The following is a 134,981-nucleotide window of genomic DNA, read 5'->3' as shown; positions in this document are numbered from 1 at the left end:
CAAGCACGACTAACCTAATAACCTCATGTTGTGCTATAAATTTCTACCTTTAGTATTTACACGAATCATAGGCGCCGATTACATGGTGTAAGATGTGGCGGAAAAACTTACAGGTAGAACCATTTTGATGCGAAAACTCGTCCACTACTGCGCACGAAGTCATTTGGATTGCATTCTCATCCATGACGCGAGGAGATCCCGCGACGACCAAGATGATTCCAAATATTTATCATATCGTAGCTCCTATGATAGCCAATCAATCGCACTATATTTTTGGGATTGATAGATTGATAGATCAATGTTTAAGGAAATCATAAAAAAAATCGAAATCAAAATTGTTTATGAAAAGTGAGGTTAAAAATGTATAGGTCTCGCAAGTACGGGTTACCGACGGAAGGAATGCGAATCAAACACTGCGATAAGGAAGACCGGGCGAGAGGAAAGGTCACGAGATAACTTGAATGATATTCAAGAGTACAGGAGTCATTCCACGTCAAATCGCACAGCAATAAAACACGACCTTCTCGGAAATGGTCGAATTTTTTTTCATGAATTCCAGACATCAAATAAGGAGACCCGTATTTTTTTATTTTCACAATTATTAATTATTTGTGTAGTTATCAATATTTGAAGTTAAGCAAATTATGCGCGCACTGTTACATAAACTCGCTTGGAACTTTGTGTCTACATATAATTGAGATTTGCGGTTTGGCGCATTTGAAAGACGAAATACAACACTTTTTATTACTTTAGGCCTATCACAAATAAATTAAAAATTTGGCCTATTTTTTTAATCATTTCTTTTTCAAAGCAAATTTACTATATTAAATGGCCAAGTTAAAAATCTGAAAAAAATATAGACTACTGCATTTATGAATATGGGATCGGCACCCATACATTTGTAACGATTTATTTTCTGGAGGCATGCACGCGCTCGCGATGCCCAGCTAATGAACTGCTTGCAGCCATAGGCTAGAAGGCTGCCCGTAGAAATTTCCCGTTGCATCTGATGTCACCATACTAATCATCAAATGATTAATACCTTAAGGAATAGTAAATATCTTATCTAAAATTATTTTATTATTGTCAGCTCAGGGGGAAGCCCGTCACAGTTTATACTGTAATATAGCCAAGTGTTTGATGATAGCAAGACTGGGTAAGGCAGTAAACTTTATGGCAGTAAACAGATGGCATGAGAGAAAAATAATCAGTTGGGTTTGAATTTCGCGCAGTGACGTGACTTCTATACAACATGAGCGATGGTAAAGATCGCGTAATATATAACAAGTGTTTAAATCCATTTACCTTCCTAATCACGCTTTTAAAAAGAAAAGTACACTAAGACGCGTAAGTCGCGACTTATTGATAAAGCTCAATTTAAAGGAGTCTTTGAGTGTGCAAATGTGTGATTTGTTCCGTAAAAATCAATCAATTTCCGCATAGGTCAGGTGAAATTATATGTGAAGCCGGTAGTTCTTGTGATATTAATAAACATGAATCAAATGAAAGTGCGGACAGAGAAAGTGATTATCCCAGTATTTCTTCTAGCAGTTCTATGGATACAGTGCTAGAAATCAGTAATATTGAGGAATTAAACAAGAGTTTGATGTCAATAGAATCCCCTATCAAGAAAAGAAAGATACAACAAAACGATACCCCCGTGAAAAGTTTCAAAAGTAAAAGGCTCCCTAGCATGTTAAGTTTTTCATGTAGAAGATGCATCATCATCATCATCCATTCAAAAGTCAGCCATATTTTATTTTTGACGGAATGCAAAGAAAGTACAACCTGAAAATTACATAGTTATTGCAGACTTTTCTGAAAATTATTCATTTGTAATACAAGATTCAACACAACAAGCAATATGCCAAGCCACAATACAGTACAATTTTAATTTTACTTCCTACTTTATTTTATTTTATATTCTCTTATAGGCCTATTAATATTATATCTGAACTGTGACCGAACACGAGCGCTGCTCATTCGGTCTCAAATTTTGTTAATACTACTGCATCTCCTTTTTTTATATTGATTGTATTATTTTATTTCTATTTCTCTTATTTGTAATTATATTCTTTATTCTGTATATTTAGATAAATAAATAAATAAATAAATCCTTTCGTAGTATATTTCAAAGGAGATACAGAAATTCGTTACAAAAGTAATGTCATCTCAGAAACCATGAAACATGACACCGATCCCTTTCACTTTTTTCAATCCGAAGCAATCAGTTTCTTAAAGCAAGAATTCAACGATATGAAAAAATCATTTACTTTTCCAATGGATCAAGTTCACAATACAAAAAAAAGTATTTTAAAAATAATTGCTTACATGAAGACGATTATGGAATTAGTGCTGAATGACACTTTTTTGCAATGTCGCATGGTAAAGGTCCATGTGTTGGCATTGGAGATACTGTTAAAAGACTTGCCACGAGAGTTAGCCTATACAAGATCCTATAACAACACAAAAAAAAAAACTGTTTGATTAGTCACAAAAAACATTTCTAACGTGTCATTTATATTTTGTCCATTCAATAAGCACAAAAACCACACTGAAAATTTGCAGGCCAGATACCATAATCTAAAACCAATGACTGGTACATTAAAATTATATTCTTTCATTCCGTTGTCAAAAACTGAAGATTTAGTAAAACAATTTTCTTTCAAGAAAGAAGGTAGGCGAATGAAAATTTAAAATGTGAATGAAAAGAAACATTTGAAAAGCATAATGTACAATTATTTGAAGATACCATAATAAGTAAATTAGCAGTGTTTCCTCGAGTAACTTGATCCGTACTGGGTGTAATGTTGCAACGTTCAGTCAATTATCCAGCGCCGATAAACCTCTTAAGGTTGACGCTCACTGGCACGAACCGACCGGAACGGAACGAACCGGAAATATTCTGCGAGAGACGTATGCATGTATTTTAAACGGTAAACGCTCACTTGTCCGAACGGAAGCAACCGGCTGCCGGTCCTGACGGACAGGGTTCTCGCGACACGACCCTAGCGGAATTTCCGATGACGATCGGCTGCATTCGTATGTCTTCGCTGGTCTTCGGAGAAAAGTGTGTTGGCTGTTCTCAGTACTTTCCCACTCAACATGTGCTGGTGCGTTGTCCAGACAGATTATTCTTAAAATGGGTGATGAAAAGTTAATTTTAACAGTGCTAATCGCGCTTCTGTGCTGATTGGCCTTCGAAATGTGATGTTTCCCTTCATTATTTGAGATGCTAATAACAGATGAAATTTTAAACATTTTTCTTCGCTCATACGAAAGCACTAAAAAAACCATTACTCGATCTTTACACAAATGTGGGCAAAGATGGTTAAATTAATCAAAACACTTTTTTATATTGTTATGACTAGAGCCCGGATAGTATGTAATTACATATTCCGTTCCTACATATGTAGCTATAAGGAAAGCTAAAAGTCCGCGAATCGTATTAAATTTAAATTTAAATTTAAATATACAGAATAAAGAATATAATTACAAACAAACAAGACAAATAGAAATAAAATAATACCATCAATATAAAAAGGAGATGCAGTAGTATTAACAAAATTTGAGACCGAATGAGCAGCGCTCGTGTTCGATCGCAGTTAAGATATAATATTAATAGGCCTGTAAGAGAATATAAAATAAAATAGGAAATAAAAATTAAAATTACAGTTACAGAAATTATATAATACAATATTAATATAAGAGAAATACAGAAAAAATAATAAAAATAAATAAGTAAAATAAAATAGGAACTAAAATTTAATTATAGCGGCAATGGAATTATATAATATAATATTAACACTAGAGAAGAATAATATCGCACGTGAAAAGTAGGACAATATGTATGTATATATATATATATATATATATATATATATATATATATATATATATATATATTTCAAAATTATAGAATACAAATATAATATAGGTTGATTAATTCATACACATAGGCTATAAATTTATTTAATCAAATTGAAGATATTAACACGTTTCTAATTTTCTTGTTATATGTTAGTGGGTTACATGTTAGAAGTTCTGGGTGTAATTTAGTTAAAGCATTGTACAACCGAGGGCCAAAATTAATGCTATGCTTTAGACCAGCAGATGTGAGACATTTAGGTTCTATTAATGTTGAATTAATATTTCGTCTTGTGTCATAATTATGTGTCTGTAATACAAACTTATTACGATTTTTATGATAAAATTTTAACAGCGTATGCTTATAAATTTGTTCAATATTAAATACATTAAATTCAGAATAAATTAATTTATTTGGATAATCGAAACGTTTCTTCAAACAAATTTTAATTATTCGTTTTTGTAGTAAATTTAACGAACTAAGATTAATGTTTGTACTTCCACCCCAAACAATTATACCATATTGAATGGTAGACTGAATAATGGCCAAATAAACATTTCGTAGAACTCTAATGGGTAAGTAGCATCGAAGATTAACGAAAGGGATCATTATTTCGAAGTTTTAAATGTTTTTACATATTTTGGTGCATAATAAATATTTTGGCATATATTATATATTTTAAAATATTTTGAAGGATATTGCATATTTTGAAAGAATATATACATTTTTTCACTAATTTTCTCTCTACGTAATGATTAAGTTATTTTTAAAATTGTTTATAAAGCTTATCCCTTCGTCTCTAGTGCATAAATATAATTTGATAATTGAAAATAATAACGTATTCTGTCAAAAAATGGACATCTCTTTGCAATGCTAATAGTTTGTATCCCTTGAGAAGTAACGGTAAAGTAGGTACAAATACCAATGCGAATGGTAGTAGTGAAGGAAAGAATGAATCAGTTGCTCTAAAAGAAAACAATAGTTTTTTCTGTTTTTTTTTTAAAGAAACTTATTTTGACATCAGGTAATATAATAGCAAGCCTACTGCCATTCGCATCCAAGTTAAAAGACTGGATTTCAATTGAAGATTCCTTTACTAAAATGGTAAAATCATGCAGTCCAAAGTGTGTGACAAACGCATTGGGTGCTCCATGAAGTCACAATTAGAATAGCATTTAAAAATTGGACTTCATGTGAGAAATAAAAAACGTGCTCCGTCGAAAAGAAAAAGTTCTTCTTACACAAGTGGTGCTGAAACATTCGTCTTCTACAAGTGAATTTAATAAAAATTTGTGCATGGCGATGGTTGCTGCAAACATATACAGTGGCATAAACTTGGAGTTCCAAAGTTCCAAGCATTCCTACGCAAATACTGCAACTTCAATATTTCGCATGAATCAACACTCCGGAAAAAATATTTGAACTCCTGCTACACTGACACAATGGAAACGATTAGAGATGGACTTGATGATTCCTACGTATGGGTTGCCGTTGACGAGACGATCAATAACCGTAGAAAATATGTAAAAATATTCAATTATTAATTGCGCCTCCAAACAATGAGGTTCAATCACATGTGCATCTGTAATTTTTTATTAGTGTGCACAAATACATCTAATAAAGCTTAGATTTTAAATTACCAACTTTTTTTTATTTATTACATATTTATCTACATACTTTTTTAGCTTCATATTTATGTAGTATACATAGTTCTCATTTTCACATTACATAAAATCCGGGCTCTAGTTATGGACCCATATTTTCTTTTTTCTTTTCTTTTTTCCTTCCTCATCAGCTAAAGACTCAGTAAAATAAAATAATCTTCGGAACTACTATCCCACTCCATGTTTAAAACAGACTACCTGTCGACTGTACCGGAATATTCCGAGCAGTGAGCGTCAGAGCTTCCGCGGAAGACGGACTGCTGTAGATTTCCGTTCCGGTCGGTTCGTGCCAGTGAGCGTCAACCTTTAGCGCGCTTTAACGCTTCCCGTCCACTGCTGCTGCGCCGACCGCTACACATTCTGTCTTAAGTAATTAAATTTCCATTAAACTATTGGACATCCCATTCTGATTTTTTCTGGAATTATTAAGAATACTTCAGTGCACCTAGTAGGCATTTTTTTAGATTTTTAATAGGGCTATTTCACAATGATGTATATGTTTTAAAAATTGAATTATAAAAAAAATATTTGAAATAATTATATTAAAATTAGTTAGTAAATATTTAATAAAATACAGTACTTTAAGCTTTTAAATGCATTTTTCAAAAAATTTTAACATCAATATCGTCAGAATTATGACGCTTTAAATGTTGCATTGTGCGACATTTTAAACTAATTTTAACATGTAATATTTTAAAAACATATGGACTTAGGAGGAAATAAAAATACACTTGTTGGTTTATGAGACCCATAGAGTTGGTAAAAAAATATAAACGCAATCAGAAATATGAAGGTCAAAATTTGTATAATTTTGTGCGATTTGACGTAGAATGACTCACAGTCGGAAGAGAAAATGACATCGATAGAATCAATCTTGCGTTGCGTTACATTACGACTTTAGTTTGTTCCATCGCATATGAATAGCCTACGTGTCTTGTATCGCACGGTATTATTATTTCATTCGTAAACATATGTTGCGCGTTTAATTAGCTTCGAATTTTTCTCTTGCTACGTTCTATGTCCTCATTTGTTCATCTTCTTGGAAGAGACAGTACTTCCATCAGCTCGCACCTCTCCCCCTTCGGCGTGCCTACATACATACGTCAAAACAGACAGCAACGCCACCATTGGTTTTCGGTAATCGTTTCTTGCGCGAGCTATAACCAAATACTAATACCGGAAAGCTGGCTCTCATATGTGCGACATCGACTAACAGCGCTCCAAGCGGAAGGGTTTGAATAAGTTGACGAGAGGATCGGCCGTGCGGGAGGAGATCGAAACATTTCTTGTGTTTCCTGCAGCGGGCTAGAAGTAAGAATAGTTGCCTGTCTAAGAAGCTGTTATGGAGTGTAAAGCAGGCGTTGTTTGTGCAGTGTTTCATTGTAAGAATTATACTTGGCAACGAGGAGCGGTGTCTTTTTTCAGATTCCCTCGCGACAGAAATATGTAAGTTTAATCCTTTTGTATACGTACTGTACAGTATTTAATGTTTGGTAGTCTTTCTTGTATTCTCTAATATTTAATTTAAATTACAGAAGGCAGGCAGTAGCCATACAAAAAAGCTGTGAAAAACAGAATTGATGTTATTTCTAACTTGTGATTGTTGTAAGTTAGGCTCTACATGTTTCTACCAGGGTTGTTAACTTCATAAATTTGTCACCAAGTTACTGGTAATACAGTTAATACAAAGCTCATAATTATGTCACAAATTAATTATAGTGTATATTCCCTCACAGTTGTGCTCAGTGGGTTCAAAAATGCAGTAGGTCAGATCTAGATGAGGTGTTTAAGAAAGGAGGATCTGAACGCTTATACAAGTCTCATCGTATCTGCGCCAAACACTTTCAGCAGTCAGACTTCCGAAACTCGAATCTACATAGTCAAGGGTAAGCGGTCTGTTGTAAAAATAAAAACAAAATAAAAATCATTATAAACTCTTACTATACATAGGCCTATATATAATATAATTCTTTTAGGTTGAAGAAAAATGCTGTTCCTTCCCTTTGTCTATCTGCGCCAGGAGAAATAGACAAAACAAAGAGGCGCAGTCCGAAGAAACGGTTCACAGAAAGTGTATCGTTACCAGAGGATACACCGCTTTGTCTGGAACTACCTGAAATAGATTCTAACAAAAGTAAGATATAGTAGTACCTGTTCTAATATAACCTATGCATTCTACAAAGTCACAAACATTTAAGTAAGCCCTGATTGTTGTATTTTTATTTTCCTGGCCCTAATATCGTAATTGTTATTTGCTAGCAAATATGATTACAATATAAAATGTTTCGAAATATAATATTGTAAGCCTTATAAAGCACAAAATTTATCTTGTTACAGATAACTTGGAGAATGCTAGAACTCCTAAAAGAGAAAAAATTTCGTCTGAGAAAAAAATACAATTTCTTACTAACAAACTAAGGAATGCACAGAATATTATGTCAAAACAAAGGAAACTCATTCAAACCCTAAGAGCTGACGTACAAAAATTGAAAAAATCTCATTCATCTTTAGGATGTGTTCAATCGCTGGTAGAAGATTCATTTCTTAAATCTCAGTTGAAGCTAAGAAAAAGAAAACCTATGGGAAGGCGATATACAGAGTACGACAAAAATTTCGCACTGGCATTGCATTATGCTTCACCGTATGCATATCGATACTTGAGGACTTTCTGTCTGCCAACTATTCGCTCCTTACGTAATTGGCTGCAACAATTGGGTGTTGGTCCAGGTTTCAATGAGACAATAATGCAACTTCTTAAGATAAAATCGAGAAGTCTGACACCAGCTCAGAAAGTTGTTTCCATTGTACTTGACGAGATATCTTTGAAACAAAGTTTCTCGTATGATGCAAAATCCGATTTATTCGATGGCTTTGTAGAATTTGGACCGTACGAGAGTCAAAATCAAACAAAAAGTGAAGAATTGAAACCCGCAAATCAGGCTTTAGTATTTGTGATTAGGCGCTTGCAAACCAACTACAAGCAGATAATAGGATATTTCCTATCTAATAATTCCACGTCCGGTGATGTTCTAAAGGATCTTCTTTCCGAAGCCATCCGCGAGGTTAGGAAATGTGGCTATTTTCCTAAAGTAGTCGTTAGTGACCAGGCAGCCAGTAATATTAGAATGAGGAATTTATTGGGATGCGAGGTTGATAAACCATTTATTGAAATAGATGGAGAAATTGTGTACTTCTTCCATCTCCTAAAGTCAGTACGAAACAACTTTAAGCGGCACGACCTTTCGTACAAAGATGAGGTATACAAGTGGCAACATGTTGTTGAACTGTATAATAAGGATAAAGATATGAATCCTCGATTATGCCCAAAATTGAGACAAAAACATACAGAACTTCCACCTTTCTCGCCCATGAGTGTTTGTCTGGCTGCACAGGTCCTAAGTCATTCAGTCAGCAAGGCCATAAAAACTCATGTGTCGTTTCAGTCACTACCTGAAGCTCTTCAAACAGCTGAGTTTATAGAGCTAGTGGATCGTGGATTTGACTGTTTTAATTCATCGACCATGAACGACGCTAAATCCTCACGCAGGGCTTTACAAACTACTTCTTGTCATTGGACGACTCTACAAGAACTGGAAAGTCTGTTTTCAAAACTGAAAATTCTGAGCGAAAAAAAAGACAAACCCTCCTTGCTTAAAGGGTTGGATACAAAATATAATAGCGCTACGTCACTCGTGGAAAGATCTGGAACAAAATTTTAACTTTCGGTTCCTGCTTACAAGACGTATAACACAAGACTGTATTGAAAATATTTTCTCTGTCGTGCGTTCTAAGAGTGGTAGTAACATTACCCCTGACAGCTGTAAATTCAAGTCCGCCGTCAGAGGAATTATGAGCTGCCAGCTCTTAACACCTTCAGAGAAAGACAACTGTGAAATTGAAGTTAGTGATTTTTTAGTTACGACGAAGGAGATTGAAGAAAGTTCATTTAGAATCTGCAGTGATTATCCAGCAACAGAAAACAGTTTTGTAGAAACCGCTGAGCTTGAAGAGGACAATCTTGATCAGTGTATGATTCCAGATAATGCACTAACATAATATGTGACAGGGTGGGCTTGTAGCTGAATACCACATGAGACATGCAAACTGGAACTAGCTAGTTTCAAATCTGAAAACTTGACAGACATTTATCAGCATATTGCAAATAAAAAGTATGACAGTGCTAATTTTCTAATTCCCACAAGTTATTCAGTTTCTTTATCTAAAATTATTCGATGAACATTTCACACGCACTTCAGAAAAATTCTTTTATCACGCAGACAAGGTGTAAAAACCAAGTTAATGGCCCTTATTTTTTAACAAATAGATCAAACTAATTCAGTATGTAAAGATTGTAAACATATTTTCGTTAATAAGTTCCTTAACGTCATGATCAATTGTTTTGTAAAAAATGAATGTGACAGAAAAAGTTGTACAACAGTGACTGGAAAAAAGAAGAGAAAGGCTAAAAAAGTAATGCATCAGTAACCTGGAGAATAGAGAGCTAATGGGACAATTAAGCAATATGTACTGTAGCTTTAATGTTGTTTTTCACCAATGTGATATCTCTTTTAAAACATCTTATACTATTATTATTAGTATCATAATGTTCGTTCAATAGTTATGACAATTAAATTAACGAGAATTTAAATCTGACCGTTCTGTAATGATTTCTTTAGCTCTCATGTAATACTATATAGGCCTACCACAATTCCTCCCAACCCCTCCTAGATATATACGCAATCAAATACTGTAGAGAGCTTCGTACGGTGTTTGAAGCAATACATATTGGAAGCATTGTTCAAACCAAGCCGCTAGACAGCGCTAGTGTTCTCGTGTCGCCTCCCGACACCATGTTAATCGCGTTGCTTTCCGGTATTTGCTATAACTTCGAAGTGATATGTTCAAAATAAACATTTACGCATTCAAAAGTGGCAAACTTTTTTTTGTTTTTAACGTTATATAGGGGAGCAAAGGGAGAGAAATGTTGAGAGAGAATGGAAATTACTTTAAAAAGTCGCCGCTAGTCAAAATTTTTACTGGTACCCGAATTACGGCGAGTTAAACAGAACATTTTCGCTTGGCTTGCGGTTGCAAACGTTGTCGAGGAACAGATAGCTCAGGATGAGAAAACACATAGAAAAATAAGTGTCATTGAGAAAGTAAAGTCTGTGAAAAAAAAAAAAAAAGTAATTGCATCGGAAACATTATTCAGAGAGATGGTATTGGAAAATTCTCGGTCATTTAACAGTTCTTTACGAATTGATTAGAATATGTTCAGCGAACTCCTAAACACGATATAAAACCATATTGGTGCCGTAACACTAATAAAACCATAATTGCAAACAATTATTTTACTTTAATTGACAGCATGTGTATTAGGCCTATAATTCAATGCCATATAACGCATATAATCTCCCCTCAATGACATATTTTTCATGTGGTTAATTTTAATCAATTTTTCTGTATTGGGTCTAAGCTACAAAAACAAAATAATACCAACTTTTACTAATCTTTTCGGCAAACTAATACTCCTTTGAATGTTAATAGCTACACTAACAAAAATGCGTTTTCAATGCAAAAATTATCGTATAAGTTATATAATATTTGCAGTTATATACAGTACATATGATCGTGCAAACATGGCACAAAATAAAGAAAATATGTGTTAAGTTCCAGACATTTAAATGTCTGTTTATCATACAATTTATTAATTTTTAAGTGTTTAAAACATTCTAAACACCATATATAATACTTTAATAAAATGATAGAAAGGAACATGTTCTATAATAACAATATTTGTAAATAATACAAGGCACGACAGTCTATGAAGGACCATGACTAACCAGCCGGCTGCTGGTCTCTCGTCTACATGCCGAAACAGAAGTGGACTATCATCCAACCTGAATGGAGGTATTGTTTCATTAGCAAAGTGATCCCTCCAGCCGTTATAGCTGGTTTTTCGTAAACGAATTTCGCTACCTATCGTAGCTCCTCAAGTGCATCACGATGCTGGTTGGGCACCGGTCCCGTACACTAGCCGAAATTTCATGAGAAAATTTCTTCTCCCATGAGGACTCGAGCCAGAGCGCATTCCGTAATTCGAGAACTAGGCAGAATGTCTTAATATTTGTAAAGCAAAACAAAACTAATCAAGTTACCAAAATCAAAAGAAGTTTGTAATTGCAATGAATATTGTAAGTAGTAAAGTGAATACAATTATTACAATAATATTAGCTTGTATAAAACGATTTTGAATAACATAACTTAATAAGAAAGACGGAGGAACAATAACCACTTTAAATATTATGCAAATATGTACTTTATCATTGATATTAATTATATATTATAATCATCTGAATTATCTAATCTCAAACTAATAAATCATATGAAATTACATAAATATGTACTCAACCATTAATAAAATCAAAATATTTTCAAAAGCATAAATACGTAACAAAAATATTATATTTTGTAGACAATGCATAAGTTCTCACATTACCTGGGTCAAAACAAACTTTATTAGAAATTTGAATTTCGTCAAACGACAAGCCAGTGACGCGTTCAAATATTGTTAGTTTTTTTTTTTTGTCTTTTCTTTCATTAAAAGTAGAGCACCTCTTTGTGCTCCCGGAAGACAATTTAATTTTGAAGCCCACTTTCGCAAATTACTTACAACGGTTAGATGGTATTGTCATTTATTTATTAAAATACAGTTGTACGCTTTAGGACAAACACTTTCCAGAAATATAGCAACTGATAATCTTTTGGCGACCATTCAATCTCTTTATTTCCTGAAAGAACTACACTAACTTATCCAGGAGTGAAATATTTGAACAAGATTTGTGTCACTTTCGTATTCATCTCTTCCTTATTTATAATTTTAATTGACTTTAATTCATTATGTACCGGTAACAATTGTTTCTCGTCTTCTAATTCCCTATTGCTTGTCAATAGTTATTCTATTTGAAGTTTCAGTATTTCGTTTTCCTCCTCTAAGTTTTTAATTCTTCCATTAAGAATATTTAATGTACCTGCTAAAATTAACATTTTTTTTTCTTGCGGAGTAGATAGGGATGATTTATCTGAACTGTCAGAAGTGCTTCTTTCAGAATTTGAAGACTGAGCCAATATTTCTCGTACTAGATTCTTATTCGCTCATTTTTTCGATCGCTCGGATCGTGAGAAGCTAGATTTATTACTTGGAGACAAATCATCATCAAATATATGTATTTTTTGTAGGGATTGCATCAAATTTTAACTTCTACATTTTTGTGGTGAATATTTTAAAATAGTTTGCTGCATGCTCTTGTCATAAGCTTCGGCATTGAAATGTTCCGAACATAACTTATTCTTGCTGAAAATGAAGATCCTAAAATTGGTACACATATGCAAAGAGAGTAAAAATGTTCTAAAAATTTACTATATAATGTCATGTTACATCTAATTAATTAATTTAATCCAACTTTACCGTAAGAAACCATATGTTATTAGAATTTCAAGTAATATTTCTGAATCTCTGGGGGGAGCCTAAATGCAGCTAACTGGACGTTAAATAGCTTGCAGTAGAGATGTTACTATTCAAATATTGCTTTTACAGAATATAATATTTATTATTTAATAATAAAGTATACAATGCTAATAAAGTTTATTCACTGGAAACAAACTCACTTCATCTTACTGTAGTTGTGTTGATTGTGTCGCTTCTTTCGCATGCACATACCGATTTAGAGCAGAAAACTCTTATTTTTTTTTCGAGAACCTGATATATTTTATATCAGTTCCTTTCGTTTTTCTATAGTGATTTTGTAAACGGCATAATGTGACATATTGACATACTGTGTATCCAACTGATTTGAATCCAATGCAAGGTTACAGTCTCACTTAATAATAAATCAGTTGATAAGATTGTACAGAAATGCAAAACAAACGCCCGCCGCTCAACTTGCAATCCAGTCGACGTAATAGCTAGTAGAAAGAGATGGAGAAACATGCTCATGTTTCCGCCTGTAAGTCTTCCCGCCACGGGGTAAGAGGATGCGTGCCCACAAGGAAGTCATCGCTAGGAGTCATTGCCGCCAACGGATTTGCACCATGAATTATAAAATTGTTAAAAATAAATATATAAAGCTACTGTATGTGATAAGAAACGCGGGTTAATGACCATTTCATTGTCTCGGTTACAAGCATTCTGCCTCTGTTTTGCACTTTCGCATCTGCCATATACCGAGCTTGGTGAATAGCATTAACAGCAATGTAGTTGCTTAGAGACTGTGTACCAGTGAAATATGCGTGTTGAATGTTGTTAACTGCCTTACTGCTGATAGAGGTAGGTAGTTTCAATGACGTGGTAATTTTTTTCCAAGAATTTAAGGTTGAATATGTTTGCTCCAATGTGCACAAATTCTTCACAATTTTATCATTACAACACATTTAACTTCTTATTGCTCCGTATATTATGTGATATTCACTATATTAATGCATTGATTATTGCACAAAACGCACTTCAGGAGTAAAATGTAAAAATATGGACAGTGCTTCGAGAGAGTCTCCATGTTGTCCTCTTCTTGGCATGCTTCCTGCTTCATTTTCTAGGTGAATCAAGTCGAGATGAACAAAACTAACTGTACCTCTGGCTCGCTGCGTTCGTTTCACTTGTCTTTCGAGTCTTGTCTCGTAACTCTCATGCGCTTCGAGTCTTGCTCATCATTTCCGAAATAGCTTTTGGTCGGCTGGAAATATTTCGTAACTTTGAATAACATACATCATTGAAATAAATAAAAATAGACATGTTTGAGACAAAAAGATAAAACGAAACAGTATCTTAGTTATCGAAATGTTCTGGTTCTACTATCAGATATTACCTATTATATACATAGAAAAAAAAATCTCAAATAAATTTGCATTTCTAAGAAACATAAAACATAACGTCAAAGAAAGCGTTAATACATTATTATTTTTTTTATTTTTAGAGACTGTACACTAGATCTCAAACATACGAAAGAAAAAATTGCTAACCTTTTAATAAGGACATAGTAATTAAATAAAGACTAGGGAACAGATTATTATGCACTGAAAGATAGAGCTGTATCAAATACGCTACTTGATCGTTTATACATATCGTCGCTTAAGAAACAATACCGCGTAACTGACATTTTTGGTCAAAACTGTTTTTTTGCACAGATGGTACCTCCACTGTCATCTGCATGCATTGACAAGCGCGGGAATTTGATTGCATGAATGGCCTGCGTGCGAAGGAGGGGGGTACAATACCGGGTATCTGAAGTCACGAGAAGTCTGTAGGAAATACCGCGTATCTGACAACAGATAGGCTGTTATGTCTACTCCCTGCGCGCCGTCAGTACGGAAGCTGGTTCTCGTTACTGTCTTGTAAAATTGTATCAACAGTGTGTGATATTCTGAGATGATTAAAAAAGTGTTCAGTTTCAATTATTTAAAAGGTGAATATAATATAATTATTTCACTAATGTCAATTGAATGTTAGTTGAGCTGAATTCCCGCAGAATCTTACTGCAAGTTCATTCACTGAAATATAGTACACTTAATATTTTATTACTATATAGGCCTACAGATACAAGAAAAAAAAAATGGACAATGAATCGGACGACGTCAGTTTAGCGAGAACGAAATCCTATCTGTCCTATGTTCTGCATTCAAGACGGGGGAAACTTCTGTGAACATTAACGAAGGTATGGCATAAGAAGTATCACAGTTATTAAACGTCTATTTTTCTTAAGTTACGGAATCATAACAGCAAACTTAAGTACTTAATATAAATAATCATGAATGGGCCGCTAAAATAATTTGCGCTACATTCAGTGGTTCTGAGCTTGGTTCCTTCCATTTCCTCCGGTAGGAGGAAGATCTAAATTGATAATAATATTGACTACACATGTTTTTAATTCATTTATATCACATTTATAAACACTAGTAATCTCATCTTCTTCGTAGGTGTACTGCCTGATAATTCAAGTGCAAAAGAAAACCGTCCGTCTGAAAATGGGCTGCTGCAGTTCAGGGATTATCCGTCCAGTGTTACCGGTAAGGTTATGATCGTATTATGCAGTCTGGTATGATTTAAAGCAACACTATTAAAATAACACAGCTAGAAATAGGATAGGACAGAAACTGAAGACAATACCCTGTCAATGATGGATCTACACCAAATTTCGAATGCGTCTTCAGATATAGACGACCCCGAAGAATTCGTGAGTGCTACTTATTCTACATCTTTACATTTGTCAGAAAAAAGGTAACGAGAAGAATCTACAAGCGTTTCGTGGAAATTTGACAGAAAAGAAAAATAAGTTCAAAGCCACAAAAGGGTAAGTGGAAGAAAATGAAAAATAGAAAACTTAGAGGAAGCTTATCTTAGCTACAAGAGATCGAAAGATGGCGAAGTGACGGAAAGAGATGCAAGGAATTTGGGGCCAGAGTGTAGTTATAAAAATATGTGCCAAAATTCGAAAGTAAGGGGGTGTAATTTAATTTCTAATGAGAGAAGACACATCTTTCAGGCATTCTGGAACAGAGGACCGTTTACATATCAAATCTTGTGGATTTCACTCCTACGAAAAGACCCGGCAGCACAAATTCTGAATCGAGAAGAAAGAGAACATTTGTCTACAACCTAAAAGTTGATGAGAAAAAAATTTAGGTTTACAAAAAGATGTTTCTGTGTACATTGGGAATTAAAGAATGAACTGTGCGATATTGGTTAGCTAATAGTACTGTTGGCGTCCCTTCAGTAAAAAAAAAAGTCATGTTCTCGTGCAAAAGCACAGAAAAAAAAAGCATTAATAGCTTGCCTAAATTACCGTCACATTATTGTATATAGAACCGATTGTGCCATAGTTTTTATGATAGTATTCCACACTAGAGTTACTGAAGGATTACTTTTTGTGATTTCAGCATAGGCCTATAATTATTTCTTTATTGTGTTTAACGAATATTGTGCCTGAAAAATTATCATCATTATTATATTTTATATGATTTTCTTTTCATTATTCGGAAGTCAGTCAAGTCCATTGTCAATAATAATAATAATAATAATAATAATAATAATAATAATATTATTATTATTATTATTCATTATTTATTATAAAATTATATTTGTCAGCAACGTTTTAGTAACAATCAGAGTGTCATTATTATTATTATTATTATTATTATTATTATTATTATTATTATTATTATTATTAAAATAACAATAAACATTGAACTGTGTCTTCTTTTTCCTTTCCCATAGTTTCAGCATTTGACTGACTTAGAATGCAGCAATCATTGTCTGGAACGTAATCTAGTGCTGATTCAAGCTATAGCCTACCGACCTTGACCTCAAGTCAGATGGTAGGACAACAATTCAGATAACACATTGACATATACAAGAGCACGAATAATATTTCGAGAAGGCAGTTTTCATGCAAAGAAAACGCTTGTCAGCATGTGTCCTGAAGCTGCTAAAGTTGTCTCACAATACCGCGTAACTAACAAAATGTAGTCAGCGGCAGCGTTCCAATACCGCGTAAGTGACATGGCCAAATGTCTACGGCCATGATCATCCATTTTCACTTAGTTACATATTAGTTATGCTATTTCATAGCCATACACCACTTTTCAAGACTATTGCGTTATATTTATGGTTTTTATTCGGTTTTTTCCTTCTCCTGTAAAATTTACATTTTGTCAGTTACGCGATATTGGTTCTTAAGCGACGATATACTGTAACAGTTACCAAACAGATAAAAGTTCAGTCTGGTTTGTGAGTATAAACAACTGTGACGATTCAAGACTGCATGATGATTGAGAGTTGATCACTCCCGATGTCTTGAAACACTCACCAGCAGTTATTAGATCAACGACGCGACCTAGACAACATAGTCGTGAGGGATTTTTGCTTTGCGGGTGCTATTAGTCTTGCTTTCTCGATCGTTGTTCAACTCTAGAATCCGGACTCGGCGGACGGCAATATTGCAAACAAATATATGGTGTTATGTGAGAGGACAGGCTATGTTACATTAGGGCAGGCTTTGCCAACCGGCCCGATATGAGTCTTGAGACTCCTCACCTGTACTCTCGGAGTTCAGAGCCAGTTGGAATCCGTCAGTTACCTGAACACGGTGTTGGATAGCGGAATGTCCGACTCTACCAATTTCAGACCGTCTGCAAAACAGTCGAAAATATATAAACGTTACTTCCAATATCAATGGGAGGAAAAGTGTTCGTTTATAGAGGAGAATGGTAATCCATTGTATCTTCTATACCTGAAATCCTTTTCAGGTATCAGGATTAGTAATATTAGTCAACATTATGAAAGATATCATGAACCCGGAATATGGGCATGGTTTTGAAAACGAAAGACGTGATTTTCTTCATAGATTAAAAACAGGAAGGCAAACAGCGATAATTTTGTTGTAGTGCAATGTATTATTATTATTATTATTATTATTATTATTATTATTATTATTATTATTATTATTATTATTTGCTGTTGTGTTATGACGTCCTGGCATCACATGTCGTTATTTTCAGTTTCTCATAAGACAATCCAAAATGGCAAGCTGCTTAGTACTAAGGATTGCAAAGGCAAGTAACCATTAAGGAAGGTGTATTTTTTCAAAGAACTATTGACTGCAGTATGAAGCATTCTGTGTTAAAAGGATTACCTTCGTTTGAGTCAATACGTTTATCCAACCTTACTATATCCAGTAGTGTTGAAGATTGTATGGTCCAAGATTTCAAACATCAACTACAAGGAAAAGCTTATGAGTTCATAATATGTTATTCGATCAGCCTTGTTAAAAGCGCCGATATCGGTGTTATTGCCCAATTAGCCATCTTTATTCGGGGCGTTAACCGAAACCTTGAAGTCACAGAAGAAATTCTGTTATAGTCTATATTTGAGAGTTTATACTACTGTAATTAGCATGCATATTGATTAAACATTAAATTAATATGATGAGTGTTTCAATGAATATTTGAGGGGAAAGAAAGGTAAGCGAGAGTTACGAGTACAGGAAAAATATGAGTAATAGGCCACTTCTAACTTCACTAGTCTTGTTTTCTGTATTCTCCCTCCCAGCGCGTCAAAACAGGACTCACGTACACGAAGACTGACATCGTAGCTTAACTCAGTTGGCAATCTCTGCATTAGGTGTAATATTATCTGAGAGGTTAGGTTAAATTAGGTTAGGTTAGGTTAGGTTAGGTGTGTTGTGACACATCCCGCGCACGCCATTCTTTACAGTAGTGACAATGAAAACCCATAATTCCCTTCCCCATATGACGCTCACATTAAGGAAATATGACAGTTTTCTTCATTTACACACGACGAATTTCGTACATATGTAAGATTATTATTTTGGGCGGGCTAGGTGGACATACAGCTCTCCTAGTTATCACAGCCAGTGCTGTCATAATTATGACGAAAAAAATTCCGCAAAATGGGAATTTCAGATACCTGGCAAGTATTGCAAGTTTCTTTATCTTTATTGCAGTTTTCAAAACTATCAGTATACACGTAGAATAAATTTATCTTCTCTATAGTGATTTCTTTAAATTATGCCTGTAATTTTATTTGTTTTCTTTATTTAATTATTATCCGCTTAACAACGATAAATAAATTGTGCATTACTACATCTGCAGATAAAGGACGGTTCTACATTCTGTGAGGCGCGCGTCCAACAATGAGTACATATCATGTTTACGGTCAAGAACATCTTATTCATGTCTACTACTTGGTTTTCGTATCAAAAAAACTTAAGCAGTTGTCTTTCATTCCGTTTTTGCTGTTATTTATACTCGCTTTAATATCTCTGGTCATATCGCGAGTTAATCTTTTGAGTGAAATCCGAAGGCCTATGTACTATTCCTGAGACTGGTTCTATTATTGTGAACTAGATGGTGCCTAGATGTATTACTGATTTGTTATGAATATGATTTTGGTGATGAATGACGCCGGTGGTATTCAGGGATGGTCTGAACCGAACTTTCTGGCATTTACCTTACGGTTGAGGGAGAGCCCTGAAAAACTCACTCAGGAAATTCAATCCGACCAGGAATCGAACCCGGGCTTTCTGCGTAAGAGATCAGTATGCTGATCCCTACACCACAGAGATGGTCAATTCCATTACAAAATCGAAAACTTTCAGCTTTTTAAGAAACTATTTGAAAGAAATATTTCAAATGGTATGCGGTAGCATTATCCAGGGCAAGGAATTTGGAGTACTATAAAGTAATGGTGCAATATTGTATATACAGCCAAAGTTGTTGTGAACTTGAATCGAGCTACTGCACCGATCAAGCAGGAGTACAGTTCAGAAAATGAAAATTACACGCAACCTGTTGCAAAATTGTTTCACAACCGCCACAGTACTTCCTTCGTCAGAGTATAAACTAGCAAAGAGTGTTCAAGTGTGTCGATCAGCAGTTCGTGCACATTTCTTGCAGATATATGCCGAAAAATAGAACAAGTACAGTGTATACAAAATTATGAGCACGTATTTCAGAATTTGATCATTTAAAACAATAAAATATTCTGCAAATTATGTAAACGTTATGTAACAATTCTAAGAATTTAACGTAAAGCGCCATGTAAGTACTATTAAACACAAACGTGCTTATAATGACAAATTGAATTGTGAGACTCGAGTTACACACTGCCTTGGCTGCTGTGCGACCTGCCAATTCGTACCTTAAATACCCCCTCTCCACGTATCGCTAGATGACGTCACCCGCTTCAAGTCAAAGTTACTGTGTACACATTGATCTTTCGTCTACCAATCCCTATACTTCATTTGAACTTGTCGTGTAGTAAAGAAATAAAATTATAGGCGCAACAAAACTCGTCTGAAAATGTGTCGATCGACGTTGTGGGATCGTATCCTAGTACTGGACCGACCTTATAGACATAATCTCGTCAAAACAGTGGATATAGCACACCTAGTGAAATTTCAAAAGTGTTCTCGAACACATATTCTAATGACGTCATTGAAGATGTACATTTAAATGACGTGTCTAATTTCAAGTAGGCCTATGCTGCTACTATGTCAGCCAACGTTAATTCCAGTTTTTTCCGTGTGTAAGCCCAAGGTTTTTCTTCCATGTAACACTGTGTCGTTCTCAACGAAAAATTTGAAAATGATATTCACTGTGTACTAGTATAAAAATCACACAATGATTTCAAGGTTTATTTTTGTTAATATTTAATATATAATATTGTAACAATTGCATTTGTCAAATGATGTAAATAATGGGGGGAAAAAAAAACTTTATTAAGAGGTTTAGAAAAGTAATTGGATTTATTTATGATTGTTAATAATGTACAGTTGTGAAAAAAAAAAGTGGCCGCACTCATGAACAGCGAATATTTTTAAAGTCCACTTCGGGTCGCGGCGATGTTACACGATGCATGTGCTTGTACAAGCAGTTCCGGAACTATGAAAGTGTTCCATATCTGCGCCTCGTAGACCAGCGGTAGAGTGCTTGTTTAATGATTGAAAGGTTGTGGATTCGGACCTTCTTCAAGTTTTCATTTTATTTTTTAATCATTCTTTAGCGATGTAAATGATATTCTAATTATCATTTATATTCAGTTATCGTTCTTTATGGATGTCACGTTATTTATATTTTGTTATCGTTCTCTAGAGATATGAATAAAATTCAAGTCATCATTTGTATTCTGTTATCGTTTTATAACGATATGAATAATAATAATAATAATAATAATAATAATAATAATAATAATTATTATTATTATTATTATTATTATTATTGTATCCCCAATGGGGGTTAGCCCTATTTTACATATACACAAAAAAGATAAGCATAAAGATAAATGGAAAAGAAAATTAAATTAGCTTACGCGATGTAAACAAAACATAAAAAATCCATAAATTAGGCATTGCGATTGCAAAACAAATATCAGGTATCAATTTGAAACATACAGAAACATTAACAACACACATACGTAACACTTCTATAACACAAATATGCGGCTTTCCGTGCCATACATCATAAATTAATACACAATAGTCACACAAACACAATCAAACTATAATTACGACATTGCGAAGACATCAAGCATCCCATAACTGACTCACATATATAACAAATCAAGCATCCGTTACAACACATACACTTCAACATAGTAACCACACTTTTAAAAGTTACAAATTTGGCTCCAAGAAGAATAAATAGGACACTGTTACTAATTACTATTCTTCTACAATTTCTTAAATACATCTATACTAATAATAAATCTGTAGCCGAAATTTTTCTGGTAATTTTCGATTTTCCAAAAATAATTGGTCCTAACATATATAATTAACCACCCTGAAATCGAAAATCGCATTTTTGAAATTTTTGTTTGTATGTCTGTCTGTCTGTATGTTTGTTACCTTTTCACGCGATAATGGCTGAATCGATTTATATGAAAATTGGAATACAAATTAAGTTCGTTATAGCTTAGATTTTAGGCCATATGGCATTCAAAATACTTAATTTAAAAGGGGGGTTATAAGGGGGCCAGAATTAAATAAATATAAATATCTCGCTTATTATTGATTTTTGTGAAAAATATTACATAACAAACGTTTCTTTAAAAATGATTTCTGATAAGTTTTATTCTTTACAAAATTTTGATAGGACTGATATTTTATGAGATAAATGAGCTTTAAAATTAAAATAACGCCATCTAAGACGGTGCAATGACATAACAAATGACTTCGTCTATAAGGGGCCTTGGACAACAACAATCGAAAAAGGGGCCTTGGGCAGCAACAATCGAAAGCTATTAAACTTAGCCTACAGACAATGTTTCTGTGTTTGTATGAAGTAAGCTAAATTAACCGATTTGTATAATTAATTATTATTTCACCATTGGAAAGTGTAGTTTCTCTAGATGGACATACTGCTATAATATTATTACAGTAACTTCTTAGTAAATCGAAGACAGGTAAGATTAATATAGCTTCCTATGCATAGAAAATTTGATAGGCTTTTTTGTACATTCGTTTTCTGTATTTCTTAAAATAATGTTTATGTACACACTCATTTTAATCTCAGAGAATTAACGAACAACGAGAGTGTATTGATTTAGTATGCAGTAATAGTACTGTGACAGCTGCAACGGGGTTTGAACACGCGTCCGACAGGGCGCGCGGCAGACGAAACGCTGGTACGGGGAGCATCTGCATGCTGAAGGGCAGAGATGGTGTATTACGTCAACGCGACGAGGGGCGGTGTGCGCGCGCAACTGCTCGTGCGGAGTGAAGGGGGGACGGACCCTCCCGACTCTTCCAGAAGTAGTCGACCTGGTTGGCGAGTTGGTATAGCGCTGGCCTTCTATGCCCAAGGTTGCGAGTTCGATCCCGGGCTAGGTCGATGGCATTTAAGTGTGCTTAAATGCGACAGGCTCATGTCAGTAGATTTACTGGCATGTAAAAGAACTCCTGAGGGACAAAATTCCGGCACATCCGGCGACGCTGATATAACCTCTGCAGTTGCGAGCGTCGTTAAATAAAACATAACAACAAATCTTCCAGAAGTCCGTCGAAGTGGAGATATCCAGATAATTCGAGAGGACACCCGTAGAAATTTCTCGTAACTATGATTTTGCTATAAAAGAAGAAACGCGAGCGAACTTGAGCTGTTTTTCAGTTTATTCAGTCAGTGAGTAAGCAAGAGCAAGCAAGCCAGTCTTGTGTACCGGAGTTCGACTCGAGTGTGCGTCCGCAACTGTGTCAGCATCCGAAGGCCTGAGTTCGAGTGCAGTGGACCGCAGTTGGAGGGACCTGAGTTCGAGTGCAGTGGACCGCAGTTGGAGGGACCTGAGTTCGAGTACAGTGAACTGTCTCTGAAGGTCTGTGGTTCGAGATACTGTGAACTCGAGTGACTGAGCTAGAAGAACTGTGAACTGAGAACTGATAGTTCTGATTTGTAAATAGTGCTGTGTAAATATTAATTAAGATTAACAGTTCATTGTTGTTCGTAATCGTCCAAGTAAATTGTCATTGTCGTTTGTGGAGTGCAATAACGAACGCTGGGAAGCCAGTGAACAGAGCAAATCCCATTGTTGACGAGAGAGTTTAAGGTGAATTGTAGAAAGGACATAATAAAGTTACATTGTTGTTTAGTTTAAAAAGTTACACTAGCTTAGCAATCCATTATCTTATAATTCAGGTTTTAACTATGCTCAATCGAATCGTGTTAAAATATATAAAATAGACTATATATGCAATAAATGCAATGCAAAAAAATTGGGTAATGAGCCAAGCAGATTATGTTGCGTTGTTGTAAAAGTTTTTGCTTCTGAGATTCAAGAGGCCCCACAACAAATTAAAAACTTTCTTATCGGAGTACATCCATTATCAACGCATTTTTTATATACTGTAATATAATATAATATAATATAATATAATATAATATAATATAATATAATATATACTAATAATAAATATGTAGCCGAAAATTTTCTGCTAATTTTCGCTTTTCCAAAAATAATGGTGTTAACATGTATAATTATTCATCCTGAGACCGAAAATCGCTTTTTTGACATTTTTGTTTGTATGTCTGTCTGTCTGTCTGGATGTTTGTTACCTTTTCACGCGATAATGGCTGAACGGATTTCGATGAAAATTGAAATACGTTGTAATTTAGATTTTAGGCTATATGGCATTCAAAATACTTCATTTAACGGGGCCTGAATTAAATCGAAATATCTCGCTTATTATTGCTTTTTTGTGAAAAATGTTACATAACAAAAGTTTCTTTAAAAATGATTTCCGATAAGTTTCATTCTATGCAAATTTTGGTAGGTCTGATAGGCTTCTAAAATAACAATACAGTACGTTTTCACCGCCGCCTCAGATTGTAGCATTGTTGTTCCTGCAGTAATTCCCATGTGCAAAATATAAAATTTTTGAGTAGGAAGAAAAAACACATTTATTCATTCCATGGTAAAGGTACATAGGAGATCGTGAATTCTTATATTTTCGAAAGAAAGAAATATAATTACATATCACTGTTTATGCTGTATCACTATTTAAGTTATTTGAAGGTTTCAGAACCATAGTGGGCCAAGCGCCATTTACTGAAGACGTAGAAAACAAGGCTTAAAATTAAGTTATTACCATAATTCAATGGAACCATATAGCAAGTAATATAAAGTTTACACATTAAAACTAAATGATATGTCAATCTTCATTAAACTGTAGTTGCGTGTAATCCAGGGAAAGGGATTTGGAGTATTATAAAGAATGGTGAAACGTAGTATAGATATTCGCAGCTCAGTGACTGTCAAGCGAGCTGCGTCACGGAGCATGGAAGTGTACAGTCCACTTCATACAAACTTACACGCAACGTCTGTAAATATATTTCAGAATAAACAAATGGAATAGTTTAATGACGTGACCTACATACATAATCTGCATTTCTTTTTGAACTACATGTGCTTTTCTTCGCAACGCACAAGACACTAATAAACAACATTACAAATATACATAATTAAATATGAACCTCTGTATCTTCGCGTGTCAGTGGACATATTGATGTTGATAGACAGTTGTCTTCTTTATGGAACTCGCCTCTGAATATGTAGATTGAAACGAAATGGCATTTTCAATTAATGCTATGCCTTGTTATGCCTTGTTATAATAAATTGTAAATATTATTTTCAAATTTTCAAAATACAACTTTGCTCTGTTGCAAGGAAGGAAATTTTGTAACATGGAAAAACTCCGCTCTCCATCTGCAGAGACAATTAGAGAGTACTTGAAACAAGATACGTCAATTAAATTCACATGTTGATTGACGTCATTGGGACACGTCTTTGTTAGTACATCTGAAATCCGACTAAGAATATCGTATCCATAATTTTTAATCAAACCCTGTTCATTTTTTCACCAACACGTTTTCCTATTTCACCTTCTACTGCACTCAGTTTATTTACAATAGTCCTCATAATATTTATTTGCTCAACTAGTTCTACTCCTGACTTTCCTTATTGAATAATGGGATCCGGTAAATATCCAAAATTTGACTTAATATCCGTGACTTCTTTCTCGATTGTTTCATCATTTAGCAGTTCCTGGCGTATTTGAATCGCAGCCGCGTCATCGGTATCGAAAGACTGGACCACTTTCTTCACAGATTGGAGGTGACGTGCGTAATAATTGCAAGCTTCTAACCATGACCCCCATCTCGTAGGAACTGGACATGGGGGAAGCGACAATTTAGGGAATTGTTTCCTGAATTTTGATACTTGATCTGGAGGTTTTACAAATATAGTCTTTCAATACTGTATTGTTAGTTGGTTTCACTTTGTACCTGCACTTCACTCCTCTGAACCGCAAACCTGCACGTTGAAGTTCTTATGCGACAACTGTCCCGTTCACCTGTTGTTGACGTGTAGAGACCTGCGAGTATGTCATGGAGGGGAGGACTTGGTATAAAGGGTTGTAAACAAATGACTGTGTAGATGCCAATACTAGCTTTTACTACTCCAAATTCCGTTCCTAGTAATAACAAATAAGAAACATGTTAAAGGAATTGTCATTGCACCAAATGAGTGCTCTCTGGACCAAAATGATCGCAATTTAATTATTTAAATACAATTTCAATTAAGTAACATATTAAACGATTTATCCTTCTAACAAACACGAATGATCCCTGGATCAAACGTCCTATTTTAATTATGTAATTACTTTATATTTATTTCTAGCAGGTGCAGCGGAGCGCACGGGTACGGCTAGTCTGTAATAAATCTGTGAAATTCCGATATGAATAATATTCACGTTTTTTATATTCTGTTATCGTTCTTTAGCGATATAAATAATATTCAAGTTATCATTTATATTCTGTTTTCCTTCATTAGCATTATAAAATAATATTCAAGTTATTTATATTGTTATTGTTCTTTCGCAATATAAATAATTTGTATTTTATGTAAGTAATTATTATAACACAAATAAACATTTTTCTTTGTAAAATAGGTTATTTTATTTATATAATTAAATACGTATTATATAATATCTTATATTAATTAAACAAACCGATATTTATCATTTATATTCTGTTATCTTTCTTTAGTGATACTGTATAAATAACATTCAAGTTATTTATATTGCAATCGTTCTTTAGCGATAGAAATAACATAAATTTAATATTAGGTTTGGAAAAATCCAGTTGCATAATACTGGTATTACTTTTTCTTTTTGTATTATTAAATTATACTATCATGAACCACAATAAAATGAAAAGGAGTAACGAGGAATTGAACCTGAGACGTTGACATTTAAATTCCGACGTTCGTCAGCTGAGCTACGAGGGCAAAAGTGTGGAAACATTTTCGGAAAAATTGGCCCAATCACGCTCTAAGATTTTCTGATGATTTCGCAGAAGCTAGTCCAGGATGCGTGGGGCAAAGGCTAATTGGGATTTCCCGATCTCTGATCGGGTCACACATCCTGATAGAACTAATATTTAACCCTTGCCGTGTCTTTGGGTAAAGACCGGAGGGCCCAATTAGTCAAATCCACTCTCCTCATCTCCACGCTTCGGCCCCCTGGAATCTAATAAGATGCGAAAGAGATAGTGGTATGTGGAAAGCAACGGGATGTTACCGCATTTAGGCCTATCCTTCCCAAGAAAAACTGCAAACGTGAACAAAGGAAGCTTTTAATAGAAGAAGAAGGATCTTCTGGGGACCTCTGGAAAAAGAACTAAGGAAGAGACTAGTGAAGTGCTTTGTGTGGAGTGTGGCATTGTATGGGGAAGGAACATGGACATTACGACGAAATGAAGAGAAACGAATTGAAGCATTTGAAAAGTGGATATGGAGAAGAACGGTGCGTGTGAAGTGGACAGATAGAATAAGAAATAAAATTGTCTTTGAAAAAGTGAATGAAGAAACAATGATGCTGAAACTGATTAGAAAGAGAAAAAGGAATTGGTTGGGTCTCTGGTTGAAAAGAACAATAGACGACATTAGGATATGTGGATCATATGCGGAGACTAAGAGGAAGGCAGAAAATAGGAAAGATTGGAGATTGCTGGGTTTGCAATGAAAGACCTGCCCATGGACAGAACACTTATGTATGTATGTTCAGAATGCCTGGAATATCGTGTCTAAGAACAGTCGCTATTTGCAAAGACTAGTCAATTCCATGCCCACTCGACTGCAAGATGATCGAGATAAGAGGAAGATAGACTAAATATTGAATTGTGCCTTTTTGTTTTGTTTTTTGAACGCTTAATTGTTTGAATGTTTTAAGGCCGACGGCAGTAAATTTGTTTTGTTTATGCCACGAAAGATATTTTTATTGAGAATAAAATCTTTTTTCTTTCCATTTGCAGCCACAATATCTTAGTGATAAAGTCATGGCATAATATATTAATGAACCTGATGTTAATTACTAAAATAATCGTAAAAGAGAAAGGAGCCATTATGAATAGTTTGTCTCTCTCAAAAACAGAACAAAGAAGAACATAAAAAGCACGAGATTATAGTCGAACGCAGGACCTCACGAATAAGAGGCTGGAACGCTACCATTACGCTATCGAATAACACATAGGATACTTCAATTATAACTATAGATATCAGGCAACGTGGTCCAACAACATGTAACATCGCCTGTCTCCGAATTGTAGCTAAGATACCCGAAGGGAACTTTGTTTCAGGAGAGCGGCCACTTTTTCTTTTGACAACTGTACATTATGTACTCAAATAAAATAAATTGTATGCATAAAATAATAAATCCGTCATTAACTGTACTGTCTAGACTCTAGAGTTCCTTTATAATGAGAGTTGAGACGTTGACCCCAACAACAGTTAAAATATGTAATGACTAATGATTTGATAGCACTGAAAATGGAAAAACAAAACTCTTATGAGAAGTAAAACCATATATCTATATTATATTATATACAAATATTAAACGAATTTGATACATAATTTTATAATGTATTATATTATTTTATGATATATTTCATTATATCTGAAATATAAAAAATTATTATTACAACTAGTTCATCACTGAGAAATAAGGAAAAGCTGGTAACTTGAATTTATTTGAAGCAAAGCGTTACTGGATTATGCAATAAGGTAGGTGATGTTTGGATCCTGTGTCTCAACTCTATTCTCAATTATTATCTTAGCGTATGATCGATTACACTAACCTCTAGCGCTTGTAAGTAGAACTAAACGCTGGCGCACAGAGAAACAAAACACAGGAAAATTCGCTCAGTGTCCATTCTTTATAATCCCTATTCGCTTGTCTGGCTGTGAAACGAGCAGGCCCTGGGACAAATTACCTATTTGGTGTTTTTCTGAGGTTTTCCCTCAACCAATTGAGGCAGAATTGCTGGGTAATTTTTAACCTTGGATCTCGGACTCATTTCGCCATCATTAATTCACATATCACAATCATCATCATCATCATCATCATCATCATCCATGCAATAGCTCGGGTTAAGTACACGTTGCGGCCTGCTGTACTTGTATAAGAGCGAGGCCGTTCGACTACCCAATCATTGACAAGAATAGGAAAGGTATAAGTCTCAGACTGCAGTGTAAGCCTTAGGGTCCCTCCTCCGTACAAAAAAAAGTATGTATTCTATATCTACGTTTCATAGGTTTTCATACGACAAAAATATATCAGAGCCGCAAGTAAACTTATTAAAGATGAGCAAGAAACATAGAATGATGGTGTAAATTATAAGTAAATTTATTAAAAAAAATTGTTTTTTCTTGTTTTTCCTGGGGGTTCTCTGACCCAATGAATGCATAGGACGCTCCGCCACTGCTATCCTATGAAGTTCAGCACCGGGTATTTCCCGAGTTAAAAGGAGTCGTAGTGTGTATTGATCTCATAGCTTCTTTCTAGTGCCCAATTGAAAAACGCAGATTGTCTCTATCTCTTTGCCTCCCATGTGCCTTAATGGCTTTCATAAAGGCATCCATTATTTACATGTTAACTAAATTTATACTATTTTATTGTATAGTCCTATATTCAATGTTTTTATTGAAACGCTGCTTCAAATTTGGAGCAACCAATGTGATTTGTGATAAAAAAATAACAGCTTTATGGTGAACTGGAAAAAAGTTCTGGGGAGAAGAAGATATCTGATGATAGACGACTTTATTATATGCGGAGACTAAAAGAAAGACAGAAAATAAGGAAGATTGGAGAATGCTGGGTTTTGCAGTGAAAGACCTGCCCTTCGGCAGAAAACTAGGAATTAATTAATGAAGAATTAATAATTTTGTTATTGCTGGAATTACAACAGTACGAGCACAGACGAGAATGGCATGAATACCTAAGAATGAACCAACACCGTATACCAAGAGGAATGTATAATTATCAACCACGAGGAAAAAAGCATTGGACGACCAATGAAGAGATGGCGTGATCAGCCGTAAAATGTTTGATCTCGGAACAGGCAAATTGCCTAAACTGTGTACGCACTTGATAATGATGATTATTCGTAGAAGCATGCGAAACACAAAATACAGCTTAGCTGTTTGTTTGTCATGAATAATTCTGAATGTTATAATAAGTGCTGAAGAATTTGGATGAAGCTCATATTAAAATCTCGCTAATAAATTATGAGTATTTTGTTACTCGTATACAAATTCGAGTTTTATTAAACATGGTTCTTTTGAAATGAAAATTCGAATTTCACATCCATGAAAGTTATTGTTGAAAGTCACATATCTTTACGCTTCAGGACAAGAAAGCAAAGCTTAAACGCAGAGTTGTTTGTACAACATTTACCATCATCGCCAACATCATCATAATCATCATCATAATTATCATCATCATCATCATAAAATTTATCATTAATTTTATTACCGATTGTGCTCTTTCATCAACACATAAAAGAAATATCTTAGTCCTTATCATTTTACTACCTATAATCAAACGCGGAATCGTTGAATTAAAGTTGCGTATAGCCACGGTCGACACTAGTAGAAGGTCGGAAGGAGGAAACTTGACAACATGTGCATCAGGCATCAGTCTTCTTACGAGCGCGTGGTGTATACGATTTAAGCCTTGCTTTCACGTATTGAAGAGTACCTATTTACAATTTATGCTGAGTTTTTCTTTTTAAGTTCTGGCATGAAATCAGCGAAGTATGGATTTCTAAAATGGTCCTTAGAAACATTTGAAACAGCAGACGATATAGAATCAGAAAGAAATGAAATGGTCGATGTATCGGTAGCTCCATTTTTTAGAGTTATCCAAGACCCTGATACTTTTAGCTTTGAAGTTGACACGTCCTGCCTTCTGAACATATCAGCTTATGCCTCTTTTAAGGTATCCTCATATTCTAGTTATCTTGAGTATCCTCAAAGTTACATTGCTCACTTTGTATTGATTACTTGGTAGAGAAAGAAACCAACGATTAAGATACCGGTATTTATTTTGACAGTTCGACTCGAGGAAGACTTTACTCTTCCTTCAGATTTTGTACTTTACATTGCAAGAATTGCTTAACGCATTGTAAATAGGCCTACACTGATTTCAAACAGTGTTAATGAAGAAAATTATGTAAAATGTGGAAACCAAAAGAAGTTGTTGAAGATACTCTCAAAAACAGTGTTCTGTAGTGATGTTGGCTTTGTAAACTATGTATGCCCACGTGCAATGGAATAAGTTAAACTTGCTGATAAAATACTTCCAGGCATTATGAACATAGTTAAATAATAATATTCAAAGGCAAGGAATTATATCATAGTTGCCAGTAAACCAGTGTATGGTAAGAGAAAATTGCAGACATTATTAGAAAATGATGTCAAAAATGTAGGCCTAAATGAGATAAAACGTATTTAATATAGTGTATGGCCTAGGTTTAGACATTTAGGCCTAGGATTTGTACATTATGTGTTGAGTATTGCATGTAATGTAATGGTATAATGTTTTGATGAACAATATTACAGAATTGCCGTAGGCTATAGATGTTGAAAATAAAATAAAAATATCGAGTAATAAAGACACGATTCCTTTTAATGCATCTACAGTGTCTTTTTGTAAATGAATATAACTGAAGTTTGAAAAAAAATGGCCTAGGCTAACTGGATACATACATTAATTCTGGCTCAAAACGAACTTAGGCCTATGACCTAAATAAATTACAATGTAACAAAATGTGTTTAATATTCACGCCTATGAATTGTACATGTCTGAGGTTTGCACATAATGTATGGAATATTTTTATAAATAATATAAGACTTTAGCATGTGGGAAATAAGAAGAAAAGTTAATGAAGACACGACATGCCCCTTACGAACCCTAATATTAAATTATATCAATTTGTTAAGAGATGATATTATTCAAGATTTTAAAAATATGTAAGAGGATTAAGCCTACTTTATTTTGTTGGAAGTGTAGCTTGTATCTATCTATAATCCATAATGTATTATACTGGTTCCTTGTACGATGTATGAGTAACTTTTTAACGGCTTTCTTCTGATATTAACATTAAAACACTTCGGTTCTGTTAGTGAAGTATGACAGCAATATGACTGACTACAACAGACGACACAGTGTTGCCAAGTTGAGCCATCCTACCTTCGTGGTATAGCCTATCTCAGTGTCCATCACAATAATTATTTCAAACATGTATAATTCGAATATTATCCTGATTTGGCATTGTAAATAATCATATTTACACTCATAGTTGTCTTCTATATAGGTACGACATCGCAGACTCTATTCCTGTTCTCTCTGCTGTAGAAGCGAGAATGCACTTTGACATTACACGTGTGTTTAAACATTGTTTAATACTGTTAAAACAGCACAAATCCTCGCATAACTGAGCTTCACCTCAGACAAGTAAGACGGCTCGTAGGTTTGGAGCGTGAAGTGTGCAGCGTTCGTTTACGGCTGTCAGGTAATGCTAATAATTTATCACAAAATAATGTTCTCGTTTGATTAGTTATAAGTAGGGCTAGGAATTTTAGCCCTTTCTTTCCTTTCTTTCCAATTATAAAATTTTAACGTACTTCTGCGTTTTATACCCGTTGGACCCAAATTGTGAATCCTATTAAAGCTAAGAAGGAATGAATTTAGCTTAAATCCTAAAAAGGGCTAAATGGGCTCGTAGCAAAGCGATTACGCAAATTGTTTTTTTTTTCCCTCAAATTTGTAACACTGAATCTTGTACATTGTTGCGTCAAACTTTAACTAAATTTGCAAGTGATAGACAAGTACAAAATGAACGAAATTTTTAAGTGTCACTGACATGGCCATTATACGCCTAAATGTAGCATAATTATTAAAGTGGCAACCATAGAAATCCAAGAAATGCTTATAGTCTGAAATACAGCATATTTTTTTTATAACTCTCTTGTCAGAATGTAGAGGTTTTTTTTTTTCAATTGAATGTTTATTTATAATATATTATACGAAAAAAAAGCTTATATGAATCAATTTAATGGAAAAAGTTATTTAAAAAAATTAACTAATATCGTCTTCTTCTTTGTTTTTGCACATAGCTCGGTTGTTCGTTTGCTACACAATCACAGATCATACCTCTATAGTCGCAACAATCGTTCGCTCTCTTCTTCTCTTTTTTTGTTTGCTCTGCCTCTCTCTCGCTGCTCACTTGGCATTTTTGGCCTTGTCTTATATAACACAAACTCAACAATGTATTCTTCCAGGAACGTTTGAAAACTGGATTTTATTACCTCTTGATCCTACTAGCAAGTGCGACATAACGCATAAATAAAATGTAAATGTGTACGTAAAAAAATTATTTTTGAAACTTCATTTATTGGATCCTATATTGCTCTGTGACATATTAGGGTTATTATAATCCTACAATATAACGGAATGATTACATTAAAAACTTTACACTTCATACACATTAATAATTACAATAACTACAAATTATGTTACAATTCAGCGGCAGAAATTACAGTAAACCAGCAGCTATTGACAGTTTAATTTTGTTTAATTCTCTCGAACAGCATTCCTTCTGGAACACAAAGAAAGAAGATATATATATATATATATATATATATATATATATATATATATATATATATAAGTTTATATATATATATACCATATCGTCAGTTTACAAGCAAAACACATTAACTAAACAATAATACTTCTGAGGAAATGGCCTATATAATGCACATAATATATGCGTATAGACTTAGAATTCGAAATTAAAATACATTTAAACAGATACAACTTACTAAAATTAATATTTTGAGGATTCAGTTTTTTTTAGAAGAAAAACGCCCTTTTCTCAGAAATAATAATATTCACTTCATTCGTTTTGCTTGTAAGCCGACAATAATAAGAATAGGCCTATTAGGTTGTCACTCAAAATTAAAATTTTGAGAAGTCAATTCTCACCACTGAATTTTGTTCACTCTATTAATTGAATATTAAATAGGAAATTTGAATATAATTTGTCATTATTTAGGGGTCGCTCAATACACGTGAACATATATATATATATACATCAACATTCCAGATTTTATGAAAAGTCATTTGTATTGCATTTCCTGTACAATTGTCAGATTATTTGGATTTGGGTATCGCTAGTGGTGGTTTTATATTACCTTCAGAAGATACTGCTCTGTTCTTCTTGATTAGTTACCACAGGGTTGAAAGATTGTATCAGCGAAATACTACGTTCTCCTGAATTGTCAGCTGCTTGGAGATTGCTGACCCTCTGTTTGGCTAGAATGAAGTCTTAATTTTTCTCCCAGGTCCTAGGACCTGTTTTACGAAATTCGTCAGAAACATTCAAAACCACACACAAATCCTTGTTATTCTTTGAAACAATGTCTGGCAGTTTCTTTACTGCAACGTTTTGTTCACTAATTTTAATTCATTGTGGAATGGGTTCCTCTCCTGGTTGATCTGATGATGGCTACTTTTATCTCTAAAATCATCGAAAAATGCAATACCAATTATAATTTCGCTTAAATTCCACGAATACTCTGAGAAACTTTGCAGCATATTAATTTGTTTTCACACTTTATACAATTCTCCAGCAATACAAGCGTCCTTGGAGCAAACGCAACATATGGTGCTGTAAAGAATTATTTTACATAATTTCATTGTACAGATTGAACTCACGAAGGCAAGATAGTGCTCGGCCTGTTATGTGAAACTGTAATCGAAAAAAGTACAGGGACATCATTTTATTTTTACTAACATTTTTAATATTAACCTAACTATACCGTTGGATCAACGCCGTTTGTTACCCCATTCCACGATTGGAGTCGATGATACTGGCGTAATATACAAACAAATCACTTTACTAGGTATAGGAGGGAAGAAAAGTAGTTCATCCATTTACGTAAACTAGGAAACATCCCGCTTTTGAGTTTGATCATTTTCATTAGGTTTTTGTTTAATCAAAATACAGTACAGTATTAACAATTAGTGTTTTTACTCACGAACTGAGCTGTCCATGTGGACATATTCATTATGCAGTGTACATTATACTGTCTACAGTACATCAGTGTACAATATAGAGAATGAAGTTAAATTGAAAAATAATCATAATATGGATATTTAAACACATTTTTGAAATTGGTGGCCGTTCATTTCGATACAGATTTCAGTTCTAATGTGCATATTAACGCACTATAGACTACTGTACCTAATCCCAATTACCAGTTTCGTCCTTCGTACTAGTAACTCATGTTGAAATAATTCTGCACCTACTCTATAAAAGAATACCTTACGTACTGTAAATTCAATCTTCACTTCTGTCCGATCCCAAAAGATAAAACTACTCAGACATACTATCTACTGTCCGTCCAAGTGGTTATTTTATTTTTTTATTTTATTGGGTTATTTTACGACGCTGTAACAACATCTAGGTTATTTAGCGTCTGAATGAGATGAAGGTGATAATGCCGGTGAAATGAGTCCGGGGTCCAGCACCGAAAGTTACCCAGCATTTGCTCGTATTGGGTTGAGGGAAAACCCCGGAAAAAACCTCAACCAGGTAACTTGCCCCGACCGGGATTCAAACCCGGGCCACCTGGTTTCGCAGCCAGACGCGCTGACCGTTACTCCACAGGTGTGGACTCCAAGTGGTTATGTCGCAGGGTCGTAGAAAGGGAGGAAATCACGTGGCAGTTAATTACTTAACGAGGCCCTTTCATTTAAGTTATTTTAAACAGTTGTATAATATTACTCAGACGTCAAATTCCTAACAGAAATTAATGTTCTCAGAAAAGAGCTAAGACAGGCCAGCCACTAGTTGGCGAATAAAAGCTGGTGGGGGAAACCGGGATACGACGTAGGCAAATGGACGACAGTACCTGTGCGAAAATGATGCAATATTGAAAGCTCTTTCGTCACTGGAAAACGCGAACATATTTTTGGAACGTACTGTTTCCTATGACCGTAAGGCTACTATGACTGTATATGCGCTCTTGGATCTGTGTGGAGGACGATTGAACTTCATTAGTAGAAGGGGTGGGAGTGAAGTACATTAAAAAACTCAGGTACAATAAAAATTGAAGTAAAAATAAAATGATGTCCCTGTATATCACCAAATAGTGTAACAGTTTTACCTTCCACCTTACTTACAAATAGCTTTCAAAGAAACCGGACATTCATTGTTGCCATCACATAAACCCTCCATCGGTCCCTATCCTGAACAAGATTAATCTAGCTCCTATCATAACATCTCACCTCCCTCAAATCCATTTATTCTCTTATCTTCGACTCGGCCCTCCCAAATCTTTTCCCCTCAGTTCTTCCAAATAACACTATATGCATTTCTGGATTCACTCATACGTAATCCACGTCCGTCTCAAACGCCTGGATTTAATGTTGCTAATTATGTTAGGTGAAGAAAATCTTACAATGCCTGCAGTTCTGAGTTGTTTAACTTTCTCCGTTCTTCTATAACTTATCCTCTTAGACACAAATATTTTCCTAAGCACCTTATTCTCGAACACCATTCTCAAAGAGAGAGACCAAGTTTCAGAACCATACAGAACACCCGGTAATGTAACTGTTTTATAAATTTTAACTTTCATTTTTTTAAAGCAGACTGCATGAGAAAAGCTTCTCAACCGAATAGAAAATAGCAGCATTTGCCACATTTATTCTGCGTTCATTTTCTTCTCTGGTTTCAATTTTGTTATTGTCGCTCCAAGATATTTGAATTTTTGCGCCTTTTGAAAGGATAAATTTTCAATTTTTATGTATCCATTTCATACTATATTTATATACTTTGTTTTTTTTTTTCGGAATTTACTTTCAAACCTATCATATTAATTCAAGTAAAATTCCCTCGTTTTCCATAATAGTTTATGGATTTTCTCCTAATATAATCATGTCATCCGCATAAGCAAGTAGCTGATGTTATCTGTTAAATTTCAAACCTTCTCTGTTTTCCTGGACTTTTCTAATGGCATAATCTAGTGAAGAGTTAAAAACGAATAGTGGTAGTTCATCGCCTTGCTTTAGCCCTCAGTGAATTGGAAAAGCGTCTCTGTTGTACGTTTCACTCAGATACATTTCAATTAATCGAACTAGTTTTTTGGGGACACCAAATTTAATGAGAATATTATGCAAAACTTCTCTCTTAACTCAGTCTTATGTCTTTTTTCACTATCCACCTAGCTCTATGTAAATCATCTGGACAAGTAAGACGTCTCTGGAAAAGGTTTTTCTCCAAGAAAACTGTAAGAGTTGTAACAATTCTTTGCAACCAATTCTAAAATTATATTTAACAAGCTGACCCTGAATGAAACAAATCAAGTATTTTAATTGGATCTAATCGACTAGAAATGGCTTAATCTTAAATACCTGAATCGTATACATTTGTATCAAGCTTCTTCTAAGAACCAGAAAATCTCTGAATGAGCTGGATATTTGGCAACTTGTAGCTCCCATTAATATTATTGTATCTAAAATACGTGCAACAGTACGTTCAAATGATGTCGATAAGCCCAACTCCCAAGGTTTATTTTTAGTTTCTGCTCCAGCAAAATACAGGCTCCACATTTCAAACTTGTATTGCTTGCTTTGGGGTTAGATGACATGAACTGAAATCTTTCAGCCAAATTCCAAATAGGTGTTAGTTAAAATACAATACTTTCTTGTGATATGGCAGTCCAATTTCGGAGCTTCGGAATACCAAGAAATTACATAACCCTCTCCCCTAAAGGTATTATTTAAATTAGGTGTCCATTGAGAATGCAAGTCTTTAATTTTATTTATCACATGATACTCTTTCTGATTGTGATTAGTGTTATCTCCAGGAAATTTTGAAGTTCTCCTGCTGTCTTCTTAACACTATCTTGAATAAGTTACTTTTCGTGAAGGTTTAAGTACAAAAGAAGCTTGAAACTTAACAGTTTGTAGGTAACTTGCTTCCTGTCATGAATTCACTTCCCACAACTACCAACCAAATGCCAGAATGTTTTTCAAACTGCCCTTACTTGCTGGAGATGTCGTTTTTATTGAAAAAAAAAAAGAAGCAGCCATAATGTAGGAAAATACAAAGGCTTTCAGCTATCAGTAAGTTTTGAGAAATGGCAAGGAAACTTAAGGATAATTAATTTTCCACAAGAATGAACAAAATAACGTGGTGAGACCAATATAAACAAAACATTAATTTTTCACCATATATTTGAGTGGCACCCTAATACATTATATAATATGTATTATACACATTACTTGACTCATCACATAAATTGAAAGAAACATCGAATTACAATAACAGCATTTTTAACGTTCATTAGATTCTCTCTTCTCTTTAAAAATAATGAATTGGTTGAAGGTAGCAACTAAGTAAACTCAAGTATTTATATAGATTCATTTTGGTTACTTTTAGATTTTTGTGTTTACATGTGTGTCGGTACTTTTTAGATCAATGATAAGTACAGGAACGCTATTTCATAGCGCTTCATAAAATCACTTGAATAATATAGATCTACAAAAAAACGAAAGGGAACAGGTCCAATGTACCCCAAGGTAAAATAATAATTTTTACTTCATTTATATTTAATTTTTGATCTCGGGAAAATAAGACACCAATGGTTTAACAATTGATATGTTACGTGGACAAAATTTGTGGTAAAGTATATTAAGTAGGCCTACACATTACTGTGACCCACTGTGGCTGTTACCTTTTACTTTCTATGTTATTATAGTGATTTACAAAGTTCTTCAAATTGCGTTCCTATGCTTATCATTTACAATTTTTTACTAAAAACATATAAATGGCTGAAACAATAATTATTGACAACTCTAAGAAGACTTTATACAAACATAAAAATCCGGGTCCCGGTTGCAATAATTTGAAACAGTAGTCTTACAATGTGCTGGTCATATGAAAAGGGAGTCCTGCTAATGTGAGAGATAAGGCGCCTAGTTCTACCGACCACAGTCCAATCATTGACATTACTGTGGCTCATTACTATGTTATCTTAGTGATTTACAAAGTCCTTGAAATTGCGTTCCTATGGCTTTTCATTTACCATTTTTTAATAAAAAGATATAAAAGCTGAAACAATTATTGACAATTCTAAGAAAGCTTTATACAAAAATAAAAATCCGGGTCCTGGTTGCAAGTAATTTGAAACAGTAGTCATACAATGTGCTGGTCATATGAAAAGGGAGTCCTGCTAATGTGAGAGATAAGGCGCCAAGTTCCATTGACCAAACAGTCCAATCATTGAGATGAGGTGATAACATAATTATTATCGTAGGTTTAATAAAATATATATGCAGACTCTGAAAAATAATAATATAAGGAACGGTAAAATCTTCCGAGAAATTAAATGAAATAGGCCATCACAATTAAAATATTACGATTATGATGAGTTAAATAAAATATGTTCCTCGGTACATAACCATCTTTGGAAGAATAGCGGTATGTATTCTTCTCGGTGAATTCCTGATCAGTAGGTGCAAGTCCTGTCAAGAATCATGACCTTTAAGGACAAAAAAATCTTTAGTAACACAAGTAAACAAGTCTGTTTCCACTGCTCGAAATATATATTTATAACTCCAGTATATTCTTAAAAGCAACGTTAAGTTGCATGACCGAAAAATAGAATTATGAAAAAAAAAAACACAGACACGTACGTAATAAGATAATACGTTATCTACCAGACGTTTCAGACAGTTAAGACCAGTGACTAAAGCATGTTTTTTTTTTTTTAACGAGTTCAAGGTTCCACAGTGTATTACTCTTCCTGTTGTTGTATGTTTCAATCTTGAGCAGTTCCTAAGCGTCACTCGCAGACACTAATTCTATCCGACATGGTTTTAGGATTAGATCTAGGTATAGCCCGTAAAATCTCTTAAGCGCATGGGTCACTTACCTAAGCAAGGACTGCACTTCAACTCAGTCCCATTTCCGGTGACACCGATAACATCGTATATGAAATCAAACTGACCAAGAAAACAGATGGGAATTAAAGGTTACATCACAATATTTTCTTATGGTGCATACATCCGTCGCTCAATTCAACACCTCTCTGCCATACTATGTAGTCTACCTATAAACCCGTCGCCTCTAACACCATTTCACAAACTTCTATAGTCAATCAGCCTGTGCTTTGTGGTAACTTTGATTTTGATGCAATGAATCCTTGCGTTGTTGATCAAAGTTTCATCAGTCAACAAGGCGAGTGTTTGATTGTGATTGATTAATAATTATAAATAGGCTAGAACTTTGCAGTAAATTGAAGAGAAAAGCAATTAAATAAAGTTGTGACAGATCCAGCAAAACTTTTTTGGTTGGTTACTTAACGACGTTGTATCAACTGCTAGGTTATTTAGCGTCGATGGGAATAGTGATAGCGAGAATATATTTGGCGAGATGAGGCCTAGGATTCGCCATACGTTACCTGACATTCGCCCCCAGCAAAATTATTCACAAGGAATGCAAGCAGGTAATATAACAACTTGGACTTTCCATACTTATGCTTATTCGAAATACTATTTACCGGGCTAGAAGAGTGGAATTTTCTAAAATGCCATCATCATCATCATCATCATCATCATCATCATTATCAGAACTACTTTAAGTGCTTAGAACAGTGAATGTAAAAACAAACAGAGAAGAAGAGTAGACTGCCTCCGTGATCTGTTGGTCAGCATGCTGGGTTCCAGGGCTTCCAGATCTGGAGGTCCCGGGCTCGGCTCTCAGTGAATTTTTCTTGAAGAAGAAACATTTCCTGTGTGTCTAGAGTCTGGAAATTTGTACGAATGTGAGCGTGCCGGATTAATATTAATTAGCCTACCTTCAAAAATATAAAATACAATATATCAGGACTGTCGCTGGGCAGTAACCTGATCACAACTTTCAGCGTCACTTGTTGACAAGCCACTCTATCAGTTAGCACTAATAGATGCTAAAGTTTTAACAACAACGAAAAAAAAAAAAAAAAAGAGTTTTTAGGCCTACTTGTGAACGACAGTATTAACAACATTATTACGTTTCTGACACAAACTAATTTGAATATTCTTTGCTGAATCGGAACTCTCTACGTGGACGGAACATCTAGAACAGCGTGGTCAGCACATCACCCTGGGGCCAGCGTCACTTACCCGCGGAGAACACACTGCACCATGGTGCACTCGTAGCTGCTAGCGGGGTATGATCTCTACCTCTTCCTGCTGCACGATGGGGCACACGGGACGGCTCCGCTTACACTTTGCACATTTCAGCGAGTATTGACGACCACTGACCTACAACTTCACCAAAATTGTTTCATCAGTTTTTCATCATTCGACTTAATCATGGTGTTTACGTACCTCTGGTTTTCTTTTTACTTCCCAATAAAGCCAGAGAGACATACATCATTGCATTAGAGTATTTGGTTTCTGAATGTCGCAAATTAAATTAAAAAATAGCAGCTACAAAAGCCTTCTCGCGCAAAATTGGTGGAGAAAAATCCAAGAGATCCATTTAGCAACAGAATATCCTATCGTAATAAAGATTCCGAACTAGGACTATTTCTTAAGTTATTTTTTGGCCTTACATTTTTATCATCAGAAGATGTGAACAAATGTTTTACTGATGATTTAACAGTATTACAAATAAATGACGCAAGGATTCAACAGTTGTGCTTATCTGCTACAGATACACATAACATTAAATTCTGAATTTCCACCAAATATATGAACTGAGAAATCGCCCGCCAGCAGGAACTACAAATTGTTAGGAGTCATTTCACTGGAAGTGAACATGTTTTATTCTTATAAGCGAATAACGTTCCTAGGAGAAATCAAATATTAGTAAAAGAGAGTTTCATCGGAGCTAAAACAGACAAAATAATATAATAATGCGGTACTCTCTCGCCTAGACTTGTGACATCAGCTTCTTTTAAATACCTCCCTACCACTACTTAATTGTAATATGTTGTTTAGCCAACTGTCCGAAGACAAGTTTCAACCTCATAAGTGACATCAATAAAACATAACTCATGAGGTAACTAAGCCAGGAGATAAAGGGGTATGGTGGCCAGTTCCTTTCCCCTTCCATTGCATCGCATCGCTGACTAGTAACATATTATATTAATCAGACTTTCAGATGCATACAAACAATATTGTTCTTCTCTGACACATATCAAGTCAGATGTACTGCAATTATAATAGATGTGAATGGGTGAGAATTAAAAGGCACTAAGTGATATTTTTCGATAAAGTGAGTTATACATTGCTTCTTATATTTTAAAGACAGCCTTATCGATTGCTAATGAAAGGAACTATCCACAACAACTGTGTAGGGGACCAGATTACAACATATTCTTTAGAGTTGGTGAAGAAAGGAATTAACTGTTGCACTTAGTTCCGTTCAATTCCAAAAGTTGACTTCACAATGGTTGCATTTATGTGAAAAATAAATGAATATGTATTTGCATGGAGAAAATCTTTGTACTCTTTTAAAGTTTAATTTGTTAGCTTTTCATAGTGGACGAAATAGTCAGTGAACGAAAACATAATGGAATTATTTAGGAAAACAGTAGTTTGGAACGGATTCTGAAGGAGGACAAGATCAGTTAAGATTTTCTTGGTAAAGGTAAGACTCAAACCGTTTAGAAATGTATAGAAAAACTTTCATAAGCCTTCACTTTATACCACAGAAAAGGGTTTTTACGTTTGGTCTCAGGCTGTTTTCCTGGTAGAGGACATTCGTTTTGTGATTGAGATAAGACATTTGACCTTGCATAACTAATAATAAAGTAATCTGATGTGCTAATTTATTGCCTGATACTTAAGTAGAATTGAAAGGAACTAAGTGCAATACATTAATTTATATCTCTGATAACTGTAATATTGTAATGATGTCTTATGTTTTTAGCTATATGTCCACTAATTATTTCAGAGGTTGCAATTTAATTTTATGTTTGCAAAAATTACAATAAACTAATCTGAAATGCTAATTTATTGTGTGACACTTCCATGTAGAATTGAAATAAACTAATTAAAATGAATTAATGTTTTTCTCTAACTACAGTAAAATAGAAAATTAATATTTACATTCAATTTTTGACATCAGTGACCCATTTTATACTTCTCTGAAAAATATAATAACGTAAACATTAAAAATCTAACTTTCCGACACTTTTCTCAATTTACCGAAAACCACACAAACTGTAATTCGTTCCTTTCACGAATTACCAATTGATGTACATATTAGCTAGGGCCTCAATCAGAGGTAAATTATAATTTATATAGCTAATATAAATTTATACGACAAATCCGATACGCCAAACAGAATTTTTAACCATACCTGCAGATACTTTACAGATAGTTCTAAGTCTATGAAAATAGGGAGAAAAATTTTGTTTAGCACATTTCATGTTTGACCCGTGTCTCAATTGAGTTCATGTTTGATCCTGTGCTCAGTTGATGTGTATTTCGTTATAGGGCCTTTGGTCCACTATCTTTCGTCCGCTTTTTTTGTCCACTGACACATTTGTCTATTTCATGATTCGTCCCTTAAGTTTTGTCCACTGACCATTTAGTCCATTTTCATGCTTCGTCCATTATGTTTTCGTTCACTGACTATTTCGTCCACTATGGCAAAAATATATGAAATGAAACATATTTTATTTGGTGAAAATGTAATTAAATGTGTTGTTGAATGTACATACTGTTTGTATTATAAGCATGATTAGTCATCATTTTCTTCTTCCTGAAGAACTTCAGCAGAATTAATTTTTAATCTATATGAAATTTCTCTCAGATATGTTTACAGCCGGCCGTCGATCTTGTTGCCTTCAAACTATTTCCCTGATGCATTCATGATTATTGACATATGTCTCACTTAATGGTGCACGGCCTCTCGTGTGTCCTCCCAACAATATGAAATAATCACCTGCCCATTTAATTTCTGTTCATCCAGAAAGACTTCCAAAAACGTTCAAATGCTGAAACGATGAACAACCATGAGTTTTTTAAATTTACTATGCCAACCATCGACAGCATTGTTAGTCCTCTGTTCCCCACTCAAGACTGCTTCGTACACATTCCATATTTCCGGTGGAAATCTTTCATTGCGCCCCCTTGTCCTTCCTCTTCTGGAAAGATCCTCATGCATGTCTCAGTGCTTCTTTTAGTTGACTTCTCCAGTTCTCTTGATACTTTGCCCAGCATGATGACCTATTGCTAGCAAAGTGGGCTTTCAGTCGTCTGTTCACCATCCTTTCTGTCGTTCAACTCTACTGGTGCCGATTCTTGAGTCGCAAGCTGTTGTTTTGTATGCATCTGTTGTAGTTTATTCTAATGGCATGACTTACCATCTTTAAATTAATGTACACTCATGGAAAAAAAAACTGGCAACCTGAGAACTATCTTCATAGCGGCCATGCAGTACAGCTGTTCAGAAATTTTACATCATATTATCTTTATGATTTCACTCACTGTTATCCTTCTACACCTTTACAACGACTCTAACCCTGTTCTGCCGTTATCTGTCTCTAATTTAGATACTGATGTAAATCACGAAACTTACAAATATAGCTACGAATTTAACAACAAACAAGTTTTCAGGTTCCCGTGATTTTCACCGCACATAAATGTAGAAAGGACATTCGCAAAGACTTATTGCTGAAGTGTGCAGTAGCTTATTGCCAAAATGCTTAAATATGAAACAAAAGCCACTGTGTTCAGTCCCCGCTAATTATTTGATTTTTTCTTAATTTGTATTTTCACGTGATATTACTTATATTCCACTATCGCTCTTTTTTGCCCTTATTGTGTCTTATTAGTATGGCAATTTTCTAACCAATCCAAAACAGTGACCCATTTTCTTTTATGGTGCACATTTGCTGCTGTTAGCATTCCGCAATTGATATTATTGTGTTTGCGCCCGACGAGAGTTTAACTTTGATAAAAGACCTTGTGCTATTAAAGTATATCGATATAGAACAATAATACACTTAAAAGAAAATACAATCAAATTATGATGATAAATTACTTCGAAGTGAAAATGTCAAATAGCTTTGACAGGTTTTCCTTAAGTAATGTTTCTATCTGCAACTCATGTTGTATTGGCTATGGTACATGTTTTCGTTGTTAAAACCCCATGAGGATCAAAAATGTTAATGAGATATATTTTGTCTTTCGTTCATAAAACTAAAAAGTTAATTCAAAAACTCAGCAATTAAATTCACGTAACCCTTTCATACATAAGTCATTCTTATTTCCTTTAGTTAATATTTAATTATTAACGTTATGCAGTAATTCCAGTTAGGCTATAAAAAGACTACAAGTTTCATTTAAAGAAACACATTAACTACACTCTGTAAATTGTTTTTGAATTTGTTGTTGTTTAGTCAACTATCCGAAGACAGGTCTGAACCTCACAAGTGATACCAAAAGGCACCAATTATGAGGCAACTAGGCCAGGAGATAGGGTAGGGTGGTCAGTTCCTTTCCCCCTCCATTGCATACACCACCGATTAGCTACATGTTACACTAATAAGACTTCAGATGCATACAATCAAGTGTTCTTCCTCGACAGATATCGTCATTTTGAATTTATGATGATTTTATTTAAATGGAACGCTATACATTTTTTTTCACATATTCTAGAGATGGGAACGATATATCGGTTTTTACGAAATACCGATATTTTCGTTTTGATATATCGATATATCGATATCGAAATTTTGATTCAATTTATCGTATAATATATTGGTTTTCTCATAAATTTATCGGTTTTTTTATATTTGTTTTTGTTTTTGTGGAATTATTATGAGCAACAAAATCCACACTAGTTAACTCCGATAATTCCCTGAGAGATGACATTAATGAAAGTGAGTAGTTACATAATTGTGCAATCTTGAAATATCCAATCCAATCAATACCTTTCTCTGATTGGCTGGTCTAGAATTCGAATTAAAACTATTTAATATGCAGTACCAAATTCAAAATCCAACGTGTGCGAACGTGAGACTGAGACGGGAGCTTTATCTACTACTGTTTTAGTATTAATTTCTCCAAGGCAGGAGCAACTGCCACTCTGAAAAGGAAGAGTTTGACTTCAAAACTTTTATTTCTGTGTTTTTAAATGGAAAGAGAAACAAGGATGTAACACTGATTTGAGATTTGTTTACAGCTAGGATTTCTATGCACAACCTAGTACTGACATTGTTTTATTATTATAGCCTATATTTTAGTACATAAAAATTTTATCCCCATAATCACCATCATCATTATCATCATCATCACCACCATTGAGATTTTGAATGTTGGAGTGTAACAATAACTTGCAATGGGAACTTACTATAGAAGGTTTGTATCAAATCGCAATTATTGTGAAGTTTGTCAAAACTTGTAACATTCTAAGTACTATTTACTTACATTTAAAAATGCATACAAGTACTGTTTACTTAGATTTAAAAATGATTACGTTGTTATCTAGAAAAGAGTATTATATTTGTATCCTCGATTGAATCCTATATAAAATTAGAATAATTGAATCGTGGATTGGAAAAAACTGATGGGGATCCTAACGAAAATTGGAGTGGATTGGAAACAGAGAAGGTTTTTCAGTAACCTACAAATGAAAAGAGTCAAAGGAGAAGAAATGTCAGAAGCAAGTAAAATAGGGAGAAGAGTACGACAAGGATGCCCTTTATCACGTACATTGTTCAACATCTACTTGGAGGATGTAGTGAAGAACTGTTTTCAGAACATGGGAGGAGTGATAGTAGGAGGAAGAAGAATAATGTGTTTAAGATTTGCTGATATGGCATTGTTAGATAATACTAAAAGATAAGCTACTGGAGCTAAATGACAGCTGTGAGCAATATGGAATGAAGATAATTGCCAACAAGACGCAAACCATGGTCATAGGAAGAAACGTAAAGAAGGTGGACTTGTGAATTCTAAATGAGGCAGTAGAGCAAGTGAACAGCTTCAAATACTTGTGGTGTACTATAAGCAGTAACATGAACTACTGCCAAGAAGTCAAAAGGAGAATAGCAATGGCAAAGGAAGCTTTTAATAGAAAAATGAGCATCTTCTGCGGACCTATGGAGAAAGAACTAAGGAAGAGACTAGTGAAGTGCTTTGTGTGGAGTGTAGAATTGTATGGGGGCAGAAACATGGAGCAAATAGAAGCATTTGGAATGTGGATATGGAGAAGGCTGGAGCGTGTGAAATGGACAGACAGTGTAAGAAACGAAGCTGTGTTGGAAAGAGTGGATGAAGAAAAAATGATGCTGAAACTGATCAGGAGGAGGAAAAGGAATTGGCTGAGAAGAAACTACCTACTGAAGGATGTACTAGAAGGAATGGTGAACGGGAGAAAAGTTCGGGGCAGAAGAAGATATCAGACGATAAACGACATTAAGATAGATGGATCATATGAGGAGACAAAGAGAAAGGCAGAAAATAGGAAAGAGTGGAGAGTGCTCTGTTTGCAGTGAAAGACCTGCCTTTGGGCAGAACACTGTGAATGAATGAGTGTTTCATTGTCAAATTCTGACCCATATAGAGTTCACTTAACACTTTCCCATTGTATCATTTAAGCTCATCTTACCGCCACCATAATTTTGATTTAGGTTAGGAACTACATAATAATAAAATTATGATATCGAAAATGTATTGTTTATCGTTGCAATTTTATATTTAATCTCTTGATTGTTATGATGTTAATTTCAATTCTAATAAGGAGTAGGCTATTAAAATTTAAGCTTATTGTAATAAATGTACGCCCACAAATGTAATTGCATTAGTAGACCTATCTATTAATTTGCTTACGAGATAGCGATATATCGAATCGTTTCGATATATTTTCTGCAATATATATCGTTTATCGAAATTAGGTTTGCAATATATTGCAATATCAATATATCGGTATTTAAATTATTTCCCCCATCTCTAATATTCCAGTACTTCATTAATTATACAGTAGAGTGAAATACACAGTGATTTGATAACACTAGTCATATATAAATTATAAATTATTCTCCTGGTCTACGTATGTTTCAATATTACAATATGCTTCTGCGAGTATTAACAATATTAGTGTTATATCTTCCCACTTGATTACAAAAAGTTGGTGACAAGAGAGGTTATTAGCGTGTATATTAAATAGACGCTCAAAAACAGCCCTCTTCTGGGCTACATAATTTCCCCAAAATATATTAAAAACATGTAATAATTCTGAATAACATGTTCTAATTGCAGAGATGTAATACAGTTAGACCCTAATAATAAACAGTCACACCCTGGGACCGAACAATGATTTTTTTCTTTAGCAGGCTGACACGTTTGTTATCCATTCAGCTAGGAATGAGATGCGGGATGTATGCGTATAACATTGAAGTAATCCGTGTCGCTACAGCCTATGAAGGGCCCAGATCCACAAGCCTGCTGCTGGCCTCACGTTCATATGCCGAAGCAGAGGTGGACGATCATCTAACTAGAATGGAGGTATCGTGTAGTTAGCACGATGATCCAGCCTTTATAATTGGCTTTCGCAACCGGATTTCGCTACTTATTGTAGCTCCCAAAGTGCATCACGATGCTGAGTGGGCAACGATCCCATACACTGGCCGAAATTTCATGAGAAAATTTCTTTCACCATGTGGACTCGAACTAGAGCGCATTCCCTAATGCGAGTCCTAGACAGGATGCCTTAGACAACGATGCCACGGTGCGGGACTATAACACTGATAGTGATTGGCATAATATATTAATATTATCTCTAATATCTATTTTTCGATCAACACGCATTTACACATATAAATTCTAACTCTTGATTACTATGCATATTCTCGTGTACCACAATATTTGAATTAATTTTAATTGTCTTAATGTAATTTATATTCAGGTTAAATTTATACCGTTAACTGTACCGTTTGGCGGTCAATTGAAAAAAAAAAAACACGGCCGGTCATGTTTGTTTCTGTGAGTGTACATACTTAGCTGTCGTTGCGGAATCTTTCACTCTGTTATCTTTCTAACCTCTTCGGCCCCAATTCTGTCTTTCAAACTGGCTCTTAGTATCTGTCTGTATTGTAACGAAATATTAAACTTCATTATTTATAAGGTTTATTGAATTCTTTCTATCGCGTTTTACATTTTCATTATACCTACTAAATGAAACACAAAGTACCATACTACTCAAAAATATTTAAATATCCTCAGTCAAAAAACACATTTTCTGGTTTCCTGAAACCCAGAAAGTAGTTCTGAGCGTGCCGTCTTTTCTCGGTGCATGCAGCAAAGTGTAGGCTATTATGTTGAACTCGATTAATGTATTGCAATCAGTTTCTTCAATATTGAGCAATTTATTTATCGACGTACATTATTTACTGAAGTTTGTTTGTAGTTCCTGAGTTTCAACGTAATAAATATCAAGATATATAATGTAAGTCATGGTTAATTTTCCTGTGCTTATGTATAGGTTATTTGAATAGGTACCTATAAAACAATATTTATAAGAGTTGGATTAAAATGATTTCGACACACGAGAGGAATAAATTGGGGCAAATATTACTTAGCATGAGATCAATTTGTTGGGGCCGATAAGATCAAGTTTTCATTTCAAGCAGGCATATTTAAGCGGTTCACAATCGCTGAATTTATCTGAATTTCTTCTGTATTTTTTACAACAAGCTAAGGAAAATGCTGTGACGGTTTTAGTTTTATACACGCATTTCGTTCTGAAGGATATTCATTTTTACATTAGTTGCTAATCTACAAATTGTTTCATATTATTTGACTTGTTATACTGCTGTCTTTAGTTTTTCTATAGTCACACCGAACAACCAAGATGCGAGTTCAACCACAATCACTAGATCAAGAAAACTTGGGCCGCTCAGGGATTGAAGCCAATGCTTTTGGGATAAATTCTGGAATACCCGAACGCAAAGCCAAATTTGTCTTCACAATGAAATTTAGCTGTCTTGGTAACTCAATTGGTAGAGCGCTGGCTTACGTCGATCGTGGACCCAAATTCAAACTTCTGAGATGGCGGAGTTGTACATCTATTGGACAAAGTCAAAATTGTGGAAGATTATCTGGATTCTCCCATTTCTCCCTCGTCATTCAACCATTATTATCCACATCCCCTTTCGGTATCACCTCCGCCTGGAAAAGTAGGGCACCATTTATGTTTACATGGCATCGAATCGATCGTCCGCCATGGTAGGTCTTCCTCGCGGATTTTCCAAAGATTGGTAGATGGCAATGGTTGTGGATTCTAGACAAATCATATATCTGCATAGGAAGCACCGAAACTACTCCACTCAAAGTTCTTGCTTGCCTGACAGGGATATGACGACTCCTGTGCATCTATGAGGTACCTACGGCAGATAATCACCAGAATTACGGCATGAAGATTTGATGACTGGAGAGGAATGTGTAAGTGAGTGTGAACAGTTGTGTTACCAGCTTAGCCGAGCAGCTGAAACAGCACGTAACTTATTCGATCACAGGTGCATTAAAATATCTACTTAGGTTGGGATAGACCTACCTAAGGAATCTCACTCGATAAGCATCTATACCTCTTACATTTCGAAGTAACAAAGCCAAGATTATTGCTTATTTTACAGAATTTGAATCACAACTCACGAGTGTTTATGTCATTAATCTGTTTCCTTCGCTCCTCCCAAGATTTCTTAATATCCCTAAATTCGATAAATACACTAACAGGAGAGGTTGTCACATCGATGTCATAGTTTTTCATAAAAAGACCAGTGTCACAGCGTTCTCTCTCATAGGCCTTAATTCTCCTGAAAATAAAACATATATAGGCTTACTCGTATAGATTTTTTATGGACTTGGAAGAAAAGAAGAGACTAAAGAAGTGCTTTGTGTGGAGTGTAGCATTATATGGGACAGAAACATGGAAATTACGACGAAGTGAAGAGAAGCAAATATAAGAATTTGAACTGTGGATATGAATAAAGATGGAGCGTGTGAAATGGACAGAGTAAGAAACGAAGCTCTGTTGGATAGAGTGGATGAAGAAAGAATGATGCTGAAACTGAGTAGAAACAGGAAAAGGAATTGGCTGGGTTACTGTTTGAGAAGAAACTGCCTACTGAAGAATGCACTGGAAGCAATGATGAACGGGAGAAGACTTCGTGGCAGAAAAGATATCAGATGATAGAGACGACACTAAGATAAAAAGATCATACGAGGAGACAAAGACGAAGGTAGAAAATAGGAAAGACTGGAGAATCCTGGGTTTGCAGTGAACGACCTGCCCTTGGGCAGAACATTATGAATGAATATATAGGCTATATACTGTAATTATATATATTGGAGCAAATTGTGTAATATTCGTATTTATTGAAAATGCTATTTAACATCAGTCAGAAACTTGGATTTTGTTTAGTTGATAGAGAATAAAAAACCGAGACATACCTGTCTCGGCATTTTCTACAATATGATCCAGATAAGCTGAAAATAAATTTTAGAAACTCCTTAAGAGGCCCTACGTAGTCCTTTCCTGCGCGCATAGACTCTCATTGTCCCTCGTTACTACTGTCACACTGAGTGAAGGTCATTCCGTATCTGTTCATAGGCATAGCTGCCACAGTACCATGATGAGTCAGAAGTAGTGGCGGCTCGTGAACTTGTGAATTGGGAGAGCTGCAGTAGATTTTGGTACATACAAATTTCACTTCTTGATATCATTACCAATAAGTATAGGACACAATTAAATGCACTACATATAGAAAAACCAAAACTCCCTGACTTAGTTGGGAGATATCTGTGGCATCATTTGCTTTAAAAAAAAAACTGATACCATCGATTTCAGTCTGAATTTCAGATCGGCAGACACTCAACTTGCAATCTACCAGTTCATTCTGAATTGTCTTAGAATTACCTTTAAACAGTGACATGTTCCAAATGATTTTTGAGAGGCTCGTTTAGATTACTCACGAACTTAGCAACCCACGAAACACACCAGGGTTCTTCGAATCGTTTTTTCATCATGTCCCCTAAGGGGAAGTTCATATTGGCCACAAAATTTGATACAATTAATGTATTTTTAATTAATTTCACGATTTTTTCTCACTTCTTGATTATGTTTGAGAATGTTTGTTCTGTTTGTTTCACTTAATTGCACAGCAGTATGAGTTTTGCCTAACATTGCCAATGAAACAACATTTTTCAGGTGAGACTGCGAAGATTCGTGCATTTTGCTTTTTAGGGGCAAATTCCTAAATGTGTCACACCACTCCTAATCCATGCAGCATCACCATCGAAGAGGAGGCAAGGAAACCAAACTACAGATTTTTTTTTTTTTTTTGTTCACATCCACGTAACCACAAATGCTTAGCGTAAATTTCATTGTTATACTTCCTTACATATATATCGTATGCACTATTTTGGCTAGATGAAGCCTGATTAAGATTAAGTCGGGTATCGTACGACCCTTTAATTTCACTTCATTACATCAATCTTCTCCGCAAAGGAAAGATGAGAAAAATAAAATTAATATTCTGTAATTCACACACAATCATGCTTGCAAATTTGCACTGGTTAAGTTACGGTACTAAGACGTCACACCAAAGCAACATTCAGATATACTGATGGTCAACAATTTTCTAAAACTGGAAAAGAAGTCTCTTTCGTATTTAACATGCTATATCAAAAGGATTCTACTCGTGTAATCATTTTGAGTTAGGACAAATATAAGGTTTTGCTGGAGGCTGGATATATACGTAATAATAAGGCAAAAGAGAATATTAATTTCGTTATATTAACTCAATAAGATTCTACAAAAATAAGTATGTGAAAAGAAAAGAAAATTTTGTCATTAATTTTCAAGGGAGTAGAGAATCCATTGACGTAGCATTACAATAGTGGTGTGGAGGGGAGGAAAGATCTTCCCTTGTAGCCTGGCTCTGCAAGCCACGCACTGCAGCGAAATATGGGTTTTAAACAGCGACAGTTTCCCTCTGCTTCCCTTCACCTCTCTACCCCCTGACTAACAAGACACACTCTCTTACGAGCTCTCCCACCCTGCAGATCGCAGGACGACTTTGAATGCAGTGTCAGTTCCAATACAGTCGAAGAGCAAAAAGATTATGCATAAGATAATAGTACATATTCCCGACCAGATGAAATATGAAGCAATTTACCAATAAAAGCTGTAACAATTCTTCTACAAATTAAAATAAATATTATTTTTATTTTCCTGTCAAAGTAGGGAGTGCTGCAGCTCCGCAGCTCTTATGGGCGAGCCGCCCCTGGTCAGAAGTAGACCTATGGTCTGCCCAAAACTACTTCCGACCTGAGAAATGGCGCCTTTAGCATGTTACCATGGCAACCATTCAAATCAACCAATTAAGAGAGACGCGTAACCATGGTAATGGGACGGTGTTGCCGTGTCTATGTTTACAAGCTGCACTTGAATACCACGGCCTAGTGATGAATACAGTGCCCGGAATGACTGAGTTGGGTGGTTACCGTTTGCTTTGTGTGAATTAAAAAAATTATTTAGTTGTATTATTGTTTTAGTGTATAGATAATTATTGTGTTTAAATTATATTACAAGTATTATCTTCGTTGTTATTGGTGGAGTGTGTGACTAGTGTGCGTTTTCTAGTATCTGCCAGATTTTCTAAACATGTGACTTGTGCAATGACGGAAGGAAGTAAAGGCAGGTGGAGAACAAAGAATATTGTACAAGGTGCTGCGTTAAAGAGTCAAGCGTGTGAGATGGTGTGTTATGTGAGAGAGTATTTTGAGAGAGGAAAAAATAATGGCGGACCTCTTTTACCTTTGGCGCAAGTCGTATTGAGAACTGCTGCTTGTGTTAAAATTAATAAGGGCACAATTATCGGTATTGGAAAAGAAAAAGGCTGTGTAGATTTTTAATCATAAATATTTTTACATTTTTTCATCGCCTTTGTAATAATATTACATTGAAGAATACCGACACTCATAAACGTAAAGGCTTCGTATTAAATTTAAACATGTTTTTACACTTTACAGTCCTTTCGACGCTTTTATAATGGTATTACATTGAAGAATACCGGTACTACTACTAATACTACTACTACTGCTATTACTACTAATTATAATAATAGACTAATAAAAATAGTAATGTACACAAATTTTAATGCCTAGTGTTCAACAAATTGGTTAGAAATGTATGTGTTCATGTCAGCCGTTCATTGCTCCAATCTGTCGGCAGCGCGCTCGCTTACACGAAAGATGGGCAACATGACAACACTGCTCCCCCTTCTCTGTTAGCTGTCAAGTTGGAAGTAATTTTGATCAAGATATAATGCTTTACATTGCCCTTTTCAGGATTCTAATCAAAGTATTTTAAGAAACATTTTATGTAACAGAGAAGCATGCTACTATATTAGTTAATAAAAGGACTCACCTTTGTAATGGTGCACTCACTACAGAACTGTGGATGTTAACTGTCGGAAAAGCAAGGAAAACTTCCTGCACCTCATGAATCTCATCATTCCACATTCATACTTTCTTCTCTTAACGTCATTCGGGAAGCACAGGTCTTTGACGTTCATGAAAACATTTCTTTCGACTACTAACTTACTTGTGTACCATGCATATAGCAGCATGTCTTTAAAAACTGGAGCCGACAGCCGAGTATATGTACAAGAGAATGAATTTTTATTTCATCCTCCCTGGAAGAGATATTTCCAGTCCTTTCTAATAGATATGTGCATGTTTGGTGACGTGATATAAATTGTTCAATCTTCCTGTAAAAATACACGTCACACATCTGGCATAATGGTGTACATTTTGGAGGGATAATTTTTTGGAGTACATGTTGGCAAGTTGTCTTCATTAACAAACTTTTCATAGTATATAGCACTGTTTGTTTGCCCACCCCATGAATTTAACATAAGAAAGAACTGTTTTTGTTTCACATATAATATCTAAAAATAAAAAAAAGCGCAAGATCAGTTTTCCTGAAATTGAACATGTAAGAACCACACTTTAGTTCATCCTGTAATTCATTAACCCTTACATTTACTCTAGGCCCAAATTTATCATCAAGTTCCTGCATACACAAAAGCACTTTCGGTAAAAATTTTTCCGAAAACGTTATGGAGTATTGCGCAGTGTACGAATGTGTGACTTTGTTCAGGTCCCCAACAGTAACTACAACTTGTTTTTCTCCTTTGGTAATGTTCTTTTAACGTTGACCTCATACATGCTTCCAGTCTGGTGGTATTAATGACGTAATCAGGATCGAATTGTGAAATGAGGATGGATGCCTGCTTTTGGAAACTATCTGCTGACTGCAGTATTTCCTCTGCCGATAAAGTTTCTCGAGTAGAGACCAGATTCGTTACTTTTCTCTGCCCTATTTTATGTGCTTCTTAAAAGTAACGACCTAGCTGTAACTTGCTGTGAAGTCGAAAGAAGAACTCCGTATTGAAAGGCCGCCTCTGAATCCCACACCTGCAGTCTCTTAAGGGTTGTCACTTGTTCATTCCTTCCTCTGGTCTCCACAAATCTGTCATACACCCACTTATCTATCATCATCATTTTATCGTACACTATACCTCCCGTTTCAGTGTCTCTCCGCCACAATGCAAGAAACCCCTTGTTTTAACAGACGGGAACCCTGATGCTGCAAAGTATGCAAATTCCAGTTCTGATACTCGTGAGCCAAATTTACCACTTTTATTTTTGTGTCCAGTGGTATCCGCTCGTATCTCTGGAGTTTTTTCTGGGCTTGGTTGATAGTCCGAGATATCACTCTCTTCTATTGAGGTAGCACTAGGTGTTTCTGCATCCTTTTCAAGAACAGGTTCATCGAAGATTAATTCTTCTGTATCTTCGAACTTGAAACTCTCTAGAGCTTCCATGAATAAATAAATTTACAGCTTTCCCACCTATCTCTCGAGACTGTAAATTTACTCTACAAACTATCTGATAGTTAAAATAAATGACATAAAAAATTATGTGCATCTAACAAATTAGTAAACTTTCAAATTATGTTTCTTGTAGTAGTTTATTTTGTTATAATTTTAATGACTGTATTTCTACTAGGAAAAAACAGATATCAAATTTTCATGCAGCGAAAAACCATTATCATGATCATGGTAATTTTAAAAAGTAGTAATACATAACGTCTTTACCTTGAAATATCGCACCGCTTCCGCGAGAATAGCTTTATTGACAGTTTCCGCATTTTATCGGAACGTCGGGCGATGTGCTTGTGTCCTTGTCACTCGACATTATTGAACGAGTAGAATAAAATCAACAAACTATAAACATAAGTAAAAAATAACAGGCATAATAACAAAAACAAAAAATAATATAACGTATTGTAAACACAGAGATCGAAGACATCAGTCTGCTACTCGTGAGCGGTGATGAATTTGCATGAAACAGCGACACAAGAACACTTGATAGTGTTTCATATTTTACCTTTTTACTGGTAAACTAGAGCCTATGGGAGAGAAAGCTGAGGCACGGATCGTTTTATTGATGGTGTATTTTCACCAAACAAATCCCCATACAAAACTGTGACATCGATCTGACAACCTCTCCTTGTAAGTGGAAAGTAATTATCTGAGGACAATATCCTTTTTCATTCAAATTATTTTTCTGAACTGCTTAGGATCTGCGTTCTCTTAAGTTTCCGAGTAATGGTTACAAGCTTACAAGAAGACTAAGAGAAGATCGTACATTTCACCTATCTTAAATGGAATATGAAATAGGTAAAGAATTTCTAACGGTTGGAGACAATGTAGCATGAACTTCCTTACAAAAATGCAAGCCTACCACATAAAGGATTTCAAGGCCCTTGTGTGCAAAGGAAGCAAGAACCCCTTTTTCAATAATGTCGGCATTAGGAGGGCACTGTCTTTTATTCTGTACCGGTTTTCAGTTGATAGAAGGCTCTATGTGGGTCCAATACAATTATTATGTGTGTGTGTGTGTGTGTGTGTGTGTGTGTGTGTGTGTGTGTGTGTGTGTGTGTGTGTGTGTGTGTGTGTGTGTGTGTGTGTGTGTGTGTGTGTGTGTGTGTGTGAGAGAGAGAGAGAGAGTTCTGTGACTATCTAGAGCCGTATTCATAGACATTCTTAGCGCGGGTTTCCGGTGGATGACCAGCGAACTAAACGTTTTTCGTATTCATAAACCTGTGTTAAATATGATATGGTATGAATCCTGTACAAGTAACTAGTCGATAGCCGGGGCTAGTTTAGCACGCTCGTAGCGCGGGCTAGTGAAATGTCTATGAATAGCACGGCTAAAGTCTAGACTTAACTGAAATTCACATCTGCCGTCTTGTATGCCGTGACCTTGTTATAGTTTAACTTAATGTGGTTATGAGTTCTTCCTATCTGTTTAGATAGAGCGCTGTCTGTGTAATCAGAATTCACTGCCATGCACGTGAAATTAAAGATGATTGTATTACATTGTATATTCAACATTTTGATCATTTATGTAACCGTTATGTTGTATAACATCAAATAAAGATTATCACTTCAATTAGCCTACATATAAACGAGACTAACGATACAGAAGTCAAGTAGGCCTACAAGGAGACTTGGAACATATGTACATACAACTTAATTTATGATAATGAAGTGATTATAATTTCTAAAATTGAATAGAATTCAAAAAGACTTCTCTTCATCTGTAACAATACATAATGCAAGGCCAGTCTGGCTGCTTATTTGATTCCTGTATGTGGACGAAAATAGTCTAAATTAATACGCCTAAGAGTTTCCAGACCACTATAAGTCGTTCTGAGATAGGTTTATGAGAAAAGTAATAGGAAACTAGTCATTGCATTTCAAGACAAAAACGGGATACTATCTGAAACATCACTACAAGTGCATCACACAATAAACACTTATTATGTAGTCTACGTAGCAATACATAGGCTTATTTATATTAGATTGAATTTGACAATACGGTAAGTTCAATAACTCTCCTCATGCACAGCGCTCTTCCCAATTACAGCAGGCCTACTGTGTTTCCCCCTATCTTAATTCCTGAACAGCCTACCATCTTTAGCAAGATTACTCTGTCTTTCATTTTAACTTCGGAAATCGGAAGGGTAATTTACTTTCAAGAAATGGCTCTTGAAAATACGAGTATGATCTTCAAGCTATACTCATGCTTCACATTCACATTACACTAGACCAATGGTTCTCTACTGTCCCGAGAGATTAGTTTGGTGTGCCGCGAAACTTCTGAGTCTTTATTGTTAGTAAAAGTATTTAAAATAATTTCATTCAATATTTATTTTTGCTTCATACACAAAAGTTCAATTCGTGATGGAATTAAAGACAAACGCATATGCATTTCTTGTTCAACTGAGTAAAGTCTCCAGCGCTTCTTGTTGTTTTTTGGGCCGTATTCGTAGACATTCTTAGCGCGGGTTTCCGGTGGATGATCAGCGAACTAACGTTTTTCGTATTCATAAACCAGTGTTAGCGATATGATATGAAGAGTTCGCAGGAAAAACGATGAATGTCACATTTCTGTTAAGGATTAGATAATGATCTATTTGAGTCTATAACTGCAAGATGTAGTGCTGTTTCTATAGAAAATAAAGGAAAGGGTTACTGTATTCGTGGTGATAACTCTCCTTTTTACCATTTTTCATAAGAACAATATTAAATTTCGTAGTGATCCATTGAATTAAGTAATGACATCAACCTTAACAAAACTGTGATATTCATCGTTTTTCCCGCGAACTCTTCATATGATATGAATCCCGTACAAGTAACCAGTCGATAGCCGGGGCTAGTTTAGCACGCTCGTAGCGCGGGCTAGCGAAATGTATACGAATAGCACCCTTTGTGTCTGTTAGTGTCTTAAGCCCAGTCCATTTTGTTCCAAAATGCTGGATATCGAATTATATATATCTGCTCCGGATTACGTTGAGGGTAATACAGTACATAAAAGGAATTGTTCCATATTCGAATCTTTATGAACAAATCTGATGGAAGTCAGTAATTGACATTTCATACTTATATCAGTAGTTGATTCATTGACCTTGTATTGCAAATACTCGACCGTCGCTTTGCTTTTCACGTACATTGTACTGGATATCTGAAGACATGTTATTAATCCACTAGGAAATAGTATCGTTTGGCAATGGAACCAAAGATATTTTCTCGGCGCCGTCACCTAAATCAATTTCACTATTTCCTTGCAGGCAGGTAAAATTAGTGTAGGGCTGCATTTTTTCGCTACTATTTCGACAACTCTGCCCACTTACGCTTTTTCAGAAATATTTTCTTTTGCCTGCTTTTCTTCCGATGAAAACAACCGGCTAAAATAGTTCTTACCTTTCTCGGATATGTTACTATGTTTGGTATTCAAAAGACTTTTCAATTTACTGGGAGCTGTGGATTCGTTGCTTAGTTTTTCTCCACGCAAGACACATTGCAGTGCAGGACGGTTTCAGGTCCACTGAATGTAAATCCAAAGTTTAAACACCGGTACTATCTTGGTAGTTACGGACTGTTCCAATAGATTCTACGTGCCGCTGTGCTGCTTTCACTACAATTACACTTCAAATTGATTCGATCTCACTTTTGTTACTGTTAAATTATTTTCACTGACTCATCTTAAACTTTTCTCCTTTTAATAAAAATATATCCATACTGAAGTTAGATTAACACAATAATGTAAATAACACGCGTGAAACTAAAAATCAACCTCAAAATATGCCAGAATATGTACAAATTGGCTTTACGACTGAAAGTCTACAAACAACTGACTGGTAAATAGTTGTCACCCCTAATTCGTCAAAGAAGGTCTCAAATGTCGCTAAAAGTCGCTAAATTCAATTTTTAAAGTAAAGAAAATCGTATCTAAAGAAATTGATAAGATTAACAATAACAAAAATGTATCATAACTTTTGGAGATATAAATCATCCATACTGTTATAGGTATGCTTACCATATTATTCTGTAGATGACGACATGGAAGACAAGGATTCATATAGATCGGATGTGGAACGTAAACACGCATCAGTATGTCCAGTCTTCCACAGGATACTTCCACGAAATCTAGATGCTCTGATATGAATTCTGTTGCGTAGTTTTGGTTAAACGGGCTGAATATTCGTTCTACCTCAGCATTCGGATAGGTTAGATGAAATACGGCTATTGGAAACATAGAAAACTGTTAGCCCAGGCAAAATCTTTGTACAGGTACACCTCCGCTCAAAAATTTGTTAATGATGAAATACTACACCATTTAAGAACACGATAATTTCGCCAGGGGTTTCCCCAAGATGTTGTCATGATACGTCGTGTAGGGATGTTCTTATAACGTTTTGAAATTGTACCAAGGAAAATATTTTCTCTATAATAATATTAAAGATGTCAAAATACAAAATTAATGTTTCCAAATACATCTTATTGAAAACAGTTAAAATGGCTAAACTTATAAATCGCTAACTTTATCGCCAAATTATTAGAAAAAACTCCAGAAAAGTCGTTGGTCGCTATTCCCTAATTTTTTTTGTTAGACACCCTCTCAAAACTGCTAGACCTAGCGACTTGTCACTAAAGTTCACAAGACTGCTGGTTAAGGAAAGCTGTGAGCGCGCTATACCGAGGCTCTTGCATTGTTGCCAACTCGTAGGTTAGTCACCTCTCACATTGTTGTCAACTTGTACGTTAGTGTGGAACTCACTACATGGAATAGTGTGCCGTGAATAATAAAAGGTTGAGAACCACTGCACTAGGCTCTCGCTAATCTTGCCCTCAACAATCCAGCCTTTAAATTATCCGGCCTCCTTCCTATATGAGGAGATTTCAGGAAATTTGCACCGGTGCCATGTGTTATATTGTATTAGACCTATTTATACACGTATGTAGACCTATATACTGTACATCTGCCGGTCATGTGTAGAATGTTCTAGTTTCGATTTAGAAGTGCAAGCGGAGTGGTTGGCTCAGTTTATAACAAATTTAATGACATTTTTAAGCACTCTCAGTAATCCGGCAGCCCTCTGTGTTGTTAATGACTGGATTAGCAGAGTCCACAGTATCATGACTATCATATTTCCTATATTTCTGAAGCATAGGGCCTATAGAAGAAGAGCAACTCATTTCGCTCCCAATCCTTTTTTATCGCCCCACAGTTTTTAGTTAATAGTATATTTGAGCTAACTGGAATACTTGATCTGATCTTAACATACGTTATAAAATATCTGTAAATTATGTACTGTACTAATTGTTGTATTTTAGTCTATTAATTAACGAAGCTATATAAACTACTAGGTTATTTAGCTTCATTAGAATTTGAGACTAGCGAGACAATATTTGGCGAGATGAGGCCGAGGATTCGTCAGGGATTACCCGACATTTGCCTTACAGTTGGAGAAAACATCTGAATAACCGAACTAGGTAATCGCCACAATAAGGAATTGAACTCACGCCCGTGTGAAACCCCAGATCAGCAAGACTCTTGAATTATAGGCAAACGTAGGGTCGTTTTTCGTATTACTCCGCGTACCTGTTGTGGGCTACACACGCCCGACAGATTTGCCACTGCTAAGCATGAAATATTTCTTAATTCCAGAGATGTTGCTAGTTATTGATTCATACTTACAGCTGAAAATGCTTTAACAACAATTTTAATATCAATAAAGTCTGACGAAACAATGTAATGAATTATGACTAGTGTGAGTGAAGTCCAAAACAGTCGAAATGAATTAAAATTAATATTCTCCCTTATTGCATTGTAGATATATAATATGTATACTGTATGTAAAATAATTCTTCTTTGCCCTCAGTCGTTTAAAATTAGGCTATTTAGAAATATTTAAAATGCACAGAACTAGTTTTTTGGAGATGTAATTTTTTATTCTTATTTTATTTTTTATAGTCATTACTTTGTTTTTTTCCATTAACACTAATATCTAGGTAATAATTATTGTTTAAATGTAACTCATACTGATTGTACTAATTGTACTATTTCTTTAGTCGTGTGATTATATTCATATGCATCCATTCTTTTTCTTTTAGCATAATACTTGTATACCGGAATGTATTTGTTCGTGATTATATTCATACGTATTCAATCCTTTTTTCTTTTCTTTTTTTTTAACTATTTCTTAAATTAATACTTATATACCAGTATGTATTGTCCTGTATGTTGAGTAGAAGAGAAGGCCTGGTTGCCTTAACTCTGCCAGAGAAAATGAAATTATTATTATTATTATTATTATTATTATTATTATTATTATTATTATTATTATTATTATTAATATCAAGTGTTCTTCTCATTCTATAATTCTATTACCTTCAATTTCTTCTCATTCTTTCTCACCTACTGTACTTATAAGTTGTGCATGTACACAAACATATTTCAAGTACTACCGTTTTTCTGTTCCATATTAATTGTACGCAACTCAGAAATGTGTGACTCTGAGATGTCACTGACCTTGTATAATTGTCTACGAAATTTTCAGATGCGCTTGACCTACAGTACAAAATAACAGGCCACTTTTTCTTTTTTCCAGTACTTGGGACGAACTCAGAAATCTTTGTATGTGTATATTGAAGAAGGACTATTGTGGACTTGATTTTAGTTGTAGTTCTGTCAAATAATTTGGAACCGAGGATGCAAATAATTAACAATAAACAATATTTACCTATGAAGTTTTACAATGTAATGACCAGACTTAGGATCCGTGACACTAGCAACCAATGTACGCACAACTTGACTATAGAGTTCCTTGTACATAGCAGACGGACATATTGTGAATGTAAACAACGACGTCAATGTGCTGCTTTATATTCTACTGTTAACAGTACAATCTAGTGACGGTGGAAAATGAAGTAGGATACATACCTCACAAGTATTCATGTCCCTCGTCGACGTTGAAGGCGTTAACGTTACATTCAACAACCATGTACATACTTGCAACTAGTTCCAAAAAACTGTTCACTATGAATTGAAAATGCACTGTGATGGCCTGAGTTCGTTTCGTAGGGAGAGACGGAAGAATACTGTACCTCTGATCAAGAACCGGATTGTACACCAAGGCACAGGTAAACTAAACTCAACGCGCCACCTCACTCCATCTTTTTTTGTATTTTTATTTATTTATTTAATACTTTACACTTGAGCTACATTAGGCATTGCAGCCCGAAAGAGCAGAAGCTCGTGCTCGGGCGCAATTCAGATCAGTTATACAAAATATATCACAAAATTAAGAGAGTTCATTGAGCACAATGTCATTAATAAATGGTAAAATAATACAGCATGTAATAATAGGATCTATATACAAATAGAAAATACAAAAGTACATAAATATTAGAGTATCAATACTCTGTACTCCGTTGCTCTGTTAACTTTACTTCATTCTTAAGTTGTCTCGGATCCTAAGCCTGGTTATATCGATTCCATTTCTGCCATGAAGTTCACTTATACCTCTTGTGATCCAAATTATTTTGTAGATTTAATGAGGGTACAAACTAAATCTAAGAAGAAAGTTAATGTGTAAATTACAGAGTATGAAATAAGTTAAGGCTTTGAAACATACAGAGTACCTATCTCATTTATTTTGCTCACTCAATATATATATATATATATATATATATATATATATATATATATATACATTTTTAGGCAATATGATCAATTGTTTCGATCAAAATTTGTTTAGGCCTCAGTACAATGGGAAATTAATGCTATGATTATATTTTTCTTGCAATGTGCTTGTTTAAGGATATACAAGCAATTATGATAATTAATTTTTAATGCAACAATGTACTTTTTATTCAATTAATCATATAAACTCTTCTGGGCATGTTTAAAAAGTATCACATTCTACCATTCTAATAAACAGAACATTGAGACGTGAAAAAAGTACGGAACTCGTAGTGTATGTATTTACTGCATGTCCGAAATAATGTCACATTGTGTAGCACTTTGTAACATTGCAATACCGTTATTGGGCCTTATTTTATAAATGATACTCTAAATGGCAGATGATGTGCCAGATCCTTAAGAACCATTCTTCCTGATCATTTAAAGGCCATACGGGTACCTTTGAGAAACAGAACGGTTATCTGGCACAGCATGATGGTTGCCCAGCATATAACGCCTTAAGAGCCCGTTGTGTTGTGGATCGAAAATAACGCAGTACATACATAGACAGAAAAACATACGGTATGATTATAACTTTCCTATAGAGGTGTGAAGTAGAAATATCGCATATTAACATGAAAATCTCAATTTTGGCTTTTTTACACAATCACAATAATTTCTCTTTACCGATTCGAATAACAAGAACATAAAATTAATATGCAGCAGTGTAAGAAAATACACAGCTGATATCTAAGAACCGTACAGTACATTCATATATTGCAATAATATCTTAAATCCTTTTCTATTCCTCATCAAAGAAGAGTAAACAAGGATGTGTTCTCAGGAATTATTCCAGCAAAACTTTCGAGATCTATGTGACCAATAGGGCAACGCATTTCTCAACAAGGAAAAGATTCAATGTTGCATCATTAAATGTGCAATAAAGCGATTTGCTTATCGCAGATAAATTCTCGTTGCACCATGGGCACGTGACCCCAGTCAGTACTATGCAAATCAAGTGCAATTTGTCTGAAGATACCAGGTTGCAACTTCTGTTACACTGTCTTAGAATATGGTTTAGAACTTGGAATATAAATAAAATTTAACCTTCAAACAACATTTACTGATTTTGAAGTGTGGTTTTTAAAATTTCTGAAATCCTGCAATGTTGTCATTTGAAGTTCTTAACATATCATGTATCCGTACTATATAGGAAAATTTATAGTTCGAAAATTTCTTATCACGTTTTTCAATTATGAACTCCAAATGTTAAACATATAAGAACTAATGCAATTCTGACTATTTGTTGTTTTACTTAATTAATTTCTGCATATAATTTAAGTATATAACAATGGAAGGCGCACATAATTGTAGGCTACCTATTCTTAAGAAGGAGGACAAGATCAATTGCAGTAACTTACGAGGAATATCACTTTTATTGACGTCGTACAAAAATTTGTCCAATCTTCTTTTGAGAAGATTAACTCCGTATGTAGATGAAATTATTGGGGATCATCAATGTGGTTTTAGGCGTAATAGATCGATTCTTTATCGGATTTTTTATTCGACAGATATTGGAGAAAATGGGAATAAAAGGGTTCAGTACATCAGTTACTCATAGATTTAAAAGAAGCATATGATTTTGTTATGAGGGAACTTTTATATAATATTCTTATAGAAGTTAGTATTGCGAAGAAACTAGTTCGATTAATTAAAATGTGTCTCAGTGAAACATACAGCAGAGTCCGTATAGGGCAATTTCTGTCGGATGTTTTTCCAATTCACTGCGGGCTAAAGGAAGGAGATGCACTATTACTTTTAAATTTTAACTTTGCTCTAGACTATGCCATTAGGAAAGTTCAAGATAACAGAGAGGGTTTGGAATTGAACGGGTTACATCAGCTTCTTGTCTATGCGGATGATGTGAATGTGTTAGAAGAAAATCGACAAACGATTAGGGAAAACACGGAAATTTTACTTGAAGCAAGTTAAGCGATAGGTTTGGAAGTAAATCCCGAAAAGACGAAATATATGATTATATCTCGTGACCAGAATATTGTACGAAATTGAAATATAAAAATTGGAAGTTTATCCTTCGAAAAAGTGGAAAAATTCAAATATATTGGAGCAACAGTAACAAATATAAATGACACTCGGGACGAAATTAAAAGAGGAATATATGTGGGAAATGTCTGTTATCCGGTTGAGAAATTTTGTCATCTAGTCTGCTGTGAAAAATTTGAAAGTTAGAATTTATAAAACAGTTATAATACCTCTTGTTCTGTATGGTTGTCAAACTTGGACTCTCACTTTGAGAGAGGAACAGAGATTAAGGGTGTTTGAGAAAAATATTTGGGGCTAAGAGGGATGAAGCTACAGGAGAATGGAGAAAGTTACACAACGCAGAAATGCACGCGTTATATTCTTCATCTGACATAATTAGGAACATTAAATCCAGACGTTTGAGATGGGCAAGGCATGTATCACATATGGGCGAATCCAGAAATGCATATAGCGTGTTAGTTGGGAGGCCGGAGGAAAAAAGACCTTTCGGGAAGGCCGAGACGTAGATGGAGGATAATATAAAAATGGATTTGAGGGAAGTTTATATGATGATAGAGACTGGATTAATCTTGCACAGGATAGGGACCGATGGCGGGATTATGTGAGGGCGGCAAGGTTCCTTAAAAGCCAAAAGTAAGTAAGTAAGTATCATTTAAGTAACATTTTCTGAAATAGTTTAAGTAGTTTAACATATTATGAGTATGTCATAATAATTTATGTGCGATAAACCCATACTTGTATTCAGAATTCGTCTTACTTTAAGTACTAGTGTAACCATGAAATTAATTTATCATTAATTAATTGAAAAGGGGAAACATTCAGGAATGAATTAATTATTACGTTAAAATATTTGCAAAATATTCTCTAATGTAGTTCACTGCAAAAACAAGTTTCGAAAAATTTTCTAACTTGTGTTAATGCAAATTGGTTGAAAAAAAAAATTTGAAAAGTAACTGAAAAGCTTCCAAATTCGAAGTGAGGTAAAAGAAACATATTTTAAGACATAACTTTGACTGTCAAACTTAATTACAATTTTTCCCATATTTTTGTGCAATTTCGGTTTTTCTTCTGGAAAAAAGAATTAAATAATTCCGTCATCACAATGAAAGGACAACTCAATTAGAATACCGAAATAATAACAATTTTATTCCAGAAAATAATTCCTCTGTCTTATTCCTGATTCATGTTATTAAATTCCAGAAGTATCTTCTACAGAATGATGAACTAAATTTGAATTTGTAGGAGTTACCATATTTCCTTTCATAATCAATCAATGTGCTTCACTACAATTTTAATGGAAGCTTATCAGATTGGAATCGCGTTACTAATTTCAATTCCGGAGGGAAAAGTGGACAAAACAATATTTATTCATTTATTGATTTTATTTATTTCTTTACTTATTTATTTATTTATTTATTTATTTATTTATTTATTTATTTATTTATTTATTTATTTATTCATTTATTTATTTATTCTTTTATTTACAGTATCTATTTACCTGTTTATTTGTTTATTTGTTTATTTATTTATTTATTTATTTATTTATTTATTTATTTATTTATTTATTTATTTATTTATTTATTTATTTATTTATTTATTTATTTATTTATTTATTTGAGTTTGTCCTGTGGCATCGCAACAGTATGGTCAAGCTACTAAACTATTTAATAATCTGATTTCCCCTATCAATTTTAATGAAGATGGTACAGCTATATTGCAAGATCTCAATAAAAATCACCGTATAGTCATTCTAGATATACATCTTGTTAAAGGAGTTGCGCCAAACTGACTACATTGGCAAAGAATCCGGTTACTTGCGACTCTAAATTTGCTTCGAATTTATTTGTCAAAAGTGAGGATTTAAAGGACCAAATATCCAACCCTTGAAAATAGTGTTATAATAATTTATTTTATAGAGTTAAAAGCTAATCCATCCTGTTGGTATGAACAAATATTTGAAGACCAAAGTGTGGGTCTCGTAATTATATTGTTTGTATGATATAAAATTGGCATTCGACACATCACACAATAAATACGTGTAAAATACTATGTACGCACAGACATATTTTATTGTGGAGAGATAATCTGTAATGTATAATTTCAAGGAAGAATTGTTCCGGGTCCGGGTATCGATCCCGGGACCCTTCGCTTAGCGCGCGAACGCTCTACCGACTGAGCTACCCCAGGAACTATACACGACACCGTCACAATTTTTCCTTTGTATCCACACAACTCAAATGAGCTGACAAGACGCCAGAATTCAACTATGAGTGCACACAAATACTGTGTGACTTACATTGTGGCTTTCTGTTTACGTACCTCCAGTAACGAATGTATTATGCAAATCTGGCTTTCAGGTAGTAGCTCCCTGCAAAGCAGGTTTGAATAATTTCAAGGAAAAATTTCCTGGAGTAGCTCAGTCGGTAGAGCGTTCGTACGATAAGCGAAGGGTCCCGGGATCGATACCCGGCCCCGAAACAATTTTTCCTTGAAATTATTCAAACCTGCTTTACAGGGAGCTACTACCTGAAAGCCAGATTTGCATAATACATTCGTTACTGGAGGTACGTTAACAGAAAGCCACAATTTAAGTCACACAGTTTTTGTGTGCACTCATAGTTGAATTCTGGCGTCTTGTCAGCTCATTTGAGTTGTGTGGATACGAAGGAAAAATTGTGACGGTGTCGTGTATAGTTCCTGGGGTAGCTCAGTCGGTAGAGCGTTCGCGCGCTAAGCGAAGGATCTCGGGATCGATACCCGGCGCCAGAACAATTTTTCCTTGAAATTATTCGAACCTGCTTTACAGGGAGCTACTACCTTAAAGCCAGATTTGCATAATAATCTGTAATGTTCTTTGCCGATTATGCAACTGAAAAAAACAATACATTCGGCCATTGAACTGTGCTTTCATTGTTACAGAGATATTTCGCAGAGACGCAGTTTCCTTCGACATGTCGTATCGTAAGGTATGCAAAGAATTTATATATCACAAATTTTGTATTAAGGGCTTTGATTTATTTTTAGTTTACCGAAAACTTCTTTGAATTGCAGATGACAGTCTTTATATTTTTATAGCGAACAAAGAGATAGCTATAGCATGTTTATGTGCAATATGTGTATATGTGTGTGTCTAATGCCTACCCACTTCACTTCCGTGATTCGGTTTCCGCATACTGCGGATAGATGGCAGAAATGTGACTCATTTTCTAGTTGCACACCACTTCGCGGGTCACGCTGCACAGGATGTGTATTTGTGGAAAGTTATGTCGTGTATTAGGGTGAGTGTATGTGTAAGTGTTCGTGTAAGTTTAGTGTAGGGAATGGATGTGGATGAAGATGATGAGGAAGAGAGACGGGGAACCCGGTGCTGGCACGTAGCTACTCTTGCCACTTTTCTTGAGTGTAAGTTTCAATTAAGTGAATATACTGCGTTTCTCCTCAAGTGAATTATTAGGACCTTTTTCCCAGGATAAGATTAAAAAAACGCCAGGACACTTAGAAACACAATGTGTTGTATCGTAGGAAATAGCGTCGTGCATTTTAGGTTCACATTTGTCGAGTATGATGAAGTTCGATATTCGCCGATGTTCGCTCTGTACAAGGAGGTCTGTCGTGTTTGTTCCAACTTGTTATAAAAACATTTACTGTCATCCACTCATGTATTAATTGCTTGACAATTTTAGCAAAATTCTTGCGATTAGTTTCTCATATGAAATAAGACTTAGTTTTTAATGTCTTGGTTGCCTCTCTCATGTTCGAACATTGCAGGACATTAATAGGGACAGTTCGGCCACTATGTCATTATAGGGGAATCCCAAAATAAGATTAAGAAACAATCGGGAATTTATAAACTGAAGCCATATGTTCTGTCACATTCACAGGACTAGATTAATGAACAAAACAACTTAAGCATAATATATTCAATAATATTAATTAATGATGAAACATCATGTAGGGTAAAGTTGCCTAATACTCCTAATTTCGTAATACGGTTTTTTCACTGATTGTCACGGGGTTGGGTATTTTTCTAAGAAGTTCACCGATGTCTCAAAAGTAGGCGAAAGATATAGGCCTAATCTTTGGAGAAAGATGTCTGGCGCTATGGTAGATCGGCAAAGCTATGACTTACATTCAATTTTAATAAAGTATCATGGGATCAGGGATATCACGAAAATAGGCAACTTTACCCTAAATGAATGTGTAATGGAATGTGAGAAAACCGCTACAAATTATTATTTTAAACATTACTTTCCATATAATGAATAATGGCAAAAAAATTAAACTTATTTCCAGGAAAGAATTATACAACACGTCTCCCGTACATCCATACAGGTGTGACATCCCGAATTTCCACTTCAAACATCATACATACTATAGCATCATATGGCATACTGCAGTGTACCGTACGTGATGCAGCTATGACCTTGAGCATAATATCTGTAGTCTGACCCACAAGATATGAATCAGTGTCAGTCACCAAGTAGGCTAATACCTCTTACAATAACGTAGACTTTTGTTTGAAGATCGATGAAAATATTTGCTTGCAATTTCTTGATACCTGCTGTGGCTCATATTAGTGAATTCCGTTAAAAATCCCGTGAATGTGGGTATTTGTAGAGTGTATGAATATCCAAAATTTTGCAGCTACATATTAGCCATTATTAAGGAGAAAAAGGAAACCCATCTGTTGTAGCAGTTAATGAGAGCTATTCTATTAACTGGCTGTCAAGCGAAACCCTGAGTCAGAAAATTACGGATTAACTTCCTCCCTCCAACAGTTTTCCTTTATGATGAGTACGGAAATTTGTGATTGATAACACTTCGATTAAGTCTGCACTTATGTTTCCATTACGTCTAATGAGATCGCAGAGACCTCTGGCAAACAAAAAAGGACGCAAAACTAGAAAAGTGAAAATAAGCTCTGAAAATTCACAGCGTTTACAGAGTCTAAAAATAAACCACTTAATGATTTAAATTCGGAGGTACAAATGTAGAGATATTTAAATGTAGGTCTATATTACGTATAACTCCTTTTTTGTATATGTATATGTGTGTGTATATTTGTTCATGTGAATGTCAGAATAATTTCACGCATGTATTTCATGATAATGTGTTCATCGTATATATAGCTTAAATTTGATATTTTCCTACCAGCAACTGGCTCTGGCCGCTGCAGCAAATATTGGCACCATAGCCTCCGGAATGACGTTCGGTTTCTCTGCCGTGGCTCTGCCCGCCATGCAGACATCTGAACATGTACCTCACGTGTCTGACGATGACGCTTCCTGGGTGGGTGAGTGACTGTCTTGTATGCATGACCGTGATTCTTGAGTGACTTCTACAATTCTAGATTATGCATAGTTAGGTAAGTGATACATTTATGCAATTCATTGTATAGTACAAGCCACAGAATCGCAGAGTTTCAGGATTTTTAAAAATTGTATGTCCAAGTAGCTGTTACGAGTACCAATTCATTAACATATTATTTTCTTTAAGTTTTTTCTTAAATTACCCCAGATTTCGAAGTTTTCTTGCTTCTCGTTTTTTAAATTTTAATACTTCCTTACGTAAGATTTTGTACATTTTTTGAAATCCAGATATGAACAAAATCATCCAGTTGTCCTAAACAAGTCCCTATGGAGGCGAAAGTAACTCTAAACCGTCTTCAATATAATGAACGCATAAATAATGCGTTTCCATAAAAACTTCAAAATAGATCTTTCGCAGCAGCATAGAACATTATGTCTGTGTTTCATGAAAAGAGAATTCGTGCATCTCATATCGTATGCATGCACTCGGCACTGCCCTTTCAATGTGTTATGTTTCTACTCTAGACAACCTACATAAGTAATACTAGACTAAACCAGTTAAGACTGACGTCTACTGCCATTACTGCAGATTTTCATGTTAATTGAAGACATTCAGATCGTTCAAAATTATCGTGCAATTCAAACAATCAAAGTGTTTAGGCCCATATCCTTATTTATACCCTAAACATATTCGGAAATTCTTTAAGGACAATCGTATTTTACTGCAATATTCAAAATCATAATTCATACCAAATACTTAGCCTACATACTATATGTGGAGCTTGTTTTCAAAAGATACCAAATTCATAATTTTCTAAAGATGAGCTACAAACGGCAGAACACACCTAATAGGTTTCGGCATCTATATACGAAAGAATTTTTGTCAAAAAGCACCTAATCCCGTCTATAGAGGTAGTCTAAATTTACATTTTACAGCACAACATACCATATCCGTTCAGCTTTCATAGCATAACTAACTTACTCTTCTTTCAGCGATGTGGTTGTGTGCTGTTATGTCAATTTTCTTAAATTTTCAGTAGTGGCTGCTGTGTGCGTTTTGTGTTATTCTGTATAACATTTTTGTGCTTCTTGTTATATCGCTTTATGGTGAACTCTTGAAAATGGATTCTGATATTTGAGATGAATATGTCGATGTGCCAGAATGTACTGGCAAATAAAAGATTCGTAAAATGTCTGCGAATTCATTGTAAACAAAGTATACTGAGACAGGAAAAGCGTTGCAAGTGCAAAACCTGAATTTGCATATGAATATAATAACTTTAGTAAAGTGTCAAACATATCAAATAAGAATATGGTTCATGAAAACAAGCAATAAATTTGTTACGCAAGTTTCATAATTTTATGTGTTGAACCAAAATGAAATATTCAATTTCATAATAATAAAATTATTCCAGCTGGAATAATTTTGCAAGCAATAGTAGGCAATACAGATGTTGTGAGCCAAAGAAAAATTATAGTAGAATACAAAGACATAACACCTTTTAAAAAACAGAAAAGCCTATAGACAAAACAGGGTAAACATTGGTAATTTCGTGATAATTTCATCAAAATTAATTTAAAATACAAATGTGTAAATATATCCTTATTCCGATTTTTTCATCTAAAAGACGATAATTTTCTGTACAAATCTGGAGATATAAGAGATTGGACACTTTGTTGAACAAGTGCCAAAAACCACTTTTACAACTTAAGCTAAAAGTTTGGTTATTTCGTGATAACCTTGGTAATTTCGTGATATTACATTGATAATTTCGTGAGAGGTAGAAGAATTGTGGAAAAATTCATTAAAGTCAAATGAAATTCTCATTTATTGTTACAAGACTACAAACATAGTAATTCCGTCTAATATTCATAGCAAGAAAACATAGAAAAACATATCAACACATAATAAGAATGAAATCAAAGTAAAAATTCAAATCGAAAAGGGATCTTCTTTGCCCTGAAAGGGTGAACAATTTTATTACGGACTTTACTTTTGCCTATATTACTAGGATAACTCCAAAAGTAATGCATAACATTTGTTTAAAAATTAATTTTTATCCTACAACTCTGCTATTTTCACAGAATGTAGATACATCCTTTAGGAACAAAATGTCACTTTGCCACATAATGCCCGTCCCTTTCAACTGGCTTACGTAACCTAGGAACGAGGGCCTGTAGACCAGCACGGTAAAAGTCTGGACCAACACGTCTGAGCCACTCTTTAGCAGTGTGCACAAAGGAGTCATCTTCTAACCTCGTTCCGCGAAGGGATCCTTCAGTTTACGAAAGAAATGGTAATCGAATAGTTCCAGATCAGGACTGTAAGGCGGTTGTTTCAGTGTTGTCTATCCGAGTTTTCTGATCTGGTCTGTGGTCTTGTGACTGGCATGTGACCGTGCGTTGTCGTGCAATAGCAGAACATCCTGCTTCTCACGATGTGGTCGAACACGACTCATTCGAGCTTGAAGTTTCTTGAGAGTTGCCACATACGTGTTAGAATTAAAGGTGGTTCCGTGTAGCATGATGTCCACATGCACGAGTCCTTCTGAATCGAAAAACACAGTAGCCATAACTTTTCATGCCGAAGGTGCACTTTTGAATTTCTATTTCTTTGGTGAATTTGCATGACGCCGTTCCATTGTCTGCCTCTGTCTCCTGTCCAAAATGGTGGAGCCATGTTTCATCTTCTGTCACAATTCTTGCAAGTAAGTCATCTAGCACTTATCATTGGCACTTAGCACGATAACAAATCAAACAGAAGCTACACTGAACCCATTGCGTCCCCCTTTTCTTTTTTGTTATCACATCTTATTTTCATATTTTTAAAATTCGTATTGTAATACAATTTTTAAAATAGTATAAAATGTAACGCTTAATGCTCAACAAAATTTCGCCTCAAATAGCCAAGATTTCTATCAGTAAAGCTAAGCCTATATGGCGACTACATCTGTATCTAAAATTGCAAAAAAACATTTCCTAAAATTTCATTTAGATATAATAAACCATTGTACCTAATATCATATGCTTACCTTTAGTAATAAGCCTGTAATGTAATTACAAACATCCACAAAATTTATACGCCTGAGAAGTCGACACTAACTTGCTCTCTCCAAACATAAAAGCTCACTAACGCAGCTACAATAGTCACACAAAGCGTAGCTGTATGTTTCTGGATACCGGACAACATATGCAATCCCATGGCGGAAATTTGAACCTCATAACACCGATGGTTAGTTCACGAAAGAGCAAAGAAAAAGTATCACGAAATTACCAATGCTTCCCTACTTATTAAACCCAACTGTCTTAAAGTTGATAAGGCAGTAATTCTCTTTAGATCATACTCAAAATTAGCTCCCAACCCAGATATAAATATTGTTAAATGAGAAACAAGTAAAATAAAAATGTTTAATCACTCACTAAATACAACTCTATCGAATTAACAAAAAAACTCCCGCAGGACTAAAAGGACCAAAGATTTGAAAGGGCTAAAAGCTTTGAAATTTGTAAAGTCAATTCACCGACTATTCATCCTACAACAACATTAGTAGTTGTACATTCTGCATATGCAGTGACACCAATTTATGTACACATAAAATTCTCAGAAATGAGATAAGATTTGATTGTATTTTGGTTCAACTGAAAGAAATACCAAACTGTAATCACGTAAAACAAATTAAAATATGACTTGATATCTCTACTTTCTGTTAGTGGATACGAATTATAGAAAAATTTACCTTACAAGAGAATCGTGAAAGTAAATACATGGCATCAGGTGCACCTTTATTAATGTTATTGACGTTCACTATGATGTGTGATAAGTTTTGCTTTTGTTGCTGCTGAGACAAGAAATTATTTCTAAATGTTGTTTTATATGTGAAACAACATTATAATTAATACTAATGTCACAACATATACTATTATTGTAAGTTATTTAGTCATTAAGTGCACTCTATAGAAACATTTTCGAAATTTTATGTCAAAACGTACCAAATACAAAATTAAATTCCCAATAACTTAGGATTAAAATGTGGAATAACATAAAATTTGCTATAAACATCTTAAAAGAGGTGCAGATAAACCCTAAATCAAATATTTATATATTAGGGCCTACAATAATATAATAATTCTTGATATTTGGTTCCAGAGCGACTCCTGTGAATAGCAAAATTACGTTTATTAAGTGTAGACAATATTCTATAGATGTGAAATCCATCTATTATATTATAGTTTTGTTCACTACAATATTAAATAGTGTACGTGTAGTGATTACTTTCGTTGTTGTATTAACCATACTAAAATTTAATCAATCTGTTTACTTTTGTAATAAAAACATAATTGAGTCGTCAAGTCAAACTGCTTAAGTGCATGTCAAAAAATTTTCGGAAAACTAAAGAAAATGTATTTTCTGAAAGTGACATTTTAAAATATTTGAAAAAAAAAATAACTCTTCTATTACATCCTCTATTCTATTATTTTATTTGTTTTTATTTTTATCCATACAAATTCCGTAAATATATTGAATTTATTGAACTTGGTCATATCTAGACTGAGAAGAGCTTTTGGTCATTTCTTCGCTTGAGCTGTATTAAATTTTCAATCCATGAAGCTATCTTACACCTTCAAAAAACTTCCAAAGCATTAGGCACGTCTAAATGATTTTTAATGGGTTATTTTTGCTTAATAATATTATATCTCAATAATTTTGGACCATTATACTTTTCTACAGCATTAAAAAAAATATAAGTTCATTACAAAAAGAGGCTCTATAGGCTGCGCTAACACGAAAATATAAGCGAAAAAACTTGTTAGTCCCAAATTTCAAAGAGGTTTGACTATAAAGAGAACAAAAGAAGTGCCATTTTCTCAGTATTATTCAACGATCCCCTTCTTCGCCTCCATCTCCATCTTCATCTGCTGTTGCAGTGGCTGTTCTTACACAGTTGTATTATTCTTGATCATATAGATTGAGATACTTGTATAGTTTTCTAATGTTCTCCATTTTTTTCAGTCTCATCACTACATCTTAGAGTTGAATCATTCATTTGCTTCACTTCTAATTGTGTTAATTTAAAGATATGACCTACACACAACAATAAACTAGGTAGCTTGATTATTAAATAAAGAATTACTCCATTACCTCATTGCTTCTAACAATAGCTAATTAAAATTTAAATGAATGCTACAATACATGCAATTGGTCAATTTTTTACTTGATGCTGTGAACTAATAGAACTAATAGAATAGTGACCGAGTGTAATGTACTTGGTCATTTCTTGACTTGAACATTTTAAGAAATTATTAAATAGGTAAATGTGATGAATTTGGTCATTTCTTCCATTAGTGTGATGCCCTTTTACACATACGACAGCATGTTGCCATTAACTCAATTTCGCAAAAAATGTTACTTTGGCAGTTCTTGACTTCACCAATTCAATTCATAAATATCTTTCACATAATACTGTATATCAGTTGCTGAAAATATATGACAACTCCATTCATCGGTATTCCTGACTCCAAGTAAAACAGTGCATTTCAACAATGTATAACAATGTCGCAATATGTTTCTGCTTACAGCTACAATGGCTTCAATAGGAATGCCAGCGGGTTGTCTGGTAATGGGTCCAATAATCGACAAGCTGGGGCGCAAACGCACTCTCATGTTGGTGAACGTGCCCTCGGTGATTGGTTGGTTCCTGATAGCCACCGCCTCCAGTAATGAGAGCTGGTTCTGGTACCAGGTGTACTTAGGTCGACTCTTGACTGGAATTGCTGTGGGTCTTGCCAATACGCCTGCCGTCGTGTATGCCAGTGAGTCCCTGGATAAGGCCTTGCGAAGCATAGTCATCACATGGCCGTCGATCGGTAAGAACCAATGTTTGCAAGCCTCGTTACATTATCATGTCTTTGTTATTTAGACCGACCTAAAATAGTCTTAATCACGTATGCCATTGCTTTGATTTATGCATTCCATCTCCAGGGATTAGAGAAGCAAATCAAGGACAAGCATACAATTTCATAAGTCGACTCGGTATTTTTAGTTATTTTTGTATTTTTAGATATTTAAATTATAATCCACTTTTCAGGTATTTCTTTGGGGATCATGATTGTCTACATGTTGGGGTCGCTTTTCCAAGACGACTGGCGTTTGGTCGCAGGCATATGTTCCAGTGTGCCGTTAGTCGCTCTCTTGCTAGTTTGGTTCACAATTCCTGAGAGTCCCATGTGGCTCGCGGGTCGTGGAAGAGTCCAGGAAGCAGAGTTCTCCATCAGGCGCATCAGAAATATTCCCGGCAGAAAGGATCTCCCTGACGAGTTGCAAGATGAGTTGCAAGTCATGATCACGCGCGGATTACAACAAAACAATAGCGAGAGCTGGCGAGACACATTTGCTTTCCTCAGACGACCAGAGGCCTACAAGCCACTGCTCATCATGAACGCCTTTTTCTTTTTTCAACAGTTCTCTGGAATATACGTTGTTATATTTTACGCCGTCAGCATCATCCGGGAAACCGGAGAAGGTTTTGATGGTTACTTCGTAACAATTTTCATCGGAGTTTCAAGACTGGTGATGTCCATTGTAGTAAGTTACGCATCAAAGCGATGCGGACGCCGGAAGCTTTGCACTGCATCCGGTGTAGGACTAGTATTATCGACAAGTGCCTTGACTGTGTTTCTAACTTTGACGAACGCCGGAATCATAGGCCCTGAACAAGTGAAAAACTTCAGCTGGTTTCCCGTTGCTTCACTACTTTTATCTGTGTTGACGGGGACTTCCGGCTTCCTGACGTTGCCTTTTGCGATGATAGGAGAAGTGTTCCCGCTGAAGATTCGTGGTCGGGCTTGCGGAGTCTGCACTTGCATGGCAACCGTTTTTACCTCGATAATTGTAAAGCTCTATCCCGATATGAGAAACTGGCTGGGATGCCACAATGTATTCATGTTTTTCACTGTTATGGCGGCTGTTGGAACAGTCATAATGTATTTCTGTCTTCCAGAAACGGACGGAAAAACACTAGATGAGATCGAAGAATACTTCAGGAGCGGTGGTGGCAAAAGAAAAGAAAAATTGTTGCCTGTCTCCGAGAACGCTTAAGTGATATCAATGATCTTCTAATCTTGTCTTAATGAGGTTTATCTTTTCAGAATACTCATCGTGTCATTGGAGTGAACTTCATGTAGTTTCGTGTGGTATTGCTAGGTTCAAGCCTGGATGGTGAAAATGTATTATCAAAGCGATAAAACGTTTTAATAGATCCTGTAACGTAGATTCACGGCACTATCGGCCTCGCTTTTCTACGGTTACAGTGGACCTACGATCTGTTGACATACGGATGTAAGATAGCGTTAAAATTTTTCTCAATGGGACTTCTATTGAATGAGGAAAAGCTATTAGCTCTATGCAGTAAGCAAAAGTATACACCGTGATTCAAAAAGGATGGTGCAAAACTGAAAAGCTGTTGCGAGAGTGGTAACAATGGGAAGCAATCAACAGTAGTAAATTATGAAAGCGACGGGTCTCATGTTTGTGTGTTTATTCTGCTCATTCGAGAACCTAACACCCTGGGACTTCTTTTATTTTGCGGGTGTGGATGAACGACTCCGTGTATCTTTCCCCTTTGCCAACTGACCTGAATAACTTGAGATGAATAATCAAAGCAGCAGTGGTGTCAATAACCGAGAACATGCTTGCACGAGTCTGGACAGAACTAGAGTACCGTCTCGACATCTGTCGTGTCACCAACGGGGGTCACAATTAACACTGTTGTAGTATAGGTAAGAAAAACTTTGACAGTTCATGTGTTGTTTCGAGTCAATAAAGTTGTTTTTAATTTCTTTACTTTTGAGTAAATCAATACGGTATTACTTCTGCACCATCCTTTCTTAATCATGAATAAATAAGAAACGAAAAAAAAAATAAAATAAAATTCCAAGCCTATCTCCAAGTCATTGTAACTTTGTACCTTATAGTTTTTACTTGAATGGCAACTATTCCAATGAAAAGAAAAATTGAAGAACGCAGCTGGGAAACCTTATGAATTAATCAGGACGTAGCATTTGCAATCAGCTGCTGCTAAGCGGAACGCTGCTATGTTGTCCGTTAGCTAAATGTGTTATTTTAAAAACAACGTGAGTAATTCGTGTCTTAGTACTTTAGTTAGTTTGTAACGCTAATGTGAAATATCGCAAAAAAAAAAAAAAAAAAAAAAAAGAAAAGAAACATTGTGCTAACTCACGGAGTGAGAATTATTTGGGTAAAAGAATAACATTAGTCAGGTGTTAGAATTTATGTGAAAGACTCGTCGGCTGTTGTGGTGATCCTTGTGGAAACACCGCATCTCTTGCTGCCAAAAATAAGCAAAGCTGTCAGGTGCATAGTTGGATATAAGCTAGTCATTATTCTGTTGTGAATTCATGGTAACAGATGAGTAAGGTTAGGATAAAGTAGCTGTATCGGGATAGCCATCCTTGCATAGGCGGAGTTATCGGGGGAGCACCCATACTTGTCTGAACTCTTTTTGTTTTTTCTGTTGACGTTAGAAAGTATTCAATTCAAAAGATCTTTTTTTCCTTTTGTTTAGGATGAAGTTTCTATGCTTAAAATGATGAATTAATGTCTTCATATCATGTTTCTGGACTATAATATTTATTTTTAATTTCTGAATGTATAAAAATTTCTATACCTTATTTGAGGAATGGAAGCAGTGTAATGTTTCTTTTGTAACAGCCTGTACTCACGTGTTAGAAGTCTGCAGGTGTTCAGGCCGCCACTTGGAGAAATATGAATAACATACTGCACAACAAGGGAGAAAAAAGAAAAGTGATCCCGGTATAATGTGTAAACTTAAAGACGAGATTAAATAAAATTAGTGTATACATTTCATATGATATCTTCAGGAAGGTGTGCTTCATATAAAAAAGTTTCTGTCAGCACTGTTACGTAGTTTTATTGATGTATGCATATGTTTCTGCATTAGAGAGAAAAAGAGATTGTTTTAAGTTATGCCCTATTATAATTTGTAGTAGACTACAGTTCAAGCTCTATACAACTCGGTCCAAAACATCGCGGATATGGGTGTAACACTGTAAGAAACATTCCTCTCCCCCCGAAAATATCTTTATTAAATTATCATATTCGATATACTGTACCACGGTCAAGCTATAACGGAGGATGGAGGTAAATTATGTCCCCCATAAACCCGTTATATGGGGATTCTATGGTTTTGCTTTGCCTCCCCAACCAAACGGTTCTCTCTCCGCCTATGCATCCTTCATCCATGCGTTTTATTTATAAACATTAACTAGCTGTCCCGAGTCCCCAAGCCAACAATAGTGACGACGTATATTCATTTCCTATCTGCTGTACTGTCCAATCACTAATGTTTCAGCTAGTGGAAAGGGGTAGTGCTTATTTAGTCTGAAGCAAGTCAAGGCGCTATCCTATACAGCTATACAGCCTATCCTGATGCAGCTACTTTATCCGAAGCTACAGGTGAGATATCATCATGCTTGTACCAGGTTTCTGGTAGAGAAAAATAAAGAGTGAGAACATATGATTATATCGACTCAAGAAGCACCGATACATTGAATTTTGTGTGTAACGATATCTTCCGATATACTGCAACTACTAGAAACACGAAATGAAAACGACTATCAAATAAGTTGATACAATTCGAGAAAGGCAATGACTCAGTGGTCAAACGATCGATTTTGGTAAGCAAACAGTCTTAAAGCATGTAAGCAAACCTTACTCTTTAAACAATATAATATATGCTCGTCAAAATACGCAGCTCATTGTCGTCATATTTTAATGGGGATAATGAATGACGCCTTAAAGCTGCTCAATTGAACAGAAAATCATATCGCTGTATTAACTTACTTACAAATGGCTTTTAAGGAACCCGAATGTTTATTTCCGCCCTCACATAAGCCCGCCATCGGTCCCTATCCTGTGCAAGATTAATCCAGTCTCTATCATCATATCGCACCTCCCTCAAATCCATTTTAATATTATCAGCCCATCTACGTCTCGGCCTCCCCAAAGGCCTCTTTTCCTCCGGCCTCCCAACTAACACTCTATATGCATTTCTGGATTCGCCCTAAGCGCTACATCTCCTGCCCATCTCAAAAGTCTGGTTTTAATGTTCCTAATAAAATTATATCAGGTGAAGAATACAATGCATGCAGTTCTTCGTTATGTAACTTTCTCCAATCTCCTGTAACTTCATCCCTTTTAGCTCCAAATATTTTCCTAAGAAGCTTATTCTCAAATACCCTTATTCTCTGTTCCTCTCTCAAAGTGAGAGTCCAAGTATCACTGTACTAACAGGATGAGAAATCCTAAATCACCATACGGATATTTTAGAATTTTTTTTTAGTTATTTTACGACGCTGTATCAACATCTATGTTATTTAGCGTCTGAATGAAATGAAGGTGATAATGCCGGTGAAATAAGTCCGGGGTCCAGCACCGAAAGTTACCCAGCATTTGCTCGTTTTGGGTTGAGGAAAAACCCCGGAAAATACCTCAACCAGATAACTTACCCCGACCGGGATTCGAACCCGGGCCACCTGGTTTCGCGGCCAGACGCGCTGACCGTTACTCCACAGGTGTGGACTATTTTGGAAATAAGTCTTCTGGAAAACTTGAATGTTTTCATGATATGATCATTTTGTTCACAAAAATGAATTATAAGATAATACCGCGCAGCATAATTTTCTATGAATTAAAATTAAATAGCGTTCCTTATTGACTTTTGTATGCTGATTACGATAATGTACTTAGTTCTTGCCCATCACATCACAAACTTCCACAATTCTTGACACACAATTCTTGACAGGTTTTCTTAAAATTTTTACTGTCAATTAACAGTAATAACAATAACATTACCAAATTTCAGTTTAATCGGACTAATAGCTATGAAGTTATTATTTTTTAAATATTTTATATGCAAATAATGCCAATTAATCAAACGTTCCATGGGCCACTGTTTCCTAGATATAACATTAAATGTAATAATATTTCTTTCGGCTTTGAATTACAGTCATAGAAATACTTTTATAGCGAGATATTTAGCATAACTGATTTTATTTTATTTTAATATTTTAGTGGGGATTGTAGACCCTATCCTATCCCTATGGTAAACTTTAGCGGTCCCTGCTTAGGTCGTTATTGCACGCATACAAGTACAACGGGATTCAAAAGCACTGCAATAATAAAAGAAGTCTGACGGTTTTATGTATGCAATTGACGGCGTAGTTTACGAAGCCGACACTAGAGTGGCATAAAAAGCGCAATTATATTAATTTGTCTATTATTATATTTACACAATGAACGTCTGTCACTTTAACCTCTCCTTTAAATGTCAGTCGACGGTTCGAACTCCGAAATGAAATGATTCTTTATTATAGGTATATAAAAAGCGCAATTATATTAATTGTCTATGAATATATTTACACAATGAACGTCTGTCACTTTAACCTCTCTTTTAAATGTCAGTCGACGGATTAACCTCTCTTTTAAATGTCAGTCGACGGTTCGAACCCCGAAATTAAATTATTCTTTATTATAGATATAATACAATTGCTCGAAAAATCTAAATAAAGTGTATACAGAATGAACTTCTCCCTTTAAATCTCACTTTACAGTTTGAACCAAGTGACGGCTATATTTTCCGAGTTCGGGCCCCGAAAATTAATTACTTTTATTGGGGGTATAATTCAATTGCTGTAAAAATCTAAAAACTTGTATACACAATGAATAATACACAATAATGTAATAACACAGCCATTTTAAATTAACAAGCAAAGCTGTTGTCAAAATTAGTAATGTAATAAATTTAATTAAATTTCGGGTCTCGAACTGAGAATATATAACCGCCCTGGGTTGAAACTGTAGACTGATGTCTAAAGTGAGAGAGTAATTTTGTATACCTTTTTTTTAGGTTTTTCCAGCAATTTTATTATATTTATAATAAAACAATAATTAATTTTCGGTGCTCGAACTCAAAGAAATATAGCCGTCACTGGGTTCAAACTGTGGACTGACGTTTAAAGTGAGAGGGTAATTGTGCATACTTTTTTTTTCAAGCAATTGTATTATACCTAGAATAAAGGATAATTAAATTTCGGGACTCGAACTGAGGAAATATAGCCGTCAGTGGGTTCCAACTGTGGACTGACATTTAAAGTGAGAGGTTCATTTTCTATACATGTTTTTAGATTTTTCCAGCGATTTCATTATACCTACATAGGGGTTCACAACCAGAGTGGACCAAGTTCATCTGGAATAGTTCTGAGATATTGAGTCTTCATTCACCTTCCATAGGAAATGCTGTCCTCTGTGGAGTAACGAATGAGTTATGGACTTTGTTTGTTATAGCAATGGATAAATCTAAGCTTTCTTCATCCGAGATTGTATTACTCCACAAACTGATCACGGGTGGACTTGGTCAACTCTGGTTGTGAGCCCTTCAAATAATAATTAAATGTCGGGGATCGAACTAGGGAAATATAGCCCTGACTGGGTTCAAACTGAAGACGGATATTCGATGGAAGCGAATGTGACTCTGGTGTAGCCAAAAGTAATAATTAAATGTCGGAGATCGAACTTTGCAAATATAGCCCTGACTGGGTTCAAACTGAAGACTGATATCAATGCCTTCTCGATGTAGACCAGGGGCCTGTTTCTCGAAACTCATGGACTACCGTAATAATATTAGTCTGCACAGTAGTAATATTAATTTATTAAATAAAATTTTTAAAAGGTCTGTGTTTCTAGAAACTACAAGGGTAAAGTAGTTCACAGACTAGTAATATTGTTCGATTTCACAAGTTCATAAGTTATTCTGTTTTTCAAAATGCCGATTTAGTTGATTATACTAGTATTCAACAGGAATATTGCTACAAGACTCTAAAGATTGGATGATTTCTATATTATCAGTTACCAGTGACAACCTTTCTCAGATAATCAAAACAAAATATTGTAGTTATTTTTTTAATATGTGGTTTACTGGTTGCGATTCAAGTGATGAAGTTGTTGTGAGAAGAGCTAAAAATATATCCAGAAAGAACAATTATTCCATTATGGGAGCACTGTTTAAATATAATGAACAGATTAGGTAAAGTGCTGAAAAACTTGAAGAGTTGTTAAATATAGTGGGACCTGCCATAACAAGACAAACAAATAAAAGTCATGCATTATGAGGAAATCTTCAAATACAAGTTGCTCTACAAATTGGAATGTTGATTATTTGGCATATTTTCCAATGCCATCAGGTCTTTCTGTCCTAGACCAGCAACACTTGCAGAATTTTTTCTTAATAATCTAATACCAATTCATCAACTGCAGTAATTTTTGCTGGCTTCCCTCCTCCACTGCCAGTTCTTCTGACACTGTCAACTTTAGCCTACAAATTAAATATAAAGCTACACTAGTTTATGAATAGATCAAATGTAAAGCTGAAAAAAAATAGCGAATTTTTCATCAAGTCATATTAAGTGGCATTCATGTCGGCAGTAGACCCACTGGCTACATAATATGTTCATATTATGATACTAACTGTGAACTTGAATTTGTACTTGTCAAAGTTGCTTTCTTAACGTAAGCATAATCTTTGTTCTGCGGTATCAGTTCCATAGCCTCAAACATTACAAACAATTTTGTTCATTGGTTTACTTTACCATTTTTGTTAATATGCTTTAAAAAGCACAGAATAAAATATCCTTTGATTCATTAATCATATTCACTATAGTTGATTTACTTTAAATTGATGGCATTTAAGCCGAAAAGAAAAATCAAAACCAAAACAGGAACAACTTAGCCTTATAACCTCAAATAACAATACAAATTACTCTTAAGGAACCCGCAGATTCATTGCTGCCACACATAAGCCCGCCATTGGTCCCTATCCTGTGCAAGATTAATCCAGTTTCTATCATCATATCCTACCTCCCTCAAAAGCATTTTAATATTATCCTCCCATCTACACCTCGGCCTCCTCAAAAGTTGTTTCCCGTCCGGTCTCTCAACTAACATTCTATATGCATTTCTGGATTCTCCCATACGTGCTACATGCCCTGCCCATCTCAAACGTCTGGATTTAATGTCTCTAATTATGTCAGGTGAAGAATACAATGCGTGCAGTTCTGCGTTGTGTAACTTTCTCCATTCTCCTGTAACTCATCCCTCTTAGCCCCAAATATTTTCCTAAGAACCTTATTCTCAAACACGCTTAACATATGTTCCTCTCTCAAAGTGAGAGTTTATTTTAATTTAGCACATTTACCTTCTTTAATTGTAGGTAGAAAATTCACCACAGTCCCTTCTATGATATTAGTTTACGTCCTCTGGTAGATAGTAGATAAATATAATTCAATACAACCCAGTATAGTAAGAAATAAATAAATAATACAATTAAAATGTTTATTTAGTGTAAAGTGTGCATAAGTTCCATTTATTTGTTGCATAATATGTTGCAGGTATAATTATAAAACTGTGTTCATTTTAATGTGAAGAGAATTCAGCATGTTAACATAACCTGTTTGCATTAACATTTTAAGTTGAGAACGAAAGCTATTTTGAGATTTAATAAAGAAGAATATATTTAGGATAGACTTCAGAACACGATTACCATCCTTACTTGTAGGTAGAAAATTCACCACAGTCTCTCCTATGAAATGTAGCCAACATAGGTTAGGCCTACCGTATATTATTTCCCCTCGTAGATAGTCGATAAATACAATTCAATACAACTCAGTATCATAATAAATAAGTTAATTAAAATACAATTGAAAGTGCGGGGTATCATACGTGACATTATGCTTAATTATGATGTATAATTGCGGATATAGAAATATGAGGTATATACTGTAAACATAACCTATAATTCCTATATGGTATCATAATGTAGTTATGGAATGACGGGGCATTGAAGAACATCAAAATTAGACAGAAATGGTTATATTATTTAACTGGTTCTTAATTTGAACTGAGTACATTAAGCATTCCTGATATTTTCCGGAAATGCTTTATCAGTGTCCATAACTAGTAGCCTATATGTAAAGATTTCTCAACACAAATGCTTTCTTTCGCTGTAAAAAAAATTATTCAGCAATATATTTATACATATATTAATACAGTGGTCTGTAATTTGAATAATTGTGCTATCACATTCACATTCGACATGACAACATAACCTTGTAAATCTGGTTGCTTTGAGGTTGCCTTATTCAATACAGCTGTCATTTAGTCAAGTGTCCGAAGACCAATAAAGCATCACTCATAAAGCAACTAAGCCAAGATATAATGGGGGTAGGGTGGCCAGTTCCTGTTCCCTTCCATTGCATACGTCACTGACTACTAGCGCTGAGGTAGTTCTTGTGATTTCGGAAGTGAAAACCGTTCAATTTATTTTTTGTGGAAATGCATTTGATCCTATAAACAAGGCATAATAAAAGTCTAAATTAACCAAACTAATTCGTATATGCAAAGAATATGTGCGCTAGTTTAGTCCTAGTAACATATTTAACTAATCAGACTTCAGATTGAAGTACGTACTGTATGAAACGAATAAATGCAATTGATGTGTAGGCAAATTGCCTTTACAAGTCGTCATACGTAACGTTATGCTTAATTATAATTGCATAATTGCGAATGTAGAAATAAAGTTGATAGAGTAAACATCCTATAATTTTAAAACATCAAAATATACGTGCGATGCAACTGAAAATTATTGATTCATGCATAAATGAATGTGCAAGAATTTCGTAATGAAGCATGCTTCATTTCATTTAATTACAATATTAGGTACTGTAACAGTAATGAAATCTATATGGAAAATTTTTGGTAATATACATCTCGTTTTTAGTTCTAATTGTGTATATTATCAAATATGTATTATTTTCAATGCGAATGCGACTCTGCTGTACCCAAAAATAATAATTTCATGTCGAGGATCGAGCAAATATTGCCCTCACTGGGTTCAAACTGCAGACATATTCCGCGAATGTTGTGTATATTATCAATTATGTATTATTTTCAATGCGAATGCGACTCTGCTGTACCCAAAAATAATAATTTCATGTCGGGGATCGGGCAAATATTGCCCTCACTGGGTTCAAACTGCAGACATATACCGCGAATGCGACTCTGGTGTAGCCTTCGTGAACTACGTCCATAATTCCATAAATGAAACCGTTAGCCTTCTGTTATTTCCGTCATCATTTTGAGTCACGCAGTACTTCCTGTCCAAAGAGTGTAAATTCCATTGTTATTTTCATGCGTGCAGGAACGACCTAAGCAGGGACCGCTAAACTTTACCATTGCCGGTTTTATTTCTTTTGAACTGGGTTTATTATTTTTTCTTTGTTGTAACACTTTTCTCAGGAATTATCGCACAGTTGTGGAAATTTGTACATTTACAGTTTGGATCTTTCTGAATCTGGTGTTTTTAAGGCGTTCGTACAAAAGTAATATTTTAAATTATTTTCGACAATTTCTTAACTGCAATTTTAAAGTAATTTCATATCTCTCTCTGTAAGTTGCTAGGTTAAAGTGGCTATGAATTAAATATTTCATGTTCTCACCGCTGCCGCGTGCCTGGCCTGCGTTTGACACTTGTAGAATTTTTCCATCCTTTAATAAGCGGCCACACCCTGATTTTTGTGCCTGAAGTATTGCAATACGGATGTGCAGGTGCTTGTTCCTATCTCTGGTATATTTATGACTGTTTAAAGTGTTTTGCAGACAGTATGTCTGAGCTACTAAAATCTCGAAATGTCGCGCACAGATGCAATAAAGCATGTGTAATTGCACTTTGTAGCAGATTTTAGAAATTGTACTTACGCATAAATAAAAAAAAATAATAAATCGTAGCATGATAATATTTAGGCTCCGCCTGCTTTAGAGTATGACGAATGGAATTAAAAGATTTTCGTTAAAATGATTTTTGTAAATAAACTGGACAGCCAGTTACAAGAATCCAATTTTTAAAGCAACACAACAATGTCACCGGAAAGAATAATTTCCTTCAACTGCCGATCAGTCTCCAGATCAGTGTTGCCAAATCAGCGGTTTTGTAGCTAAATCTGGTGTTTTCAAGACTATGGTCAGCTACAGAATTTTACCGTCAGCGGCTAGCTATTTATTAGGCGTTTTTTATGTTTCCGACAAAGGAAGACGATATTTTTAAGTTTTTCTTCTGTAAAGATGTTATAATATTGTTTTTTTATAGGTGGCCTACTTGCGGACAACAATATTAATTAATCATAAACTAGAGTTTAATATGGTATTATCAAAATTCTTCATTGTGCAAGTATAAAATATCAACGTTTTAAGTTAACTCGATTTGGTATAATCACGTCCATCTCCTGCTTCTTCCATTGTTGTATAAATAAGATACGCCACATTCGTTAAACACCTAGAAGTGGGTTACAACTAAGCCACGGCCAGGAGAGAAGACCAGAAATGTCGAAAGACAACCTGGTGGCATTGGATAAAAAAAACATTCGTTAAACTTTTAGTCTAATCATGTATGCATTGTTTTTGTAAATGAATTGATATAATCATAAAGAGTAGATAATGAATTGAATTGTTATTTTCATTTATGATAACTTAACTTATATTACAATAGGCCTATATTATTTAATTTATCATTCCGCATTGTAGTTCATGTAACACAGACATACTTAAAACTTAAAACCAGACTCGCTGTTGGCAGGCTCGTCTCCAGCTCAGTGTCAAATCAGATTTCGAACTGACTGCTGTGATTATGAATGTAACCGTTCCGAAGTGTCCAATATATTCTTGATCTAGTTCATTCAATTTTGAAGAAAAATGCCTCTTAAAACTCCGTACGTACAAAAGGTTAGAGATGTGTGAAACAAACATAGGCTAATGTGTTGAAAGATTGGGTGAAAGAAGTTACCGATGATAGTTGGAAAGCTCGGCCTAAATGGTGTAAGGTGATATTGAAAGCAAAATATTCAGATTTAATTGTCCATACGATTTAGCATAGAACATAGAACCTACAAAGTGACTCATACTTTCCATAAATTAGTCTAAATTTTTATAAAATTCTCTAGTTCCTAAAGCTGTATAGTTTGTACTTCAAATTTGGAAGTGATGTGTTAAGAAAAATATGGAGTTTTTCAGTTACAGTTTAGTGGATTTTTAAGCTTGTGCAGAGGTAAATAGAATTCTGAGTTGGCAACACTGCTCCATATTGAGTTCTGCACTTGCCAGTGAATGATAGTTGTATGTTCACGTGTTATTTATGTGATTCTATCGTACATTAATGTCTAATCGTGGGTTCTGTTATATATGTGGCTCCTTTACAGTGGCAATGCTTTTGTGAGTCGTGTGGTTCCGAAAAGAATACTTGGGATAGCTTAAAAATGGTTATAAATAATTTATTTTCTTAGGCAACTATGAAGACACCAATTAGGCAATTACAAAGAAAAGGTTGAAACTATGTTGGGTAACTTTAGAACCTTGGGCTGCAATATGAGTCTTGAAGTTAATTTTCTACATTCGCACCTCAATTACTATCCCGAGAACTTAGTGGCCCGGGTTCGAATCCCGGTCGGGTTGAGGTTTTTTCCGGGGTTTTCCCTCAACCCAATACGAGCAAATGCTGGGTAACTTTCGGTGCTGGACCCCGGACTCATTTCACCGGCATTATCATCTTCATATCATTCAGAAGCTAATAACCCAGATGTTGGTACAGCGTCGTAAAATAACCCAATAAAAAAAACTAATCGATCATCAATGAAGCGGCCCACATGTTGAGGGAGAACCGCACCTGGTGATGAGATGGAACAGTTGCACGTGGGTTTTCATACGCCCATACATGCTGATTGTGGAAATTTGTTATGCCATCTCGTGTGAACTGTGCTTCATCTGTAAATAATACTAAGGCAGGAAAGTTCGGATTTACACCACACTGCTGCAAGAATCACTGACAGAACCTAACTCGTGCAAGGTAATCTGCTGGTGACAGGGCCTGTACACGTTGCAAATGATAAGGATACAATTGATACTCTTTCAACAGTCTCCAGACAGTCGTATGAGGAACATTGACTTGCAACGCTACCCTTCGTGTGCTGATAGAAGGAGTCATGTTCATAGCCTCCAGAATCTCCTCCTGTACTTCTGGAGTTGTAGATCTTGGTCGTCCCCTTCCCAAACCAGGAGAGTTAAATTTTCCATACTCGCACAGACGGTAATGGAGACGTACAAATGTCTTTAGATCTGGACATTGCCGCTGTGGGTACCTCTCGTGGTACAAACGACGAGCCAGCGCAGCATTGCCGTCCGCCTTACCGTACATGAAATGTATCTCTGCCAGCTCTTCATTTGAATATATGTCGCACAGTCAAATGCCTACACAACACTGAATGTAACCTTCGCCTCGGAATGAACTGTCAGAGTGCCCTCTTAATGTCTCCTTTGACGCCAACGACCTGCGGAAAGAAAAACGTTCCGGTGAATTTCAATGTTGTGAAGGCCATAACTCGGAAATAAAGCATTTCCGGACACATGTTGCAATGAACTATTTTGATTGTCTACATGTGGGAAATATATACCTGAACTTATGCCCCGCATTTTTAAACACCCTATATATGTATATTGGTTTTTTGTGATTTGTGAAAAATGTATGACTAGATGGGGCTATTTGGAGGTCAGTTTCGAATTCAGCACAAAACATTGTTAGGAATCAATTATCAGATCAAAATCATCGGAAAAAAGTGTTAAAATCCAGCACGGTATAATATTTCAGAATCATAATGTATGTACGGAAGCAATGAATTTCATAGAATCGCTTTTAAGAATTCCCAGACATATTATAGTTCGGAGTAACGTTTTCTTACAGTTCCATAACGACAGACAGAAGAGACTATAACAGCGTAATTCTAGAAAGGTAGAAGTAGCTTAAAATAACCACCGAAGTACGAGTATTATACTAATTACTTACAACGAATGATTTTCCCAGAACTTCAGTACACATATTATAATACAAGAATATAAACTTAGCTTATTTTCTCAAGTATTGAACTCTTATTTTCATTTTCAGTTTCAGTATGAACTTCCTTGCAGTATGTAACTGCAAGGAAGTTCATTATCGCTGAAAGAAAAAAATATATATATTTCAACAATGGGTAGAAAAGTATATAATTTCTTAGGACATGATCGAAATTGTAATGACTTCATTTTTGACAGCAACAAGTATAATAGTGCTGGCAATTCTAGAAACTGGGAAGTTAATGAATTGGACAGAATACAAGCCTGCTATTTAGAAAGTAAACTTTTCTGTTTTGTTCGTGAAATTGAAAAAAAAATAAATAAATAAATAAATAAATAAGCCATTTAAGGACTGCTCTGGGCAGAGATTCGTTTAATTCAAATTGTGGAATATTTCTAAACTCTAACACTGCACAAGAGAGAGAGAGATAGAGAATTGAAGTATATTCCAGTTGTGAATGGAGGGCATCTAATCAGAACAGAGAAGTTCTGTTCATTCGATGAGTTTCATGTTATTAGGACCATATGCCAATGTTAATTATAGAAACTTAAGCTGACTTTTTGTTTTCTCTACCAACTAGCCAATCAGAACACTCTGATATTATGAAGGCCGCGACAATATTTTTCACGGTTCCTCTGTTCACGTCTGGAATTCACTATATTCTAATCAAATGTAACCAAATTCAATCAATCATAACCTAACCTCACGTAATTATGATCAAAGAAAGATATCAACCATTTACTGGACGTTTTACAAAATACGAGTAACAGGGACAGGAATGATTATAGGAAACACCAGCATACAGTGGGTGTTCTTACAGAAGATGCTATTTGCATAATGTGAAAGAGGATGAATCGTCTCGAGTGCGAAGAATTAACCTACAGTAGATATATAGCCTATATATGAAGCCTCCAATTCCAAAACTGTCTACATCCATTCTTAACCATTTTCAGGAAATGCCAAAAACTGAAACTTTTTTCCTAATTGTTTGCAGTGTTCTTTTTTTTTTATTTTACAGTTGAGAAACACTCTTGTAATGAGTGATATTCCTGAAAATCAGGGATCGATATTTCAGGAGTTATTTCAGATTTTTGTTTGGATTGAGAGAGTTTTGAAACTGTAGGCTGGATCGAGAGAGTTTTGGAAAATTACACAATTCTGTTTTGTTACTAATATTTTAGAAGAGGCTTCTTATTAATGTAAACGCAATACCAATAATCTATTACAAGTACAATTTCTATTTTTTCTATGACATTGAACTCAAATATTAAAATTAATGTTCATACAAAATGAATGCATTATTCTGTTTGGTTATTACTCTTCAGTTCAGATTCTTAAGTCTTCGTCTTCCATAAATAATTCTCATTTGCATTTTCTTCTCTGTTTAACCTTGAATCACCCTCTTTTATATTCTTATAAATGACAAATCAATCATGTTTCTCCACTCGGAACCAAAGTGCTTCTTCAGTAAATTGTTGACATCGGATAGTTTCTCTTCCTTCAAGAGAACTTGATTTGAGAGAGATTCTGGGGGTCTTCTGCTAAACGTTTTTTCCTCTCTTTAACACCGATTTGAATGCTCCTATAACTGTTAAGTAATATACTTCCTTTTCACAACCACATTTTTTTCCAGGGGCAGTTTTTCTTAGCTTAGCTGCTCAAAACTGGAAGTTCCACTGTCCAGGAGGTTTGAGAGTAGCTTGGACTATTTTCTTCCAATCAAAAATAACAAAATCCTTCCCCAGTTCCTTCACATTTGCACTTTGTCCAATAATTTCTCTACATTCACATGATTCGATAATAGTAACCCTCTTCCTAATGACTTTCTCTATTCTTCCAAAAACTCTATCGGCTGGAAGAAGAGTGGCCGACAATAGGGAAAATAACATACGGTTCTTTCACAGTTGATTTGCTATTTTAGAGCCAAGACATTAACATTCCCAACACTGTAATATTTTTATTTTGTCCTGGACACTCGTCGGCATACAGTTTCACGACCTCGGTATCTCCCAGATTTAACGTTATAACAACTGCCTCCTTACGACTAATGAAAACATTACTGCATTTATCATCCCCGCTGTTTTCTTTAGGAATACTGCCAGTGTTAATGAAATTTCTATTCAGATTCTGTACTCGAAACCTTGAAATTCCAAGGATTTTGAGGAAGGCAGCACTGTAGGCTGAAACCATGATTTTGTGTGTTTTTACAAAATAACATGTAGTAACTGAGTTACCTGGGCGAGTTCCTGTTACGAGACGTTTCCTTGTAGGCAAACTTTGCGACGTGTGCTTCATAATGAATTTATCTTGGTCAATTTTTGTATTATTTGCATAAAAGGTACTATGAAATTTTCTGATATCCTGCATTGTCAAATCTGCACAATCACATGTACTCTTTTTGTGCATACATCCAGGGTGTCTTGGGAGAGAAGTTGGTCTATGCCTGAACTCGAAACAAGTCACAAAGAATTAATAATCGTTTTTTTACAAGCAATTTATTCAACAGTTCAAATAATATAGATTTTCCACTGATTTAGTGAAATAATAATTCCTCCTACCTCTTGTGTTTTTCTTGATTTTTTCCCCCCACTTCGAAGGATCTTTCAATTTCTTCCGTCCTTTACCAGGAGGTGATATCATTGTTTTACTTTCCATTTTGTAAGAATAGTACTTAATTAGCTTGTATTTATGAGCAGTGAACTTAAAATACTATCTTCTTATTTACAGAGTGTCTGTACTATTTATGACCATGTAACAATGGAGATGAGAGTAACAATGTTCATAATTATAATTTGTGATAATACACTATTGAAAACTGCTGGGAACACTGCTTGAAACATAAAATGAGAGGGTATTTGTAAGGAAATTTAAAAGACGGATGGAGAGAGTTTTGGAAACCAAAGAATGAATAATACCAATCCCTGTTATGGATGTAGGAAGATTTGAAAAATAAATTCATGTATGGAACGAGAGAGTTTCGTAACAGTACATGGGATGGAATGAGTAAGTTTTGAAACTGTTCGTCATATTTGAAGCTTATTTATGGAAGGAAAGAGGAAGTATAGGCACAACATTCATCACAAAATTGTTAGAGACGTTTAGGTAGATGACGAAACCGCCATTATCTCAATTAAAAAAAAATGGATTTAGACAGTTTTGGAATTGGAGGCTTCATATATCTTTCTAGAATAGAGCCACGACTATCCGGACCATACATGCCGAGGGCAATCCGGATAAGCAAAAATATGGATAGTACGTAAGGTGAGACCTTCACGTGGTTTTTGATCCTGTCATATTTAAGGGACAAAGGTCGGACCCAGTAATGTAGAAAGATGCTACTCACATGTACAGCTTCCCTGGAAAAGGATGAGACGATTGAATATTCCTAAGTCTCAGATGTAAGACACTGCGCATGATCGGAGACCAGAGCACCGATACACAAGATAACGAATATTGAGTTACTTAAATTCAGGCTATTTGGTTTGTTACTAGCATCGTTCCGAAATTCAATTAAATAACTGCAAAAAATATGATAATATTACGTAAATAGAAGATAAATATATACATAAATCGTGTAGTTAAATCGGCAATGGACCTTCATGACTAGATCGACACTCCGCACAGAAAGGAAAGCTTTCATGTCGTTTCCATAGCTCAGACGGTAAGACTTCTGCGTGTTGTGTAGAAGAGTGCGAGTTCGATTCTTAGTCTACACAACAATTTTTTTTGTCTAAATAACGTTGAAATAGCTAAGCCACGTTGAAATATAGTTTTACAAAGTCCTGAGATTAAGTGTTAATGATCGCAAACAATACAAAATTACAAGTTATAATATTATAAACGTTAATCTAATGAATGCATTTATACACACACATATATGCAATGTAAATGCATATATATTAAAAACTAACAATTAAAATGAAATTAAAAAAATATATATAATAATAGACAAACTTTTACAAAGGTTTAGAGTCCTTAGGCTATGTCATTTGTTGAGTAATTATTACAATAATTTATTAATAGCTTTCCCATATGTGTAAGAAATGCACTCGCACAAAACAATTTTTGTTAAAAGTATGGCTTTGGATTATTTCATTCTCACCCCTGCAGTTAATTTTAACTATTTTATCTACGTGTTTGCATTCAATTTTATTCATGTTATGATTGAATGAAAAAGCACAGTTGCAGTTACTGACTAATTACATATATTAATACTAATTATTAACTGCATCTGTTAAGTAACCAATTGCAGTATCTTTTGCAAAATCTTGAATGTTTAAGTTGTCAATAATATTTCTGTACTATATACTATAATACGTTAAAAGAATTTGCAATAGATTTGGGATCCTCTACTTTATAATCATTGGTTTTAATGAAAAAATATTTTCTTTCTTAGGATATCTACAAGTTTAAATTTAATAATATTACGAATAGGTTTAATTGCATTATCTGAATTTTGTACTTTTCTACTCTAATATATTCTATTTCCCTCTTTTATAATTTTTGATAAATTACACTGTACTTCTTGCAGTATTTAAGAACATGAGGATCATTACATTGCAACTCATTACATATAGATTCTTCTTTTAATACATGAGATTTTGAAGTCCCTGCGTTATCTACATGTTTTAACTTTTGAATTTTTTCACAACATTGAGTGGAGAACATCCACTGAAGTGATTATGAAATTAAGTGAAAAATTCAATATATTTACTCTTAATATCAGTAGTACCAGTATCATATATGTTTTTCCACGATTCATTTTGTAGACATAAATGTAAATAATCACTAGATACAGCAATTACGATCCTTTCTTAGTTTTTAAATTAATATTTTGAAATTGTTCAGTGACATTGGAAACACATAGGATTTGTTTATCATGTTCAGACAAGCCATTGATTATAGGTTCTGTCGAATAGGAATTCAGTCTAATTCTGTGTGCAAAACGTTTATCAATGGCTGTGTTACTTCAGCTTGTATGCTATGGGAAAATGACCCTACGAATAAGGTTTCCAGTTTCAAGGAGTGAATTTAATTTACTTTTACGGAAAAGTTCCGAGAGATAATCTATGTTTATGTCACTACAGATCACAAATTCCATATGAGATTTCTAAAGTCTTTTCTTTACAAATTCAATGTTGGCTATAAATATTAATAAATAATGTAAGAAATATGAATGATTGTAGTTATAAGTCTGATTTACATTATAAAAAGGAAGAAGTTACATTCCTCGGCAAGATTCGAACTTTCGATGTTTGGTTTTGTCGTCCAACGCACAACCACGGACCTATTCAATGCTTATGTTAATAACATAGAATTTAGCTGTAGCAATGTGGTGTCATAACTTGGGGTTTGTTTATTTAATGCAATTAGATTTAATTTGATTAGTTTCGCAACAATTGGACTTCCTGTTATATCCTGTTATTTAGATATTTAATTTAGGGTTGATTTATTAACTCTTACTATGCAAGATGCCTCTTTTTTCAATAATTCTATATCATGTTAAATAGTCATTGTCTACACTAAAGTATTATCGTCATCTCTCATTTCCGCATCGTAATGGCGAACCGACGTGACATGAGACAGCGAGTTATAGCTCTAGTTGAGGCTGGATATGGGGCTAGATCTGCTGGCCGTTTGGTCGGTGTTCCTGGAAGTACAGCCGCGAGGTGGATTCATCGTTACCAAAATTTTGGGGAGGTCGAAAATCGCCCTATTCCTGGGCGTCCGCGGATTTCTTCATTGGAAGAGGATGCTCTTTTATTCGAGACAGTTCGACAGGACCCCTTTCTGACTGCTAACGAAATAAGAGCAGTATCTAACTTTCCCGGCTCTTCACAGACTGTGATCAGCAGGTTGAGGAACCGCGGTATTAGGAGCCGGAGGGCTGCGCAAATGGAAATATTGGGGGAAGCACAAGCTGTCGACCGTCTTGCCTTCGCTACCAATCGAGTGGATTTCGATTGGAGAAATGTAATTTTCTCCGACGAAACAACCATCTCGAGTGATTACGAAGGTCCTGTCCGTGTCTATCGTGAGGATGGTCTCCGACATGATCAGCGCTATGTGCACCGACGTGAAAGATCGGGGCGCTTTAGCATATCGTGTTGGGGGTGGATGTCTTACGATGGACCTGGTGTTATAGAACGCATCGATGGCCTGTTTAATGCGGAAACTTACGAGCACATTCTGGAAAATATATTCCTTCCCTCCGCCCGAGAACGTTTTCCCGAAGGAACATTGCTGTTCCAGCAGGATAACCATCCCGTGCACTATGCTGCAAGCATTCAAAGATGGTTTCAAAGGAGACCCGAGATCGAAATCATTAATTGGCCTCCGAAGTCACCTGATTTGAATGTCATCGAAAATTTATGGGCGGAATTGAAAAAGAGAAGGACAGCCACCTATGCCCACCGGCGCCCTCGAAATCGAGACGAATTGTGGGATCAAGTTGTTGACACCTGGGAAGATCTCGCCGGGGATCAGAACTTATTCCACAATCTCGTGACACCCATGCCGGATCGACTTAGAGCTGTAATAGAAGCTGATGGCATGTGTACAAGATTTTAAGTTAACAGGTCTCTTTTTGTTTCTTATGATTTTTGTTTGAGGAAGAATACTTTTAACTTCCAAGTAAGATTTATTTTTTTTGACGAGGTTCAGCCCACTTGTAAGACCCAGAAATTGGGCATAAATTATTCCATATTTTTCGACAAATTAGACAGTCGAGGAACTCTGAACAAATTAATGACACCTCAATAAAAAAAAGTTTTACCTGGGATCGAACACGAGACGTTTCGGTTATACAATGGAACCGGGAAGCTACTATATGAGCTACCGAGACAAGACAGTGATAGCAGCAGTCCAGAATGTAGATCCCTTAGCAGGCATTTGCCATTCGGTACAGTGAAGCAATGATATTTTGGGACTCGAGCTATGTTGTGAAATCCTGGCCTTAAATGGCAGTGTTATTCGTGATCCTTATTCTGGTCCTTGTCCTTGTTGTGGTTCTTGTAACAATTCTTGTACTATTTGTCATGTTATGTATCGTTACGTCGATATCGAGTGAACCGCGCTGTAGAACTTTAACTTCCGACGACCAAGAATCGTCTCATTCTTTTTCAGGGTAACTGTACATCATAAACGTTTTTATTCATGAAACAGATCCGGATAACACGAAAGGCCGGATAATCGGGACTCCACTATACAAGCAATTAAAATATCATACGAGTACGCTTGTCCAGTTAAAATTGCTTGTATTTGCACTACAAACAGTTTCGGCAGTTTAGAATTAGGCTTTTGGGTAATCCACCGTGTCCTGGAACATTACATTTCCAAAGTTCGGAACTATATACAAGTTGGACTCTTGTATGCCAAGCTAATCCAGACAGCTGAGCGACTTCTCTGATTTTAACCTTATTCTTATTCTTTCTTCTGTGGTACCATAAACCAACGAGCACAGAAGACATAGAGCAGACAAAAACAGCTTGGAGGTGAAGCTGCGCTTGCGACCAGTCGCCATCATGGTGCTACCAAAACTTCAGCTCCCCCTTAGCACATGGGTAGTTAATTATGGTGTTATATCATCGTTTTATTCATAAATCAAATTTCAAGATACTTATATATGTTGCCTGTGATTGCACAAACGATTTTGAAAGAAAATTATTGAAATAACTTTTCACAGCTATTAAAAAGCAGAGGGGCAGAGAAGACCTGACGGCCTTATCTCTACCAGGTTAAATAAACAAATACTACTAAATAAATAAATAAATACTACTAAATAAATACTAAAAAGCTTCTGTGGAATATACTTATTGTATAATTATTTAGTCTAGGTTAGATTAGTATTGTTCATATAATAATCTGATTAAGAGAGAGGAATAGTGTATTGATATTATTGTAATTAATTTGTATAATCACGATACCACGAAATCAAACTTAAGCTTTGCAGACTTAAACATCAATTACGAGCGAAGCTGACCAAACGTAACCCAAGTTAGAAGTTTCAGTGTCGCTATAGAAAAGCTAGCATTGGTTGTACCGAGGTTTCTCTTCAACGGAATGGAATAAAAATATCAGGAATAAAGGTGACACTTCGGTATCTTCCACACTACACAATTCCACGGCCACATATCACTTAAGTAATCCCCTCAACTAACCCACTAGCCTTGTCTCATACTCGGCTTAATGTCATTTCGCTATTCCTTCATTTAACCCATCAGACGTCAGTCCCGTGTGTGATGTGGGGTGATATCAAAGATTGGCCAGAATCTTCTTCTTCTCCTTCTCCTTCTTCTTCTTCTTCTTCTTCTTCTTCTTCTTTAGCCCCTTATGCTGCTAAGCATCGGGGTACTTCGTTTTGTCCATTTCATCCACTGCTCTCAATTTGGCCAGAATAAATAATCACATTACAAAAATTCGGGATAATATTGTTTTAAAAATCTAAATCATTTAAAAGTCATTAGCATCATCCTTGTCATATTCACTTTATGAATACTATTGTGGTACCATATACAGTACTGCGGAACTATTATTAAACTGGAAACTATTATAATTATTAAATAATAAATATCAAAGACTATGTAATAGAACATGACGACGTACTTCCGTCGAAACGATCCTCCTACAGGTATGTTGTACAGAACTTTACACCACGAAGAAACATAAGTGAAATAATAATTTACCTAAATACATATGTACCTATTAACTACATGACATTTCGTTATAGGTTTTTTTTATTTTAGTTATTCTATATAATTTATTTTACATAAGTGCTAATAGAAAGAACTGCAACCAGCAACTAGTAGAAGAATTTAATTTCCATTCGCAAATATCAATAATAATACAATAACTATGGTAACATTTTGTATTGTTTTATAGTTAACTTCATTATTTACCCTACAAATGTTATAGGAAAACAATTTTAACGAAGAGCATATTATCAATTTTTATATTGTTAAGTGGATTTTATTTTCTCTAAACAAAACCGGGTAATCTATATGAAATATTGGCAAAAGGAATAGAATGATAATATGCATTAAGAAACCAGTTGCATTATTAACTCAAAGCAAGTGGATCAACCTATGAAAGTAAATTATTGTAAGTTAGCATTTTTATAGGACCAGTGGCAAATAAGGTCAATGTATTTCCTTTCTTTCTTTCTTTCTTTCTTTCTTTCTTTATTTATTTATTTCTTTCTTTCTTTCTTTTCTTTTCTTTCCTTTTTTTTAACCTACCAAAGTATTAAATGTCATACTGCATTTTGAAGAGCTATCAATTTAAACAACTCGTATGTATGTATGTATGTATGTATGTATGTATGTATGTATGTATGTATGTATGTATGTATGTATGTATGTATGTATGTATGTATGTATGTATGTATGTATGTATGTATGTATGTATGTATGTATGTATGTATGTATGTGATTTATCGATGATAGTTTTCCAATTTTTGCTAAAATACGTGCTTAGCGATTCTGTGTTACGGAACGAAAAAGAAACTGTGACTGCTGCAGGAAATTAGGGACATATGGAATTCGTATTAATCATAAGATCTTCTATAATGTAGCAGCTGTTTTGCAATGTTTTGGTAGCAACAAGATGGCGTCAGATTCATGAAAGCGGCTTCACTCCATCCAATGGTATTAAGATGCTAGTGTCTTCTCTATGTCTTCTGTGCTCGTTGGTATAAACAGAGTGTCGGTCTCTCGCATAGACTTACTAAATAACCGCTAGACCACTCACTGGCGCTAGTGTTATGCTCCCAAATTGAACAGCCGACGGGCGGCCATTTGCTTGGTTCAAATGAATAAGTACAGGTTTAGTTCGTGTGCTATTTTTAATTGCAGCAATGCACACAGATGTAAAGATAAAGAAGGAAGGAATGTTACATTTCACTGATTGGTTAATCTTTAATTTCTACAATATTTTTGGCCCGTATTATGTTACAGAAGACAAACTATTGTACTTATACGGCTGTTTGTGCTTCAGATTTCCTCTGAGTAAAGATTCCCTTAACCGAAAATGGATAGGTGCAATCCGCAGAGAGAATTTCTACCCTACAATGAATCATTCAGTGTTTCAACTCATTTCGAAGATAGTTGTTACCTCTCAAACTACGTTATTACCGTATACATTGTTATTGTCCTTCATCCTCTCCATATCCTTCCCTTTCTTCAAACAGCTGTTGCTTCAGTGCATACATGAATAATAAAATAGATTAAGGGTGTTTGAGAATAAGGTGCTTAGGAAAATATTTGGGGCTAAGGGGGATGAAGTTACAGGAGAATGGAGAAAGTTACACAACGTAGAACTGCACGCATCGTATTCTTCACCTGACATAATTAGGAACATTAAATCCAGACGTTTGAGATGGGCAGGGCATGTAGCACGTATGGGCGAATCCAGAAATGCATATAGAGTGTTAGTTGGGAGACCGGAGGGAAAAAGACCTTTGGGGAGGCCGAGACGTAGATGGGAGAATAATATTAAAATGGATTTGAGGGAGGTGGGATATGATGATAGAGACTGGATTAATCTTGCTCAAGGTAGGGACCAATGGCGGGCTTATGTGAGGGTGGCAATGAACCTCCGTGTTCCTTAAAAGCCAACAAGTAAGTAAGTTATATAAGCGTATGATTTTACTTCTCATAGAAGATTTTTTTTTTCATTGTCAGAGATATAAAATCATTAATATTTTAACCCTTTCCGCTGTAATGACTCCATTTGGAATCACTGAAACTTCTGTAATCTCTAACACATATGGTATGCCTGATGATTCCACTTGGTATCATCCACGGCCGACTTGATGCTCGCTTTGCTTCTTCCTTACCGGGCTTGACAATTCATGTTGATCCCTGTGTTAAAGCTGTAATCGAGAAAATGTGAAATTTCCGCCAGATGGCATTAGCTGCCAAGGTTCGCTGAGGAATGTGTGTATGGTTTCTTGTGTGATTATGCTGAAATATTGTCCTTTCTTCTGGTAAGTGAGTTTATTGTAATGTGATTCATAATGACGAAATGTTGTGTACCATTGTGTATTTCGAATAGAAAAAAGAGTGGAGGAACAATATCATTCCACGAATTTCCGAGTGATAGAGAAAATGCGAAAAATGGCTTAAAGTGATTTCACGCCAAGACTTCGTTCCAAACAGCAACTCCCCATCTTCAGTCGTTTGTAGTTTACATTTCAAGGAAGAAGATTATTCTAATAATGGAAAATTTAGACGATTAAAACCAAATGCTGTGCCAACAATATTCCATCATTAGGTATCCTAGGTATAAAGTGACAAATATCAAAAGACCAAGACGAACGATTACTAAAACTGATCTCCCTCCACCAAAGAAACGCAAATCTTTTAGTAATATTTGTTTTTCACTATTTGAACAAGATGTCCCGATTGGCTCAACATCAGTTAGTGACATTTCCTTCTTGCCAGTTGAAAATGACCAATAAAGCCAAGCAAACAGACGCTGTCAACATTGACGAGCTAAAAGGAAATATTAACAGATTGCGTGTGAAAATTACACGACTTAATCGGGTGTTACAAGAGAAGCAAGATGAGATAACGAAAACAATCGAAAAACTCCAACTAATTGAAAGAGATCCGTTACATAAGGAATTGGAAAATGTAAAGAAAAAGGCAGATGAAGGCAGTATTCATGCAAAATTTATCCTAGATCAGCTGCTTAATCATCGAAAGAGAATACCAAGGTGGAATAGTGAGACAATCAGAGAATGCATAATACTGCAATACATATCTCCTAAAGGTTATTCCCATATATGATCAAGAGTTTTTTTTTAAACTGCCTTCTAAAAGAACACTCACGAGATATTCTGGCCCTACTGATTGCTCGTCTGGTGTCACTCCTCTGATTAAAGATAGGTTGATTTTAGAGGCAAAAAAACTCACTGTAGTTGAGCGGTTTTCATCACTTATTGTAGAAGAGGCTGCAATCAACCCCAAGATAATATACTATCGCAAGCTTGATACTTTTTTTTGCTATAAGGAAACAACGGGAGCACAAAGAAATGAGGATGAAATACTTGATATTCCCAAGAAGGAAGTAGTGGCTAATCGAGTCTTGTGTTTTGTTTCAAGGGGGCTCTCAACCAGCTACCGTATACCATGTGCATTTTTCTTCACAAAACAATTATCAGGGCAAGAGTTACATATACTAACATTGCAAGTGATTAGTGAAGTCGAGAAATGTGGTTTTATAGTTATTAGAATTGTTTCTGATAACCATAAAAGCAATACTACAATGATGAAGCATCTTTCAGGTGGTTCAATGAAACCCGTGACCACACACCCTTGTGATGGAAACAAAGTTATTTCTAAGTTTTGACCAGTGCCACATATTGAAAAACGTCAGAACCCAATTCCTAGAACGTGAAATGTCTGATGGTACTGGAACAATCTCAGGGAAATATGTGAAATTGTTACACAAACTCCAAAAAGATGATACAGTGAAACCTGTCAGATATCTCATGAAAAAACACGTTGAGTCTACTGCATTTGAAAAAATGAACGTTCGAAGGGCAAAAGAAATATTTTCTCCATGTGTAATTGCTGCTATCAGAACATTGAAAGAAAATGCAAGCTCACACCCTGAAGCCCACAAATTCAAAGATTCTGATGCGACATTGACTTTTATGGAAAATATCAACAAGTGGTTCGCAATGCATGATATTAGCAATACACATTATCATGTGGAAAGTAGAAATCATGATAAGCAACAGTTCTTCTCTTTGGACGATTATCGTCTAAACTGGCTAGAAAATTATTTCCTTTCTTATCTCCATACAACGAAGTGTGCAAGTAGCACACGTCAAAAAGATTTCCTAACTAACGAGTCTGGCTGGGCGGAAGAGAAGGCCTACTGGCCTTAGCTCTGCCAGATTAAATAATTAAATAAATAAATAAATTATTATTATTATTATTATTATTATTATTATTATTATTATTATTATTATATGAAGCTATTACGTTGACAACAAAATCAACTGTTCTCTGCATTAAATATCTTTTAGAAAATGGGTACCATTATGTTCTTACTAGAGCATTTTCAAGTGATCCTGTTGAGTCGCTCTTTAGTACACTCTTAGGCAAAAAAAATGACCGGGCTCTAGATTCTATGTCCGATTCGGAAGACTTCGGGTGCATTCGTCAGAGCATGATACACACGCAAACGAATATCTTCTGTCGTAAATGTTTCCAACACTCCACTGCCACCACTATATGATGATTAGGCTATATATAACATGCTTCTTAAAGAGAAGAGTCGTCATCTCTCTCGCATAGCGTAGTCGGTAGCATTGCGGTCTTATATTCGAAAGGTTTCGAGTTCGAATGTGAGTCTATTTTTTTTTCATTCTCATTTTTTACTTCTTGCACATTGATAATAACCAGTATTGTGAAATATTTAACAGAAAGTTGAATATTTACAAAGGGCAAGTTAGATACATAATAGCAATCCTTTCCCTTCCATCTTGTATTTGAAGAGACTAAACGAAATCTTCTCGGATAGAAATAAAGAAAAATAAACCTTAAGTAAAAGAAATCCTTCTCGGATAGGAATAAACGAACATAATTCTTTTCTTTGTTTTAAACAAAATAAAGAAATACATCTCGGAGACCAATAAACAAAAATCAAAATAGACAACAAATTCAATACCGGGTATGTAATCCCTCCCCATCTATAACCGCCTGCATCCTACGGGGTATGGATGCGATCAGGCGTCTCAGGTACTGTCGACGTGAAGATACACGATCCCAAGCGTTCTTGATAATATTCGAGAGTGCATCTTTCGTGGTCGGCCGACGTGACATTGTATTTATTATCGCGTTCACAGTTTTCTTCACCTCCGACCACACATTTTCTAGGACATTCAGATCTGGTGAACAGGGAGGCCATTCTATCAGTCTGATATATGGCCTCTCTGAAAACCATCTCATGACCTCGACATATGTGTGAACACGATGATTATCCTGTTGAAATATATCATCATCATCATCAGGATATGTAACATCCGTACAGAGGGAAGCATAACATTTTCCAGTAAGACCTTGTATTGTTGGGCATTAGGATTTCATTCGAGCCGCCATAGAACACCCAGGTCGTCACTGGACATCCAGCCCCAATATGGAGCAGATACACGGCCACTGCGAAAGCGAGTTGCCACATGCGTAGGATCGTATCTGGATCCCCGTGAACGGTAGACTATTTGCCGCTCGTAATTGTCAGAGGAAAAAGTAACTTCGTCTGAAAATATTACCTTATTCTAATCGAAATTAACATTTTCCTCTGCAAATGCAAGGCGGAATAATCTATGATCATCAGTGATGCACCCTTTCATTGGTGCCACTCTTGGATAACGTCCTACGTTCCGCAGACGCCTTATGACAAGATCCAGGGAAACGGGCATTTATTTTAATTGAAGAAGTGGGTTCGCTTCTACTTCTGCAACTAAAGCAGCGTCCTGTGCACGAGTTGCCTGAGGATGTTCAATTCCTTCTCTGGATAATCTCACCCATCTTCTAGCTGTGAAATCGTGCACTCCTAGTCGCCTACCTGCCTCAGTAGCGGAAAATCCGGCATCTCTCACAAGAGAGAGAAGAGCTTGTCTACACGTATCTGGCCTATGTCTTCTGTTACCCCTGATAATGACAAGAGAGAATAGTTGTTTCACGTTTAATACGCGCAGTTACATGTGCGCAGAACTATGTTTGTTTTCAGAAGTTCCAGATGTCACTAAATAAATTACACATCAATATAGAAATAAACATCTGACGTCCTTACGGGGTATACGACCTTGAATCGCCTACACAAGAAGCAAGGCTGTTACCACGGAGCTATTACAAAGAAGATATGTAACGACACTATTTACGAGTGTAGCCAATATCTGGAAAGCATTGGTTTTGTCTTTAACATTAATCATCTCGTTTTTGCAACACTATTAACTTTATGATAATGATGATGATGATGATGATGATTATTATTATTATTATTATTATTATTATTATTATTATTATTATTATTATTATTATTCTCGGGTTTTTAATGCAATGAATATTATTATTGTTATTATTCTCGTTGTTGCAATATTATTATTATTATTATTATTACTATTACTACTCCTACTACTACTACTATTACTACTACTACTACTACTACTACTACTACTACTACTACTACTACTAATTTTAGTAACTGAGCAATACTCCTTATGGAGAAGGGAGAAGATCCAAGAACTGAACATCTGTTTTAATTCAAGGGTAATTAAGAAGAAGTCTCCGATATTACTGAACGTTTTTGTTTAATTTCCAAACTTCTGTGCACGTTAATAAATGTATCATTCGTTTTCAGCTAGAGAAAAAATAAAACGAAATAAGTATATATACTTATCCGAAGGCGGATACGAACCCGGGTTTTCTGCGTGGGAAGTCAGAGTTTTACCACGGCGCTATGACACATACACAGTTCAAATAGTTGTTTTCCGGTATAAGAGTAAGTTCTTGGATCTCGCTGGTTTCATCCTAGCTACTCGGATTTTAGTCTTGTGTATCAGGCGCACAGCCGAACGGAACTTTGACAAATTTACGCTTCAAGAGTCCAGTCATTTTTTTTGTCTAAGAGTGTACATTGCGCCGTATGTCCGGATCACATGACATGTTGGATGCAAGGGCAGTGAATTTCAGTTTACAAAAGATATTGAAAACGGGTATTTTGTGCATGTCAAACTTTAGCAGTGTAGAGAACCATGCATCTGACATCACAGATGGACGACCTATTCAAGAAGTAGATATGTCAGATACCGCTGCTGCACCATATAGTATTCCTGAGACAGTTTTAAACATCCTGCAACAGCTACTAAACCAATCAGGTACGCTATAGGCATATTCAATGACAATTAGTCATTTGATTTACTAGTAATTGTTACAGTGTTTCATTAAAATTTTCTGTGGTTATTATTTATTATTGCAATTTTCTTGTAAACCAGGGATGTTTTACAGAATTCCATTAGCAACAATGAAAACAGCAAGTTTGACATACATTGGTGGCTATATAGCATAGACCTATATAGTACGAATAGTGGAAGAAAGGGTCTCCTGCATGGGATGCTTAGATTGTATAGCTGAAAACACTAATAGCTCTCCATTGATGAGTCTTATTGCAAATCAAGATTTATGAGCTCTGCGATATCCGAAACCTACCTTTGTTTCAGTGTTATCAGCCATTCATCGTTTTGTTGAACGGGCAGTACCATTCTTACCAAACAAGAATATATTAGAAAATTTGTGTTCGGAAATTGAGCCGTTACTGTGTAGATGCCCTCTCTTGCAATGCCCAATTTGTGACGAAGACGGCCAAAAACGACTTGCTAATATCATTACTGTGAAATTTGTTAGGCCACTTCTAGATAACATTGCAGCAGCTTTAACTGAAAAGCTTGTTCCTTCGAAGAATGTGGCTTATAATCCAATGAGTCGCAAAATCTTGAAACTATGATTCTTGATTCTGAAATATCAAGTGGAATGTACCAGTGCAATGAGTGGAATTACAAAACTTAGTACAAGTTATGGTAAATATTTACCCTAAGTGATTACTTAGAAACATCGCAGTTTAGGCTAGGGGTGCTACTCAGCGAATGAACTACAAAATTACGCCTCTCTCATTATGTTACTTAAACTGAACAGGTTACTATTTGGTACCTTCCCTGCTTTTAAACTCACGCTTTTACCATAATTAACAGAACTAAACATAATAACACTTATTATTTTCTTATTTATTATTTATAAGTGTTATTATTACTCTTTAATCATTTATTTTCATTCATATTGAGTATTTCTTCTGTGGACACCAGAGCTTGGCAGATAGCGCCTCGTGGTGGAATTGAGAAATTATCAAATTTCAAGAAAACATTACTATTGTCAAGGCCGTATACAAAAAAGCGAATCGACATCAAGTCGGCCGTGTATCATCAGAAGTAGTTTCGTTCTTTACCGATAGAGTACAGCATCCGCTAGTTCCTTGGCCAGCTGTGTTAGCAAGAGGATTACTTTTTTTTTCAATGGTGTCTCTATGACCTTGTGCACCCATAATTATGGAAAATCATAAAAAGTATGTAAAAATTCAGGTCAGAAAGGGTTAATCGTTGATTGGGTCAACGTCTCAACTCTCATTAAAAAGAAACTGTAGAATCTATACATTACAGATAATGATGGATTTATTATTTCATCGGTACAATTTATTTTATTTGACTATATAAGGGAGTACCTTCCCTCCAGATACTTTCATGGGTGCGTCTGAAGGAACGAAGAACAATACATTCACTGTCTCTTCTGTTTAGAATCATGCATACTTCTACTCCGAATTATCTGTTATCGCACTTTCAATTTCTTACAACTCTTCGAAACCGACATCAAGCACTTCTTTCTATCCCTCATCATAGAACGTCTTTATACTCATCTTCCTATACTGTAGAAATACCTCGCCTCTGGAATTCGTTACCTAATGACGTCAGGGACTGCCGGACTTTATCACAATTCAAAATTAAATTGGAAACTTTTGTCTTAGTTAATGTTTTTAGGTATTGCTAGAAGTATTGATTTGTGCTTTTTCTCTTTTTTCTTTTTTAACCTAGATTAAAATTACAAGTTTCTTGTTTATGTTAGTTAATTAGTTAGGATACAATTAATTATGATACTTAATCACTCATTTAAAGTTTGTGTGACTGCAATCTGTGTATATTTTTGTGTGGCTTTACTTTGTTTATAGAGTTTCTCTCTCTCTCTCTCTCTCTCTCTCTCTCTCTCTCTCTTTATTTCTTGTGTAGCTTTACTTTGTAATAGTGTATTTTTTTCTGTTTATTTCTATTATTGTATTTGTACTCTTGATGTTGTGGAAGAGAAGGCCTGATGGCCTTAACTACACCAGAATAAATAAATAAATAAATAAATAAATAAATAAATAAATAAATAAATAAATAATGTACCTAGATGTATTAATTGTACTTCTGTTATATTTCCCCTGTGTCGACTGCTAGCTGGTGTGATGTCAGCGCCAACTCTAGGGAAAAAACAGAATCTCAAGCTCAATCTAGTTTGAAGGTCATTGAAATCAGTCATGCTACATCATAGGTACCGACGCGAAGTGTCCATTCTTATAATTCCCTATACGCTGGGCTATCCATTTTGGTAGCCAGTGACTTCAACATCCACATCAGTAGAGCGGAATATGGAGAATTTCTTAATTTCATGAGAAAAGACTATTTTCTCTCCATTCGTGCACGCTATTAACATCATTGCACTCTCTCACAATAATTTGTTACCATGCATACATAATATCGGGCACCGTATTCCCATCACTTCGACCGCGTGACATAAGAAGTCATTCTACGTAAACATTTGTGGTACGATGACCCTTCGTACGATTAGCGTTTTCTTTTTTCACTTTCTAATATACTACTTAATACGAAGTATCACAAGGAATATCACCTGAAAATTTTTAAAACTGAGCGTTATTACGTATTTTTTTATTTGAAATAAAGATCTATATTTTTCTTTACTGAAATGTAATAATATACTTCATATGTACTCTAGCCTATTAGTCCATTTTGAGGAGAGGGGTACGGGCTGGGGACTATCCTCGCACGTAGGGCGAAAACAAGTGAGCGATTGTTGTGTGTGTTTTTGTGTTTGTGTGTGAAAATGCCGCACACATATCTGTACCACTTAGAAACCCTCCACAACCATCTGTGTCTGCGTTTGCTGTCTTCAAAATTATTTCACATAGTAGAATTGGAAACTCATACAATTCACTATTTTTCTAGTCGGTTATTAAATGACTCTCTACCAACTACTAGGTTACATAGCATCAGTTGAATTAGTGGTAGCAAGATAGTATTTGGCGAGATTAGGCCAAGAATTCGCCATAGAGTGCCTGATATTCGACTAGCGTTTGAGGTAACCTTCAGTTAAAATCCGAATCTAATAATCAGCCGAAACGGGAATGTAACACACGTACTCTGATCAGCAGGTAAACGTCCTGCCGTCTGAGCTACGCTGGCTGTCACTTCACCGTTGTGGATATAAGGAAGCTCATCCTGTTCTGATAACAGTAATGAAAACATTTAATCAGCGATCTACTAACCGTACAACAACGAAGAATCATTGAGATTGTAGACAAATAAGGCAATTCTGAGAGTTGAGCAATAAAAATCACTCCTCTAATCCTAATTAAAAGATGTAGCTGTTTACACCCTTAAAAGTCTCTAACCTCTAGCATCACGAAAAGCCAGCTGTGAATAGAAGACAACAAGCTTTAAATGATCCCGGGTGATCAATGCTACTTAAATGAATATAGCTCATATAGCTACTATATAGATGTGTTCATTTTTGCAAATTTGTCGATAGTTTCTCACCCGTGTTCGATAATACTTAATTTTATGCATGTTATAATGCCATTGCTCCGTCTTATCTGACACTTTACGAAATGTTATTACATAATTTTAACTCAAGGCAATGGTAGATAAATTTGTTCTGAAATATCATCAATAATGTGACGTCATTTCATAACTTCGACAGAGATTGTCACTATGTATATCATTTAATGTTACTTATATCTCAGATTTCTTTAGTCATATGTTTAGAGAGTCAAGTACACTCTTATGTATCTTATCTATATTCAAGATAATCTTTTGCTCTTTTTTTTTTAGGAAGTAATGTTAACGTTCTTGTAAGTCACGCAATGACATGATGTCGCACCAGAGTGACATTGCATTATTTGCTGACCAAAGCCCAATTTGCAACCCCTCCAAAGATTGCAACTATCAGTCTTTCTGAAGATAAATAATGATGACTGTAATTTGAGTTGGACTAAAGGAAAGCCGTTACAGTTCGTGAAGAAAAAAACAGGTTCCACTGCATTTTGTGAAGAATTTATTGTTGATGTCTGATTAAACATTGAAAATACATTTACGAAGACATCATCAAACAACAATAATTCTTATCACTTGGTAAGATATGCAATGACTAATGTAGATATAGGTAAAGAATCTGACTCGAAGCTGACACACACTTTCCCATATGTTTAATTCGTTTCGTAACAGTTACGTTCCTTATCATGCTGCGACTGATATTACTGATTACAGCAAATTTGTTGTACTATTGTATAAATTTAAAAGACATACCGGTACAATTAATCCCGAAAGTGAGATATTTCGTATTATTTATTCCGTAGCAATTTTCATAAAATAGTTACACCAATTGCATTTAATTATTTTTAATATCAACTTCATTAACAGATATGATCTTATGACATAGGTCTTTGGCTCTAGTGTCTCGTATTAATGGCCTGATTTTTTATTTGTCATTAGTTCATTGCGTAGTCTATTAATTACTAGTAATCTGTTGCTGAATAAGTTATTTTTGGATTTCTTTATGTCTGAATAATGTATTTGTTGATCGAAGCTCGTTGTGTAAAATAAGCTCTTTTAGTTTATATCCAATCTTCTTCAATGTTATTCTGATCCTATAATATTTGCTACCGCAGTGTTACCTACTTTTGCATTCGTATCTCCTGCTACAAATAAGTAAACATTTTTGCTTGTCTCATCTAATGTTTCCAGTAGGGTACTATAGAATTCGTCTAATTATTTAATTCTGCCTTCCATTGGTGCATAAATCCCAACAATACAGTGATCACTGATCATATACCAATTTTTTTACCTTGAAATGAATCATAATATGTCTTTGCTTTACAAATGTATAAGAGTAGCTTTGTTTTGTCTGGCATATTTAAGGTAATAAGGACGTCTCTTCCATTCAACCAGTTTGGAATCATATGAATGGTCCACAGAAATAACATGCTAAATTACTCTTTGTTTATTTTTGTTTTCGTCCCATCTGCTAGCTCATAAAGTGAACTATTTTCTAGTAAATCACAGTAGCAAAAAACCTGCATTGTAACATGGTAACGTAAACTAATTTTTAGATATAAATTAATGACGTATAATCACGCCGGGAAAGCCTCAAATCATACAGTTTTTACATTGTTTCTCTATTTTAGAAAATCGGAATTTAAAATTATTCCTATGTTATGCCATGAATTTTTCAATATTTTTATGGCATTATAGGTGCAAATGGAAAGAAAAAAAGATTTTATTCTCAACAAAAATATCTTTCGTGGCATAAACAAAACAAATTTACTGGCATCTGCGTTAGAACATTCAAACAATTAAGCGTTCAAAAAACAAACCAAAAAGCCACGACTCAATATTTAGACTATCTTCCCCACATCTCGATCACATCTTGCAGTTGAGTGGGCATGGAATCGACTAGAGTGTTTTCAAATAGCAACTGTTCTCAGCCATGACATTTCAAGCACCCTGGACATACATAAGTGTTTTGCCCATGGGCAGGTCTTTCACTGCAAACCTAGCAAACCTCCCTTCCTCTTAGTTTCCGCACATGATCCACATATCTTAATGTCGTCTATTATTTGATATCTTCTTCTGCCCCGAACTCTACTCCCGTTCACCATTCCTTCCAGTGCATCCTTCAGTAGGCAGTTTCTTCTCAACCAGTGACCCAACAAATTCCTTTTTCTCTTTGTAATCAGTTTCAGCATAATTCTTTTTTCATTCACTTTTTCCAACACAGCTTCATTTATTATTCTGTCTGTTCACACGCTCCATTCTTCTCCACATCCACATTTCAAATGCTTCTATTCGTTTCTCTTCATTTCGTCGTAATGTCCATGGTTCTTCCCTATACCGTGCCACACCCCACACAAATCACTTCACTAGTCTCGTCCTTACTTCTTTCTCCAGAGGTCCGCAGAAGATGCTCCTTTTTCTATTAAAAGCTTCCTTCGCTCATGTTTGCACTTTTTCTTGGGAAGAATAAATGCGCTAACTTTCCGTTGCTTTCCGCACACCACTGTCTCTTTCGAATCTTAATAGACCCAAGGGGGCCCAAGCGTGGAAGTGAAGAGAGTGGATTTGACTAATTGAGCTCTCCGGACTTCACTGAAATTCTCCGCAAGGGTTAAATATTAGTTCTATCAGGAATTTTTGACCCGATCAGATACCGGAAAATCCCAATTAGCCTTTACACCCTCGCATCCTGGACGAGCTTCTACAAATGATCAGAAAATTTCGGAAGGGGATTGGGCCAATTTTTCCGCAAATGTTTCTATACTTGTGTCCTCGTAGCTCAGTCGAAAGAACGTCGGAATTTAGATGTCAACGTCTCAGGCTCAATTTCTCGTCTCTCTTTTTTTTTTCTTATTGTGTTTCAAGATAGTAAGTATAATGTAATAATATAAAAAGAAAATACTAACACCAATATTATGCAACTGTATTTTTCAAACCTAATATTAAATTTATGTTATTTATGTTGCTAAATGGGGTGTAGAAGGGATAATGACGCGAAAAATACAGCCTCTCCTATCCAAATGCCATCCTCACCTTCCCGTGGTCCACCCTGTTCCTACCAACGAGGAAATGGCGACCGAGTCACAGCTGTATAACTGTTTCATCAAATGCAGAGGAAATGCTGCATTACAAGCCTGTCCAGAGGCTAAAAGTGGCAGCCCCAGTACTGGACTACCTAACGATAAGGCTAGTAACCTATCTTAGGGATAATTACATTACTTTCAAGCCTCAAAAATGCAGTATAAGGATAGATAATTTGATGACAACCCAGAGCAAGTCAACGGTTAAACGAAATTGGAAAAAACAAAATATATTCACATACGCTACCTGAAATGTTAGAGGGATCAATCACAAAGAAGAAGAACTAGATGAAATATTGAATAACAAGCGGATTAAAATAGCAGCAATAACAGAAACAAAAAAGAAACTGAAAGGCACAACTGAAACAAAAAACTACATAATCATATATAATGGTGTTAATAAGAAGACAAGAGCACAGGCCGGAGTAATGATTTGGATTCATAAATCCATAAAAAAACAAAATAAACAATTATACATACTGGAATGAAGGAATATTAGAAGTACAACTTCAGATAGGAAGAGGCAAACTAACTTTCTTTAGTCTTTATGCTCCAGAGAAAGGAAGAGTTGAAGAAACTGAATTGTTTTATGCCCAGTTTCAAGAAATTTTGAATAAAGAAAATAAAAATAATTACATATTATTAGCTGGAGATTTAAACGGTAGAATAGGCAACATCGAAATAAAAAATACCTTAGCAAAATTTGGAGAACCTACTATAAACAATAATGGAGAAAAAGTAAGAGATTTTATATTGTACAATGACATGAAAATTATGAATTCATTTTAAAACCATAAGGATATTCATATGTATACATGGTCAGCACGTGGCTCAAAATCTATCATAGATTATTTTATAGCAAATAAAAAATTATCCGAATTGCTTTTAGATGTCAAGGTCTTCAGAGGAAGTGACATTGGATCTGATCATTACCTTGTTTTAGCAAAAGTGAGATATACACTAAGATGGCTACATTTAACAAAGATAAATTCTCCCAAAAAAGAATTAATGCGTTACAAAATTAGATTAATCCATAACGACAGTGTACGCTGGCTTTATCAAAAAAGACTTGAACAAAAAATGTTAGAAACACCTGAAGATGAAGACATTCACAAAGAATGGGAAAATATTGAAACTCAAATATCACAGGCAGCCACGGAGAGAATCGGAAAATATAAGGCTTTCACACAAAAGAAAAAATTAAGATCGTGGGATGATGAAATTAAGGAGATCATAAAAAATAAAAACAGAGCTTATAGAAAATACCTTCAAACAAAATCTGTCAATGATGAAATAGATTATAAACATAAAAGGGCGATAGCTAACAGAGAAATTAGAAAACGACACAGACAATCATGGAAAGAGTTTATATCTTTTTCAGAAGCTAACATTTATAAAATGAAACCCAATACATATACCATTTTAAAATACATGAACAAAGACATAAAGGAATCCGCCAAAATAAACCAGTGCCCCAAAATAGAAACATTCCTAGACTTTTACAAAGACGTATGGAACAATCCTACTTTTGATTCAAAATTCTGGGATACAAAAAACGCAGATGAACAATGCATTACAAAAGAAGAGCTACAAGAAGCATTAAAGAAGACGAAAAATAGTAAATCACCTGGAGAAGATAACCTAAATTCAGAATTGTATAAATATGCAGGAGATCTATTTCAAAAAAGATTACTAAGATTTCTAAACAGAATATATCTGACTGCCACTTTACCAGAAGAATGGAAAAATAATGTAATTATTCCCATATATAAAACAGGAGATAAACAAAATGTTGAAAACTATAGAGGGCAGTGGCGGTTCCTCGGGGGAAGGAAGGGAGGGACGTCCTCCTCACATTTTTCTTCTTCTGAAAGTAAATACCAAATAAAATATGTGCCTTAAATTCGGGGAAGATTCGATAATTTTTAAGTTCACAGCTATAAGTAAACCTTGGTTGATCGAGTTTTAAACGACGCGCGCTCATGTGCTGTAGAAAACTGTGAGAAGGATGCGAGATTGTGTGGAGGAAAGCCAATCCTTTCCTCCTTTACTGCAGTTAACACACATAGACAACAGCGCACTAGCGGCCGGAGAAAGAAGCAGAGTTTTGAAGCAAGTAAATGAACGGAGAGGGAGGAGATCCTCCTCTGAATCAGCGCATGGGCTGGAAAATGAAACCGACTGGTGGTGCAGCAAGCTCGCTACCGCTGCCATCTAACGATGTTGCATTCAACCAGACTAAAACATCTTGGAGGAGGCACAATAAAAACAGTTTTAACGCAAAATTATAAGACACCATATAAACTTTTTTAAAATTATTAATGAAAATATATTATTCATTGCACTTTATATGTATAGGATACTATTCATGATTTGAAACTTTCGAGGATATTTGAAAGCTAAAGTCGGGTTTGTATAAAACAAAGAGGAAGTAGTTCTACGTTAGTATCGTAGATCATTTTGGCCACTGAAATTCACTTCCATTCATTGTCTACTAGATAGGACAACATCCAAGTTGTCAGTTTTGTACAAATATATTTGAAATTGAAAGTACTCCAAGCTACATTATTTTAACATAAAAAATTAATCGGCAGCTTTGAAAAATAATGGTAGTCTGACTTTACAAGAACTGACATTCTTCAAAAGCATGTGATACTGAACATGTAAAATGTACATGTGGCAACACAGACCACGTGGATGGGTGCAGTATTCTCGCTTTCCTAACAGATTATTTTTCATTCCCACTTCCGTAAAACGGTTCTGGTTACGTGTTAGTAGCTGGTCCCTTCCAACACGCGTGATGCTGTAGTGTACACAAAAATGCTGCGAGGTTGTGAATTTCCTTGTAACGGTTAATTTATGCAATTATTCAACAATAAATGGAAGTGAAAACTTGTTATATTTGGATAATTATTTAGGAAACTCAGTTTACAAGAACAGATTATTGCTATACAAAAGAGAAGCCAACCCGAACATTATCTGGTCTTACATGTATGCATGTAGGCTAATTTGTAGCATGTTTAATTCAAGAAGGTGTCATTTTGTGCAGTTAACTTCTTTCCTCCTCTTAAGAAATATGCGGGAGCCGCCACTGATAGAGGGATTAGTATCCTCAATACATGTTATAAGATATTTAGTAGGATTTTAAATGAAAAATAAAAAAAAAACATGGTGAAACTTTCCTTCTGGAGTGTCAAAATGGCTTTAGAAAGGGAAGATCATGTGTAGATCCATTATTTAGTATCAAACTATTGTTAGAAAAAAGAAGAGAATTTAATTTAGAAACCCATATAGCTTTTATTGATTTTGTAAAAGGTTTTGAAAAAGTCCGAAGAGACCTTTTATTCGACATATTACAAGATAAAAATATTCCATATTTGCTATTACAAAATATAATAGAAATCTACACAGAGAGCAAAATAAGTGTCAAAATATTAAACTGTATATCAGAAAGAAAATTAGTTAATAATGGAGTTCGACAAGGTTGTCCACTATCACCAACTTCTTTTAATATTTATATTAATGAAATTATTTTAAAATGGAACCAAATCTACACATCAGGAATCAAAATAACCAATGCTCTAACATTAAATACCTTACTCTATGCCGATGATCAAGTCATAATTTCTAATTCAGACGATAATTTACAAAGAGGATTATATACATTAAATAAAATATTAAAAGATTTTGGGATGGAAATTTCAGCACAAAAATCAAAAGTAATGGCATTTTTAGGACAAGACCCAGTCAGAAGTAAGATAATACACAAGGTGTGAAATATCTTATCAAAATGAAAGAGATGTGAAAAAGAAAATTACCAAATTTACACAAATTCTAGGAATAATAAACAATACATTAAAAGCTGAATTAGTACTAAAATCTACAAGAATAAAAATATATAATACACTAGCATTACCCTCCCTTTTATACGGAAGCGAGATTTGGACATTAAAGAAAAAAGACACGAACAGAATTAAAGCAACGGAAATGAAATTTTTTCAGGAGGACAGCAGGATATACTCTTTTAGACCGAAAAAGGAATAAATAAATTTTAGAACAATTAGAAGTAGAGTCAGTAGAAGAAAAAATCAGATACAAATTCAATTGGCTAGATCATGTAAGAAGAATGGAAAATTCAAGAATCCCAAAAATTATGATGCAGTATAAACCTAGAGGACATCGTCGACCAGGAAGACCTTTTAGAAGACTGCTAGATGGGGCCGAAACAGGTCTACAGAGGCCTAATTCGTGAAGGATGAGGATGATGATGTTGCTAAAGAACGATAACAGAATACATATGATAACTTGAATATTATTTATACATATTACTAAAGAACGATAACAGAATATAAATTATAAATATCATATAATATATAATTAATTATTTAAATAATATAACCTATTTTACAAAGACAAATGGTTATTTATATCATAATAATTACTTATATGAAATACAGAGTATTTATATCGCGAAAGAACAATAATAGAATATAAACAACTTGAATATTATTTATATCGCTAAAGAACGATAACAAAATATAAATGATAACTTGAATATCATTTGTATGGGTAAAGAACGATAATAGAATGTTAAAAAAATATAACTTGAATATTATTTATTTCGCTAAATGTTAAAGTTTTATGTTTTATTTAACGACGGTCGCAACTGCAGAGGTTATAATCAGCGTCGCCGGATGTGCCGGAATTTTGTCCCGCAGGAGTTCTTTTACATGCCAGTAAATCTACTCACATGAGCCTGTCGCATTTAAGCACATTTAAATGTCATCGACCTGGCCCGGGATCGAACCCGCAACCATGGGCATAGAAGGCCAGCGCTATACCAACTCGCCAAGCAGGTCGACAATATTTCGCTAAGAGAACGATAACAAAATATAAATAACTTGAATATCATTTATATCGATAAAGAACGATAACAAAATATAAATGGTAAATTGAATATTATTTATAACGCTAAAGAACGATAATAGAATACAAATTATAATTTGAATATTATTTATATTGCTAAAGAACGATTAAAAAATAAAACGAAAACTTGCACAAGGTCCGAACTTACAACTTTCGAATCATTAAGCGAGCAATCTAACGCTGGTCTACGAGACCATAATTCCGGAACTGCTTCTACAAGCACATGCATCGTGTAACATCGCCGTGACCCGAAGTGGACTTAATATTCGCTGTTCATGAGTGCGGCCACTTTTAATTTTTTTGACAACTGTACGTTAAAATCCTTCATTTATGTTTATGAGGCCGAAAGCAATGATCCCAAGAAGTGATCAAGCAATAACTGGCAGGCAAGAGTTGATTTTGTCAATGTGAGTTAGCCTAAGTCTCAACATAAAATCCTACCCATCTGAATTACGGACTACGTGATGGAAACTCACACATTCATTCTAAAACCGAACTGCTGTATTGCAATGACGTTGGTGTGCTAATTAATCATTTCAACCGAGGGCTGGTTGAGTAAGTCTTACATTACTCACAATAACCTAAATAAAATTGACGACCCATAATATATATAGGCCTATATTTAGAATATGAAATTTCACAACATAACAAAATGAATGCAATTGTATGAATGGAGATAGCAATACGTGTAACATCCAATTGATAAGAGTATAAAGACTTTAAACAATTTTCCAAACAATGATTATAGAACCAAGACGTAAGAAAATCTAAAAAGAAAAAGTCGTGACGCAGTGATTTACTGTAAATGATCCTCAAGAATGAATTAACTAAAAATAACAACATTTACCAAGAGTATAAGGAAAATAATTTAACAGTAATAAGGTCAAAGAAATTCACTAGAACATCGAATAAAGGCAAACAGAGATGAAACCTATTGCAATGTAAAACTTTAACGTACAAGCTGAAAACCCAACTCTAGCCAAAAAATTGTGATGCCTCATTTTTGGCTCCAACCTACATGTCGCATGGTACATCTAAAGTACGCTCCCCGCTATGGTGGAAGCCGCCCTCTATATCATATGGAATGGAAAGAAATTTAATTTTCGGGTGGGAGGCACTATGAACGTGCAATGCAATCTTTCACAATCTGTTGCGCTAACCCTCAATCTAGGCGCATTCCCAAACCCACACCGGCTGACTACACTAAGATTCGCTGCGCACCCAGGTTTCGAGCAGGCAACCCCACTTATCTCTAGGTCAGTCCTCTTTGTGAGTCGCCAGCCGGCGTTGGAGGAATAAAATAATGACGGAATGAAGAAATATTGACGGAATAATGTAGATGCCTAATATGGGGAAACGGGAGAACCCCGAGAAAAACCCCAATTGCGACCATGTCCGCCATAAGCATCACTATAGATTTTTCAATTAAAAATTCCGGATCTGACAGGGACTCGAAACAGGACTGCCTGCTTGACAGGCTGGTCTGACCACTCAGGCACTGCAGAGGACCTGTAAGTCCTAACTCTCCGAGATCCGTCTTGTACTGCACACTAAAGCGCTTTCAGAATAAGAAGGCATATAAGGCGGAGCTAGTTCAGGCCGGTCTAGCTCGACTAGCCAGTAACAGTGAAGCGGTGTTGCCTAGTTAAATCGTCGCGAAGTCTCGCTGAAGCGTCGCTTATTAGTTTATTTCTTGCGCGCACAATATTTATGGCTAGGAATGAATTTTAAGCTGTGCCATTCGATAGAGCTCCGAATTCTGAATCCAACTGTACAAGAATGGCAATTGTATGTCAACTGACTCGCGCGTTATCGCTTTAAGACTAAACAGAGATATCCAACCTACAGCATACAACATATTTTGCTCTGAAGTCCCTTTCTGTAAACGAAGATATATTCTGTTTATTTTCAAATTCAGACGTGGACTGTTTTCTCTTGTGTGATGTTTAACTTACCGTAACAATGTCTCTTGAAGGGATTGCAAGTGGCTCTGGTATTTCATCTGTTATACGAAAAAGGATAGTCCTACACTCACAGGCAAGGAGTATTATATTTTCTGAATTATAATTTTTCTGAAGAACTAGTTATGATGCAGTGAGTGTCAGTTTTTTTAGAAACAAAGAATCTGACTGCAGAGGCGTGTGGTTTAGATGTAGGGTAATTTCGTGATAATTTCATCAAAATTAATTTAAAATGCAAATGAGTAAATATATCCTTATTCCGATTTTTCATCTAAACGACAATAATTTACTGTACAAATCTGGAGACATAAAAGATTGGACACGTTCTTGAACAAGTGCCAAAAACCACTTTTACAACTTAAGCTATAAGGTTGGTTATTTCGTGATAATCTTGGTAATTTCATTATATCACATTGATAATTTCGTGAGAGGTAGAAGGATTATGGAAAAATTCATTAAAGTCAAATGAAATTCTCATTTATTGTTACAAGATTTCAAACATAGTAATTCCGTCTAATATTCATAGCAAGAAAACATAGAAATACTTATCAACACATAATAAGAATGAAATCAAAGTAAAAATTGAAATTGAAAAGGGTTCTTCTTTGCCCTGAAAGGGTGAAGACTTTTATTACGGACTTTACTATAGCATATATTACTAGGGTAACTCCAAAAGTAATGCATAACATTTGTTTAAAAAGTATATTTTTATCCTACAGCTTTGCTATTTTCACAGAATGTAGATACATCCTTTAGGAACAAAATGTCACTTTGCCACATAATCCCCGTCCCTTTTAACTGGCTTACGTAACCTAGGAACAAGGGCCTGTAGACCAGCACGGTAAAAGTCTGGACCAACACGTCTGAGACACTCTTTAGCAGCGTGCACAAGGGAGTCATCTTCTAACCTCGTTCCGCGAAGGGATCCTTCAGTTTGCCAAAGAAATGGTAATCGTATAGTTCCAGATCAGGACTGTAAGGCGGTTGTTTCAGTGTTGTCTATCCGAGTTTTCTGATCTGGTCTGTGGTCTTGTGACAGACATGTGGCTGTGCGTTGTCGTGCAATAGCAGAACATCCTGCTTCTCACGATGTAGTCGAACACGACTCAGTCGAGCTTGAAGTTTCTTGAGATTTGCCACATACGTGTCAGAATTAACCCTTCGTTACTCGCGTTAAATTTCGTAACGCCAGTACTCACCTGGATTACAATGGTAATCCACATTTGTTTTTGTTTGCAGACATGGTTTAAACATTGCAATTAGATTTAAATGTTAAGAAATATATTGTGTTCAGTTATTACAGTAATGAGAATGGATATGTTACGCATAACGGAACGTATTAAATATAAATATTAATAATGAAACGTATTATAGTACACAAATTGCATTCAAGTGACATGTTTACATATGTTTCCACACTGGACGTGTCTATGAGTCATAATTTATTGTTGCACCATAGTTATGAGTTAGTTCACTATCATCTTAATTATGTAGGTTATCTAGAATTGTTGCTCATTCGTTGTTTGAAGGTCACCTGATCTCTTGATGTAAACTCTCCCACAGGAAACGCAAGTTCACTACTGCTGACCTTTGTTACGTCATATTTGATAACTAAATACCTCACTCAGGGGTGTAGCAATGAAAAAATTCAGGGATGTAACAATCATTCACACTTCACATATAATATTTTACAGATGTTTTTGCAGTTCAGATTTAACGCACATGATAGCCTAATCTACATCTGATTCAATTATCTAAGTAGGCCTACGCATTTCTTCCATACAGTTCAAACAAATTACATGTTTAGTAAGTCAAAGAAAATAGAGGCCAGCGTCGTGAATTTCTGCTTACATCATAGGCTGAGCATAACTGTTCCAGGACATTCACAGCACATTTAGTTCTATTATAAAATGATATTATTTCATGTTTCTAGCTGCCTCCCGTTTCCTCATCCATTGCCTTATCATAATGCATGGTTGATAATGCTAACAGTGTTTTTTTTTCTTTGGTACATACGAAATAATTGTGCAGCGTTCATTGAATCCAAACAATGTACTGTTAACTTGCCTGTCTTAGTAGTTGTGAAATGAGGAGGGATTTCTCTTTTGTTTTCTTTCTATGTTCCTACAAGTGTAATTTTGTCATTTTCTAGAAGATCTAAACACAGAGGTATGCTCATGAAACAGTTATCGGTGGTCACATTTCTTCCTGTTCCTTTGATGGGATGAACCAGCCTCTTCACCACTGCATGTGCACTGTTACTTCGGTGAAATGGACAGTCTGGTTGAATACCAGCATAAATTTCCAAGTTATGAGTGTAATATGTTTTCACATCCACCTTAGCAAAAATTTTGATCCAACATTTTGTTGGTTTAGTAGGTATATACTCTTCATGGGACATCGTCCTCTGAATGCAACCAACTGCTCGTCTATAGTTACATATTCGCTTGGACTACAGCACTTTTGTGAGTTCTGAACAAATAACTCTAATACTTCACGTATAGCAGCCAATTCATAAATTTCTTTCCTTTCCTTTTGTCATAAATGTTATCAAAGAGTAGACATCGTAACAAAAATTAGAATCTATTGTAGGTCATTGTCAGGTAAATTGACTCTATTCCTGTGCCATTTTTATCCCATAGTTCTCTTACGTTCAGTCTTCCCGATTTCAAGGCGCCAGCAAAATACAAAATACCCAAGAGTGCCTCAATTTCTACGTCATTTGTTAATTTGCAATCTCTGTCACGTCCGTAATTACGCTTCACTTTTTCAATACAAATATTAGTACCCTTACAATTACATTGATTATTGTCTGATCAATAAAGCAGTCAAAACTCTCTGTGTGGGTCCGCGCAATTCTTGCAGCCCTTTTAGGGCTCGATAAATGAATCACTATATTTTGTGCTCGTCTTCTCCCTCGTTGAGCTACTGGTTCTTCCTGCCAAATTGTAGTCTCTTTTTCTATCCGTATAGCAGTTTCCATCATTTATAGACATTAGTCTTTCATCACCACCACCACCACCATCATCATCATCATCATCATCATCATCATCATCATCATCATCATCATCATCATCATCATTGTCTTCTTCTGAATTAGAATCGTGAACTTCATTCTAAAGATCTCCCCTGTTGCTTTCATAATCACTTTCATTTTCAATGCCATCATCCATATCTTCATCCAGCCATTTGCAAATGTTGTTTGTAGTTTCCGTACCCATTGGAGCAAACTGCGAGGAGGATGGAACGATGTCACACATTTTTTCATAAACTTACTGCATTGCATCACTTATAACCATATTAAAAACTATTTCACTTACCTGAACAAAAAACTGACGTCAGTACTCGCGTGGATTACAATGGTAATCCACTCGGAAAAATTGTGCATCACTTTATAAAACTTCGTATAACTTTCCAAAGGGTTGCGACAAATACGTCTAAACACCAGTAATGCCTCACTTAGACTGTGACGAGAAATTGCATTGACGCTCAACTACGCAGTGCTGCAGGCAGTGACGTAATAGAGGATTAAATATCAGTGGATTACTATTGTAATCCACGCAAGTACTGAAGGGTTAATGGTGGTTCCGTGTGGCATGATGTCCATAAGTAAAAGTCCTTCTGAATCGAAAAACACAGTAGCCATAACTTTTCCTGCCGAAGGTTCACGTTTGAATGTCTATTTCTTTGGTGAATTTGCATGATGCCACTCCATTGTCTGCCTCTGTCTCCGGTCCAAAGTAGTGGAGCCATGTTTCATCTTCTGTCACAATTCTTGCAAATAAATCATCTAGCATTTATCATTCGCACTTAACATGATAACAAATCAAACAGAAGCTACACTGAACCCATTGCGTCCCCCTTTCTTTTTTGTTATCACATCTTATCTTCTGATTTCTAAAATGCGTAATGTAATACAATTTTTAAAATAGTATAAAATGTAACGCTTAATGCTCAACAAAATTTCGCCTCAAACAGCTTAGATTTCTATCAGTAAAGCTCAGCCTACATGGCGACTACAGCTGTATCTAAGACTCCAAAAACATTTCCTAAAATTTCATTAAGATATAATAAATCTTTGTACCAAATATCATATGCTTACCTTTAGTAATAAGCCTGTAATGTAATTACAAACATCCACAAAATTTATACGCCTGAGAAATCGACGCTAACTTGCTCTTTCCAAACATAAAAGCACACTGAAGCAGCTACAATAGCCACACAAAGCATAGCTGTATGTTTCTGGATACCGGACAACATATGCAATCCCATGGCGGAAATTTGAACCTCATAACACCGATGGTTAGTTCACGAAAGAGCAAAGAAAAAGTATCACGAAATAACCTCTGCCACGAAATTACCAATGTTTACCCTATTTTAGTCACAATTTCTTTGTAAATCATAACGCTTATTAACTTTTATGCCTAACTTGCATATCTCACATCATAATTTATTTTCGTCCTTGACTCAAAAATAATTATCTCCGAAGAATTTTACAAGCACAAGCAATGTTGCAAATTTTATTAGCGGCATTTTAATACATCTACACAGTACCTTCACTAGATCACAACTGAACTCCTTACGAAGGGTTTGCTTTTTAAACAGAAAATAGGCATGCTGTGTCGAAACAACGTATTAGAATACAGTAAACAATACAAAACCGCACCATTTCACTTCGAATGAACAGAAGTCCTTCATTTGGCATACGAAACTGAAGGCACATCAGGAAAGTAAACAACTAACGTCATCCTATAGCCAGTGCTCCTTAAACCTGTAGCCTTCTCTAGGCAATGTTTTGGTGTCCAGACTTCATTCCCTACTGATCATATAGCTAAAGTGAAAACCCGTTTTCATAGCATGGGAGGGGTGATAATAGGAGGAAGAAAAATAAAGTGCATAAGATTTGCTGATGATATGCCGTTGCTAGCAGAAGAAAAGACGATACTAAGGGATATGCTGCTGGAGCTAAATGACAGCTGTGAGCAGTATGCATACTAGAAGAAGACATGGTTATGGGAAGAAAAATTAAGAAGGTAACGTGCAAATTATAAATAAGGCAGTAGTGCAAATGGACAGCTTCAAATTCTTGGAGTGTAGTATAAGCAGTAACATGAGCTGCTGCCAGGAAGTCAAAAGGATAGCAATGGCAAAGGGAGCTTTTAATGGAGGAGTGAATATTTTCTGCGGATCTCTGGAAATGACCTAAAAAGAGACTAATGAAGAGCTTTGTGTGGCGTGTGACATTGCATGTGTGAGAAACATGGACATTACGACGAAGTGAAGAGAAGCGACTAGAAGCATTTGAAATGTGTATATGGAGAAGAGTGGAGCGTGTGAAATGGACAGACAAAATAAGAGATAACCCTGTATTTGGAAAGAGTGGGTGAAGAAAGAATAATGTTGAAACTGACCAGAAGAGATAAAGGAATTGGCTGGATTCCTGGCTGAGAAGAAACTGTCTACTGAAGGATGCACTGAAAGGAATGGTGAACGGGAAGAAAGTTCGGTGCAGGAGAATATATCAGATAATAGACAACATTAAGATACATTGATCATATGAGGTGACTAAGAAGAAGGCAGAAAATAGGAAAGATTGGAGAGTCGTGGATTTGCAATGAAAGATCTACCCTTGGGTAGAACACTATGAATGAATGAATCACATAACCTCCCGGTATTCTCAGGTTAGGAAGACACGGTAACTTTTCTTTATTGATCTCATCGATCCCAATAGCATGTACAGGGACATCATTTTATTTTTACTTCAATTTTTATTGTACCTGAGTTTTTGAATGTACTTCACTCCCACCCCTTCTACTAATGAAGTTCCAACTCCACACAGAGCCAAGACAGCAGATAGTAAGCAGTACTGAGTTACTGAGTATTGTACGTTCCAGAAATATGTTCGCGTTTTCTAGTGACGAAAGAGCTCTCAATATTGAATCATATTTTCGCACAGGTACTGTCCGTTTGCCTACGTCGCATCCCGATTTCCCCCACCTGCTTCTGCTCGCCCCTCTGTAAAAGCTGGGCTGTCTTAGCTCTTTTCTGAAAACATTAATTTCTCTTAGGAATTGGGCGTTTACGTAATATTATACAGCTGTTTAATTTAACTTAAATAAAAGGGCCTCGTTAAGTAATTAACTGTCACGTGATTTCCTCCCTTTCTGCAATCCTGCGGCATAACCACTTGGACGGACAGTAGATAGCATGTCTGAGTCATTTTATATTTTCGGGTCGCGCAGAAGTGAAGATTGAATTAACAGTACGTAGAGTAGGTATAGAATTATTTCAACATGAGTTACTAGTACGAAGGACGAAACTGGCAATTGGAATTAGATGCAATAGTCTATAGTGCGATAATATGCACAAAAGAACTGAAGCCTGTATCGAAATGAACGGCCACCATTTTCAAAATTGTGTTTAAATATTCATATTATGATTATTTTTCAATTTAACTTCTTTCTCTATATTGTACGCTAATGTGCTGTAGACAGTATAATATACACCGCATAATACGTTCGCATGGATAACTCACTTCGTGAGTAAAAAGACTTATTCTTAATACAGTACTGTACTTTCATTAAAGAAAAACCTAATGAAAATTATCAAACTCAAAATCGCGATATTTCCTAGTTTATGTAAATGGATGAACTACTTTTCTTCCTTCCTATACCTAGTAGAGTGATTTGTGTTTTACGCCAGTATCATCGAACTCCAGTCTTGGAGGGGGGAGCAAGCGGTGTTTCCGGTTCTCTAAAGGTATAGACAGGTTAATATTAAAAATGTTAGTAAAAATAAAATGATGTCCCTGTACATATACGGGACACTTTTACTGTTCCAAGGCAGCAGAAAATGGCGTGTACCAGGAGACTAGTTGTTTCGGAATCATCACACATACCGAGGTAAACAATAAAGTTTCATGTGGTATAATGTCTACTGAAAACCAACTGGAACTTGCTTCACATTACGAAATTATTTATATTTATATCTTTAACCAGATGGATGCGTGGATATTCCCAACTTTACTATTATTAGTTATTGTTTTCAGTTGATCGTCCTCTCCCATAATTTTATCCCAAATTTCCCGTCTTCATGTTGATGCCTATCCCACAGTTCCAAAATTGGGCTTGGATCTCCCCATCTTTCTTTATTTTGGTCAGCTCCATTTTAAAACCTCCTCGTCTTTTGTAGCGTTTTCTTGTTACGTATTTACACCATCATGAATATCTTTTTCAGTATTGTAGTATTCATTATAAACCTTTTATCGACATAAGGAAATAGCTCAGGGGTAGCGTTTGTCTACTTATCCGGAGCTGCGTTCGAGCGTGAGCTCGATTCCAGACTGCGGTGATGATCCGAATAGGTTATTTTAACAAGAGCTTCCCCAGCCACATTGCAAATGTCAGGTAATCTATGGCGAATCGTCGGCTTCATCTTTCTTAACATAATCTCCCTATCACCAATTTCGACACTACATAACAACCTATTATTTCATGCAACGCCTTTAAATAACAAACTAAAGGATTAAACAAATACCGATACCAGTGTTAATATTTAAGTATTCTAGATCGATTACGAGAAAATGTGGGAAAGAAAAGACAGTGATGTGTCAAGACATGAAGTGAATCTTTCATCATGTCAACACTCCGGCTCATAATGCATTTTCAATCACCAAAAATTTCCCAACTTGTCCCTTCCTTGCCTATTCCCCTGATATAGCTCCAGTTGACTTCTGTCAACGGCTAAGGTCATTATTGTCTTTTGATAATTTAAATTCTCTCCTGCACTATTTGTATTGCACGTGCTCGTGAAGCACGACGTGGCAATGTTGTGGCCTACAACATTGCTGTCAACTCTAACAGAACCAAAGAGTTTTATCAGAAGAAAACTGTTAAAAAGTTAATCATATGTCATACATAATGCCAGTATAATACATTACGCATTATAGATAGAATAGATGTATACATTTGCAACAAAGTAAAGTAATCCACTTATATAATTTTTAAATTCTTGAATAATGCCAGCTCTTAAAAATTGCTGTAATTTAATACAAGGATTCGTAAGGGGTATGTCGCGTCTTCATTATTTTTCTCGTTATTTCCCACATGCTATAGCTTTATATTATTTATAAAAATATTCCATTACATTATGCACTAAACTCAGATATGTACGATTCATAGGCGTGTATATTAAACCCCAGATCACATATAAGATTGCTCATTCCTATGTTAAAATCGGTGGCACTTTGAAGAGAACAACCGCCATGATCACCAACCGTCCGTCGTAAACGAACACGAGATGGCAGCACAGTCGCAACTAGATGGCAGAATAGTAAACCTGACAACATTGAGCTCTATACTAAAATGGAGGAACACTGTATGCTAAAATATCGTGTCACTAGGTTCGCGCGTCGCCATGTTGGTGAGGGAATCTCTCTCTCTCTTTCCAACACAGTTGTTACAATGGTGTTACCGCCCAAGTCCTTGTATGCATATTGAAATTATTTATATTTTGGGTTATCTTGAACTATTTCTTTCAATTTAATATGAGCTATTAATTTCCTAAACTTAAATGAAATTAAGTATATAATGTGCTCTACATTACTTGTAACTTTAAAAAATACATACCGTACCAATATAAAAATATTAAAACCATAAACAAATGCAGTAGGCCTATATAAAACAAATCTCTTGCCTCATCTAGGCCACATATTTACATGCACTACTCTCGATCAGGATAAATATGGGTTAGGAATAGTAAAGATTAAATTAAAATAAAGTTAAATAGCTACGATATGAGAAGAGTACACAATTATATTCATAGAGTTTTAAACATATACTGTACTGTAGTACTGGTATAAACCGAAACATATATTTTTAACTAGAAAGATTTATTCATCCAAATTGTATAATTTTTTGTTTTGTCACAAGTTTAATTACCTTACACCCAATGCAAAATAATGTAAGCCTAACTAAATTTGCCGATTTTTATAGGTACCGGTATCTATACTTTGACCTCAGAATATAAAAACCTGTTATAATTAATTATTGTATGTGATATATTATTATCTTGTTACCGTAACAGAAATACACTAAAGTAAAAAAGCCAAGTATAAGCATAATAAATACTAAATAACAGTACATAAACACTAGAAAAAAATTCATTACATCAATTTATCAAATTAACAATACACACAAAATATTACATCATACGGTACCGCACCAAAAGATAAATAATTAAATATGAAATATATAAACATTACATAGGAACAGCGGCGAAATTCTAAGCAAACTTGGCAGCTGACTAGGGCTCTAACTTCGAGGGGTTCCTGGCCACGAAAATTAATAATAATAATAATAATAATAATAATAATAATAATAATAATAATAATAATAATAATAATAATAATAATGCTATTTGCTGTGGCAAACTTTCGCGTGGCAATAAATATTGTTATAAATATTATTTAGTCAACTGTTCGAAGATAGGTTTGAACCTCATAAGTGACACTAATGAGGCATCACTCATGAAGCAACTAAGCCAGGAGATAATTGGATAGACTTGTCATCTTTTTTCTCCCTCCATTGCATTCATCGATGATTAGTAACATATTTCACTAATCAGATGTATACAAACAATTGCTCTTCCTCTGACATATAAGTGATATACTGCTGTTTATTAATATATATCAGCCAGATCCTCAATCAGAAGTAATCTTGCACATTTGGTGCTTGTCTACTTCTTTTCTAAGCCTGCTTGTCTATTTTCTAAATTCAAATTACGTTAAATAAATGTTAAATGCCTAGGGTCTCTGTGTCTCTATGACCAGGCTTGTTTGGAAAAATAAAGTAGGCCTATATGTCATTTCTTTGTTACTCAGTCTTATATACGATACAGCCGCATGCTGCATAGTATTTCACCATTATGACGGCAAAATTAAAGAAACATAATTAATATGTATACTTCTTTCAACAAAATAACCATTTGTCATGTGCATTAGAAAGAGAGAGATACGCCTCAGGTTTGCCAATAGTACGGAAGTTACACGTCACGTTTTTTTCAGCATTTCTCTACAGGAGTTATGTATCCAGTTTATAATGTTGAGATCACTGCCTGACAAAAGTTGTTACCGTCAAAGCCTATAATAACGCAGAGCAATCTGGGTATACATGATCTAGGATTAAACACATTTTGTTACATCGTGATTTATTTAGGTCATATGTCTACGTTGGTTTTCAGCCGGAATTAATTAATCTATCCAGTTAGGCTAGGCCACTATTTTCAAACTTCAGTAATATTCATTTATAAAAAGACACTGTAGATATCTTAAAAGTAGTCGTGTCTTTGTTATTAGATATGTTTATCTTATTTCCAACATCTATCTATACTGCAGTTTAATATTGTTTATCAAAACATTATCCTGTCACATTACATGCAATACTCAACACATAATGTACAATTCCTAGGCCTAAATGTCTAGGCTTAGGCTGTACACTATATTAAATATGTTTTATCTTATTTAGGCCTACTTTTTTACATCTTATTCTACAATGTCTGCAATTTTCTCTTACCATACACTGGTTTACTGGCAACTATGATATAATTCCTTGCCTTTGAATATTATTATTTAACTGTGTTCATAATGACTGAAAGTATTATATCAGAAAGTTTAACTTATTCCATTGCACGTGGGCATACATAGTTTACAAAGCCAACATCACTACACAACACTGTTTTTGAGAGTAAATTCAACAACTTCTTTTGATTTCCACAGTTTACATAGTTTTCTTCATTAACACTGTTTGAAATCAGTGTATTTACAATGCAGTAATAGGCAATTGTTGCAATGTAAAGTACAAAATCTGAAGGAAGAGTAAAGTCCTCCTCGATTAAAACTGTCATAATAAATATCTTGATTGTTGGTTTCCTTCCATACCAAGTAATTAATACAAAGTGAGCAATGTGATTTTGAGGATACCTTGAAAGAGTCATAAGCTGATATGTTCAGAAGGCTGGATGTATCAGCTTCAAAACTAAAAGTACAGTATCAGGGTCTTGGATAATTATAAAAATGGAGCTATCGGTACATCTACCATTTCGTTTCTTTCGGTTCTATATCGTCTGGCGTTTCAAATGTTTCCGAGGATCATTTTAGAAATCTATACTTGGGTGATTTCATGCCAAAACGTTTAAAGAAAGACTCAGTATAAATTGTTAATACCCTTCAATACGCAAAAGCTAGGCTTATATCGTATACACCACACTATCGTAAGAAGACTGATGCCTGATGCACATATTGCCAAGTTTCCGCCTTCCGACATTCTACTAAAGTCGACCATGCCTACCCTCGAGCAATGGATTGCGGACAATCTGTTCCTCGACGTCCCCTGCATAACTTTTCACTGCCTCTCTTTGTATAAGCAGTAACACGAGCTGCTGCTAGAAAATCAAAAGGAGGATAGCAATGGCAAAGGAGCTTTTAATGAAAAAAGAGCATCTTCTGGGGGTCTCTGGAAAAAGAACTAAGGAAGAGACGCGTGAAGTGCGTAATGTGGAGTGTGACATTGTTTGGGTCAGAAATATGAACATTACGACGAAGTATTGAGAAGCGACTAGAAACTTTTGAAATGTGGATATGGAGAAGAATGGAGCTTGTGATATGGACAAACAGAATAAGAAGTGAAGCTGTGTTGGAAAGAGTAGGTGGAGAAAGAATGGTGCTGAAACTGATCAGAAAGAGAAAAAAGAATTAGTTGGGTCACAGGCTGAGATGAAACTGTATACCGAAGGATACACTGGAGAGAATGGTCAACGGGAAAAGAACTCGGGGCAGAAGAAGATATCAGATGATAGGTGACATTTAGATAAAGGATGGATCATACGCAGAGACAAAGAAAAAGGCAGAAAATAGAAAAGATTGGCGAATGCTAGGTTTGCAGTGAAAGACCCGTCCATGGGCAGAAAACTATGAAAATAATAATAATAATAATAATAATAATAATAATAATAATAATAATAATAATAATAATAGTAATGGAGTCTGTTAGTAGGATCTTTGAATATTTATATTAGACATATTACGAAGGTTACGGAGTTTCGCTCGGACGCGGGTTCGATTCTCGCTTGGGACGATTACCTGGTTAGGTTTTTCCGAGATTTTTCTCAACCGTAAGGCGAATGCCAGGTAAACTTGGTGAATCCTCGGCTTCATCTCGCCAAATACCATCTTACTATCACAAATTTCATCGACACTAAATAACTCAGTAGTTGATACAGCGTCGTTAAATAACCAATTAAAAAATATGAAGGTACTGTGCTATTCCTGTATTAGAAAACAAATCTATTGTTTGCTCGGTTGACTGCAGCTCCTGTTATCGTGAAATTGTCTGGCGATTTTTTTTCTTTCGTTAAGTTTGTTTATACATGATTTCACATTTACGATTGTGTATAATCTTTGTATTTTCATGAGTAGGCAGTGAACTATTGTTGTGATTCTGTTTCTATTGTCACTTGTTATAAATGGCTAGTATTCAGCTTTAACCACAGAACAACAAAATAAAGCTAGGTACTCATTTACTGGAAAAAATTCGTTCGCTGCGTTCGGATTTTTATTATAGTATCGCTCTCTTGTTCACATTTCGTAATTAATCATCGAATAGCGATCTCCAGATATCAATCCGGCAGACTTTTGGTTGTGGGGTTACCTTAAACAACGAGTTTTCCTGACACATTCAACAACCCTACTGCAACTGAAAGATGCCATCTCGCAAGATGTTACAGATATTCCAAGACATTATCTGCAAAATGCTGTGCATGATGTCGCAGACAAAATACTGTACGTTGAACAAAAGAATGGCAGACATCGTCCCAATGTTTTGAGAACCCCTTTGTTTGCCCAACACTGTGAGGTTTTTTTTTACCTATCTCAAATATTGTACTATTTATATCGATTTAATTTTTGAACTGACATTTGAAATACCATATATATATATATATATATATATATATATATATATATACAGTCACGAAGCTCAATACGTAGGAAATATGCATCCAATGACAGTTCAACTTTAGTGCTAGCCACTAGGATCGCTACAATCGCAGAGTCTATTGTTCTTAGTACTCTCAGTTGCTAATCGCTTGGAGCATTGTATCGCGAGAAACGCAAAAAAATCACCTCAAGCTTCGTGACTGTATGCACTAGACTGTGGTTATAGGGCCTACCTTCAATATTACTGCGATTGGAGGCCTTGCAACCGATATATTTTCCATGAGATTGCCATGACATTCTTTATTTCGATCTTGGACCGTACGGAATTCCGTTTAGAATTCTCTGACCAGCATTCTGATCGGAATCCAGTCATGCGGACAGAAGCGATACGGCCAAGTGGGCGATGCTCCATTTAAAATAATGTAAGGAATAAAAATCCGAACACGGCGAACGAATTTTTTCAGGTAAGAGAGCGCATATCTTAATTCGGAAATGCGGACAAGTGAGCGATACTATAATAAAAATCCGAACGCAACGAAATAATTTTTTCCGGTAAGTGAGCGCCTACCTTAATAGAAGCGCACAACGCATGTTACGACAGGAAACAAAAAAACAAATAGAGCGCTGCTGGTGGTCTGGCTGTGAACCTTAACATTTGAAAATTTGGGCACGATATTGGTGGTTTTGTTGATCAAATTATAAAGGCTGTTAAAGATGAATGTTATTATTTTTGTGTGTTTATGTTGTTTAATTAAGACTGGATGTACAATTTGAAATTCAAAAGTTGGATAAGGGGTTCTAAGGGGTACTGCGCCCTAATAATGTATAAAATAAAATTATTCATTCTGTTTATACCTTATACAATAGGAACGCTGCGACTCACACGAAGAAGTGCAGGATGTTCATTACTTGAACACCGTCGGAATGAAGACATTCTCAAAGAACTCAACATTGATTCTATCGTCAATTATCCACACCAATATAGACTCCAGTGGAAAGAGCATGTTAAGAGAATGGACCGTACTAGATGGCCTAAGCAAATTATTATGTTCCAAAAGAACGAAGGAATTTAGGACGACCTAAAATACACGGTCACGAGACCTTAACAGTTCCAATGAAGGCTCATGATGATGAAGAGGGATAAGTGGGGTTGAACGTGTGGAATTAATCCAATTAGCAATGGGTTTGAACTTCCGCCTAGAAAATTAATAGACGTGTTTTTTTTTTTTTTTTTCAAATTCTTGTCCCCAGCACATTATTCAAAGTGGAAAGTTTTCAAATGAATAAACAGTATATTTTTTATTTACTTACTTATGGCTTTTAAGGAACCCGGAGGTTCGTTTCCGCCCTCACATAAGCCCGTCATCGCTCCCTATCATGTGCAAGATTAATTCAGTATGTATCATGACATTCCACCTCCCTGAAATTCATTTTAATATTATCCTCTCATCTACGTCTCGACCTCTTGAAAGGTCTTTTCCCTCGGGCCTCCCAACTAATACTCCATGTGCATTTCTGAATTCGTCCATACATGCTAAATGTCCTTCCCATCTCAGACATCTGGATTTAATGTTTCTAATTAGAGTAAACCCGGGCAAAGCGGATAAGATAAGAACAAACAATGCCACAGGCTATAT

At 35.3% G+C, this 134,981-nt stretch overlaps 1 protein-coding gene across 1 annotated transcript; it reads left to right on the top strand.

Moving 5' to 3' along the window:
- Window positions 1-32,381: 32,381 nt before the first annotated feature.
- LOC138711880 (facilitated trehalose transporter Tret1-like) lies at window positions 32,382-84,345 on the top strand. Its single transcript, XM_069843152.1, has 5 exons — window positions 32,382-32,442; window positions 68,529-68,575; window positions 70,764-70,902; window positions 76,496-76,783; window positions 77,005-84,345. Exons 2-5 carry the CDS (start codon window positions 68,561-68,563, stop codon window positions 78,012-78,014), a joined length of 1,452 nt encoding a protein of 483 aa, XP_069699253.1. The 5' UTR covers window positions 32,382-32,442; window positions 68,529-68,560; the 3' UTR covers window positions 78,015-84,345.
- Window positions 84,346-134,981: the final 50,636 nt, after the last annotated feature.

Source organism: Periplaneta americana, chromosome 13 (assembly GCF_040183065.1).
Source record: "Periplaneta americana isolate PAMFEO1 chromosome 13, P.americana_PAMFEO1_priV1, whole genome shotgun sequence".
NCBI lineage: Eukaryota > Metazoa > Arthropoda > Insecta > Blattodea > Blattidae > Periplaneta > Periplaneta americana.
This window is presented reverse-complemented; position numbering and strand designations above follow the sequence as displayed.

Bases quoted from the DNA above. Each gene is read 5' to 3' on its own strand.
- LOC138711880 (XM_069843152.1), top strand. The intron at 70,903-76,495 runs GTGAGTGACTGT...TTCTGCTTACAG, and splicing joins CGATGACGCTTCCTGGGTGG to CTACAATGGCTTCAATAGGA. The intron at 76,784-77,004 runs GTAAGAACCAAT...TCCACTTTTCAG, and splicing joins CATCACATGGCCGTCGATCG to GTATTTCTTTGGGGATCATG.